General features: G+C 46.7%; 11 protein-coding genes, 2 long non-coding RNA genes and 2 other non-coding genes across 21 annotated transcripts; 9 read left to right on the top strand and 6 right to left on the bottom strand.

Moving 5' to 3' along the window:
• The first annotated feature begins 5,297 nt into the window (after window positions 1–5,297).
• On the top strand, window positions 5,298–8,601 carry LOC140221503 (uncharacterized). Its single transcript, XM_072291206.1, has 3 exons — window positions 5,298–5,465; window positions 6,290–7,656; window positions 8,225–8,601. The coding sequence occupies exon 2, from the start codon at window positions 6,347–6,349 to the stop codon at window positions 6,776–6,778; it is 432 nt and encodes a 143-aa protein (XP_072147307.1). The 5' UTR covers window positions 5,298–5,465; window positions 6,290–6,346; the 3' UTR covers window positions 6,779–7,656; window positions 8,225–8,601.
• A 519-nt stretch (window positions 8,602–9,120) lies between these two features.
• LOC117837694 (probable plastid-lipid-associated protein 10, chloroplastic) lies at window positions 9,121–13,631 on the top strand. The gene is made up of 8 exons (XM_072291208.1): window positions 9,121–9,290; window positions 9,366–9,470; window positions 9,583–9,723; window positions 10,159–10,254; window positions 10,973–11,053; window positions 11,664–11,750; window positions 12,152–12,207; window positions 12,286–13,631. Exons 1-8 carry the CDS (start codon window positions 9,123–9,125, stop codon window positions 12,398–12,400), a joined length of 849 nt encoding a protein of 282 aa, XP_072147309.1. The 5' UTR covers window positions 9,121–9,122; the 3' UTR covers window positions 12,401–13,631.
• Window positions 13,632–15,485: 1,854 nt separating this feature from the next.
• LOC117837695 (protein RESPONSE TO LOW SULFUR 2) lies at window positions 15,486–16,580 on the bottom strand. Its single transcript, XM_034717426.2, has one exon. The coding sequence runs from the start codon at window positions 16,012–16,014 to the stop codon at window positions 15,691–15,693; it is 324 nt and encodes a 107-aa protein (XP_034573317.1). The 5' UTR covers window positions 16,015–16,580; the 3' UTR covers window positions 15,486–15,690.
• Window positions 16,581–21,920: 5,340 nt separating this feature from the next.
• On the bottom strand, window positions 21,921–25,566 carry LOC117839362 (uncharacterized protein At2g34460, chloroplastic). Its single transcript, XM_034719674.2, has 4 exons — window positions 25,146–25,566; window positions 24,935–25,051; window positions 23,101–23,373; window positions 21,921–22,306 (listed from the first exon to the last, which is right to left on the bottom strand). Exons 1-4 carry the CDS (start codon window positions 25,512–25,514, stop codon window positions 22,142–22,144), a joined length of 924 nt encoding a protein of 307 aa, XP_034575565.1. The 5' UTR covers window positions 25,515–25,566; the 3' UTR covers window positions 21,921–22,141.
• A 3,960-nt stretch (window positions 25,567–29,526) lies between these two features.
• On the top strand, window positions 29,527–33,797 carry LOC117840759 (uncharacterized). 2 transcript variants are annotated; one of them, XR_004637072.2, is made up of 4 exons: window positions 29,535–29,791; window positions 30,216–31,647; window positions 32,499–32,847; window positions 32,952–33,797. It is a non-coding gene; the product is annotated as an uncharacterized lncRNA (long non-coding RNA). The 2 variants fall into 2 exon arrangements; XR_011897185.1 differs by having other exon boundaries at window positions 29,527–29,791; window positions 30,216–32,847.
• Window positions 30,443–30,579, top strand: LOC117841181 (small nucleolar RNA snoR77). The gene has a single exon (XR_004637208.1). It is a non-coding gene; the product is annotated as a small nucleolar RNA snoR77 (small nucleolar RNA).
• Window positions 30,849–30,986, top strand: LOC117841182 (small nucleolar RNA snoR77). The gene has a single exon (XR_004637209.1). It is a non-coding gene; the product is annotated as a small nucleolar RNA snoR77 (small nucleolar RNA).
• A 23,438-nt stretch (window positions 33,798–57,235) lies between the features above and the next one.
• Window positions 57,236–60,489, top strand: LOC117839433 (actin-2). Of its 2 annotated transcripts, none has more exons than XM_034719766.2 (5): window positions 57,236–57,462; window positions 58,642–58,715; window positions 58,818–59,211; window positions 59,496–60,109; window positions 60,207–60,489. In XM_034719766.2, the coding sequence occupies exons 2-5, from the start codon at window positions 58,656–58,658 to the stop codon at window positions 60,270–60,272; spliced, it is 1,134 nt and encodes a 377-aa protein (XP_034575657.1). In that variant the 5' UTR covers window positions 57,236–57,462; window positions 58,642–58,655; the 3' UTR covers window positions 60,273–60,489. The 2 variants fall into 2 exon arrangements, with proteins under 2 accessions (XP_034575657.1, XP_034575656.1); XM_034719765.2 differs by having other exon boundaries at window positions 57,237–57,448.
• A 3,119-nt stretch (window positions 60,490–63,608) lies between these two features.
• LOC117840161 (G-type lectin S-receptor-like serine/threonine-protein kinase B120) lies at window positions 63,609–69,172 on the top strand. 3 transcript variants are annotated; one of them, XM_034720622.2, is made up of 9 exons: window positions 63,609–64,280; window positions 64,396–65,842; window positions 66,867–66,965; window positions 67,086–67,261; window positions 67,341–67,551; window positions 67,644–67,881; window positions 67,978–68,128; window positions 68,203–68,460; window positions 69,039–69,172. In XM_034720622.2, the coding sequence occupies exons 2-9, from the start codon at window positions 64,531–64,533 to the stop codon at window positions 69,048–69,050; spliced, it is 2,457 nt and encodes an 818-aa protein (XP_034576513.1). In that variant the 5' UTR covers window positions 63,609–64,280; window positions 64,396–64,530; the 3' UTR covers window positions 69,051–69,172. The 3 variants fall into 3 exon arrangements, with proteins under 3 accessions (XP_034576513.1, XP_034576511.1, XP_034576510.1); XM_034720620.2 differs by lacking the exon at window positions 69,039–69,172 and having other exon boundaries at window positions 63,610–64,259; window positions 68,203–68,717; XM_034720619.2 differs by lacking the exon at window positions 69,039–69,172 and having other exon boundaries at window positions 63,610–64,280; window positions 68,203–68,717.
• Window positions 69,173–69,941: 769 nt separating this feature from the next.
• LOC117840163 (uncharacterized) lies at window positions 69,942–71,014 on the top strand. Its single transcript, XM_034720624.2, has one exon. It carries the CDS (start codon window positions 69,943–69,945, stop codon window positions 70,789–70,791), a length of 849 nt encoding a protein of 282 aa, XP_034576515.1. The 5' UTR covers window position 69,942; the 3' UTR covers window positions 70,792–71,014.
• A 208-nt stretch (window positions 71,015–71,222) lies between these two features.
• Window positions 71,223–73,342, bottom strand: LOC117840162 (protein ROOT PRIMORDIUM DEFECTIVE 1). Its single transcript, XM_034720623.2, has one exon. It carries the CDS (start codon window positions 73,322–73,324, stop codon window positions 72,164–72,166), a length of 1,161 nt encoding a protein of 386 aa, XP_034576514.1. The 5' UTR covers window positions 73,325–73,342; the 3' UTR covers window positions 71,223–72,163.
• A 2,438-nt stretch (window positions 73,343–75,780) lies between these two features.
• LOC117838293 (probable methyltransferase PMT18) lies at window positions 75,781–80,091 on the top strand. 2 transcript variants are annotated; one of them, XM_034718259.2, is made up of 6 exons: window positions 75,781–76,160; window positions 76,974–77,692; window positions 77,769–77,979; window positions 78,086–78,383; window positions 78,462–78,926; window positions 79,510–80,091. In XM_034718259.2, exons 2-6 carry the CDS (start codon window positions 76,979–76,981, stop codon window positions 79,736–79,738), a joined length of 1,917 nt encoding a protein of 638 aa, XP_034574150.1. In that variant the 5' UTR covers window positions 75,781–76,160; window positions 76,974–76,978; the 3' UTR covers window positions 79,739–80,091. The 2 variants fall into 2 exon arrangements, with proteins under 2 accessions (XP_034574150.1, XP_034574149.1); XM_034718258.2 differs by having other exon boundaries at window positions 75,784–76,062.
• Window positions 80,092–82,260: 2,169 nt separating this feature from the next.
• On the bottom strand, window positions 82,261–83,293 carry LOC117836372 (auxin-responsive protein SAUR32). Its single transcript, XM_034715781.2, has one exon. The coding sequence runs from the start codon at window positions 82,977–82,979 to the stop codon at window positions 82,602–82,604; it is 378 nt and encodes a 125-aa protein (XP_034571672.1). The 5' UTR covers window positions 82,980–83,293; the 3' UTR covers window positions 82,261–82,601.
• A 4,775-nt stretch (window positions 83,294–88,068) lies between these two features.
• Window positions 88,069–92,430, bottom strand: LOC117840657 (uncharacterized). Of its 2 annotated transcripts, XR_004637051.2 has the most exons (4): window positions 92,083–92,427; window positions 88,985–89,164; window positions 88,533–88,896; window positions 88,069–88,450 (listed from the first exon to the last, which is right to left on the bottom strand). It is a non-coding gene; the product is annotated as an uncharacterized lncRNA (long non-coding RNA). The 2 variants fall into 2 exon arrangements; XR_004637050.2 differs by having other exon boundaries at window positions 88,533–89,164; window positions 92,083–92,430.
• A 5,030-nt stretch (window positions 92,431–97,460) lies between these two features.
• Window positions 97,461–102,463, bottom strand: LOC117835302 (CDPK-related kinase 3). The gene is made up of 11 exons (XM_072291304.1): window positions 101,619–102,463; window positions 100,206–100,336; window positions 99,935–99,976; window positions 99,746–99,854; window positions 99,572–99,650; window positions 99,138–99,434; window positions 98,918–99,027; window positions 98,508–98,618; window positions 98,266–98,328; window positions 97,995–98,162; window positions 97,461–97,901 (listed from the first exon to the last, which is right to left on the bottom strand). Exons 1-11 carry the CDS (start codon window positions 102,264–102,266, stop codon window positions 97,761–97,763), a joined length of 1,899 nt encoding a protein of 632 aa, XP_072147405.1. The 5' UTR covers window positions 102,267–102,463; the 3' UTR covers window positions 97,461–97,760.
• Window positions 102,464–105,986: the final 3,523 nt, after the last annotated feature.

The raw sequence follows: 105,986 nt of genomic DNA, 5'->3' as shown, positions 1-105,986 counted from the left end.
CAAGAACCAAGCTACTGTAGTCAAAATAGATTCGTCTAAGAATGAAGTGCAAGTTCAAGCCGGTATGATGAAGCTCAAACTAAAGCTGCAAGATGTCAAGGTTCAGAAGCGGAAAGTATCCAGATAGAACAATTGCACTTACCTGCGCCAGCAGAGATTCAGATAAGTCACAAGTGTGCATATTCAATTCGTAACATTTAATTCGCCACACTTTTTCAGCAATCATATAACCATTCAAGTGGAAATGTAGATTCACTATCTGCATGTAGTTTTTTAAGTCTTAGCAGACTAGTGGTTGTCAAAAAAACATCAACACAGCACAGTTGCAGAACAGTCTTAGTTATGATTATAACCTGTGTATGTAATATAATTTATCACTAAGTTATAACTGTACGATCATTAGAATCTGCCATACGGCACTCAAGTCACAAATGGTTTGACTCTAGTTAGGGCGTGGAAATTGCCAAACTGGCCACATCGTAGAGGTGGCCTTTCTGAGCAGCACGTGAACTTGTGCCGTACGTTCAATGATTTATAGAAATTGCTATTAGTTCAGTCCACTCATTTGTTGAAAGAACTTCCAGTACAATGCATCTGTGTTAATTGTCCAAAGAAAGGACGGTTGCTTCGACGATCGTTTGAAGCAACGTTTGTATCCGATCACGGACTTCAGCGCTGTGTGTCTGTTTCTTTAGTTTTTTGAGGGAAACTGTTTCTTTAGTTTCCTTGTGAGCTCGTGGATAATCTCAAAGAATCCAAGGTAATCTGGATAACATGTCCTCGCTGCGGTCGTGTGGCTAGCCATGTGCACTCTCAACGAGTAACGTGGTCCGCAGCGGGTGGCCGCTGTTGTCGGCGTTATCTCAACACTCGAGTTTGGACCTGACCCACCACAACACAGGTGTCGTGCTTGAGGGCTACTAGATTTTAAAAGGTAAGGAATTGGTACTTGTAAAACATATTATAAACGCAGGCATTCACATGTATACGTGTAAACTCACCGTTAAAAAATCGGCTTATACCATCTTGCCTTTTGATATGGCTTTTGATTTGAACTGTTGATCTCGTAATCATGTTGCCCAAATTATGAACTCTATAGCAACCATGGTTGGGCCCTCGTATGCAGAATGGCTTTAATCACACTTCTTTCAGGCAGGAATAGATGATGCCGTGGGACGTGTGTGGTCAACTTCTTAAACATATAGTATATCTATGAAAATAGGCATGTAGGTTAAGGTATCAGAATATCTCCAAAATATGCTCAAAATATAGATTATAAATTCTCCAAGCTACGATTAGCCATACGAAATCAATTCTTTTTCCAAGAGCGGCGTTCTTCCCTCTCCCATTCCGTGGTCTGAGTCTGACTGGAGCGGTGGTCTGTGTCTTTTTCCCAAGATGATTCCTGTCGGATGGCTGCCTGTGCGCCTTTGCCGCGTGATCAGGGGTAGCGGCAAGGCATATGAACGACGGAGATGCAGCGTGGACTCGGGAGTGATGCTGTTTCGCATCCAGTGTGCAGCACGTGCTCTCTGCAGCTGGGCCCCACCAGCTCACGTCGTTCCTCCCCTTGTTCCTTTCGCTATGCCCGCCGGGAAGAATTTCGAGGTTGAGCTGCCACTCCACCTCTACCTAACCTAACCCATCCGCGTGCCTTGGTACCTCCTAACCCTACCCTCTCTCTATGGAAGGTGGGGCCGCCCTCTCACCCAACGGCAACGGGCCCACATCTCTTTCACGGGCCGTGGGACGGGATGGATGGCGATGACGTTTATTATCCACGGAATGCTTTTTTGAAAAGGATATTAACCCCGTCGAATCCGTCACGTGGTCGGTCGCACGGCCCGTGCACACGCGTACGGCCCCCATTCGTGGCTTGGTCCTCGTTTCATGGCTTAGTCCGGCTCCGTATCGGGCTCGGCTCGGCTCAGCTCGGGCTACTGCGCAACTAACAACTGCGCATCCACTTGTTTGAGACCTGCGAGACTTGTGTGAGAGACTGAGTGCGAAATCTCCTGTGACAATCAAGGGAAAATGATCACGAGTAATTTTCATGAAATTCCTGAGAGCCGCAGTTAGCAAAAGGAATGATATTTGACTTAATCAAAGCATGGAAGTGTTATCAGAGGCCACTTGGTTTATGACTTAATCTGGGTGTCACTGAGAAGTCAAAAAATTCAAAGGAGTATTGGATCGAACGGTGACTCGGGATTATGACGCGTTCTTCAGCAACCTTCTTTTTTGTATTCCCCCCTTCTTTTTTGGGTCAAGGTGGGATTTTTTTTTAGGTATTCTAGAACCTGGCCGTTGGTGTTGCTCAAGTGGAGCCGTTAGGTGAGCTAACGCTATATTGGAAGACAGATACGACCGCGTCCTTTTGGTCCGTCAAAACAGTAACCATCGAGGACGTAGTATATCTGATATCCGTATATGCAGCACTAGGGAAAAGTGAAAGCAGCTGCCTTTTAGATTTAGTGATTATCCCTTTTGTCCTCTCGCAATCATTGAGATGTGATAGAGTGAGCTTCTGTGTGGTCGTAGCTACTCCCTTCGTTCCATAATATCTATGAATCTAAAAAAAGTCAAAACGACCCACAATTTGGAACGGAGGGAGTAGTTCATCTCAGCTACGCCAGTTCACGCAAAAGGAAAAAAAAAGACAAATATTATGAGAAGAGCATTATCTGATAGACTGATACAATCCACCTTAGTCCTTCACTTGCCCTCCTATATTATTTCTAAAGTTTGAGCACTTGTATCTTTCAAATTTTAACTCGAAACTACATAGACTTTTTAGTGAAAATTGTATCATTTGTCATAGAAATTATTCCATAAACACTATATATCAGGGAAAAATCCATTTTACTACTCTCACCAATATTTAAATACAAGATTGATCCTAGCTATATAGAACTGCATGAAAAGTAATGACAAAAATTTCCTAATGTGATTTTCTAACATAGGGTGTCATCTTGCATAATTCTGATATTAAAATTCAACTCGCACGCGGAGAAACAAAAAGTAAGTCTCATTAGGAGGTAGGTTTGACCACCTAAAATAGCTTGAGGGAGTAAATTGACTCTAAATTTTTGTTGTTGGAGTTAACGGATAAAGTGGATCGATGAAGTAAGTAAATTGACTTCTTTCCAATAATCAAGGGCCATAAAAAGTAAAGAAACAACAGTGGCTGCAATAAAGCATGGCTAATGCCTAGGTTGTCATATTATTTCCAGTGTTGCCTGTATTCAAATGCCCAATGCATCTCAATAAAATAGTGCATTGCAAAAAGAAATCCACTACTATGATAATTTATTATTAACTGTTTTACATAATAAATTGCGTACTCCCTCCATCTACAAATGTAAGCATTTTAACATTCAAAATTTGCCTATGTGTCGGTGTTTCGTACTGCCGACTAGTAATTGTACACCGCACTCTCCTCACTTCAGATGGCTAGCGCACAAGAGACAAGGATTTATACTGGTTCGGGAAGATCCCTACATCCAGTTTCGGCAGGAATCGTGTTCCTTGGATCAAGTGCACTGGGCTTACAACGGGGTACTTGCAAGCAAGCGGTCGTACGATGTGTAGGTGTATGTGTGGAATGCGAGAGAGCGAGAAGGAAGGCCCACTTCCCCTATATAAGCTAGGGACCAAGTGACAATGTTGAGAAATGGAGGGATTCCCCAACCTCGGAGGTCGGGGGTTGTGGCATGGCCGGTCAGCCTTGCACTGAGGGGCCTTCTTGTCCTGTCTTCTTGGCTTATCGTGGGCTTCGTATGCCCCGTACAATGGCTCCTATGCGGCGTGGGCCGCTTATGCAAGGCCTGGCCTGCTTCGCGGCGTGCTCCGTCCCGTCTGCCAACCCCGTGGCAGTGAACAGGACGGAAGCTCCCACTGACGTCCATATCGGAGATGAGTGGATGAGCCTTGGTCAGCGGCCTGGACGGGGCGTGCCGCTTCTCCTAGCTTTCCCCGACCTTCTTGGCATGCTCACGGCCTCCTCGCGCCGTTACGCCTGGTGCTGGGTCCCCACCTTGCCCGCGAGGCCATACGGGTCCCGCGTGGGGGCAGAGTCTTGATCTTGATGGCTCACTCTGGCGGCGAGGGTGATGATGACGTCGGGGCGTGTGGGCACGTACGACCGCGCGTGGCCTCGCTCTACAGGTCATCCTAGGTGGTTTCGAGGGGTGTAGTCTCACCCTTGGACCCCTTGGCTAAAGGTCGGCTCCCCTCGCTCAATCATGTCTCCAACGTGGGGCAGTCAAGAGGGCCATGCCCTGCATTCAATACTTCCGGTACGGCACCGGTCACCCTTTGGTTAAGGAGTGGGTGGGGTGCTGTGGGCCCATCGAGAGCTCCACCCCCGATCTAGCCGAACTGGCAAGTTACGGCTCTTGGCTCGCGACCAAGGGAGGTCGGGCGATGGCCGCAGCGTCGTCTGGACCGTCTTCAGCACGCCTCCTGTTGGGCCCTTGACCTTTTTGTGTCTTGACTGCCTTGAATTTCTTCGCCGGGGGTACTAACCGTCACTATGAATGTTAATATTTATTTTCATCAAAAAGCTCATTAATTTATCTTGATGATTAGTTAGTTAAAAAGACATGTTAATTGCATCTCTATAAAATATTGACAACTAATTAAGGGGCACCACAATCTCATTTCTCCTTTTGCTCCAAAAATCCTAAAAGGAACCTACATATGTGGATGGAGGGTGCATGTCTTTAGCTTCTAAGTTCTAATCCTTTGGGCATTATTTGTCTATGTGTAAACCAAAAAACCAAAGTTATAAAGCGAAATATGGCTCTGTGTTGCTTCGAATTATTTAAGCAACGCTAATCCTTATTGAAAAATCGAGATACCACACCATTGAGCCACTACATAGCAGATGCCATGACTTATACGTACGGCAGGCAACTTGTTCGGACGATAGCCAGTTATCACTTGTCACGAAAGAATATCTGGGAAAGATGATCCATGATACAATCATCTCTTGTTAAACTATTCCACTGATTCTGACAAGTGGGTCCCATGGACAAAACCCAACGTGCGGTTGCCACGAAATGACGAGCAAACTGCCCGTAGCCTGACTTCATAATTCCGGAGACCGGGCCCACCGGTTGAGCCGTGAGCCCGAGACGAGCCGATCTGAGCCGCCGGTGCAGGGAGTCAGCCAGCAGGACGCCGGACGCGAGCACGCGCGAGTGAGCTTCGTGTCGACGGCTAGGCCCATGTGTGTGGGCATTTTGGTCATTTCAGGAGGGCCGCGGATCCTATAAATCGGGCCCCTCCCTCCTCCCTCCCGGCCGTTGTTGCTGACTACGAGGTTCGTGTTACGCGGGGCGGAGAGAGAGAGAGAGAGAGGAGACGCGAGGGAGAGAGAAGAGGGAGGGCGAAGCCCGCGTCGTTCCCTGCTGTTTCTCCCCACCCCTTCCCTGCCCCGGCTTGCGCCTTCGACCTTGCTGGTAAGTCGCCGTCGCTTCCACTCTCTAGGCTTTTGCTCGAAAATTCTCTTTTGGGGTTTCGAGGAACGAAGAGGGGCCGTTTAGATTTTGGATTAGCTGTTGTTAATCTGTACCGGTTGCGTTTGTTGCGGATTTTGGCGTGAGACGCTGCCATATGAGGATTTATTGCGGACGATGAGATGTTTTTTTTTGTTTGGGGGGGGGGGGTTGTTTAGTTTTTACCGTTCAGATCTGGTAAAGTTCCAGTGATAAAGGCAGAGGTGGAGTGGGGCAGCTAGGATATTTTGGTTCACCTTTGTTTAATTTTTTTGTAGAAAAGATTTCTGGTTTACCTACACGGTTGAAAGGGATGGGTGCTGACTTGTCAAGGTCTTGTTTTTTTGTTTGTATCTGCGCTAATTGGCGAATTTTATATTCGCTCAACGGTTCAATGCCAGCTGTACTGCCCGTAACTCAGATTCGGTTTGGTGACATGAAACTCTTACAGATTTGGCCAAAATTCGATTAAATTCAGTGGATCATGTCATATTATTAGTGTCAGGCTCAGGCACCTGAGTGAAAACTTTTACAGATTTATGACACAGAATTGGGTGAAAATGTCGTGAATCTGCATTTTGCTCTAATTTATTGTTAAGTACGAGATTATGTCACTGTTGGTTATTCTGTTCTCCTGACAATACAATTCCCAATGCATAATGCCATAGCTTTTTCCTCATATTACCCAGATGAATTGGCTCAGCAGTAGCATCAAGAAATAGCACAATTTGGTCATTTGCAATAGCTCCAAAACAAAACTCTGAACCAATTTTTGTTTTGGGTTGCAGAAACTTCCGACCTCAGAAACTGAAAGGGTCTGTGAAGAGATTTTTAGCGGCAGTTCAATGGAGGTATTTGGCAAATCTGTGATTGCTGAGCCCAGCAATGTGATTTTCTTGTCCGCCATTCTTAACACAGAAGGGTCAAACCCTAGTCACAAGTGTGACAAAAGGTGCCAGAATGAGCACATATTTGGGAACATGTACCATTGCAAACTGACTGGAACCACTCACATCTGCGACAAAAACTGTAACCAGAGGATCCTCTATGATAACCATAACTCGCTCTGCCGAGTGAGTGGGCAGTTGTTTCCGCTCTCTCCACTGGAGCAGCAGGCAGTGAGGGGTATCCGCAGGAAGCATGAAGTCGACAGCAGTGAAGGTTGCTCCTTTAAGCGCAGGCGTGGTGCACAGCTGCATCCCTCCCCTTTCGAGAGGTCCTACACTGCTGTGTCTCCAATCCCGAGCCAGGTTGGAGATGGCATGGACCTGAGCTAGAGCTAATGAGACTTACTTTTCTTTGGCCAGCCACCTAATTCCGTTCTTTCTACCCCCTTCCCCTTCAATTACAGGATGGGACTATAAGAGCTTCCTTCTTTGTAGACTTATGAAGGGATATGAGACTCCTTAGATGCACTGAATAAATGTCTATGTAGTATGAATTCAGTTTCATGGAACCTTGTTGTAACTCGTAAACTTTGGTTGAACTGCCTATTCTAAATTAGTAGTACTTTCAGACAATCGTTCGCTGCTTCTATTTTTTACCCCCTTCCTATTTAGTTATTTTGTTTGCTTTTTTACTTTACATGCAGCTATTTTTCTATGCTATTCTAATATTTGATTGTCTGAGCGCTTTAATATAATTGAGCTGTGTAAATTTGTTCGGCAATGTAAATCCTTGAAGGATTTCTGTAATCTGGACTGCAGGAACCTGACTGACTTTGCTGACTGAAATTTTTGTACTGTTGTTACTAGTGTTTTGCTTGACAGGTTCCTGATCAAGCTTGAATTATTTACGGTTTGTTCTCATATAGATTGATTCTATCTGTTATTTAACTCTTTTTTACAGGTTATGTTTCTAACACCTGTTGTTTCCCTCCTGTTCTGTTTTGTTTTGTCTTTACCGTTAACTTCTGTTGTATGCAGGACCATCCAGGTGCTAGTCATTTTGGGAAATGTTTTTATCTCTTTTATATAATTCTATAATTTATATTGCTAACTTAATTTTGTTTGTGAATTGACTTTTTTCTTTTGTTTTTGCAGGTGAACTGCTGATCTCTGATTCCTTTCCTATCATCAGTGGCAAGTTACAAGGGGCTCTTCTCATTCCTTGCAGTGGAGACTGTTAAGCTTCAGCTGAGCATGCTGCTTTGCAGGTAAATTATTAGCCATGTATTGTTTAGCAGTGTCAGAATATGATTAGTCATAATATCACCTCTTTGTGCTAGGCTCAACTTTATTGATATACAAACATCTTCCTTTTGTATACATTTAATTATCCAGCAACACGTCTGAATATAAAGTGAAGTCAACATAGCATGTTGTCTCAATGAAATTGTTGCGTATTAACAAGTTTGTTTCTTTTGGTATCACGCCATAACCTTTGTTACTGGAAATAATAAGCCATAAATCAAGGCAGACCCTTTGCTCTATGTAAAACAAATGATGTTTTTGCTCTTCAGACTAGCCGAGTGAGGAATGGTACTCTTCTTTGCTTATTGTGTTGTAGTATGCCAACATTAACATTTGGATTATTTGCACCTTAAAATTTTTGCACAGCAGTCTAGTTTAGGGTTTTAACATCCTGGATAGTTGAAATGGTCTGAAGTGCATCACCCCTTTACTGCTTGTTTCATCCCTTAAAGATGATATCATTTCTTTTTCCACTTAATTGGTGATGTTCAGGATCCTGATTGAAAATTATTTGTTCTATATTTTGTACAGAACATAAATCGGTGTAAGAGAAGTTTGGTGCTATTACTTTGCTAAATAGCTTGAGAGGCACCATAACTACAACATCCAAATAGGCGAAGATGCTGCAGTTTACAAACTTAATTCTGTAACGCAGTTTGAAGAGCAGCTACCATCTGCAGTTTGAAGAAATCTCACTAGCCTCTCAAAGGCTTCTGGGGAGAATCCATTCCAATTCCATACACTTGCTTTCACCCCAAGCATGGCTTGTTATGATTGTACTTAATATAACTGTTATAATAGTGGGTGCTTTCCTTTCGCATGAAGTTTTGTTGGTACCCACCACCGCATCTGTCTGTCTATATGAACACATTTTTGTTGGCTAATGGAATTGCCGATTTGCCATTTCATGTTACGCTCCTTGAGAAAATGATCATCAGGGTAAAGAGCTTCCGACTTTCTAAAGGTTTTTTGTTCTGTCTTGTTTTCTGCCCGTTGTGATATATAGAGTGCTCCTGTATACGGATGTTCGAATTGTGAGCAAGAAATATTGGTGGGCTCGGCACGGGATTATTCCATCTGCGTGCTTGTGGGGCCTCCAAAAGGCCCTAACAGTTACCCATTATCGCCCCTTTCATGGGCTTTGCGGCTTTCGGGCGGAATGGAGTGCGTGACAGCCCACGGCCGGCCGGCCGCCTGCTCGCTCGTCGCCCTGCGCGACGTGCCGGACGCTGAGCAGTTGCTGTCAACGACGATCGACGGGCGGCCGAAACAACATCCAGGCCGTCGAAAGGAAGCGGACTGAACTTGCAGGTGAGGGGGATGGATGCCAAGTTGCCAACGGCAAGGGGAGGCAAAGCCCCAAACCGATCCGAGGCTGTGCCGGTGCCGCGCCACGCTTCGTGCTTCATCCAGTCGAACCGAGGAAACAATGGCGCTCGCCGCCCCTTCTTCCCTCCGCCGCCTCCCGGCGCGGTCTCCGCCCGCGGCCTCCCTCCTGCGCTCGCGCCCTCTGCGCGAGCCCCGTCTCCGTCTCCGCCAGCCCCTCGTCGCCGCCGCGGCGGCGGCCACGGCCCCGCTCGCTGCTTCATCCTCCCCCGTACGTTCTCCACGAGCGCCTCCACCTCTTGCAAGGCAAAACCCCGACACTCTGTAACGCTCTCTAGTCTCGCAGGCGGACACGGAGCGGAGGAAGCACGAGCTGCTGCGCTTGGTTCAGGAAACGCGGCGCGGGTTCGCGGCGGGGCCCGACCAGCGTGCCGCCATCGAGGAGGCCATCGTACGTACGATTCCCTACTCAACCCGTCTAGAGACACATCCTGCGCTCGCGCAACGCGGCGCCGTTAGTGAAACAGCGGCGGGGTTCGATTGATTTGATATGTCATTTGTAGGTGGGCGTGGAGGAGCTCGGCGCCGGGGAAGGGGCGCCGCTTGATCTCGCGGCGCTCGACGGCACCTGGAGGCTATGCTACACGTCGGCGTCGGACGTGCTCGTGCTGTTTGAGGCGGCCGAGAGGCTCCCGCTCCTGCAGGTATCCGATCCGAGTGCATTAATCAATCTCGCTTAGTCCTCGTCGCAATTGGGATGCCTACTTAGAGACATCACGATTCACGAATCAATTGGATATGCCTAACATTTGAGATCAACTGCAGACCTTGGGAATTTGAATTTTCACATTGTAAATGTTTGGTGCTGAGGAATGCTTTTCTGAAAAGTGCCATATTTAAGTTCTGTTCTGTTCACTTTAAACTGCCTCTCGACAGGTTGAGCACTTGAGCTATTGGAGATGATGAGTTTCCACTGCTCGTATATCATTATCAACAGGATGCTTTCTGTGGATAGTGCATTTGGCCCGTTACTGTTTATTACTAGTGTGTTTATGCAATCGTTTTGAGTAATTTGTGGGGAAGCGTTGAAGCCTTGTGAGCTGTGACCAGGGTGGTGTTTTTTTCATCTATGCATGCAGGTGGGACAAATTTACCAGAAATTCGAGTGCAAAGATCAGTCAGAGGGTGGAATTGTGAGGAATGTTGTACGCTGGAGCATTGAGAACTTGCTAGAGGTAAGCCTTACTCCCTCCATCGCAAAATGACTGTTCGTTTAGCCTCCAAAACTTATCCCACAAAAAGTGTTTATATAACTTTTAGACCATCCAACAAATGCCCTCATAATACCTTTTGACCCAGTTAACGAATCGATCATTTAATTACTCCCACCATCGACGCCCTAGCCAGACTTGCTAAATAAGGAAGGTTGGTTCGACAATTACTGCAAGCGTGCATGCATAATTAATTCTACTCGGTAATCCATTCGATTAGGAAAAGTTATCAGGGGTACTTTGGATTTTTAGCATTGCTGCTATCTTGTCTACAATTTTCTAAACGAACAATCCTTGTGGGACAGAGGGAGTATATGGGTATTGTGCCTCTTCACATAGATCAAGAACTTGGAATTGTAAGTCATTATTACACCTGCATTTGGTTAATTGGGAATGAGTCCAGAGCTGTAGCTGGAATTGCAACGGTTGCAATTTTGTGTCATATGAATGTTATTCACTGTGCACAGACAATTGCAAAAGGGTGGTTCCCTTGTTAACTGAGATTTCTTATTGAGCTGACCAACTGGACATGCTGCTTGTTTATTCGAGTACACCTTGAATATTTAATGTTTATTATAACATAGGAGAGTGGCCTTCCTATACATTTAAGTTTTACTTTTATTCTTTTACCCTCATCTTTTCAATTTTCTTACATGTTTGATTCTTTTATAAATCTCTATAGGACCAAGAAGGTGCAACACTGATGGTCTCTGCAAAATTTGTTATCCTGTCTAAGCGCAACATCTTTCTTCAATTTGAGGAGGTAATATTCCTTTTCGAAAACATCTAATTATGATTATCTGATTTAAAAAGTTGCAATGGAAAGAGTTGGCATTTACATAGCGAGGCATTTAGTCTGCAATGTTAAAAAATAGGCCTGAGTCATGGGGTACTGGCTTGCTAGGTAGCGTTGTATCAATAGTTGGGTTACATTACCAGTTAGCACTCTCCATGATTTAATTCACATGCAAGATGATGCTGTATTACCAGACAACGAATCACTGGTAGACTGAGACTGATTAGATGATGCACACAAGTCATTTGCAATATTGGGACATTCTTGCATTATTTTTTTTGCTTTGTTTGCTTTAGTCTCTTGTTTTCTTTGACAATTAACTAATTAAGACTTTCAGGGTTTTTGAGCAAATGCTGACCTTTGATATGGCTATTGTTTTCCCTGTACTGCGATGCCTAAACTTTTGGCACTTGTCTCCTGACCCAAACTCATTGTTTCAACTCTTCAGCCTTCTTGAATAGAAGAGAGATCCTGCCCTCTTTTGTTCCAGAAAAGAAAAATCTATCTTCTTTTTCCTTTGTAACCTTGGTATTTTAGTGTTAGTTGCTAATTTGAACTATGATCCCTTGTTTCACAGGTTTCTGTTGAAAATATCAAGATTAGCGAGCAGCTGCAAGCACTAATAGCTCCTGCTATACTTCCTCGGTCATTTTTGAGCCTTCAGGTAGGCCAGCCTGTCAGGTTATATCGAATAAGTGACTGTTAACTTGTGTATTACCCTTGATTTGACTGGTATATTGGTTTCTCATTCTTGGTCATTGAAAATTACAGGTATATCTAGGTGTCATTGGTTTCCATTATACAGTTCTGAATTCTGTAGTATTGAGAGCTGCTGGTTCCTGCAGCATGCTGCACGTCATCATTTTTGTTGTCTGCTGCCAAAAAAAAAATGAAAATTGAAAGTTAGTAATATTTAGGATAAACTTTTGCTGTGTCTGTTACTTTGCTGTAGTTCTCTATCATCCACTATTGGACAAGTGTTTCAGGTTTTAATGTAGCAATCCAAATTTTTTTCAAAATACGGGCCTTTCTTTTATTTATTTTATATCGGACTTGTTCATGCAGATATTGCAGTTCCTTAAAACCTTTCGAGCTCAAGTTCCTGTTAGTGGTCCTGAAAGGTAATTTTCCATGCTAATTATTTTTCTTCATTTCATGTTCCCTGCCTTTTGTATTTACCAAACTGAATTGAATGTCAGACGATCACCTGGAGGATTATATTATCTTTCTTACCTTGACCGTGATATGCTGTTGGGTCGTTCGGTTGGTGGTGGGGGAGTATTTATTTTCACAAGAGCGCAACCTCTTTTATGAAGGTTTTCTGATAACCAAGAGTATACCATCTGACGGGATGCCAGCTGTGAGCTTGCCCACTTACAAGAGGTATATGTACCTTTCATGAAAAATTGGCAATCACCTCATTCTAGTATTTTAAGAGATTGCAATGGTCTACTTTGATTTTAAACATGTTTTTTACACACCAGTCATGGTGAATACGTAGCAGGATAGTGGATATAAAAAGCTTCCTGAATAGTTCCATTCTTCATTTAACTGTTGTATGATTACTGGAATTGTACCTACGAATTTAACATCTCGATCAGTAAAACAAATGTTCCTTGTCTCGAAGACCATGTGCTGAAGCCACAAAGACCCAACAGCACAAAGACTTATCCCATCATGCTTCACTGCTGTAGCACACCAGGCTTTGGGATTTACATGCTATTAAACCACGTTGCTCCTACTTCAGAGTTCAGAGTCTGCTGTGTGTCGTAGGATAAAGTAAGTATAGTTGGTATAGTTGGTCAATTTTTATTTTAGGATTTACAATAGGTCACATCTTCTCAGGAAAAGCCTTAGGTCACAATTTTGTTTCGTTGTGCCAATAATACTAGGGGAATATTCTTTTCCCAATGTTAGGATATTATTTCCTTATGCTTGATTGCGACAATTTTGTTATGGCAGTCTCATGCTTCCCTTGTGAGGTTCATGTGGCCATCCCTACACCACATGGTTTTGGTTGTGGTGGGATCTCAGACTTGCTTTTCGATTCTACACCAAAGTTGCTGGGGCCCCCTTTGGGACTTAGCTACACTAAAAAATCCCAGACCCCAGAAAGAATTTGCAGCCTTTGAATTGGCTTTTTACTCTGCCAAAACTTTTAGAGTGATGGACAAATTTTTCTTTATGACATGCATAAGTCCTATTCAAGATTTTTACTAACCAGTTTCATGACTTTCTTTGATAGCTGGGGGACAGGAAGATTTTCTCTTTTCTCGCAATCCAATTAGACCATATGTATAATAACTGAAACAAAGTATATATTTGAATCTATTAGAGACCTTGGCGGCAGTTTGGGGTTTTATGCCACTATCTTACACGCACCATTGTTATTATTTAATTTATTTTCAGAAATACATGTTCAAATGTAAACTCTGTTAGCTGAACATCAAGTGCTAAGTGTTTGGTGAACTTTGAAGTAGTTTTCTGGGACTAGATGACAATTAAGTTAATAGATAATCCTTACATATTGCCAGCTTTCTATTGAGATATTGTTTCCTGATTCAGTTGATATTCTTTCTTCTAGTATCTGCGTTCTTGCCATTATCAAATGCAGTTGGCATGTCACTCCTTTGCTTGATTTAATTCACTTTTCTTATTATGTATATGTATTATATTTGACTCTGGTATCTCGAAATCTCTAATTGTTAGGTTAGTACCCTGCACATGAATAAAAAGAAGGTAAAACCACACAGCTTGTTGAAAATAGTATATTTTTTTCTCACTACATGTCGAATGAACTTGCATGCAGGGGTGGGGTTTTGATTAACAAGATATATGTTGCTATAGTCCAGTAATATAACCTTGCTGTTTAAAATTAAATATTGACGTTTTTTGGTAAAATATGAAGCTTTGTCTTTGTGAGTTCTACAATCGAAAAAAAATTCATGTTCAAATTTCAGTAATTCAAGTTTTTTAGATGAAGATAAGATTTCACCCTAATTTATTATGTTATATTTGTTCTGGTTATCAATTATCATCATCACATTCTGTGACGAGCAGACCTGGGTCATGACTGATTGAATCTTTGAAGAGCTGAGTTGATTGAACCCCCAGGCCTGAAAACATGAAATGCTTACCCCATTCCTTCGCTTTTACGTACTTGTGTAGTTTAATTTTGTTCAGCTTGAACCAGTACACTAAGAAAACCTTTTTTTATGAAAAAGGTGTAGGGTTGAAGAGTTATATACACTTATGAAGCAATAATTTATTTATATACCGAGGAAATACTATATTTTAAGTTTTTAATATCTGTTATAATAGACCATATGCATAAGTACATGAAGACATACTCTCTGTCCTTGATCGGGCTGGGCTGAGCTGGGTGTGGACTCTGCGGCTCAAAAGTGAGCGTCAAGCTCGGCTTGCTCTGGGTCCAGATCTGTCTGCCCAGGCTGTCCTTATGCTGTGCTGATATTGGTCCATGGTTCCGTTATTCTCTTGCTTAATGCTTGATGTGGCAGCTGGTGTAGTCGTTTTCCATCAAAATGTATGAAAACACACGGATGAGAAGTCTTCAAGAAATGTCACATGTGTGCTGTGTGGAGCGTGTAGGATTTTCGCCTCCAGTGACCTGGTCTTTGTTATCCTTTAACCCAGCCAAGTACATCAACCTCGTATCGTTTGGTCCAATCGTTCTGCTATCGTTTACATCAATATTGCCAGATCGTTTCGGGAGAATTGATTGATGCAAACGTGCTTTTACAATCTCGTGATCCATGATGTTACAGTGGTCTACTTAACAAAAAAGATGATGGTACAGTGGGGATTGGGGTATGCACTAAATATATATGTTTTGCATTTTACGTCGTGTTTAAAGTGAAAAAAGTTTGGTACATTCAGTTGGTTTGTTGTCATGGTCATCCCAATTTCAGCGGCTTTATTTACCTGCTTTAGTAGAAAGCAATAAAGTTTGTTCGAGTTCTCTCTAGAAAGAGCTCGCTTGCTTTGTCAGCCGTGTGCTCCAACTTTCTCGGAAAAATCCGGCGGCCCTGCTCGTACTTCTGCGAAGAACTCTGATCCAGTCGTGGCAATAAAGCCAACTGAATTGTTGCTTGTTCTAGAGACTAGTTTCACCGCAATAAAGCCAACTGATGAAATCAAGAAAGTGGGAGATCTGCCAGTCTTTCTACCTTACATAGAAGTTTTTGCCTAACATCCTAGGCATCTTGCTGATGTTGGGAATTCTTGGCTGTCCAACTAGTTATATGATATCACTTCTCCATTGGCACATGAGTTGGCGGCTATTAAAGCCTGATCCTATTTTAATTAGAAACAGAGGGCAAAGCCCTGATCCCATTTTTTTTTTTTTTGAAAGATCTGATCCCATTTTATAATGATGAAACCAGCCAACCAGAACAACCAGTAACGGCTGATCTCTTTAATATCATCTCAAGCTAATTTTACAACCCCACACAGTCTACATACATCGTCGCACACGAATCAACGTGATTCGGGAAAAGAAAAACATTTACAACTTACACGAGATCCGTCACGAGCAACCAGAGTTCGCCGAGCGATGCTGCTGTACCGGTCATGTCGCTGGATCAACCACTGCTCCCGACGCCGGCGGCGATCCCGGAGTTCCTGAGCACACCGTCGGCGAAGGCGAGCCGCTCGGAGAGCGCCCTGACGTGCTCCCGGTACTCGACGGCCTGCGTCACGGCCTCGGCCTCCAGCTCGCCCAGCTGCACGCACAGCCTCTCCTCGCCCTCCTCGGCCACGGCCAGCCGCGCCAGCGCCGCCTCCAGCTCCCGCCGCAGCCGCTCCTCCCTCGCCGCCGCCTCCGCCACCGCCCTCTCGAGCTCGGCGTTCCTCCGCCTGATCTCCTCCGCCTCCCTGGCGTCCACGGTCGCCTTCCTCGTCATCATGGCTGTGTATGTGTTGGGCACGACAATGCACAACGTTACTAGTATATGCTTAAAGATTATTCTTCAAGGCTTCCAGAGTTTCAGGCTTGGTTTGGCCTGAACCTTGGATCTCTCTTTATATAGGCGGGAAGCCGCAAAGGCAAAGCAGAGAGACGACCAGTGAATGACGACACGAAGGTGTCCAGGTTCAATGAACCAATCCAGGGGCGGAGGTGTCGGTGTACGGGCACAGCGATCAGCGATGCTACATACATGGTGACGTCATCGTTCGTCACCGATACTTTGCCCCCACGTCTCTCCCCGATCCGCGTCTTGACCTTTTGGTGTCTAGATTCATTTCGAGATGTGAATCGGTGAGCGCGACCGGCCGAACAGCGAGGCAAAACGCTGGGTGATGGAACGGTCTCTGAATTCACCACGCACGTCTTTGTTTCGTTGAAACGATGGTTCCGAGAGACGAATGGAATAGTCCACGAGCAGAGCACCATGAAGGAGTTGCTCAGTTGCATAAATTGACGTTTACTTTTATTCATGTACTGTGAGAACACATGTGTGCAGTCAAGTTGGAAATTAAGGAACTGGACTTTCTTCTAGACTTGGACTAGTCCAGTTGAAAAGTAATTGGCTGAATTTCCTTTTCGGATGTAATTTGTAGACGATGGCGAAATTGTTCGCGTTATTCACGAGCTTACTTTGTTAATTGGGGAAAGGACGACAATAATGACCATACCAAATATTTATTCAGGAGTATAGGTTATGTATGGTGTAGAGAAGGATATCAATACTTTTCGTACACAATATTTTGGGGCCGTCGGTCTTATTCTCCGATTTAGTTGCTATTTTTATCTTAAAAGAGCGGTTGTGAGCGATCAGCCGGCTGGGTTCTACGCAATACAGCGATGGTTTTGACACTGGAGCGCGAAAGCTGACGGATGCAAGCGAGCGAGCAAGAAGTATGGCTGCTACCTGCTAGTACTATTCTTAGAAGCATGACAGGAAGGGGAAACCCACACATTCCATCTTCCTCGATCGACGTAGTTGCTCACCCAGCAACGAAAGCGTGCCATGGTGTCTTTCCTCTAATCTCATGAGTCATGAACGACTAAAACAGAGGTCCCGGCCATGGGTTAGTGCATCAGCAAGTCTTAGCTTATCTCTACAGCTAAAAAACCTGGGACGGCAACCAACCATCGCAGTACCGAGGCCTTCCGTAGGCTGTCCACCCCTCCGCACCCAACGCGTTCCGCCGTCGATCCTCAGGGTTGCCTCCGAGCCGTCCCTCCGCCATATGTGGTCCTACGATCGATGCAAAGACGCGCACCCTCATCTCAGCACAACAGCCTGCGAGGGATCCCTAGCGCATACGCGTATGCCATCGCCGCCGCCATCCCCTCCCTCGCCTCCACCATTAACGGCCAGAGCAAGAAGATGATCTTGAAGCCATAGATATCCAAATCAATGGCTCATAGACCCGGTGTACTGATACCGTAGATTGATGTCCTCTTGGTCCACAAACCAGTAGACCATAGACCATCTCGACTCCCATTGTGAATGTGCTGCGCCGCCGCCTTTCCTCCCCAGATCTAGAGCAGCAACATCACAGGGGCAGGACGCTTTGGAGTGGCAGGGGGAGCGTGGGTGCTGTAGTGTCGGTGTTTTATACCAGCCGTCTACCAAGAGGTACCCGAGGTAGCAGAATGTGTAGCGGGAGATCGCCGGATCTGGAACTTGCATGTAAAAGCGAGGACACGAGACACGGATTTAGATAGGTTCGGGCCGTTAGAGTAGCGTAATACCCTACGTCCTGTTTAGGAGTGTTTGTATATTGTGCCCTGCGCTTGGGTGTTGAGGTGTGATCTGCCGAGCTAGGTACCACCGCCCTCCTTTATATACTCCAGGGGATAGAGTACTAGTCGGATTACAAGGAGGAGTCCTAGTGGGATTACACGGGATGAGTCCTAGTAGGATTACAGGGGAATCCTAGTAGGATTACAGGGGAATCCTAGTAGGAGTCTGACTTCTTCCTTCCTTGCGGGTATTGGGAATGTATCCCCGACATGTGGGAGCAGCCGACTGCGGGCAAGGGCAGTGACGCAGCTCCCCTGCTGATCTGCACGGGCGTCGCCATCCGTTGCTGGTGGTGTGGCCGCGGCGGCGCTCTGCGGGAGGGCTGCTGCCGATGGAGATAGAGATGGAGATGGATACCGACACGTCGTCGTATACGCGGGAAAGCAGTGGAAGCTGGTGTTGGTGTTGGTGAAGTCTCAAACAAAGAAAAGTGAGAATATATATTTTTTGTTAAATCGTGAACACGATCATGAATTACTATAATTGTGGACAATGCAATTAAAATACTACCTTCTTTGTGAATATAATCCATGATAGTTTCGTGTTTATCTGATGGGATATGAGCCCGTAGCAACGCACGGGTACGGGCACGATCCTAATCTGTCCATAAAAAAAAGTCATGATGTCGGGGTATGGACACCACCGTAGACCACCGTAGTCCAACCTTACATCTCGCTCATATAAACTTACCTCTCTCTACTCTACGTCTATTAAATTGAAGGGCATTAATCAACCACTTCATCCAAAAGCTGAATATGACGATAAAATAAATTTGGATAGTTCATTGTTACATACTGTAGTACTTATATATCAACATTAACCGCAGATCCCCTTGTGAAGTAGAACATGATCAGTCACGGCCTCACGGGTACTCCCATCATTGGCATCTACTCCAATTTGCGGTTAAAAGATGTCTTCAAGAGTACATGGTATATAAAATGATAGATGTACATCTCTTAAACAATTGCCAAGATATAAACCGAGTAGGTCAGATCTCTTACGATAAAACCCTGTCCACTCCTAGTTGTAAGTAAAGGAAATACGAGCTTGGTAACATACTGCTCCCTTGGTAGCCAGGCCCCGGTGGTAATTCGGTCCAGTAGCGGTAGCCAGGCGTCTGCAGTGTGTTTATGTTAGTCAAAAAGACGAACAGTGACGTCACCCCCTTTCCGCCGCGTCTCACGGCCACTCTTCCCGCCCGCCTCTTCCGACGCTGGCAGGGTCGGTTCCGCGCCGCTCGCAGCCCTTCGGATCCCCGCGCGATGGCGATCTGCAGCTCCCGCCACTCGCATCTGCTGCTGTGCTCTGTGCCTATGGCTGTGGGACAGCGGCTGTGCCTGTGCGCCTCCATCTCAGCCTTTCTGGTTGTCTCGGGACCCGACGTCAGTCGTCACGGTTGGCCGGCGCCGGGCCAGCCATCGCCGTCCGGTTCCGGCTGCAAATGACGATGCCCGAGATCCATTTCTGGGTGCAGAGATGATTTGCCATCACGGAGAATCGCAGACACGGGGGTCGCAAAATAATGGTCGGCCTTGATGCTAATTAGCGCGCGGTGGGCGTGATATTAAATCAGGAACTGCAATGGCATCATGGGCCTCGTGGCAGAGCTTGGCAAAAAGGCCGGATAGGGCAGATTGCATTTCGCTGTCCGGAACGATTCGATCCGATGCGACGCGGGCCTCGTTGCCGGCAAAATATCACGCAAGCTTTAGCACGAGTACAGTGTTCGTTCTGACAAATTGCTCAGCTCAGGGCCCGCGACAGCACCCTTCTATGCGATCTTGTAGGATGATGACGATGATGAATCACGGATCGTCTGTTCGGAGGCTCGGGGCCCAGCATTCTTGTATGAACTAGAAAACTACAAATATTTGCTTTGTTAAAAATTCCCATGCCAAGGGCATGAGATCTTAAGTATGCTTTAGGTTAGAAATGATGAATAGTTGCTCCGTTGATATTCTGCAAGTGCCTTGCATACAATACAACCCGATACTCTTCTAGTGCTTGAGTTTATTGGTATGAAATTGTTGAACCTAAAACTTTATGGGAGCACATGCTTTGATCTAAGTCTAAGTTGTTACGAGGTATGATATGATAAGATTTGGTAGAGCTCCCCTATGCTCTAATATGGTGAAACCCCACAATCTCCAGAAGGCCATCATCCACAAGTGGAGGAGAGGACCCGTCTGAACTGGCTCTGAGCCAGAATTCGTCCAAATTTGGTCTAGTTGTTACCTACATCGAACAGACACCAAAACTCGTGGAGATACATTATTTATTAATACTATGCATGGGCTTTTTGATATGCTTATCATTTTCTAGGAATTTGGAGGCCGAAATTCGGTCAATAACGACCACCAACTGTCAACATTCCGTCTTGCTTACTTTCTTCTTTGTGCCATCGCATCAATTTAATATGTGCTTTGTTTTTGAACAAATACCTTAAATATGGTATTAAAAGGAAATACCACCTCAGTGGGAACTCTTTTCTTAAGAGGCTGCCTCTCAACATCCCAAGGTCATCTCGCTTGATCTTATAGCGAGATACACTGTAAACCAGACAAGCATCCAATTTCTCGTACTCCTTACCGCAGTAGAGGAAAGAGGATGCACGTTAGGACATGTGTATCTTCTGTACATCCAATTCTAGAGGACAAACAACCCGTTTTGCTTCAAATGTTGTTGAGGGCAATTCGTTATACCGTTTACGGCCTTCCATTACAACAATTCGAGTGTGTTACCTAACTTTTTATACCCTTATTTGCGGTATGGTTACAACATTGTTTTGTGGTCCTCTAACATAAGCTGCAACTTCATAATCTCCTTGTCATTATCATAGTCTTTCTTGGCATCACGCAACACTCGACCGAGAGACCATCAATAGGTTCTTCTTTTGCAGCATCTTCAGGTTCACCCATTGTAGCATCATTTGCAAAGGCACCACCTTGAACCTAGTGTGGATTGCTTCATTGTCTTCCATTATGACTCCTCTTTCCCCGTGCTTAGTCCAATAAATATAGTTAGGCATGAAACCGAACAAAATAAGTGAGCATGAATAATCTTTTTGGAAGAGTAATCCTTCACATTCTTGCAAAAAAATATGGACAACATATGAATCCGAATCGCGGCTTGTTGACCTCAGCCACGTCAAGAAAATAATACACAACATCAACGAACTGTTGGGTGCGTCGGTCTTCGTATATCCATTGTTGGTTCATCTCCATTATATCCAGTATAAAAAAGCATTATATCGTGAAAACTATTATTAACAGTATATGTAGATATACCTTCACCTAATAATTAAAAGCACTACACCTATACATGTAAACTAGAAAAAAACCTTTCCACCAATTACAAAAACCATAGATAAATTAATTAGAGTATGCAAGCAAAATGATGTATGAATTAAAAATCTGTTCTTTCTCTTCTTGTACAAAAATCATAATTTATCTATCTCTAAAGAAAAAAAACTAGAGATGCTAAAACCTAAACCCTAATTAGAGCTCTATCCATACCATTGCTTCAACTAATCCACTCTACACATGCAAACTACCAACAAAATTAGCATGCAAAATGACGTATAAATAAAAAAAATCTATCCTTTCTCTTTATGTAAAAAATCACAATTTCTCTATCTCTAAAGAAAAAAACAAGAGATGCTAACTATAAAGAGTGAGAGGATGAATGAGAGGATGAAGTTGCTAACCTTTTAAACCGCTTCGATGAGTAAAAACTTTAAATTTGGAGAAAATTAGGCAGCACCTCCCCTAGACCCGAAGCTCTATGAACAGAGCTCCTCGGGCTTGGGAGGAAGAAGGGCTATATAGGCTGATGTGCATTAGCACAAGTTTGTAACACAAATCCGTACCAATGTTGGTGTTACAAATGCTAATGTGCTGATGACCTTCTAGGGGAAATAGCCTTTAGGCTCATGGGCCGGTCGGTACTAATGCTCAAGATGGAAAGTCTAGTGAATGTACTTAGGACCTTCCACTCCAAAGATTGGTAGAAATGCAATCCTGTCGGAGTATTTCCGATATTCAGGATCTTAAAAATCCTGAACGATAACTAACATCAGCATATATTTTATAAACACCTCATTTTACCGCATGTCAAATACATATGGATTATAATCTGGTCTACAATGCTCATTTGTTGTAAAGCAAACTAAAACACTTGGCAGTATCCTTCATTCTAAGGACACATTCGCTTTCTGCATAGCTGATACAATCCTCATAATTCGGGCGCGTCTGCCTATGTAACCAATGTGATGGAACTGTCAATTTTGCTTAATTGCAGCAAACATGTCCTCCAGAGGGCGATTTGGAGCATCAGCCCGGGCAACAATCTCGACAACTTTGTAGGAAGACTCTGTACACAATAATGCTCCCACAGCTACTTCAGCAACCTGATCCCTTGATATGGATCCGGAATAAAGAGTGTCCTGCAAATTGGCAAAAACAATAATAGCATGGAGCAATACCAGTGAAAAAGGAGTATTTCCTGATAATCTAAAGTAAGATGAGAAAACAATAAAGATACCGGAGGCCACTAAGACGCATTTGTATTAACTTCAAATAGTTCATCAGACAACCCATTATTTCTAATATGCATAGAAGATGAGCATTTTTCTTATGTGTACGAACTCCCTCCAGAAAAGGGAAAGAAATAAATGGAAAAAATGTGACCAAAGTAGTGTTTCGATCGTGCAATTTAGACATAAAAACCGTAAGGAAAATATCAAATATATAGTTCTTCCATCCTAGAATATTTAGGTTTGACTATGAATAGCAAAAATGATGTTAGAAGATTCATCGTGAAACCAACTACCATAGCATGTAACTTTTTCTGTATGAACTAAATTATTTTTAGAAATATTTGACTTAGGACAAGCGTAAAAGTAACTATATTATTTCGGGATGGAGGGAGTATTTCCATAAGATTGAATGATTGATCAAAGCTGGTAATGACGTCTATTGACTTTCATCATTATTTTTTCCCCCTATGGAATGCACATCCTAGTAACATGATTTGGCAGGCCGCACTTTAGGCCAAATATGGGTTATAGGTCGTGCATATGGTGCCAGTGTTTGCAGCGACAATCCTTCTGTATCTTTTCTTTTTGCTAAAAATCCCACTGACTATATCACAGAAACTAATTAAGTAACTGCCAATTGCCCACTTAACTTGAAAGCTAGGATTAGTAATAGCATCAGACAAATAGGTTAAGGCTTTTACCTCAGGCTCCATAACTATATTCCCAGTTGATGGTTGGTCTGTCAGCCCGCCAGGCCTTACAATGGTGTAATTTATTCCTGATTTCCTGATGTGTTTCTCTGCTTGTAGCTTTGCAACCAGTGTTAAGCCAAGTAGATTGAGCACAATGTAGGCCGGATTCAGAAGTTGACCCATGGCGGCCCCATTAACTAAAATGGAACTGACAAGTACAAATCTTGTGATGCCTGCCTTTCGGCATGCTTCGACCAGGTTCACTGTGCCAAAGTTGTCAACCTGCAACCTCGGAATTTAACGTTGTTGTCATTTGTGAAACAAAAGGAATATATCCATCTGCATTCAGTAATTCACTCTTAATATCATTGGAGCTTTAAAGTTCTATTTGCTAGTCCATAGACTGATTTTTCTTTAAATATACCAAATCAAGAAACATCAAAAGGAATTTACCAAAAATTATGAGCATTTACCAATGTTATTAAATTTAATAAAACCACTCCATGACGTCCTTTCATGAAGGAAAAAGTTTATTTTACTACCTTGAATGACCTACTTTTTTTGCTTAGCCCCTTGAAAAAAAATTGGACTCTATTTGCTTCCTTGAACTATTTCAGTTGGTCCAATTGCCTTTCATAATGGGATGTCTTCTTTTTTCATGTACAAGTTGAGCTTTAAGTTCAAATTTTACATGTTCAAATTTTACAAGTTTATGTACATCATTAGTTCATGACTTATGTTAAAAAACATTAATAATTTTCATATTTTCATAGGACAGGAGCATCTGAATATTAACTTAGCCTTAGAGATGTAAAACTGCATGAAAAATAATGATGAAAAATTCTCAAAGTATTTTGCTAACTTGGGATATCATATGTCCTTTATCACCCACAAAATTCGAACGTAAACTAAACTTGCACGCAGAGAAAAAAAAAGAAAAATCTCATTAGGTGGTAGGTTGAACCAATTGAAATATTTTGAGGGAGTAAATTAAGCCTAAGTTTTACTCAGAAGGTCAAACCGATAAAATAGATTGTTCAGGGTAACGGATGTACCTTTTCCTTTTATGAGCATGCTCAAACAAATAGATAACTGAACCACTGGACAAAATCAGCTCAATTACACAAAACCATTGTTGGCTTACCCATGTTAATTTAATCCACAGTCACCATATAGTCAATTGCTGATAATAAAGATAGGTTTTGGATGTTTACACCATGAATAGAAATCAGCGCAAGAACCAGAAACCTGGTGCTGAGGCAAAATTAGAGGGGTACATGCGAACTTAGATCATCCTCTGCACCAAACTTAGATCATCCTCTGCACCAAAACGCTTAAATTGCCCTTACAAAATGAATCGAACCTTCGGTTGAATTCTTATTACAGAACCAGGGTCAGACGTGAACTGTCCAGATACTAAACCTAAACCCACCAGGAATAGAAAGACAGGTATCATGCCAACAGTCCAATATAGTACTCTTTTCAAACTTAGGTTGGAGAATTTGATGCACACCATTTGCAAAACTATAATTTCGTTTTCACTACTCTCTGCTTGTTTAAATTAAGTGACGAAAGCATAGCTCCCAAAATGTGAATAGCTAATACAAACTAATTTTGTTCAGGTTCACTTGCAGTCAGTATGCACCGGCCAACCAACATTGAAAGTTTTTAATTTTTTTCAACAGTTGACAGGCACAAACATTTCAACCGGGACATTCAGGCAAGAACTCTCCCTTATCATTTCAAAATTTGAATCACATATCACCTAAAAAGATCTAATCAGAGCAATGGACAAAAAAGATTCAGCTGCCACCTTCTATAAATTAGCCAGATATATACAAACCTTCCACGGAGCAAAAGGGTCAAAGGACCGCCGGAATCCCGTTGCACAGACGACGGCGTCCACGCCTCGCACCACTTCCACCAGCTTGTCAGCAGACTCCGTAACGTCAGCCCTGACCTTCCAATTCCAACACGCCCTCAAAATTCACACCACCACCACTGACCAATTTAACAAGGGCAATAACATAAGAAGCGCATCAGCTCAAACTCACGAGCTGAAGGTTGGGGTCCTGGGGCAGGCTGCCGCCGGCCCTGCCCACGTCCGTTGTGCCGGCGACAACGCCGAAGCCCCTCGCCAGCAGCTTCTCCACGATGCGCTTGCCGGTGCGCCCCGTCGAGCCGGCGACAAAGACGGTTGTAGTCTTCTTCTCGGCGTCCGGCAAGCTCGCCGAAGCCGCGTCCATGGTGGATGAGGCCCTGCAGCGGAAGAGAGGCTTTTTTGCGGCGGCAGGGAGGGCGAGAGCCGGAGGCAGGGGGAGGTGGGGGCGAGCGGTGACGACGCAGACAGCCCTGGCCATGAGTTTCCTGTGTGGCGTGGCCGCGTGGCTGCTGCTTGGTTTGAGATGTTTCCAGTAGGCCATGCCGTGCCACTGTGCCAGTTTGCTCGTGAACGTATAGAGCGTGGCAAACAAATTTTGCGAAAGGGATAACTAAATATGCGTGCAGTACACCCCTGCCTTTTTCAGGAAACACCCCGGTACAAAAGATATTGACGAATACACCCGACGAGCGCCCTTGTTTACTTCCCTCCAAACTCCCAACTTTGACACTATGCAAAAAGAAGATTCTCCATCACATCAAACTTGCGGTACATGCATGGAGTATTAAATGTAGATGAAATTAAAAACTAATTGCACAGTTTTGTTGTACTTTGCGAGACGAATCTTTTGAGCCTAATCAGTCAATATTTGGACAATAATTCACAAATACAAACGAAACGCTACAGTGTCGCATTTATGGCAAAATACCAATTTTGCAACTGAAGTAAACAAGGGCGATGTCTCTGCCATCGTCTGTCACGCCGCCAACCCCATCAGACTGAAGTCCGGCCAAATCCTCCTTCCGCCATGCCGAAGGACCCCAAGAACTTGGAAACCGCTGCAAGAGCCCGCACCTTGGACCATCCCCGGTGCTTCGATTCCGCTGAACATGTATCAGCCATCCCCACAGCACGAAATGGAAGAGGAAGCAATCCGCTCCAGCTGCCATCAGACCACAGGTCGGAAAATACATCCACGGTCACCGCCCACGCCAGCAACCTGAAAAAAGCTTGCATCGCAGCGAAAGAGGGGATTCGTTTACCTTTCGCAACAAAAGAGAGGCTTACAGACCTCACGAAGAAGACCTCACCGGAGAAGACGCGCAGCAACCACCGCCGTCACCAGAGAGGATCTTTATTCGCCGGCGAAGTAGCTCCCACACGGCCGCCACTCCCGGAAACCGTCGACAATGACGACGAGCAAACCCCAGATGTAGATTGAAAGCTACCTACCCTATGTACATCCGCGCGTCGATTCCCCCGGTTCTTCTCCGCCACCGGAGAGGAAGGGACCCAGCAGAATCAGAGCGTGGCAAAATTGCCCGGCTGAGTTTTTAGGGAAAAAAAACTGACCAAACCAAAATAAGTGGGATCGAGCAGCATTGAGATATGCGAGAACACTGCTTATTCGTCGGGTAAGAGGTGGTAATGGACTAACTCTATCTATTTACAATCTAACTTAGTATCTATTTTTAGCTTAAAATTATATTATATTTTGACACAGCTCTTATTCAACCGGATACTTAAATTTGCTAGGATCACCCACCCCCTGCTGCTGCTGCTGCGATGGCTAGAGCTGCACGCTTGGCGACCGAATCGAAGCTGGATCGGCTGGAAGGCAAGGCACACGAGCGTCGGCGGTTGCGACCCCGTTTGCTTAGGTCGTCAGCCGCGTTGTGACCCTTGCTGCGCGCGCCAGACCTGGATCCAGTGCAGTTGTTACTGCTAGTGTAAGATAAGCAGTCCCTGCATCTGAACCATTCAAGGGACCATGAATGGCTAAGATTCCATCCATTCTTTTTGCATCTTTCATCCTAAACTTTGGCTGTAAGCCACCACTTGTTAGGAGAAACATCAAAGAACAGAGAAGAGAAGGCACAAATTTACTGGAAATTGAGAGTTTAACGCCCTCCAAATTTACATTGACTAAAGAGCATATGCAAAATTGAGACCCTTCTGTATATACCAAGGTTCTCTATTGCAATTCATATACAAAAGCTTCCATCTCCCAGTAGGAGACTTTCATTTACAAAAGAGCATATGCTTAACACAAAAGAGCATATGGTAAACTGAGATACAAAAGCTTGCATCATCAACTAGCAGTCCCTATTTCAGTACACAGCCTGCAAACAAAACATAATTAGAGGTGATGATTTCTCAACACAATTTGACTTGTATAATTAACCTATACTTACACTAAAGTAGTTTTGCTAATGCCAGCCATCTATCCCTTCCAAGGAGTAAGGATTGCTGACACCTTGAACAACATTTGAACTCTGAAAAGAGAGGGATACAGAGAGATAGAAACACAGAGAAGTTGTATGGTCAAATTAAATATTGGAATACTATTTTTATGTAAAAAAGAGAAGTGACAGCATACCATTAGAATTTGGGTAAAACTATGAATTGATTCACATGCTTGCGATTCTGGTGGTGGACTTGCACATTCCATGTTGCACAGGTTTGCCCTTTTTCTTCTTGTTTGATTTTTTCTTCTTTTTCTTGGTAAGTTTGTCACTATGGGGAAAAAACTAATCTAACTTCTAAATAGTAAATAAACTCATACTAGAGCTTGGTATATACACCGGAACCTCAGTTCCCCGGTTCCCCACACCACCGGAGCCGAGAAGGCCACTGGAGGCACCGGGAACCGGCAAGGAGGAGGCGGATCTAGGGTACTCGCCCTTCCAATATTTTAGCGCTGACTACTTTGCCTTTCGCTCGCCCTTCCAATATTTTGGCGCTGACTACTTTGCCTTTCTCTGTTTGGATCGGTGCTCCAAATTGGCCAGTCCACGCTACTGACACCTTTGTACATTATTTTTCTCACCAATCGCGGGCGAAACAAGGGCGGCGGTTTCCCCCACCAAAGATGGGCGAGCCGATTAATTGGCACGGTGTGTTGGGGCGAAATCCAAACGCGTCCTAGTTGGCGAAATCCAAAGAGCTCTCCTTTTTCGCTGCTACAGTACAGAGTGAAGAAGGAGGAAGAACCGAGAGCCTTAAACTAGTTGGTGAAGTTCAATGAACGGCTCCTTTTCAAAAAAAAAAGAAGGAAGAAGAAGAAGTTCAATGAACGGCTGAGGTTGGGGCACCCAGGTTTCGTATCTAACAGCCCTAAAAAAAAGTTTCGTAACTAACAGATCATGGATCGTCTATTTAGGCCTTAGGGAGAACTTTAGGTCTATTATGTGGAGACGCATCGGCCTTTAGGGAGAAGGCGTTTAGCACGGCCCAAGTAGTAATAAATCTCGATCTGGCCTCTGGCGATGGGCGTCCAAACGAACATGGCGAGAGGTCAGTACGCCATCGAGAAAATGCAAAGTGGGTTTAATGTTTGCAAATAACTGGAGAGTTGTTTTTCAGTTTCCTAATAATCTCATCCCAATCCACCTACTATATTGGGCAACAACTCGTCCTTTATTTAGGGAGAGTTGGAGATAATTATTGGGTTGTTCCAATAATTATTGGAAAAATGGACAAGTAAAGGAAGACTGCTGGAGCACTATTTTCTTAACAACTCTCCCAATATGGTAATTAAATTGGGGAAAGGGAAACTGCTGGAGATGCTCTAACGCTGGACTCGAATGCTTCGAGAATTGGTCCTTCCTCCTCTCTAGGATTTCTTTCCTTTATGTTTTATGTAACCTTTACAGGCTAAGAAATGCTATACCACCCGTATTTTCTCTCACTTTCACGATTACAACTTTGCAAGGATGGAAGTGGGAGGCTAGCTGCTTCATCCGTGGAGTAAGCAACCAGAAGGTTCAAATCCCGTCGGACACATCTTCACTAGAGTAGAAGGTGGTCCGGCTGAAGTAACCCTAGTGCCTAGCGTTTTTAACACAGGGAGCCCCTGCAACTTTGTAAGGATCACGATGCCTATGCAAGACACCAACACACATGCTCAATCAGCTACACCACATTTTCCCCGTGCATTGGGGATCTTGACTATTAAGAGGAGCTTACTAAGCCTTTTCTTATCAGGCGTAACAAATGTAAATGCATATGTGTGCATTTCCATTGTACCGGAAAAACCGCACAAGTGGTAGTACCAGTGTAGCACGTGGAGGAACGCGGGCGAGAAAGGAAGACTTTAAAATCAAGCTTCACAAATGCCAGCCTCTCCTTAAAATCAGGTAATCTTGAGGCATTAAAGCATCACACCCGGGATTAAGCAAGGCCACGTCACCAATTCCTGGCAAGAAAATGACTCACCACGACGAAATACATAAACAAAAACAATGGGCCTAATCGCGCCGACCACAAAACGGTAAACCAACCGGCAGGCGGTGAGGGCCCATCCCGGAGCCTGATGGGCCCTACGGTGAAAAAATATCAGAGGCTCAGAGCCCAACGGCTTGCTATATTGCTACCACCACGGCCCAACCCAGCTCATCTCAACGGCCGTCTGGAACTTTCCACCGTTCACATTGCCTTTCCCCTTCTTCTCTCCTCCCTTCCCAGCCTCGCGCTCTCACCCAACGAACGGCAAAGGAGTTAAGCGCGCACACCACACAGCGAGCCTTCGCAGCTTTTGCGAACGCAACCCCCGGTTCGTCGAGCTCGCATCGAGTCCGCGCACGCGCCCGGAGCCAGGTATGGGGATCCCTTTGCTCGACCTGCATCTTTGGCTCTCGATCTGGTTGTTATCGGGGTCGAGGGGAGCGGTAGATTTCGCCCAAATTTGGGGAAAGTCGAGGTGAATCTGTGGGCAGTAGATTCGCTGTGGCTTGTGATTTGTCCGATTCCTGCGGATATGCTATTGTATTCAGAGGCTCGCATGGCCGCGTTCTAATAGCCCCGCAATTTTTGCTAGTGTAGTACTCTAGTGCGTTCAGGGTATGAGGCGGGTCTCTATCGGGCCTCTACTGGGCTCAAAATGGGCTATTCTGTTGGGTTAGAGAGCGTGTGTGCGAGCCTGCGAGGTATAATCAAGGGTACTCACGTAATTTCTCTCTGTACAGAGTAAACACCTAACTAGGGTTCCTCCCTTCCGTTCCTCTCCTTATAAAATCTGCAGGACACCGCGCCGCCGTCAGGCAGCCCAGAACCGGAGTGTCACCGCAGCTCGGCGCGTCAACCGTAGTATGTCCGATCGTGAAGTTCTTCATCGACGGCGATGAATTCGTCTATTCGCGGTTTCCGCCCGCCCTCGCCCCCGCCCGTCCCCCCCCCCCCCCCCTCTCGTAGTTGTGTCAAATCGATCTCATCTCGGAAGGAGAAGAGAACGTCAACGAGCAATGATTCAGGCAGCCCCTTTGTCCGATTACAATGGCAATGGAGGTGTTGCGTTGCTCGGAGAACAAATCTTCTGCTCTTCAGATCGGCTGAGGGGGGAGTTCGCCTCCCCTCATTGAGGCTGGTCTAGTAGTCTTAAGAACATCTGTTTCTCTGCCTCTTAATCCTTTTTTCCCTCTTCAATTATTTTCTTTCTTTTTGCGGTTTAAATCTAATTCATTTGCTCTTCAGGAAAGTTTCACAGGTTCACCTCAGTAAAGAATTCAAACGAGAACCTTTTGATTAACATGTCAGTTTCGTTCTTGCCCAAATATAAATTGTGAACGCTCCGTAACTGGATAAAAAGATTGAACATTGTTTCTGGATCAAGATGTAAATGGCGTCGTCAAATTACAACATCAACGAGAAATGATTCAGGCAGCCCCTTTGTCCAATCTCAATGGCAATGGAGGTGTTGCGTTTCTCGGAGAATAAATCTTTTGATCTTCAGATCAGCTGAGAGGGGAGGTCACCTTCTCTCGTTGAGGCTGGTCTAGTAAGTCATAAGAACATCTCTTCGTTTGTTTGCCTTTGAAATGATTTGGAAAAATTAAGTGCAAATAACTTCGAATCTGATTTTCAGTAGAAGTAAAAGAAGTGCAAAGAACGTATGAAAAGAAGTGCAAAAACTTCTTTGAACATCAGAGCGAGAGATGCACTGCACGGTACACCGAAACAAATCAAAAGCTGAAATTGTGAACGCAGTACAGAAATAATATCCGATATTACAATCGGATATAACTGAGAATTCTTGGTAACAGCAAGATCTAATGATGGCACGGCGGAGGGCTCAATGGCTGTGCCTCGCTCCGACGATGGGGTGGTGGCCGCGGCCGGACGACATGCCGATGTGACAGTGGGGGTGGTGGCGGCGGCGGTGTCCGCCGTGGTGGATGATGGTGCCTTATCGGGCCAGCTTTCGGCGCTGGCGGTGCCCTTGCCGTCCTCCCCAGCACAGCAACCGGCCATGTCCCGGTGAACAGAGCAGCCAGTATGGTGAGGCCGGCGAGGAGCTCCAGCAGTCTCATCGTGGCTTTAGGTTTTGCTGAGCTAAATTTATACTGGAACTTGAGCGTCTGACTCAGGTGATGGCATGGAGGGGCCTCTTGAGATCCGTCCGAGCGACCACATGATGGCATGCTAGAATAATGGAATGGCGGAGAGATGGTAAGCAGGTAAGGTGTATTGGCAGAAGTTGCTGCTGATGCCATGGAATCGCAAGTTTGGTTATTTTTGCTTATTTTTAGCACGTGTCACATCGTAATGTTTAGATACTAATTAGGAGTATTAAATGTAGACTATTTACAAAACCCATTACATAAGTGGAGGCTAAACGGTGAGACGAATCTATTAAGTCTAATTAAGCCTAATTAATCCATCATTAGCAAATATTTACGGTAGCAACACATTATTAAATCATGGACTAACTAGGCTTAATAGATTCGTCTTGTCGTTTAGCCTCCACTTATGTAATGAGTTTCGTAAATAGTCTACGTTTAATATTTCTAATTAGTATCTAAACATTCGATGTGACGGGTGCTAAAAATAAGCAGGGAAACCAAACCAGGCCCGTCTAGTTCATTTTGCTGATACACAATCATATGAAATTGTTAGTTTTGTCCATTTGGATCAAGGAGTAAAGATCGACGATTCAGCTAGCAAAAATTGATTCACAAATATTGGCCTATATTGAATCCGTAGAGCCGTAGAACTACAAGTTCCCTGAGGCTGATGTAGTAGTCTTAAGAACATCTGTACTATTTAAAGGACGGTAAAATCTTTTCTGCGAGTTTTATTAGAAGAAAACAAAAACAAACAGTTGGTCCATGTTCTTAGGAGAAACCAGATAAAAAAACCTTAAGACGAGAAGAACATGAACGTCTGTGTTTATTTTTTTTCCTCTCGAGTCAAATCTTCACAGTTAACAGCAAATGAAAAAAAGATTTATTTGAACAACGATCAGTGCAGTGCATTGTTTACATTCTGGGCTAACAAAAGAAATTGGAACTAATGAACGTGGCAACAGCATTGTGCGTGAAGACAAGTGCACACTAGCGACTTGGAGCGGGATGAACTGCCGTAACGTTAGAGACGTGGTTGTGGTCTGGCGCTGACGGTGCCGGAGGACACAATGGCTGCCCGCTGCGCCGACGATACCACGATGGCGGCGTCCGACGAGGTGTCCGCTCGCTGCACCGGTGACGACGACGCCGCCGTGCCGGCAGCGGCTGCGTCGGACGGAGGCTCAAATTAAGCACGACGGACGTCGCGCAGAGGACACGGTGGCCGGCGCCCGCGGCGACAGTACGGCGAGAAGACGTCGGTGTATCGGCGGCAGCCATGACGCGCGGAGTCAGTTCAGGCAAGCAAATCAAGTAAGACGCGTTCTGGATGTTCTTCAGGTTCATACTAGGAAACTTCAATTAATGTTGATTCTGGTATGAAAGAAACATCAGCGTACGCTGGTTGATACTGGCAGGCCCGGATACTAGAATGAATCCATGAACAATGGGGGTTACACTGATGAAAGACAGCTCCAAACTGAAGAACACTACCGAATCAAGCCCGAACCAACGTTAACTGCAAATACAGGGAATGGAACGCTAACAGCCCACTCATCTGCTAGACTGCTGAAGCTACAGCTACTGGTACGGCGGCGGCGGTGGTGGTAGCGGCGGAGGGGGCGACGGGTGGTATGGCCTTATACTGGCCCGTGGAGTTCCCGGCCGCGGAGGGGGGCGGAGCCGCCACCGGTTCCCTCAAGCCAAGAGGTCTCAACGGCGGCACCGGAGACACTTGGCGGCGATCCTGGTGGAGACCAAAACGTGGAGGCCGTGGCAGCTGCGGCGCGTTTGCATCTCGGTCCTGCCCGGGGCCGCCGGTGCTCCACAGCTCCGCGCTGGAACAGACCAGAGCTACCGCCAGGATCAGGAGAACGCCGGCAAGCAGGCGAGACGGGAGTGCCATGTCGTCGGCGATGTACTGATGCTTTGCATCTCTTGCGATCTCTCTGGCTGTGTCTTGCTGAACTCGAGAAGTACATCAGCCTAGCCTGGTGTCCGGCCAGTGCGACGAACTTGGTCACGGGTGTGCTCTGAGAGCGACTGATCTGTTCAGTCAGCTGTACGGCTGTGGTGCCCGCACCCATGGGTTGTGCCTGAAAGCGTCACATGGCTGTGGCTCATTCTGGAGTCTGGACAGCAGATCAGTGTGGGGGCAATCCTTGTCTCTTTGAACGACGAATCAGTGTGCTGCAGTACTGTTACATTGCGGACTAATGGCCATCGAAGAAATTTATGAATCAGGATACAAAAATTACGCCCAACGATAAAGTTAACTGGTTATTAGTTATTACAGCGTGTAACGAGTTGGTGAGAACCGGATGAACAGCAAAGGTCTAATAATGGTGGCACTGCGGCGGTGCCGGGGGCGACGGTGTTGGACGGGGCAATCAATGGAGGCACGTCGCGCCGAGGTTAGGGCCGTGGTGGTGGACAGAGCGATCATGATGGCGACGACCGACAAGCTTGGATGGTTGACTTGGATTTGTCGTGTGTCTGCCTTGAGAATGGAGATTGGCCTGCAGCCATGCCCAGATGGACGCAGTCAATGAGTCCTTGTGTTGACTTGAGCAAGTCAATGCATCCCAATAAATCCGAGGTTTTCGTGCGACATTTTAAAAAGTCTCATTCGAGTCAGTGCGCACAATGGATTTCAGTACAAAGAATTCCGAAGATTTTGGGTCCAAGCAAGTTCCTTCAAATGCCACAATAAAATAGTGGAACGGTGTGGAAAGATCACACAATGGCTTCATTCTGGAAGTGCACAGCTAGATGAATCCATGGAAAGATTAAGATTAAGCTGCGGCAAAGTACAGTACAAACGGGACGGGACGGGAGGGCAAGGACCCTGCCATGTCATCTGCTTGAACGACAGCTACGAGCATGGCGGCGGAGGTGGCGGTGTCGACGGAGGCGGCGGCGGCGGCGGCGGCGGCGGAGGTGACGGATGAAATGGCCTCATACGAGCCCGTGAAGTTGCCGACCGTGGCGGTGGTGGAGCCGCCACTGGTTTCCTCAAGCCAAGAGGTCTCGACGACGGCACCGGGGCTTCTTGACGGCGATCACGGCGGCCATCCGGCGGCGGCGCAGGTGATGCGCGGCAAGCCGGAGCGTGCTCCTGGCTCGTACACCTCTGCTCGGCGCTCGAAGAGACTAGAGCGAGTGCTAGGATCAGGAGAGCTGGGGCAACATGGCGGCGATAGGAGGACAGCAGTGTCATGGTTGCTCGCGATGTGCAGCATTGAGCGTGCGAATTGCGAAGGCTTCAGTGCTTCACTAGCTATATACTCCTTGGTCAAAGGTCACTCACGCCTGACGCCACGGCTCACGAGGGGTGGTGCTCTGAATGCGCGGCGGCTTCAGTTCACTGTTGCGGCATGGTACGATGTCGATGGATGCGAGTGACACGTGATCCTGTCTCCTTTCCTCGCGTTCGCTGTCGGTAGCCCTGGCCGTGGCCGGGCCGGATTTGCTTGTCCGCTGGCAGCTCTGATCTGTGAAGGGAGGGAATGCCTCCGCCATCTTACGTTGCTGATTTTGTGGACATGCGCATGCATGCTGGCCGGAATCTGAGCTGAAGAACGATGATTTTGTGCGTTCGAGGCATATGGTGTCCTAGGGCGCGTTTGGTTCGTTGCTGAGGCTAGTGTGGCTCGTACCTGGGAGCCAGGCTCAACGAATGCAACATGAATTTGTTTGGTTGCACGCATTAATCTGGTCAGGTCGTGAACAGAAGTTGTTTGGTTGCTCGCACGAGAATATGTTGCATGAGATAAAATACTACAACCAAGTATCATTATGATATTTATATTGTGTAAAATATTTTAATAGTTCTTACTTTACCTCATTAAATCTTAATCACTTTTTAAAAACACTAATCTCACTTAATATATGCTAATCACCTATTAAATATCATGATTAGCTAGCAGCTGCATGCATCCAGCGAGCCTGGCCGACGAGAAACGGATTTCATTTTCGTTTCTCGGGAGCCAGGCTCACCGGTGCCTTTTGCATGCGCCAAGCCAGGCTCTGGCCAACATGCAGGCAACCAATCAACGGCAACATGCATCGCTGGAGCCTGGACGAGCCTCGTGCGACCAACCAAACGCGCTCCTAGTGCTTCTATGATCTCCAGAAAAAAAATACTGAATCGTATACTGTTTGTTGAGGTGGACTCTGCACCATGTGAGAACAGCATTTGGTCGGTACGCATGCGTTGCAAGGCCATGGGTTCTTCACTTGGCTTGCCAGGGCAATGAATCCGCATTGAAGTGATCCAGGGACCGAGTCCGGGGAAAACTAGCCACAGCGTGTTAAGGTCTTGTTTAGTTCCTAATTTGGGATAGGCAAAATTGACATTTTGCCATAAATGCGCAACTGTAGCGTTTCGTTTGTATTTGTGAATTATTGTCCAAATATTGACTAATTAGGCTCAAAAGATTCGTCTCGCAAAGTACAACAAAACTGTGCAATTAGTTTTTAATTTCGTCTACATTTAGTACTCCATGCATGTACCGCAAGTTTGATGTGATGAGGAATTTTCTTTTTGCATAGTGCTAAAGTTGGTAGTTGAGGGTAACAAGTCCGAGTTGAAAACGAGAGTTTCAGTATTTTACCATGCTGTGGCTAGTCGTACAGATCAAGATGCCATGCTTTACAGCTGTAAAAAGAAATTGTTAAGAAATAAGAAGGGGGCAGGGGAATATACAGTGATAGCTGATCACTGCTTCTACGCTTAAAACATACGTACTGATATTTTATTCTTGTAAAAAAATACACGTCTTGTTTGGTTCATGGGACTAAAGTTTGATCTGTATCATATCGAATGATACTAATTAGAAGTATTAATATAGATTAATTACAAAACCAATTGCATAAATGAAAGCTAATTCGTCAGACGAGTCTATTAAGCCTAATTAGTCCATGATTTGACCATGTTGATGCTACCGTAAATATGTGATAATCATGAATTAAGTAGGTTTAATAGATTCGTCTCCCGAATTAGTCACAGCTTATGCAATTAGTTTTATAATTAGTTCACATTTAGTCCTTTTAATTGGTATCAAATATTTGGTGTGACCCGAACTAAAAATTAGTCCATGGATCTTTTAAGTTTTACTAGTTCTGAACTGGACATCTCCGCGGCCCCCACTGTGACGCAGTAGAAAAGTGTGCACGCCTGCAGGCACAGCCGTCGGCAGAACAAAGTACAGTGAAGATGAACAAGCAGTGAGCCCGTCTGCAGCGACAGCCATCGACCGGGTACATCTGCCGCGAGCGCACCACCGAGGCTCGCACGACCCATAAAAATCACTGGTCCTTTGCTTCTTCGCGCACGGCCACACCGCCCCCTGCACGGCCGACAACGTCGCCGCCCAACGGCGGGGGTACCGGAAGCCCCTCTTATGAACGTTCGGGTTCCCTGCGGGACTCCGGATCCCGCCGCCGCCACCCAGCCATCGCTGCTGCCGGCCGCCGTGTGCCTCCTCGATGACGCCGGTGCCAGCGTCCGCGCCCGAGTGGGCCAGGCGGTAGCCGACGATGATGAGCACGACGGCTGCCGCGAGCATGAAGAGCGCGCGCGCACGGGGCCGGAGCCTGGCCGGCTTCTTCATCTCTGCTGATTGCTTGCTGGGTGGCTGTGCCGGTGGCATGGAGGCTTCACTAGCTAGCCCGCTGCGGCTTTTGTACACGGGAGGTTGGTTGGGTTGGTCCTAAAATATGGACGCGAGCACGTGGCTTATGGACTATGGACATGTTCCGGTCTAGCTGATTGGATCGGGACCGGAAATCCTGCTGGAATAAAATGCCTCGATCGGGCCAGTTTGAAGGCGCGCAGGCAAACGCGCGACCTTACGTTCCGCCGGCAACCAAATCCTTGTTTAGTCCACCCCCAACTTCCAACTTTGACACTATGCAAAAAGAAGATTCTTCATCACATCAAACTTGCGGTACATGCATGGAGTATTAAATGTAGATGAAATTAAAAACTAATTGCACAGTTTTGTTGTACTTTGCGAGACGAATCTTTTGAACCTAATTAGTCAATGTTTGGACAATAATTCATAAATACAAACGAAACGCTACAGTGTGCTACAGTGCTGTAATAGTAATTTGGTACCTCCAAACTTTGGCAACTAAACAAGGTTACACATGCTCCCCCGTTCATATGGTAAAAGAAATAGCACACGTCGCTTTCCAGCTACATCACGAATGACATCATCAACGGGATTTTGATTTATTTTCTTTGGTCGTCCATAACTCTCACGTGAAATGTGTGTTTTCAAATCCATTTGCACCATTGTGTTAGGGGGTGTTTAGGAGGGGGGCTAAACTTTAGCCCTCCATTTTAGCCAGATTTTAGGCCTTCTCATCTAAACACCTAGGCTAAAATGGAGGGGCTAAATTTTAGCTCCCAATAATCTATTAGCCCCTCAAGGCGTACTAAAATGGACTAGAGGGGCTAAAAGTGGTCCCTCTCGTCCATTTTTTCACCTAGTACCCTCCCGCACCCCTTCTCTCTCCTCCCACTCCCGCACGCGCACCGCCATCTTCTTCCCCCACTCCCGTTCCTCATCCACTCCCATCTGGATCTCGCACCTCCGCCGCTCCCTTCCCTCACTGCGCCCCCTCCGCCGACGCGCCTCCGCCGCTCCCTTCCCTCACCGCGCCTTCTCCGCCGATGGGCCTCCACCTTCCTCTCCCTTCCACTAACTGTCGTCCTCCTTTTCTTCCCCACCCCGCCGCCTTCCTTGCGTCGCCACCCCGCCTCTGTCCATCCCTCCCCACCACGCGCGGCGGCGGCGGCCCCACCCCATGCCGCTCCAGATCCAGATCCAGAGACCCCACTCGCGCGTGGTCATGGACGGCCACGGCGACAACCCGTTCTCGCAGCTGGATCCTCCCTTCCCCTCCGGCGCCTTCAACCTTTTCTCGCAGGCGGATTTGTACCAAGGGCCACGATCTGGGATGCAGGCCTTGGATCTGAACTCGCAGGTCGACGAGTTCCCCACCTTCACCTCGTACGCCAACATCCTCCAGGGTGATGACGGTGGAGTTACTCGAGGGGGCGGTGCTCGCACCCTCGGGCTTCGCGTGCCCCGCAATGGCGGCGGAGGCAGCATAGGAGGAGGTGGCACGAGAGGTGGGGGCGCAGGGGGGAGCAAGGTTCGCGGCGCCGGGGGAGCAGAGGATGCAACGCCAGGAGAAGCAGAGGTGGCGGCGCAATCTGTGGCGGCGGCAGTGGCTGTAGCAGAGGTGGTGGGCGCGCGACTAGGAACCTGTTCATTGGATCCGCGTCTGATGGTGGTGCCGGCGGCGGTGGACGCGGCGGTGGACGTGCCGGTGGGCGTCGTCGACGTGGAGCCAGTGTTGATGAGGAAGGTTTCTTGTACGCTGATGAAGGAAACTCTCCAGATGTTGCTGATAGCGTCGAATTGATCTTTCCTGGCTCTTCTAAGGTACTGATCTAAACTTGAACTGCAGCTTATATGTGTATGCAATTATGCTGTGTTGATGCTTGAATTGATGGTAGTCAATGTCCTGATTGCTGTGTTGATGCTTCAAATGATGGTAGGCAATGTTCTGATTGGTGATTGTTGTAGTAATCTAGACATGTTGATTGCTGTGTTGATGCTTCAAATGATGATACTCATGCTTCATTTGATTGCTGATTCTTCTAGTAATCTAGCAGTACCATCATTTGTATGAGTAGATAAGCTATGTAAGAGTAGCTAGATTAATATGTATGAGTACCATCATTGGCAACAGTGCTTCATTGGCACAAGGATATGTATGAGTAATCCAGCAGTGCTTCATTGGCAGCAGTACCATCATTTGTATGAGTACCATATGAATATGTTCATGTGCTGATGCTAGTAAGAGTAGCTAAGCTGTTTTGTATGACTTTTTTATATACTTGTGTGTATGCACTAGATTAAAGGTGACAAGGCATCTTGGTCAGAACCAAATACACTTTTATTCTGTAATTTGTGCGTTGAGCAAATTAGAGAAGGAAATTTTCACAAAGCTACCATATCCACAAGAGGTTACAAAACAGTTGCAGAAAAATATTTCTTAGCAACTGGATTGAAACATGAAAGGAGGCAGTTCAGGAATAGGCTACATGGATTGAAAACATTGTACACTTTCTGGAGGGGCTTGCAGACAGAAAGTGGCTTGGGCAGGGCTTTGAATGGTACTGTCACAAGGGTACGAAGTACCATCTACCGGAGTTTCGTAATGGTCCAATGCCCAAAGGTATGCAAGAGACCTTTAATTATGCACATTCATCCCTTAGAAATGTTATCGAGAGGTCCTTTGGAGTTTTGAAGATGAAGTGGAGGGTACTGTTGGGTATACCAAGTTTTCCAATGCACAAGCAAAGCAAAATTATTGTGGCATGCATGGCAATTCACAATTTTATTCGAGAGAATGGTATTGCTGATAGGGAATTTGATTTGTGCGATTGTGATGAAAATTTTATTCCAATGCCCGGAACTTCAAACCGTGGAGGAGATAGGACAAGTACCCAAGGAGGAGATGAAGATAGCAACATGAATGCATTTCGAGATGAAATAGCTCATGCCTTGTACAATAGGTCATAAAAAATTGATTTTCAATGTTGTAATGATAATGTATTTTTAGTTTCATTTTGGGGTTATTGGATATTGTAATAGACATAATATTTTCTTCTCATGTACTGTCGTAAGAGCAAAAGAGAAAGAGAAGAAGAGAGAGGAGAAGGATCAAGAGGCAAAATGAACCGAGAGGCAACAAGTAGTGCGTAGAAGAAAGGGAGGAATTGCTTGCGTGCATGCATGCAAGGAGGCGCGGCTGCATGCAAGGCGGGCCACGGGTGCATGCAACGTTGCATGCAAGACGGGCCACGGGTGCATGCAGCGTTGAGCAAAAAAGGTAGCAACAGTGCATGCATGCATGCATGCGAGCCCAGGCAGCACGGGACAGCACAGCTCGCGCGGGCGGGAGGGGCAGCGCGGGAGGAGGAAAGGAGGGGTATGGGAGTCATTTTGCTTATTAGGTGCTAAATTTTAGCCTCCCATCCAAACACCCTAGATGCTAAACTTTAGCCCCTTCATTTAAGTTGGCTAAACTTTAGTTCATGGCTAAACTTTAGCCCCTCCTCCCAAACAGGCCTAGTAAAACCTTATGTTGTAATCCTTATGGAAAAGCTTACTTTGTGTTATAATTTAGGCATTTAAAATGTTGTAATCCTTATGGGCCGCTGAGATGAAGCTTCTGAAGATTAGGTGTTTATTTTTCTAATGGATATAATAGAAGTAAAACCTGTATGAGCTTTTTCAAAAACAGAAGGGGAAGATAATATAACATTAACTACTACTAGTCCCATCAAAAGTAGCCAGGGTGGAAACAAATTGCAGAACAAATGGCCATATTTGATCAGAAGTTAGCAGAATGCACAAAAATGTTTCTGAAGTTCCATTAAGTAACTGGCTGGTGGTAGCATACCGGCAGGCAATGTAAAGACAAGCAGCTGCAACATGGGTTGTTCTACGCCCCCTTGTAAAATTACGGTCAATAGCTAGCTGCACTTCAAAAAGAAGCAGCATCAAAATCGTGATGGTGCATTCCATTTAAACAACATGACTATTGACTGGTAATAGAAATATAGACCTTATAGAAGCAATGAGCCTTGCTAATGATAGTTTCTCCACCGCTGACATGTAAGTTGTTGACGATCTGACTAATCTCATCCTTCCCCGTAAAATAAAGTATAAAAATTAGTTCACAGAGTAGCACGAAAAGTAAAATAAATAAAAGCCCAAAGATTAATACCTTTCTCTAAGGTTCTTTCACGGGACATTGAATAGTGAGAACCAATGCTTGCCAGAATACTTCCAGCCAAGCGGCTCTGTATAGCCCCCAAAACATTTTAATCTGAGCAATGGGTAAACAGAAAAGAAAAGCCCAAATATTACAAAGTATGGAGGCAAAACCCACCATCCCTGAGGGATCTTTAACAAAAGTAGGCTCATCAGTGTATATTTCCTCATCAAGAACCTTTCCACATGTACCGCAGCATCCGATCATCAAACATGTCAGTTAATGTATCAACAAACAAGCACAACAGCACCAATTGTTTTGTGAAAATCTAATGGTTAACCATTAACAGGCACAAGATTGACGCAACCATCAGGCAAGGAGTACTCAAGATTGCATACTTTGCATTCAAAAAGTTCCACAGTTACATCTGACTACTCAATGAAGTCAGGATATACAAAATACAACACAATGATACAACAACGACTACAAGCAACTGCCTACTGGTAGTCTCGACAGAAGTCTTAGGCTTTTACTATATCACAAGGATACACAGGCCTGGCGACTACTAGATCACCAAGGTGCAAGCAGTGTCAAAAGGCAGGACCTGCACACAAGGAAGCTGCGCAATACGCGACCATATCCTGGTCCTCTTCCCTGACAACACTAGGAACTCCTTCACCGCCGCTCCCTCGATGACGACAAAGATGAATCCCCAATGCAGCATAAGGGAGAAAAATACCAAGACGATGGAGCGCACTACCCGAGCTGCTCCCTCGACAGCTTCAGTGCATAAATCCACACTGCATGCCACACCTCCACCTCTGATTAGAGAGCCTGATAAAGACCGTGGCACTCATCACCCATCACTCGCGAGTTCCAGCACGAACTCAGCTGGATCACGAGCCGCAAGATGAGGCACGCGGCAAATCCTCCTACGAGGATTCTTCTAGTATCGTGGCTATCTCTACGAGCACAAGATATGTGGAGGGAAGGTGACTCTAATCTACGAGGAATCTTCTAGCACCAGGGCGCTCATTGGAAGCTTTCTACTATCAAACAATATCAACCTAAAGCAAGCCATCACTACACCGAAGAAGCATGACCTTGGTCGAGCACCCAGGGGCCTATTTATAGCCAAAGGCCACAACCACCAACTACTCAGAAGTTACTGCTCGCTCATGAAGATCAGCCTAAAACGCTGACAAGGGTCAGATAGGCGCTTTTGACTCCACGCACGTGAAGGCACTCAACCACAACGGACAAAAGTGAACAGTTCGCCTGTGCATCCTCTCAAAGTACAAAGCAATAAATGGTCATAGTACCCTCAACAAGAACACCAATAATTGGAGACCACACCGGATACTATGACTACTCAAGCATTTGAATCTATTCTGACTACAAAGTCAGCCAAAACCATCGATCGCAATAAGAATCCAGACTTCGCAATAGAAATATTTACAAAGAGAATTGTTTGAGTACACCCACAAGTACTCGACAAAAGTACAACTCGAACTATGGCTCCTCCAAAGATACAAACTAGGACATCTTTGAAGCAATCGGCTCAGCCTCCTCAAAATACTGCACATAGGCATCCTTTATGCAGTTCCGGGCAACTCCATCACCAGCCGCCGACAAGTCCGCCCTCGGGTAATACGACTTGACCACCACAAGGACTTGTTTGCAGACAGCCTTATAGAGTCCAGCAACTTTACCTGGAGCAGCTCTTAGTCTCTCAACTAGCGAGCGAGGCCCAGCGTCATTTTCAAGTGGAGCGATGGCATTGACTACGTCATGTGCAGCACTAGTGAACTATTGGAGATCGCCTTTCAGTCTCTCTATGGTCCTACCATGGCTTCTGCAGTCCACCATAGCCATCGCTAGCATCAACCCATCTGAAGTAGCCTCATCACCACCGAAGGCCAAGTCGTCGGCCTTCTCAACAAACTAATATCATCAGTATTTTTCAAAGTAATAACTTTTCAAAAAATACTCGAATACAACACACGACTACATACCTTGGTACTCTGTGACCCCTCGGGGGTCAAACTCGACGAAGACAAAATAGGCTGAGCAGCAGCCCCTTTTCGCACTACTCGTCGTTTCTTGGCAAAAGGAGAAGGAGCATCGTCAGTGTCAACCACAGCAATCTCTCTGCCCTCAGACGACGGCAAGAAACCAAAAAGCACCCGGGACTACAAAACACAAGCCAACAATTGTTACTCGAAAAAGTGTTACTATGCCCTCGACTACCCAAACTAAGCAAAGAGAAGAAGAAAATACCTCTGTTGGTCCATACCAATCATCAAACTAATGAAGAACTCCCAGAAGTACTGGTACCCCTTGATATTTCTTGAATAACTTACCCAACAACACTTCCACATCGTCATCAGATATATCTTCAGGGGACATACGCGATGGGTCATCAAAGCCCGAGTACTCGGAGCCTGAGTGAGTTCATTGCTGCAAGGGCTGAACTCTCTGCTTGAGAAAACTGGCGGCCACATTGATGCCAGTTAAACCCAAAGACCTTAACTCGGCAATCTGAGTCAGCAGGTCAGTGATCTCAGGGGTATCCTCGGGCTCACTCACCAATATAAAACCATCTCTTCTTCCAGTCGCCATGGGAGTCGGGCAGGTCATACTCAAGATAAGCACTCAAGTTCCTCAGCTAAAACCTAGCCCCTCCAAACACTTCTATTCTAGTCGCACTGGGTTGCGGTTTACAGTGAAATAACTTCCTAAACAAATCAAGACTAGGCAGAACACCTAGGTACACTTCACACAAGTGTACAAAGATAGCCATGTGGAGCACACCATTCGGATTCAAGTGGACTAACTGAAGGTGGTAGTACCCGAGAATACCTCTGAAAAAGTCGGAAGTGGGCACCGCTAGTTCTCTCTCGACGAAATGAGCAAGCGTGACTGTCTCCTTAGGGTGCTCTTCAAACTGCCACGCATTCCCGAATGCGGACTTCCATTCAAGTTCAACCTTTGGTTGAAGAAGCCTCGCGTCGAACAAAGCCTGGACCACCGGCTCCTTCATCACGGAATGCTACCAGGTGATCCCAGGGGGTGGTGACGCAGTCTGGTTTGTTGGGCCACACTTTGGTGCCAGCAACGCGGGCTCCTTGCCCTTCTTGGAGCTAGATCTCAACTTACTGGTGGCCGCGGTATCCTCCTAGGTCTTCTCGGGTTCTTCCCCATCTTCTTGACACGCATCAGTCGATCTTGAGAAAGATGGAAGAAGGAAGGAGCTGCAGCAGATCTCTCTCTCAAAGGTCAGGCAAAAGCAACAATGACGGCGGCGGCGCAGGGAAGAGCGACGATGCAGGGGGCATAGGAAAGGGGCGCAAATTACAGATCTACTAAAAACCATGTACACTAATTACCGTTAGGCCCCCTATTATATCAGCAGCATCTTCGGATTCCAAGCGTCAATCAAGCAACGGTCAGATATAAAACAAATTTACCACCATAATTTTCAACGGATACTCTAGCCAAATGTTTGACCCCTTCATGGACTACAAGTAATCGTCCAAGTGCTCGGGGGCTGCGTATACCGTACCCGTTGGATAAAGTCTTGTTTTTTCTAAAGATTACCTAAGTTGGAGCGAAATTATAAATTTGACCCTTAGCCTGATTCTTCGATTAAACCTAAGGCTCGGGGGCTACTCCATATGGAGTGCGATTGTCATCGCACTACCATATATAAAAGTTCAAGGTAAAGGTTACTCAAAGCAAATATTGAGGGCTGCTAAGAGTACCTTCCAGTCATGCGACAACACCAGTACTCGAGGGATTGGCCACGTCTACAACTCAAAAAGCACCAAGGGGAGCTCGGGCGGCGTCCTCAAGTACTCGGAGCTGTTCCTCTCGACTACAAAGTACTTGGGGGCTTGTCGGCTAGGCACCCCTGGGCCCGCCTCGAAGGCCCTTACGGATCCACTCAAAGGGGACGTGCCCGAAACCTACTCGGACATGAAGACTACTCTACAGGGCGCGTAGGCTTCATGGTTTCCCCGAAGACTAGTCAGATAGGAAGGAGTTTACCGAGTTAGAGTAGGATTCTGTAACCATGTTCGACTAGGACTCCACCCTGTAACCCTGCTCCCCCGACTATATAAGGGCGGGCAGGGACCCCCTCCAGACAACAACGAAGAAGTTCAAGACAACCAACACACAGGACGTAGGGTATTACGCAATCTAGCGGCCCGAACCAGTCTAAATCGTGTTCCTTGCGTCACCATCGGCTCCTTGATTCTCGACGACACCCGCCGCACAAAATACCACCTAGGGTACCCCCTAGGCGGGTTGCCGGTCTAAAACACCGACAAGCATAACTACCCACCTATAAACCTCTAAAGCTACTTGTAAACCCTTGTGGCAATTTGTATCCAGATTGCAGCTGACCTATGGCCAGATAACAGCTAACTTCTTTGTTTCCTATTTTTTATTATCATATCAAAATACCGGAAAATATTTTCAACTTCAAAAAGTCATAACTAAGTCATTCTAATTCTAAAAATTATGAAACCAGTTTCATAATTTTCCTAAAATCATGCAGCACACGTTAGACTAGGCTTTGTTCTTATTTGGTTCTTCTTTGTATCTCTTTTGGAGTTACTTTGCAACTAGACTCCCGGTAATTATGGGAATTGCGTAATTAGGAGCTGCTGGAGACTCGGAGCTGAACCCGGAGCCGAAGCTATTCGAGGACTGCTACGAGGAGGAAGAATACTTTGGTTCATGCCCATTCGATTTGAATACCCATTAGGCATTGCTAAATTAGTATGCTAGCACTTTATTTCCTCACATGATGATGATGAACCTTGCATAGCCTTCTTTATGCCTTGAATCCTTGTTCGACCTACTACCATACTACTTATATATGCTATGTGGGATGCTTGGATGTATATAGGATATTGTGTTTAGGATTCTTAGCGTGTGTGGGATTAAAACCGGCAGGAGAAGGTGATTTTGGGATACTTGACGGGGGTGAGCTTTACACAACCCAATCTTCAAATTGGGGGCATGGGGTCTATTCTCGGACATTCCCTATTTGGTACTTGTTGCGATTACACAGTTGAGGAGTATAGGAGTTCGGGATGATAGTTGTTATGGGTGCCGTTGCAGACCACATTGTGGAGATGCTTTTGGGAGTTAGGAGCTCATCCCAGTCTAAAACCGAGTAGGTCTAGGCCCGGGTCAATACTAGCAAGTGCGGTACCGTACCTCCCGTAGGATAGAGTATCAGTGTAGGGGGAGTGGTGCTGACCTTTAGCCCCCTGATTTTCTTTTGCCCCTGATTGGTCCTGGTGGGAGTGCTTCACAGTTCCAAGGTGGTCTTCTACGGGGCATCGCATCCGAGCCTAGATGCAGGATGGTATCATAACTCGCAGGTTCTTCGCTTGGTAGGGTGACATTCTCTCGTTCGACGGACCGTTTGGGCTCACTCCGAGATGGGTTCAGGTGTACACACTGTGCAGAGTTAAAACTATACGTAAAGCCACGTCCTCGGTTAAGGACAACCCTGTGTTGCAACGACTCTCCATTGTTTTTGGGAAATCTCTACCTCCCCCTTATAGCTACTTGTGTGTTGTGAGCCGCAATTGCAGTCGGGAAGAGGGGAAGTTGCTCCCTTTCCCTTTAGGATCCGGCTGTAATTGTTGAGAGGTGAAGAGAGGGAGTCTTCACCTCGACCCTAGTATGGAGATAGGATGTTGGTGATAGGGATCCTGTCAAGGTAGGTGTACCTGATGTGCTGAGAGATTGGGATGATGGTTATGGAGTTTATCTTTATGCTTACTGCTGCATAGGATATCCGAGCCTATTCCTTGACTACATTTGTGACCACTAGCATTAGGACACTTAAATCTTGTATACGGATGGTGATGTGAACCTATCCCAATCCTTGAGGATATCTCGTGAGTTTGCAGGTTACGAGTCCAACTTCAACAATAACCACGACGGTTGGTATGACTGAGGGTTGTTGTGCTACGCTCAAGAATATCTGTGGAGGTGATCGTGAAGATCGAGATGCTTCCAGAAGTTAGCTACCGCTGCGTTGGTTTTATTCATGTCGTTTAGCCCATGGGGCATGTACCAATTGTACTCTTACATTTTGGGATGTAATAAATAAAGTTGTATTGTTATCGTGGTATGGAAGTGATATTTATGTTGAAATGAGTTCTGTATGTGATAGCTACTGATCCAGGGACTATCACAAGGATACACGGAGTCGGATTTCTCCTTGTGGAAATCCGGTTCGTTTCAGGCATGGTCGGCGACACTCTTGGAGGAACATCTCAGCGTCGTTGCAGCAGCTGCCCATGCTTACGCAGCTGAGCAATTGATCGAGGATGTCGCGCAAGCACCGGCTGCCCCGTCCAACCATGAGCCACTGCATCTTTGAGCTCCATAAGTGAGAATCTTATTTCTTTTCTCTGTAGTCCCCTCCAATTTTCTGGATCTATATCTGCTTCACCGGAGAGCACTATTTCTGTCTAGAGCAGAGCCTAGTTACGCTTAGATGTGGCCATAGCCCCCATGCTGCTCGAGTATTTCTTTAGTGAAAAGTAAATTTCTCGGCGTATTGTGTTAAATTTGAGATCCTTCTCTTACCTTGGCCGCTCTAGATCTATCTGCAAGGCTGGCATCTGCATTTCTATGGTCATGGTACATTCTGTTCCTTATATCTAAGACAACTGACCAAATACTTATTGTGCAGGGCCTACTATCATGTTCCTACATTGCTGAAATTCAATCACATGTCGTGGTATGTAACTAAACAAGTGATTATCCTACTTGTATATTCTTTACTTAATTCAGTTGCTTTGTTTAAAATTGAAGTTTGACTTCGGCTCCTTTCATTTGTAGGCTGAAATATTGAAAACGATCCTTGGGGTTGCAGTACCAAATTCTGGTCCTCATGATTTGCAGTCAAGTCTCTTCCTTGATTATGTGACCGTGCAGCCAGCCTTGGCTACAAGCTCAAGATCTGAAGTTTCTTTGGGAGGGCTACAAGAAGCTGCAAAAATAAGACAACAAGTTGTTGAACAGGAGCAAATGTTGAGCGACTCGAAGATGAAGGCGCAAGCTTCAAATGCAGCAATGAAAATGCAGTATGAGGAGATTGAGAGTTTGAAGAAAGCAGTAAGAGAAACTGAGTACCTTCTTCGTCAACTGCTAAACCTCTGAGGGTAAGGTCAATATGTTTCTTAAGCATCTGCTCATGTCTTCCCAGCTGCTTGTGCTGGTTTGTGAGGGTGTGTTTGGTTGGGCTGTGGCTTTTGAAAAAGCTGTTGTGAGCTGTGGGCTGTAGAAAAGCAGCTGTGAGAAAGCAGCTGTGGGAAAAATAGAAGGCCATTTGGTTAGAGTAGCTGTGACTTTTGAATAAACTGTTGAGTGGACCCTACAAGTCATCCACAGTCCACCCCACTCAACTCTCTCCCTCTCTCACTGACAAGAGGGTCTCGCTCGTCAGCCCCTTCTTCTTCCTCCCGCTGGCCAATCCTCCCCACAGCGGAGCTCTCGCCCCAAATAGCTGTCAGCTGAACCTTTCCCCCACTCTCCTCTACCCTCTCCACCTCCTCTCATCACCGGTCATGGCTCCTTTGGCTGGGGATTCAAAAATCCTCGCCCGCCATTGCCACCGGCCCCGAGCTCGACCGCGGTCGGTGAAACCCCTTGTCCTAGCCATCTCTTCCCCAACTGACCGCCAAAATGAAACTCCAATGAGCCATGGATTCCCCATCCCCTGTTCCCTCCCTTCCTCCACCGCTGTAGTCGCGGGCGGCGAGCGGCTAGGGCGGGCGGCCGAGGGTAGCGGGCGGGCGGCCGACTGGGGTGGCGGCCGGCAGGGTGTGGCGAGCGGCGGGCGTCCGGGGGCGGCGGGCGGCGGACATCTGGGGACGGTGGGCGGCGGGCCGACTGGGGCGGCGGCCGGGGGCAGCGGGAGGCGGGCTGCCGAGGGTGGCGAAAGGAGGCGAACGCGTGCGCCTGTGCGGGAGGAGTCGGACGGGTGCGCTGGTGCCGGAGTCGGAGAAATAGAATGGGGAAACGAACTGGTATCTTCATAATCAGTGGCAGGTGGGTAATTTTTGCCCCAAAAGCAGCTGAAAGCAGGGGGAAGGTGCTTTTGGTTTTGTACTAGAGCAAAAGCAGCTTTTGGCCTAAAGCATTTGTGGCTTTTAGGCCCTTTGGTTGGCTTTTGGATTTTGCAAAAGTAAAAGCAGGTTGGAAAGCCCAACCAAAGGCACCATGAGTATTGTGGTTTGTACTCAATGTGTTTCTAGGCCAGCTTTGTTCTTGTCAGAGAGAGATCATGTGTAGTGGTTTGTGATCTCATAGGGTTGTGCTTATTTTTTGTCATGAATAATAATGTGTGAAGTGTGATGAGAAACATTTATTTGTCTGTGTGGTATGGAAAGATTATTTGTGCTGTCAATTACCAAGTTGATTTGTATGTAATATTAAATTAGATTACTGGGCTACACCTGAAAATAATTGGGTCCAAAATTTCGTGGGCTCGCCCCCTCGGCCTATTATTTTGTGGGTCTAAACAAAGTTATGACACCAGTTAATGTTCGGCTAAATCCATTAAGAATTAGGCCTAAACAAAGTTATGACGTCAACATATGTTGCGCTTGATCCAACAAAAATTGGGTCTAAGCCAAGTTATGATGTCAGCAATTATTGGGCTCGGTCCAAAAAGAATTGGGCCTAAATCAATCTATGACGACAACAATTATTGGGCTCGGCACACCAAGTTGGGCCTAAATCAATCTATGACGACAACAATTATTGGGCTCGGTCCAATAAGAACTGGGTCTAATTTAATCTATGACAAAACAGTTCATCATAACCGCCATGCCGCATCACACTGTGGTCCGACGTAACATGCTACGTAGGAGCCAGTTTATGACGATATGTGGGATGAATTTTCATTTGTCATTATCTTAGTGACGCACCGAAATAAGGAACGTCACTAGTTGCGGTTTATGACGCTCGACTAGTGACGAAGGGTTTTAGTCACTCCCGCGTTCATAAATCACGGTTTATGACGAAAAAATACGTTTATGATACTTTTTAGTTCGTCACTAGTTGGAAGATTTCTTGTAGCACGAAGAATCAAAAAATGGATGAGTGGAGATGGAGAGCAAGCACACAATGACACAAGTCGAGAGAAGAAAAGACAGCGTGACGCCAATTACCAAGCAACAATGAAACGAGGGTGCCAATAGGGGCCACACGCCCCCTCCCCCTTAATGCTTGAAAGTTTTGCAAAAATCATCTCGAAACTCTCGAGGCAATCTTCGAAGCCAGGCAAGCAGCCACAAAAAGGAAGTAGAACCTAGGCAAATCCAAGTGAGAACGGTGGATGAGCTGTTTTGGCATCGCATCAAGGAGTGTGGAAGGCTTACCAGTGACGGTGCGCATGGTTGCTAGTTTGCGAAGGCTGATGCCTGACCAGAGCAACAAATGCATGCATGAACCAACAAAGCGAACGTTGCATTATATCTGTCTGGCACTAATGAAGCTTTAGCATACACAGTTACATTAACATTACGCAATCAAACACATCCTAAATTGATATCACAGTAGGGGGGTGTTGTCTTCAAAGTTGAGTTTCCAATTGTTTCTGATTTCTTAATTAATGCAATCAGTATGTAATATGAAATCTTGTACTAAGCTTTTATGGAATTTTTGCTCAAACCTAAACTAACAATTGTTTTTTTGGAAGAAAGATTCAATTAGTTATGCACAACGGTAAAAGGATGCGGTTGTGATTTGTGAGTACACCTCAATTGGTTTAATTCTATGCATGTAGAGCTTGCTTTCGTTATCTCGACACCGTGGATCTTGACGGTGTTAGCATCTAATGAAAGCAGAAATGGTAAAAAAATGATGAAAAAGTACTCAATCTACGTACCTATCTTGAAAAATGTTGACCTTCGTCCTAACTTCTCTAGTTCTTTTTCTTATTCTGCCACTGTCGCTAAAGAACAACAAATAAAACTACCGTACGGATTGGAAGAACGAGACTGTTTATTTGGTTGGGCTTGCGTGATGGGTCTAATTTGCATGATGGGCTTGTAGCACATCATTACAAAAAAGAGTGGCCCAGGTGGTGGACGGGGAGAGAGGAGGCAGGCGTGTTGGTGGTGGCGGACGGGGAGGGAAAGCAACAATGTGGCTGAGGAAGAAAGGGGATGAAGTATTTAACTTAGGATTGTGAGTTGATTAATGAAAAGATGAAGGTGTTTTTGTAAGATTTCTTTGACGGATGGAAGAAATTCATGACTCTTTAATATGAGGTAAAGATCGGCTTAACTGGTGGTCAGCATGCAAATTAAGGATCCCTTGAAAATATTATCATCCTCTAGTAGGAAGCGTAGCGAAGGCAATTCCAATTTCCGAAGGATTAGCAATGAGTGTTCAACAGGGTTTGCGTCTGCATCACATGGAAGCTTTAGAAGAAAATGGAGCAGGAGGATCTTTCAAAATGAGGCTCCATCACCGCTCCAAATTGCATAGCATGCAGCCAAGGAGCACATAGAGTAGAGGAGATTTTTGAGACCATATCTCTTAATTCGTTGTGCCTTTTCATCCTTGTAAGCGTATCCTCATCTTTGGCATAAAATCCTAGGTGAAATCTTTTTCTTTTTTCAATACATAAACCTTTTCTTCTTGTACACTGTTCAATCCCCCTCCTCCACCACCCTCACACCTCCAACCCCTGGGCCTGATCCGGACAAGTTGGTCTCGAGCTTCGACCTGCACTGAAGAAGAGGTGGTAGAGACGCGGCCTCTCGTGCAGAGCGTTCATCTCGTGAAGGCTCGATAAACAAAATACAAAGCTGTACATCTATACACATGCACGAAGCATATGCATAGCCATTGAGTCCAGAGCCAGCAAATTACATACGTATCTGCGACTACAATATGTATTGTACCTCTCAGCATCCCTTGGTTTCTCAGCTTATGGGCTACAGCAACGTGGTCACGCCTCTACCTTATGTCACCCAGTCGTTGTTGGCAGCCAACGAGGAGATGGTGGTGATGGTCGGAAGTGACGTCTGTTATTTTTTTTAAGAAAATTGAATAGTTTTCGGTTTATAGAACCATACCTGGTCAAGTTTATGTACCTGTTCAAAAGATAGGAGATGAGTACGCAAATAACAGTAAAAAATTAAAACAAGTCAAGACTCATCCACAACTCGCTACCACCGCTGGTCCACCACCACCCTCTAGACCTTCTTCTAATCATGGGAGGACAACTCTACCTCGACAACCCCGGACCTCCGGTGGCAGTGACAGAAGGAGGAAGAAGAAGAACACTGCATGGCGCACCTATAGTGCGATGGCGCATAACATTCCCGTAGATGAGCATGCCCTCGTGAAAAATGAACCCTGACCGCGGGAACTCCCATTTCCAATTTGCACGCTCCAAACAAACTCGTTTGACGAACTAATCCGCTCTCTGCACAATTTGCCTGGTCATTTCTGGTTCTGGCTCTAAAACAAGTGAATTTACCTGTATAATAAAAAAATGTGATTGTTGCTGCCAGGAGCTGGCGAGGTGGACCAAAGCAAGAAACGCAAGTGCCGTAGAACGACGGTGAGAAATGTTGGCACAGTGGAGGCGTTGCCGTAAAGCCACCAAAACAGAGCCAGAAAAGCGGCGTAGGAAAAGGACACCGTTCACCCCCACTTTTGCCTGTGTCCGTGCTGGCCTCGCCGCGGCACCATCCTCTCGCCGCCCGCCTCCGCTTTTTTCATGTCGTGCGCTTGTTTTTTATTCTCTTGCAATCCTACTGCCCAAGTACTAACCCAGAGCACTAATTTTTAGATATAGGAAACCGGCCTCAACACTCACGAATGAGTGTCTACAGCCACAAATTACAAAGTTCAAACGTAGGTCAAAAAACTCTCAGTTTCAGCCAGAATAGAAACTTAGCAACAAACTTAGATCCTGTTTGGTTCACATGAACTAAATCATTTTGAACTAAAATCTGCACTTTAGTTGGACTAAACAGCCAAACACTTGGACTAAAAGTGGACTAAAGTCCTTTAGTCCACAAAACTGGACTAAAATGGACTAAAAGGTGTTGGGGACACCCATACCCCTCATTTATTTCCCTCTCTAACCCACCCGGCTCCCTCCCGCTCGGCCCCGTATCGCCCTTCCGCCCGCCACCGGCCTCCCTCCCTCCTGGCCCCCGCCGCCGCCCTTCCGCCTGGCCCCGCCGTCATCCCGCCCATCGCGAGCAGGCTCCTCCACCACCCCCGCCGCGAGCAGGCTCCCCCGCCGCCGCTCCCACCCCACCGCGAGCAAGCTCCCCCGCCGCCTCCTGGAGCCCCACCCCACCCCGCAGCTCAAGCCCCGAGTGGAACTGGGCAGTTGAAGCTGATAGGCGGCGCCGGCGAGCTCGGGGCCGCCGGGCTTGGGGAAGGCGCGTGCTCTGGTGCTTCGGGGAGAGAAGAAGGTAGGGAGGATGGAGAGCGCGAGGAGTAGGTGTGGTTGTTTGTTCACGTGAGAATAGGGGTACCTCCTCAGGGGTAAAAGTGTCTTTGTTCAACAGTATTTATGGACTAAAGGAACCAAATAGGACCTTAAAACAACATAGGATAGACCCTGGACAAGCTTCTATGCTTCAATTTTGATCCTGCATCTCCACCCAAACTTGGTGAAGAGTTCTAAAGCAGTCACTTCTAGCTGTTGACATCCCACCTTCAAAATCTTTCCCTCTTCCTCTTTAGACATCTATGACCATACTCCGATCCAATATGTCGATCTAAAGAGTACCTGCAAGGAATTGTTAGGATTGGTTCTCTTAAAAACCAAGTCATTTCGACTCAACCAAATGGCCCAATAGCAAGCTACTGCACCAATGAGAATTCGACTTCTATGCTTTCGAGGAAAGCTTCTAAGCCAAGACCCAAACATATTTGTGACACTTGCAGGTGGTTGTAAACCGAAAGAAATAAAAATGATAGTCCATAAGAGTCTTGCCATATGGCAATCAAAAAACAAATGCTGGATAGTCTCGTCAAAGCTACATAAGCAGCATTTGGTGCTACCCTTCCAGTTCCTCTTAGCAAGATTATCCTTAGTTAAAATTACTTCACATTTCAGATACCACAAAAAGACCTTGATCTTTAATGGTACCTTTATCTTCCAAGTTGTGCTGTCCTCAAGGACCCCGCATCTTTCATCATATCATTATACATGGAGTTTGCTGTGAATCTTTTACTTTTATTCAAGTTCCAGGAGAAAACATCCCTCTCACCATAGAGAAATATAAATTAACCTGTCTACTAATTGTAACCAGAGCTTTAGTTTATCACCTACCAGAACTCTCATGAAAGAGATGTTTAAAGGGACTGATCCTAGTACATAAGCCACCGTTGCATTTTTATTTCTAGCAATGTTGTATAGAGAGGGATATCTACATCTCAGCGTCTCATTTCCTATCAAAGATCTTCCCAAAATCTAGTTTGGTTTCCACTTTGAATGAGGAAACTTCCTCTGGATAGGAATTGATCTTTGACCTCCATAAGGCCTGACCAAAAGTGTGAGTCTCCAGGCTTCTTCACTACCTGGGACAGAGGCTTGCTCTTAAGATATTTTCTTTTTATAATCTCTTGCCACATGTCATCCTCATTCCGCAATTTGAACAACCATTTACTTAACAAGCATTGGTTTTGGACATCTAGGTTTAAAATTCCTAAACCTCCCATACTCTTTGGTTTACACAGCATACACCATTTTGCCAACCTGTACTTTTTTTTTGTGTTCATCACTTTGCCAAAAGAATTTGGACCTATAATAGTCCAGCCTCTTCAGGACACCTTTAGCTATTCTGAAGAAGGAAAGCATAAACATTAGCAAACTAGACAGCACTAAGTTAATCAGCACGAGTCTTCCTCCTACTGATAGTAATTTTCCCTTCCAGCTGCTAAGCTTTTTCTGGATTCTTTCCTCCACTACCTCCCTAAGTATTTGAAAGGTAGTTTTCCTTCTTTACAGCCAAACAGTTGCATGAAATCTTTCACCTTTTCTTTTGCTTCACCAAAGCAAAAATGCTTGCTTTTATGGAAATTAATTTTGAGGCTAGCAAGTTTCTCAAAAGCACATAGTACTAATTTTTAAGTTTCTTTACCTCCTCTAGATTATTCTCCAAAGAGAATTGTATCATCAGCGTATTGGAGAATTGATAAACCTTCATCTACTAGATGTGGCACGAGGCCTCTGAATTGGCCGCTATCTCTGGAGATCAAAGTTGCAAGCATATCTGCTACAAGATAAGATTAAAAAGCAAAGGAGACAACGGGTCACCCTGCCTCAGACCCTTCTTTGTTTGGAAGAAATGCCCAACATTATCGTTAACTTGGACTCCCACACTTCCCCTGAGACAATACTTTCAATCCACCTACACCATTTAGGTGAGAAACCTTTCATTTTTAAAGTTTGCTGTAGAAAAGACCAATTGACCTTATCATAAGCTTTTTTAAAGTCAAGTTTTAGGACTACCCCATTCAACTTCTTTCTTTGAATTTCGTGCAAGGTCTCATGCAAAGTTACCACTCCCTCCGTTACATACCTTCCTGGCATAAAAGCAGATTGTGAAGGTTTAATCACCTTTCCTGCCACCAAAGAGAGTCTATTTGCAATTACTTTTGTGAAAATTTACCTGAGCTGTGGTCACCACCGGGCGAGGGCCAGGTCCGCCCGCCAGTTCACGGGCGGGGGAGCTCATCGCAGCTAGCTGATCTACCCAGAGCACTGATGACAGCGCAAGGCGTTGGATGAAAAGGAAACAAAGGCATGGTACAGTAGGATGATGGAAAAAGGGTTGGAAGTTTGGGATGGGTGATGTGGACTCCTTGACGATGGCAGCTGGCCGTGCCAACAAAGCAACGTTATCATGGACTTATGAGTCTACATCGGTCTAATGAAGTCTCCATTTTTTTTTCAAACAGCTTTTGTTTGAGCTGTTTGTTCAACATCGGTCTACATCGCTCATATCCACAAAGGGTTTAAGGACCTGTTTGTTTGAGCTGCAGCTTTGAGCTTTTTCTAATAAGTTGCTGCTGGTTTTTTACTCTGAAAAACCAACACTAGATTTTAAAAGATGTATTTAGATTTCTGAGCTCAGAAAGCTAAAAAAGCTCATAAAACTGAGCTTTCCAGCTTTTTATATAAACTTAACTTTTCTCAGCTTCCAGCTTTTCGGAATCTGTACTAGAAATTCGCTGTTTGTTTGAACTTCTAGCTTTTCACGCTGAGAAGTTGCCAGAAAGCTCGAACAAACAGACTCTAAACAGACTCTAAATGCTTCGAGTTATTTAACTAGAGTATCAAGAAGATAGGTTTTACGATCTCCAGTTCTCTAGCTAGTCGTCGACCACAAGCTTTTCAACATGGGAAGCATAAAACAGGCTGTTGTTCCTTGATCTCGTCCCTCTCCCGCTGTTTCTTTTTTTTGTGAGGCCATTATATTTCTCAAAAATCTAGAAGTTCTACACTTAAATTGAAATCTTAACTAGTTTTTGGTTTAAAATCAAAAGTTTCCACTTCAAAATTGAAATTTTTTGTTGTCCAAAGTCGAAAGTTTCCTATTGCCTAAGTTGGAGGTATCTTTGTTAAATTGATAGTTTTTGCTACAAATTAAAAAAGGTTCATCAAAAAAGAAAGAAAACTAAACAGCACCTAAGTATGAGCATGATTGCGTCGTATGATATAAAGAAGAAGAATGACACCTAAATTGTGAGTTGGATAGAACTTGCAAAAACAAAAACATGATAGATCAAGGATCAACCGAAAGAAAAAAAGAAATGAGATTCTTTTGTGGTGTCCCAGCCCAGGCGGGCAAATTATTCCGCGTTGGCTCGGCCGCCCTCCCCGACTTTCCAGTGCGGCACCGTCCTCTTTACACCTCATTCCCACCGCCGCCACCTCCACCGTTGCCACCCCAGCACGCTCTCGCCGTCGGCCACGCCCTATATCTCGCGCCCCTCGCCTCTCCCACTCTTTCTCCATCCGCCCCGCTCGCCTCCCTCCTACGCTTCGTGCTGCCGCCGCAACCTCCTCACTCCCCCGTTTCTGGTGAGCGCATCGAGGTCCCCTTCTGTTTATACTCCTTTAATGCTGCTGTTTCTTGTTGCTGCCGAGGATGTTTAGATGTCTAGGGGCTGGGTTGGGTGGTAGGGTGCAGTGGGGTTCGCCGATCGTCTTGGGTTCTGGTTGGCTATCAGGGGCTGGATCCGTAGTAGGAGTAAGGGCCGCAATGTTGCTGAGACTTTCTTGGTGACTTGTGTGGATGCTTCGATCTTGTGTGTTGAGGTGGACTAGTAGTATTGACAGTAGATCCCTTGGTAATTTTGTGAGATGGTATTAGTTTGTGCTAATGGATGCCTGGTTCTTCTGAATTGCAAGTGAACTCCGCAGGGTTCCTTGTGCTTAGAAATGGAATTTGTGATCTTAGTGTTCAGACAGAGTCACTTTGCTTCAAGTCACCACCGACGTATTAGTTTTCAATTTTTGAGCAAATTTTGTGCTTCTATAGAATACGGTTACAAACAATTATAGCCAGATATTACTTCTTTTACTTCTTAAATTGTTAAGAAAATTGTTCCAAGATCGAAAATCTCCTTTCCACGAATCATTATGTAGATGGGACTCCTTTCCCCCCAAAAGAGAACAGGTCATGATTTTTAATATATTGGAAATTGATGCGCATTGTCTGGATAGCTTCAGCTGCTGATGCCTAGCGGTCCTTCTGATCCGAAAATGCTAAATTCTTCAGATCGTCAGCTGTGAGGAATCATGAATTTGGTTCCTGCAATTGACCATGTGTTTGACTAAATCCTTCATGGATTGGCGAATGCCTTGCACTATTACACCAAGAGTTTGCATGCACTGGACAGCCTGATTTGTTTGTATACATGCAACTGAAACCTAACTACTTATTAATACCAGCTGGAAAGCGAACGGTTTTGGTGTTGTAAGACTAGCTGTTGCTGTTTACAACTATTTTTTTCTTTTGTTTGAATATAGTCCCTGTTACAGTTAGAATTGCTTGTATAGTTGTATTTGGCTTCCTGTTTGATAAGTACTCTAAAGGAATGTTTAGAGGTATTAGGATCTTTTTCTCAGTTAATAGATTTAGCCTGTCAAGATGTAACTCTAGTCTTCTGTTGATAGTAGGAAGACCAACTTTTTCTCTTCTTGCTGAAGTAACTTTAGCGCATATTGGTCTAAGTCTTGGTAAATGCTGTTTTCATTCTTGAACATTGCAGATCATTTAACATAAATGGCTGACGCAGAGGACATTCAGCCCCTTGTCTGCGACAATGGAACCGGAATGGTCAAGGTAATTGTGGCCACTTGGCATCGGACTCTATAATGAACATTTTTCTAGGCATCTGTTATAATTAGAATTTCAGTAGGTGTTAAGTAATTGCTTTCATGATAGGCTGGCTTTGCTGGAGATGATGCTCCACGTGCTGTTTTCCCAAGTATAGTTGGTCGCCCACGCCACACTGGTGTCATGGTTGGGATGGGACAGAAGGACGCTTATGTTGGCGATGAGGCCCAATCCAAGAGGGGTATCCTGACTTTGAAGTACCCCATTGAACATGGAATTGTAAGCAACTGGGATGACATGGAAAAGATCTGGCACCACACCTTCTACAATGAGCTCCGTGTAGCACCAGAAGAGCACCCAGTTCTTCTTACAGAGGCTCCTCTTAACCCTAAGGCCAACAGGGAAAAGATGACACAGATCATGTTTGAGACCTTCAGTGTTCCAGCCATGTATGTTGCTATTCAAGCCGTCCTTTCACTATATGCTAGTGGCCGTACCACTGGTAAGTGATTAAAGAATCATCATGTTACTTAAGTGCATTCACTTTGCTGTTCTGAATCTTAATGTAGTAGGAACCAATGGACCAATGTTGAAATGTGATTTTGCATTTAACGAGAAAATAATAATTCATTTTCTAAAATGCAACTAAATCAAATTCACTTGAATCTTCTGCAAAAGAACACCTGGACATAATCTTTTTATAATTTCTGCATAAATGACATGGGGTAGAATATTTTTCGTTTAGTTTCATTTAGTTGCTCACTTTGATTCTGTTTCATTTAAAAGGTATCGTCCTGGATTCTGGAGATGGTGTCAGTCACACCGTCCCAATCTACGAAGGTTATGCTCTCCCGCATGCCATTCTACGTCTCGATCTTGCTGGTAGGGACCTCACTGATTCCCTCATGAAGATCCTGACCGAGAGGGGCTACTCTTTCACAACCACTGCCGAGCGGGAAATTGTCCGTGACATCAAGGAAAAGCTTGCATACGTCGCGCTCGACTACGAGCAAGAACTCGAGACTGCCAAGAGCAGCTCATCAGTGGAGAAGAGCTACGAGCTGCCTGATGGGCAGGTGATCACCATTGGTGCAGAGCGCTTCAGGTGCCCGGAGGTCCTCTTCCAACCATCTTTCATCGGCATGGAAGCCCCTGGGATCCACGAGACAACCTACAACTCCATCATGAAGTGCGATGTGGATATCAGGAAGGACCTGTACGGCAACATTGTCCTCAGTGGTGGATCCACCATGTTCCCTGGCATCGCCGACCGCATGAGCAAGGAGATCACCGCGCTCGCTCCGAGCAGCATGAAGATCAAGGTTGTTGCTCCGCCAGAGAGGAAGTACAGTGTTTGGATTGGAGGATCAATCCTTGCATCTCTGAGCACATTCCAGCAGGTAATATCGAGTTTTCCAACGGTTATTCTGAATCCAACATCTAGGTTTATTTGAGGCGTTCTGACATAAGTTCCTTTTTTTTTTTAACTCTGTGCAGATGTGGATCTCAAGGGCAGAGTATGAAGAATCTGGTCCAGCTATTGTCCACAGGAAGTGCTTCTAGTCGTCACTCGTCACTTAGCCTTATTCCGGGTCCTGGAAATGCGTTGGTTTTGATGACTTGTCTATGGGTGTATCTACTCTACTATAGCTCGCGGTTTTTTGTGCATGCATATATACATATGCTGTAACAATGTGGAGCCAATCGGGCACTGTATGAAGTATGTAGTTTGTTTTGAGGTACTGATTGAATTATTCGATTCAATGGGTACTTGGATGCCTGGAATGTGCATGATTCCTGATTTAGGGTGCCTTTGGTTGGGCTTTCCAACCTGCTTTTGCTTTTGCAAAAGCCAAAAGCCAACCAAAGGGCCTAAAAGCACGTAAGCCTAAAAGCTCTACGTGCTTTTGCCCAAAAGCTACTTTTGCTCTAGTACAAAATCAAAAGCACCTTCCCCCTGCTTTCAAGTGTTTTTGGGGTAAAAAATTACCCACCTGCCATTGATTATGAAGGTAACGATTCGTTTTTTGCCCCCATCTATTTCTCCCGACGCGTCCGTCCGCTCCTCCCCGTCACCGGCCCGTCGCCGCACCCCGCCGCCGGATGCTGTCCGCCGGCCCGCCATCCGCCGCCCCCGGGCGCCGAGTCGGCCGGACCTGCCACACCCCCGCCCTCGGACGGCCGCCGCCCGACGACCCCAACCGCCGCCGCCCGCCGCCTGCCGTCCGCCATCCGCCGGCCGCCATCCGCCGGCCCGCTGTCCGCCGCCCTCGGTCGCCGGCCCGCCTCCCGGCGCCCTCGCCCGCCCCACCCTGCCCCCCGGACGGCCGCCGGCCCGATGCCCCTGGCCGCCCGCCACACCCCCGCCCCCGGACGGCCGCGGCCCGACGACCCCGACCGCCGCCGCCCGTCGCCTGCCGTCCGCCATCCGCCGGCCCGCCATCTGCCGCCCTCGATCGCCGGCCCGCCTCCCGGCGCCCCCGCCCGCCACACCCCGCCCCCCGGACGGCCGCCGGCCCGATGCCCCTGGCTGCCCGCCACACCCCCGCCCCCGGACGGCCGCGGCCCGACGACCCCGACCGCCGCCGCCCGTCGCCTGCCGTCCGCCATCCGCCGCCCGTCGCCTGCCGTCCGCCATCCGCCGGCCCGCCGTCTGCCGCCCTCGATCGCCGGCCCGCCTCCCGGCGCCCCCGCCCGCCACACCCCGCCCCCCGGACGGCCGCCGGCCCGATGCCCCTAGCCGCCCGCCACACCCCCGCCCCCGGACGGCCGCGGCCCAACGACCCCAACCGCCGCCGCCCGCCGCCCGTCGCCCCAGGTCGCCGACTGCTGGCCAGCCGTCCGCCATCCGCCGGCCCGTCGTCCGCCGCCCTCGATCGCCGGCTCGCCTCCCGGCGCCCCCAGCCGCCCGCCACACCCCGCCCCCCGGACAGCTGCCGCCCGACGACCCCGGCCGCCGCACCCCGCCGCCCGTCGCCCCCAGTTGCCGGCCGTCGGCCAGCTGGCCGCCACTCCCTGCTCATCCCTGTTGAAGGATGGCATCCTTGTATAGAACTTTTGATGGATATAATTTTATTTATGTGGACCAATCACTTTAATGGATGAAAAATATATAAATTTTATTTTGTTACGAGCAATTTGCATATAAACACACTCACAGACCTTTAGGGGCATTACAGGTATTTCTTACACAGCCTACAGTTTCACAGCTCCTCTAACCAAACGGTCTTCTGCTTTTCCCACAACTGCTTTCTCACAGCTGCTTTTCCACAGCCCACAGCTCACAGCAGCTTTTTCCAAAAGCCACAGCCCAACCAAACACATTCTTAACCTTGGGTATGATGCAGCGGATTTCACACTTGCGGCGTCATTTATGCTGCTGTGTTATATGTTTGTCCTCTGCCAGTCTCTGCCTGGCTTGGCATTTGTCATGTCGCTTCTCCAATTCTTGTCCTGCTTGCATTCGCAGCCTGCAGTCATGGAAGAAGGAAGGAAGAGATCACGCGGTGACACCGGCATTTAACTCTGGGTCTGAATTTCATCCCGACACTCTTTCCTTATGCAAATAGTCCATATAGCAATCCATCCTTACAGGTATAAGCATATAGCCCACCTATAAGGATAAAATAATATAATCTCTCTCTTCTTCCCAAACCTCTACGTGGCTGGATTAATTTTTTTATGTGCCGAATGGATCCCAGCCTACAGTCCATCCATGGTTCAGCATCGTGAGCAAAAAATAGCCATAAAGATTACTGACACGGGACCCACTTACAAAGACCACTTAGGCCTTGTTTACTTGCCCAAAGTTTGGAGATGCAAAATTACTGTTATAGCACTGTAATACACTGTAGTGTTTCGTTTGTATTTGTGAATTATTATCTAAATATTGACTAATTAGGCTCAAAAGATTCGTCTCGCAAAGTACAACAAAACTGTGCAATTAGTTTTTGATTTCGTCTACATTTAGTACTCCATGCATGTACCGCAAGTTTGATGTAATGGAAAATCTTCTTTTTGCATAGTGTCAAAATTGGAAGTTTGGGGGAACTGAACAAGACCTTAGTCTTTATACTTTGCTCATGCCCTTAGCCATTACCGTTAAATGTCTCTGAATTTGCCACTGTTGTGTGGTGTCAGAGCATGGCCCTACACTCGCGACGCCGCCTGGCGCCCAACCTCTCTTCCGTTCCAGCCTCCCCGCGCCGCCTCGGCCTGCCGCCGTATCTCCAGCAGCGCCCCATGTCATTCTCATCGCCGTCCCTGCACGGATCCCCGCCCACTCTGCTCCAGCGGCCCCGGCACCTACACCTGCTTGTGCATCTGATCACGCGCCGCCGCCGCCGGCAGCGGCTCCAGTAAGGCCCGCCGCAGTCTCCACTGCACTCTGCAGCTCCATGAATGTGCTTGCTCGATCCGTTCAATGCAGGGCCGTAACTGTGCGGTGCGTGCGTGCATGCTTCTTCTGATGGCCTTAGGTGATTAAGGATCAGTCTTCAGTTATAGTACTGTGAAATGCGAAATGCGAAATGCTTATTAGCTCCTGCGAGTTGATTGCACTAGTGTGCGAGTAGCAGTTCAGATTTTTCTTTTTTTCTTTTTTTTTATTAAAGGAACACAGAGCAGTTTTATCCAACAAGCTTGCTACTGGAATCCTACAACACTGTCATTCTTGTCAACTTATTGAAATTCATCTAACCTTTTGTGTCCATGTATTTTTTTATATCATGGAATATTAATACGTTGATTATTGCTACATAAGATAACAGGGGCAAATTCGACTTTTCACAGGTCATTTAACAGGCATTGGATGGAAAACTAACGGAATGTCATATAGGGCATGGAATTCAGTGTCAGATAGGGGAAGCTGAAATTTCAAGGGCCAAACAAGGAATCAGTCATTATACCAATGCCAAATAGAGAATTTTCTCTTTGCCCAATGGATATACCACTTGCAAGTTGTGTACTTCTGTAGCACCGGCAAGATCTTGCAATATTGAGTCATGATTCACAAGGTCAGACAACGAGACGATGCCTGATGCAACTCTGAGGAACAGCTCGGAGCCTGGGATTAGCTGCACCAAAATCATTGCGGAGAACGCTGGAACGCCTCCTCCTAGGACTTGTTTCGGTCCCTGGGAATCTTCCCTGTCCTTTCATCAGCTCTAGCGTGGAGTGGATATTTCCTGGGAGATATCGATCCTTTCGAAAAAAGAAAGAAACGAGATGGAAGCAGAGAGGTTTTATAGACTTGAAATAGTCAGTTCTGAATTCCTCCATCTCTTGTGTGGGAAGCCACGCGCTTGTGTGGTGAAGGGTTAAGAAATGAAATAGACAGCTTCTGACTTCCCCCATCTCTTGACTCACAAGTCACCGCAGAATCCCCCTCTTCCAGCAGACCGGCAGCTGCCTGGGTGCGACGTTGAAACAACCCGACAAGCGGCAGGGCATCCTTTTTTTTTTCCATCTGATCATCATCGCTGCCCTACTGCTCTGAGATGTACTGATTCAGTTCTATGGCGATTCAGTCGAGTACTTGAGTTCAAAATGGTACGGTGGTCATTTGAACAGGTGCAGGAACTTTCAATTACTTGATCTTCCTTTAATCTCACTGCTATGATTGAAATGGACATATTCATCATTTTGTTTTCGATTTTCATTGACACAATTTGGATCTTAAACGCAGGAGAGGTTTATTCATAGTTGCGTTGCCCATGGGAGTTCACATGACATCAAAATCCCCACCTCACTCCTTTTTGCCTCTGTATCCCAGTAACAACATTGAAATTCTCTGGCAAAGTAGGACGCCACACAACCACTGATGGCAATGGGTTTCCTTCCCATCCACAGAATCATCTCACTGGTTTTCTGTTCAGCCAGCTTGTTCACGTCCGGTGCAACAGAAAATCGCCTTCTTCCCAGCAAGCCTCTTACTGTCGGAAGCACACTCGTCTCTGATGATGGCACTTTTGCCCTGGGCTTCTTCTCCCCGTCCAACTCAACCAGAAACCGCTACTATGTTGGCATATGGTACAACAGCATCCCCAAGGACAACATCGTGTGGGTTGCCAATCGTGCTACGCCGATCACCGATCCTTCGTCTGCGACACTTGCCCTGACAGGCGGATCCAACCTTGTTCTGTCCAATACTGACGGCCAGCTGCTTTGGATGGCAAACGTCAGTGCTCCAGGAAACTTGTCATCGTCAGAGAACATAAGTGGAGAAGCCACGCTTGACAACACTGGAAATTTTATCCTTCGGACATCAGAGGGTGCCGTCCTATGGCAAAGCTTTGATTACCCAACCGACACTCTTCTCCCTGGCATGAACCTTAGAGTAACCCACAATAGACATGCACTACAATGGCTGATTTCTTGGAAGGACCCCCAGGATCCATCCTCCAGTAGCTTCTCCTACGGCGCAGATCCTGATCAGTTTCTGCAGCGCATCATCTGGAACGGCTCAAGGCCATACCGGCGAAGTCCGGTATGGAGGAACTACTTGGTAGTTGGGTCATATATGGAGAGTGTCAAGTCCACTATCTACATGACAATAAGCCGAATTGAGGATGAGATCTATATCTCCTTTGGCATTCCAGGTGTCTCCTCAACTGTAAAGATCAAAATGGACTACTCAGGGAAGATAAAGATCCAAGTCTGGAACAGCAGCATGTTGGAGTGGAATGTCCTGCAGGCAGAGCCTGTCCATGAATGCAATACATATGGATACTGTGGCGCATTTGGTTACTGTGATAACACAGAGTTTATTCCTACATGCAAGTGTTTCGATGGTTTCGAGCCACTAAGCAAGAAAGACGGGGGTGATGGTAGGTTTTGGGAAGGATGCCGCCGCAAGGAGACAATAATATGTGGTCGAGAAAATAGGTTCTTAACCTTGACGGACATGAAAATTCCGGACAAATTCGTGTATGTCAAGAATAGAAGTTTTGACGAATGCTCAGCAGAATGCACTAGCAACTGCTCCTGCACAGCATATGCTTATGCCAATATGGGCACCACGGCTATCAATGGGGATGACACAAGATGCCTATTATGGATGGGAGATTTGATCGACACAGAGAAAAGCGTTGAAATTGGAGAAAATCTATACATTCGAGTTAACAGATTAAGTGGTATTTTTTTTCATGCTTTCTTTCTCTGCTTTGCTTATGTTGTTTTCTGTAGGTCCGGAAAGGATCCAATTGTATCCTCTTATTGCTCCACACAGATTACATTATTGGACCTTGAATACGGTCTTAAGAATAGTTAGCTGCGATTAAAAATTAGAGTAGGGTTAAGACTTGTAATACCTTTATCTTGTATTGAGTTTAAAGAGGAGGTTTGGCCTGAAAAGATGCCTTCACCCTGACCATATTGTCTGGTTAAGACATTCAAATTTACTCTACTTAACATAGCATGTTTAAGAATAGGTCAGTTTTTTTTTTTGAAGCGGCAAGAAAAGGTCAGTGAAAATTAAGTTTATTGATTGCCATCATTAAATTGTCCTAGCACCTGCATGTTCTAAGGAGGTACTGAAATCACATGACACCTAACTAGACTAGGCCACACAGCCATCTCGAGCAATCGTGATTCAACCACAGAGTGACTGAAAGCCTTCCAGTGTAACCATCCAAATAAAGACTAAGCATGCACGCTTAGCAAAAATCACTGCAGAATGATATTTACAGCCTTTCATAGGATATTCTCAATTTTATAGGAGAATATAGTTTTACAATAGCAGAATAGTAATTTTTTGGGGATGGTCACGATAGTATATCAGTATATTACTATATCAATGAGCTATAAGAACCGTACTGATATGATTATGATAGTAGGATCTGCCTTCTGAAGCTATTTCCAATGATTTTTTGGGACTTAAATTCCTCTCTCATTGTCCATGTGAGAAATAGCGCTTCAACATTTGTGATATAAGAAAGTTATGGTACTTTATTTTAAGCATCAAGCAAGACCATGTGTGCCAAATGCTACTATAATGCCAGATTTACCTATAATTCATTGTCCATGCGACCATGCGAGAAATAGGTCTTCAGATAGTTTTGCATGTACATTCATACATGTGAGAAATGTTTGGTTTGCAGTCTAATTATAGCACAAATTATCAAATCATGATCATCTTTCTGGTTTAAATTTGGACAGATAAAAGGAGGAGTAATATACTGAAAATTACTCTGCCAGTTGTATCAAGTTTGCTCATACTCATATGCATGTGGCTTGTTTGGATCTACAACTGCCAAGGTAGAACAAAAGTTCCCTTATTTAGCTGTGTATTTCTCCCAGGAATGTTTTAGGCCATTTCGATATTTCATAAGCAGTGTTCTTTAATTATCTTTAAGAGAGTATCAATATTCCTCTCAGCCAAACAAAGGAACAAGAAAATCTGGAAGAAGATGATATCTGAAGCTTTGAGCACTTCTGATGAACTTGTGGATGGAAAGTTTCCCTTTATTAGCTTCCGAGAAATTGTACTAGCAACAAACAATTTTTCTAGCTCCAACATGCTTGGGCATGGAGGTTTCGGCAATGTTTATAAGGTAGTGAGAAATCTTTTCTTATTGTAGAAAATCATTGTATTTCTAAATGGCTTGATCTAAGAAATATGTGATTGCGCAGGGAACATTAGAGTGTGGTAAACCAATTGCTGTGAAAAGGCTTAGTAAGGGTTCTGGCCAGGGGATATTGGAGTTCAGAAATGAAGCAATTCTCATTGCAAAGTTGCAACACAGAAACCTAGTTAAACTTCTTGGTTTCTGCATACATGGAGATGAGAAAATATTAATATATGAATACTTGCCAAACAAAAGTTTGGATGCCTTCCTTTTTAGTATGTTCTTATTTTGTCTTGCTAATTTTCAGAATTAATTAAATCAACAAGTATTTCTGATGTTATCACTCAATTTATGCTACTGCTGGCAGATTCCACAAGGAAACCATTACTTCATTGGTCAATAAGATTTAATATAATCATAGGGATAGCTAGAGGACTTCTCTATCTTCATCAAGATTCAAGACTGAAGATAATCCACAGGGATCTCAAAGCAAACAACATATTGTTGGATGATGAAATGAGCCCCAAGATATCTGATTTTGGTATGGCAAGAATATTTGATGGTACCCAGCAACAAGGAAACACCAACCGTGTTGTCGGCACATAGTGAGTAATATAATACATGAACCAACTTTACAATTTGTTCTTGCGCTTGAACCAAAATAAATCATGTTTTTACTAATTGGACAATATTTCAAACAGTGGTTACATGTCGCCTGAATATGCTTTGGAAGGTGTGTTTTCTGTCAAGTCTGATGTGTATGGATTTGGAGTTTTAGTTCTAGAGATTGTGAGTGGATCAAAGATCACCTCTATGCACATAACAGAAGATTTCCCCAACCTTATAGCCTACGTAAGTACTACGAACTACTCAAATCACTACAACTTACTGTTAATATGCATCTTGATGGGATATGATCGATGCAGGCATGGAGCTTATGGAAGGATGGGAACACAAAAGATTTTGTTGACTCATCAATTGTGGAGACCTGTTCGCTTGATGAGACTTCGCGGTGTATCCATATAGGGCTCTTGTGTGTTCAGGACAACCCAAATGCTCGGCCACTCACGTCATCAATTGTGTCAAATCTGGAGAATGGAGATACATCACTTCCACATCCAAAGCAGCCAATATACTTTGCAGAAAGGAACTATGGAACTCATGAGGCAGCAGAAGAAGCTATTGTGAGTTCTGCAAATACTATGAGTATTACAGCGTTGGAGGGACGCTAGAAGTTTAATACCTGTAGATACCGATTAGTGTGCTTATTTGTTTAAATTTAGGCAAGGCATTTGTTCTTGAATAGCTTTCATATCAAATGGGACAAGACTAAATATTCTCTTCTAAAGAAACCTCACCACAAAGAATTCCGAACGTTGTAAGTGAAATAAGAGAAGGTAAAATATATGCCATGCTTAAAGTAGGTAACCCCACATGGTAATATTATTTGCAATGCTGGAATTCTTCTTCGTCGTTCCTATGAGAATTGAAGTATTGAACTGCTAATATTGAAATTGCTGCAAAGTTCTCATGAATTTCATGTGCTCCAACTGGGCCATTAAAGTTTACTATTTGTTGCATGAACTATAGAAACAAAAAGGTCATTTCCAAACCAATAAATTTAGTGTTTTTCCCCATCTAGGCTTTTTTTAGGTTTGATTGAGTAGGCATTTCTTTTACCAACAAAAAGTAAATCTGCACATTTGTAGTAAAACGTTTATGCCATGTGCTTACCAATTTCTTAAAAAAATATTCTGAACAGTCTGAGTTATGAGGCGAGGGCGAGCGCGGCGGCGGCGCGTGATGCCTCTAGACTCTAGGCGGACTGGTGGAAGAAACATGGCTGGCCAGCTGATGAGCGGCGCGGCGCGGTGGAAAAACGGCAGCGGCTGGTGACCCCGCTCACCCGCTGCGCGGCGGAACGCGTCCGGCCGGGCGGGGCCGGAGCCATGGCTCCATCTCTGTCTCGCCCGCGTGCACTCAAGCTCGCCCGAGAGCACCACGGTCCACGCCTCCTCGATCTTCTCCGTTGTTTATTCGGCAAGATGGCAGAGGGCTACCCAGCTAGCTGCCTAGCTGGGTGCTCGGCACTCGGGCACTCGGCAGATCCTGCCTTCGGCCAGCAGAGCGGTGGTTGAGCAGGTTTCTGGTTTGAGAAAGCCGGGTTTGGCCGCCTGATCTCCTCCAAAACCGAGGCCCTCCCAAGTGCCCCCGGCAAACCGGAATGGGACCGAGGTTGGCTGCCAGTTGTCCCAAACATTGTCTGACCAATCCCGTCAGCGCTGCGCCAACCTCTCGTTGACAAGAAGAATATGTCTGCCGTGCCCTGCCCATTGGCGGGCCGCGGGCGCAGCTGCTCCCTGCTGAACTCCCCTTCCTTGTCCTACGCCAAGGGTCAACTCCATGGTGCTGAACTGCTGATACTGCCACTACTGGACACTGGGACTCCACTTGTTTTGCTCGTCGCATGCCGGGATGCCCAAAACAGCAGCGCGGCCGGCGCCAGCCTGCCCGTGAACCCGATCCGGCCATTTCTCTACGGCAACTTGCAACCACCGCGGCACCGCCTGCGCCCCGGCCACCCAATATAAGCTCCCGCCCTTGTCCCGGATTTCCACTCACGATCCGACGATCACATCAGGAAACCAACTGACTGGGAAGTCAGAATGCACTTGACGCTCAGCCCCGCGAGGATGACGAGGAAGGCGCCGGTAGCGGCGGCCGCTGCGGCGCACGCGCGGTCCGCGAGCGAGCCGTGCCACCCAGCGCTCGCGCGCCTCGACGGCACCGTGCGCGCGCTCAGGGCGTGGTCCTGCTGCTGCGGCGGAGCCGTGGGCAGCTCCTCCTCCTCACCCGCCTACGGTCTCGCGCTCCTGGAGGCCGTCCTCGCCGCGCTGGGCGACCTGCTCGCGACGCCGCGCACCGCGGCGGCGCTCCACGACGCCGACGACCGGGTCCTCGACGGCTTCCTCGCGCTCGCGGACGCGTACGGCACGTTCGGCGCCGCGCTGCTCGCGGCGAGGCAGGGCGTGGCGGACGCGCGGGCCGGCGCCCGGCGCGGGGACGGCGCGGCGGTGGCCGCGTCGGCGCGCGCGCACAGGAGGACCGAGAAGGAGCTGCGCCGCCTCGCCGCCGCGATGAGGCACGCCTCGAGGTCGGGGCGCGCGGCGGTGGCGCCCACGCCCAGCTCGGCGGACGCAGCGGGCGCTGAGGTGGTCGGCGTGGTGACGGAGGCGACCGTGGCCGCGGCGGAGGCGTCGGCGGCCATCTTCTCGCGGTGCGCGGCCATGTCGCCGGACGTGCCCGCCATGGCACACTCGCACAGGTGGCTAGCGAGGCTCGGTGTCGCGCCGGCGGCCAGCAGCAAAGTAGCGCCGGAAACGGCGCCAGCGGCATTGGAGAGGCTAGAGGAGCTAGAGGAGTGCATTGCCGGGCTGGAGAGCGGGAGCGAGAAGGTGTTCAGGAGGCTGCTGCAGGCTAGAGTTCTACTCCTCAACATCCATAATCCCTTGTAATTCCTCGGCTGTGCTGCCGACTTGCAATCAGGATTTCAGAGGATCAAAATAGGAAATGTGCAGAGTAGTTTTCAGTTGGGCACATTGTTTCAAGGCGGACCCAGCTCGCGTTGGGGAACCGGTCCGTGCACTGGTTGGGCAGACCTGTCACTCTTTGCATCTTGAACAGAATCGTTTCCTTCCCTTCACGTGGTATTTTGATCAACGAACAAAACTTCGTTCATGGAAATCAGTTATAGTTCTCCCTCCATTTCAAAAATGCAGGGTGCAGTTTGGCCCGTGCATTCTTTTACAAAACGAAATAGAGGGAGTACCATACTGAATAGATTTTGAGTTGTAAATCTAGAGCCAATCTCTCCAAAGGAGGACACGCTGACAATTGGAAGAAAATATGCAGTTTCAAGTATCAACAATGGTGACAACAGACAAAATGGCAAAAGTACATGCTTCTTATTATAAGAGCGTTTTGTTCTCAAACGAACACTCGTAACCAATTACAGGGAAGGAAAGATACAACTATAGTGAGGTATATGAAGAAAATATCCTTGCTATGTACCAAGCATGGGGGAGACTCTGGCGGCCACAAAATTGTTAACTATGGAGAAACAGCTATCAACACTACAGCACCTTTTATATGAGCATTCGAAGGTGCAAAACTGCCTCTCCACCAGGGATAATATAGGGTTATTCGACCATCATCTCTTTGCAATATTTGAACATCAGGCACTTGTTCTGTGATGCCAACCAGCAGAAAAACTTGCAATTCATAGGCATCCAATGTTCCCACATCGGAGAGTAGGCTTGACGGTCGGAAGAATGAACCTATCGCACAAATAAGGCACTGAAAGATGAATGGGCAGTGTATGTGCCTGAAGCCATCCATTGCCAAATTTGCATATCTTGCAGGCCCTGTTGAAGCTGAGAATGTTGCAGTAATTACTAGAGTTGACAAATTGCTGAAGAGAACCTGGCTCATCAACTCAAGCAATGCCACCAACCAGGCACCATCATGTAGTACTTCAGCCAATAGCCAAAGCCAGAGTGAGGAACTAGAGGAAACTCCTGAATTCTATCAAATTACCTGGAATTAAGCAAGCTTTGCAGATTGTTTTGCCAGAACAAAATTTTCTGGACAGAGAACTAAAGGGAACCCAACTTCAAAGGTTTAACATTGCCTCATGAATATTTACCTACCACGAGGAAAACACAGACAGTTGAACCATGACTTTTGAGTTCCAAGCATCAAAAGTCACAGCTATATGCAGTTGAAACATGCCTTTGGAGTTCCAAGAATCAAAAGCCACAGCTATGCCCATCGTATTAGCCCTATTAACCACGCTCATCCATGAAGTCGACAACATCTTTACTGCTCTTATGTCTCCGGTACATCCAACAAGCAATCCTCATGCTCAACAAAATCATCACCACTCTCTTTGGCATCAGAAGCGGCACCTGAAGCCATGTTGGCACTTGAATTGGCGTTCCCAAGTCCTCGTCGGCGCAGGAGCATGAGCTCAACGAGCTTGGCCCTTGCCTCAGATACTTCATTCGGCTCAACAAGCTTCCCACGATCATACGCCTCCCTCAAGAACACTGTGTGCCGCTTTCCCTTCGCCGAGAGGTAGAATATTCCGGGGTGATCCAAGAACACGTCCCGGACATTGACCTCGATCCCAAACCACTTCCTGAACTGGCTGAACTTCTCCACCTCCACCATCTTCTCTACTGTCAGGCTCAGGAACTCGTGAGCGATCCCAACTGCCCTCTTCTCCATCTTCCTCCTCGCAAGCTTCGACACTCTCTTGCTCCCTCCAGCCCTCAGACTGACGGCCTCATACGGGCCGGCGTATGGAAGCTGCTGCCACTCCTTCACCTTCTTGCGGTACTCCTTGGTGAGCCTGAACCCCGGCGGGAACTGCAGCTTGAACGCGTACCTGTCTGACCGTGTCTTATCCACCACCGGGGTGAAGTCCTCGGCCGCCGAATCGGCAACGAGGTGGAGAATGTGGGTGTTGGGCTCGGCGGGGTTGGGGGCGAGGCGAAAGAGGTGCGGGTGCCCCGCGATGACGGATTCCTCGAAATCGTCGGGGAGGGAGAGCTCGCGCCAGACGCGGAAGACGGCGCGGAGGGGAAGTGCGCGGGAGCCCGACATCGCGAGGAGGCGGTGGAGCGTCCGCGCCGCGTCGGCGGGTGAGCTGGCGACGGCGAGGAGGTCCGCGGCGGCCGGGGTCAGCGAGAGGGAGAGCGGGAGCGGGGCGCGGAGGTGGAACACGCGCGGGAAGAGGCGGAGGAAGTGGAGCGGGCCGCGGCGGTGGAGGCGGAGCGGGAGGCGGCGCGCGAGGTCTGGCAACGCGAGCGGCTCGGGGGAGGCCCGCAGCGCGTCGACCAGCGGCGACGCCGCGACGAGCGGGAGGTGCGCCGCCGCGAGGCGCTCGAAGGTGTGGTCCAGGTGCCGCGCCGCCACGTGCTGCGCCGCGGTGGCCTTGCACCGCGCGTGCAGCAGCCGCGCCGGCACCCGCAGCGGCGAAGGCATGGCGTCCGGCTCCGGCCGGGCCGGCGCGGCTTGGGGTGGTTTGGCGATCTGCTGCTGGGAACTGGGCCGTTGGGCCGAATGGGCTCGGCGTGCGGAGATGCGATAGCAGCCTTCTGGGCCTAAGGGTTTCGTTGCGGAGTCCATATTTTCCACCGAGGTAGGACTCGCCGCGGACGAAATTTCAAACGATCCCGGAATCTGGTTTTCTACCGGCGCCGGAATTCTCTGCTGCTGTTGCGTGGATCATCTTCATCTCGTCTTCATCGCCTCCTCCTCGTCCGTCCTCTTTGGAGTTACCCAGTCGAGGACCTGGTCAGGTGAGAGTGCACACGCGGTTGATTTCAGTTCCTTTCATTCTCGCTACTGGCCTACGTGGAAATTCGAATTGCGCTTCGCTTTTGCGTGGGTTGATGATGATCATATCGATGAGCAAGAGACTCCGATCCCGTTCCTTGTTTCGTTTTGAAACGAGAGAGTCCTGTTCTTGGATCCTGTGAAAGAGGGGGATTTGTGCCCGAGAAACCCTCGCCACGGAGGAACATCGATGCGGGTTCGGGGTAAAGGAAGGATGCGCCATTGCGTGCGTCCACTCTTCTTTTTCCCTTTATAGAGATTCCATCCATGGCATTCTCTTTTCCTTTGTTTTTTTTGGATTTTTTATTTCGTTGGATAAACAAAATGTGCTTCCACGGTTCCACCATGCAAAAAATCATCTCTCATGGCCTCACAGGAGAACCAGGTTACGTCTTTGCAGTTCCCTCTCTGCGTCATCGAATGTGAAACAGCACACCTCTGATCTACTCCCTCCATCCCGTTTTAATTGTCGCTCAGGAACCGGGATTGCGAGGGGAACCTGGTTCCCGAGCGACACTAAAAAGGGGACAGAGGGAGTATGTGGCTTTTATAACATCATTTCTCCCTGAAACAAAATTGAATTGGGGAATTAGGTGTGCACAAAGGATCCTAGGAATCGCAGCATTCATTATTCCCTGGTGAAATCCTGTGCAAAATATCAGGCCAAATAGGTAGGACACGCATGAACATGAATCATCAAAGGGGATGCACCAGTCTACGCTGTGGTCCCTGCATTTTATTGCACCGACACTGTCTAAGCATGCCATCAGCCCATCACAAAAACTGCAATTTTTTTCTCCCCACATGAGGTTTTCTATTTTTCAAGTCCAAAGGGGAAAAAAACAGAAAATGCTGGGAGCAAATGGAGGCCCGACAATCTCTCCCCATAACCCTCTGTGGTGCTCTTTGGCCATTGACCCAATCCTGTCCACTCTCCATGCAGGCAAAGAACAAGGTGGGAGAAAATCGCCAGAAGCAGTGTGTGAGGAGATAAAAAAGGGTAACAGCTCAAAAGGAGAGCCTTTTGGTTTTACCCTGCTTCTACTGCAAACAACCATCATGGCCGGGCAAAGCTGCCCAGATCAATGATAGAGTGGGCGACAGTCAGAAGAGGGCAGGGCAAATTTGCTACGGTGACAAGGGAATCCTAAGATTTACAGGTGAGTAATTCCAAGATTTAGAGGGTGTTTGGGAGGCATGTGCTAAATTTTAGCACCTTTCACATCGGATGTTTGGACACTAATTAGGAGTATTAAACATAGTCTAATTACAAAACTAATTGCACAACCCCTAGGCTAAATCGCGAGATGAATCTATTAAGCCTAATTAGTCCATGATTTGACAATGTGGTGCTACAGTAACCATTCGCTAATGATGGATTAATTAGGCTTAATAGATTCGTCTCGCGATTTAGCCTAGGGGTTGTGCAATTAGTTTTGTAATTAGACTATGTTTAATACTCCTAATTAGTATCCAAACATCCGATGTGACAGGTGCTAAAATTTAGCACCTGCTATCCAAACACCCCCTTAACCCAGTTCTGCTTTCAATCTTGACAGTTTGTGAGATTTTTATGCGGGTCATTGACAGTTTATTCAAAAAAATTCCTCCAAAGTACTCAAAAAAAGTTTTCTTTTCCTGCAATGTCATCATCTGCATGCAAATACCAGTTGATTGGTTCTTGAAAGTAGACCCTTGAAATGTCAAAGATTGTTCAGAAACCAATAGTCCAGAAATTTTGTTCAGAAACCAATATGCCAGAAATTCAGGGCAAATTTCTCGTCACGGTGCATGCATCATCATCTGTTTCACAGTCCAAGGAAAGAAACGTCACATCGTGCAAGGGGCCTAATTCCAAGGACCGAAGACTTGCTTCTTATGAAATCATCTTCCTCCCACGATCCTCTGGGGTCTCCATAGCCAGCCATTGGTCCATGCCTCCATGGCCATGACCACGTGAGGAAGGACAGGCAGGAGTCTGGCCTCGCCCTCGGTGCGCTCCCCGCTTTTTTCTTCCCAATTCCACTCTATTTTATTCCCGTGTCGGCCTGATCTTTCCGGGTGTGGCCTCCATTCACACCCTCGCTTTCTTTATTTATGAAAAAGGACGGGTTAGCTGGGCTGCTGCTGACATGTGAGCGTGTTCGGCATCACGCCACCACTTCACTCCCCCTCACCAGAGCTCAGTGCCTGCCTCACTCACCTCACCATGGCTGAGGCCTGAGGCAGAGCTCGAATAAATAGACCGGACCCCTGGTGCTACTCTACTGCCCCCTTCCCCTTCCCCCCTCTGGAACTTGGGGGTTCCCTGCCTCTTCTTCGTCGTCTACTCGTCTTGGCTTCCTCCACTGCCCTGCCTTCCTGAGCTGGCTTCTTGTTCGCAGGTCTGGTACCTCTGCTGATTCGTTTCGTGCCCTTTGTTTCTTGGAGCGGATGGATCCATTTGGAAATGCAACGGCTCCCACTGAGGGGCATTGATGGGGTCTGCTTCCGATTTCGTTAATTTTTTGGATTCATGAGCATGGGCTGGTTCTTAGCTGCCATTATGGTGTTAGCTTCCTGTTGCCTTTTGCTTGGAATCTTTAATGTTTAGCCCCCTTTGCCCTTTATCCTAAAAAATGAAATACCTGCCTTCAGCAAGAAGCATGGGTTTTGCTGATTTTCTTCTGAGGCGTGCCTATGATTCTTTGTAGTTTCCTCTCGAGCAAAGCAAAACTTTTAGAGAATTTGTTCACGATCTGAGGTTCTTACCACTGATATTTTCACCTGGCTGTCTCTTTAGATGCTACCTGCCTGTTGCTTTTCAATTTCTTGGGTTGGGCTATTAGGCGATGCGTATTACTTTTGAGGCAATCATAAATTTAGGTATTGTTCAGGAAACAGATCAAGCAAATTTGCTATTTTGATACCCTTGCACTGTCTGAATTCCTATGTTCTGAAGTTGCAGCTAACTATAGAAATTTACTGCCCAAATTCAAAATGGTTCTAGTTTTGATCTCACCAAGCAGTGCAGAAATTGTGCACACAACCCTCACTAAAGCACTGTAAATTTCAAATCTTGATAGTATCTTAGATTTCTTTCACTGCTTATTGCAAAAGTACTGCATTTTATACAGCAGTGCAAGCCCTATGTTTTCACCTTCCATTTTCATCTCACATCAAAGATTTGCAGGCTAAATTTGTCGGTTTAATCCCTCTACTCCTGAACTGTGTGACCGATTCCTAAATTTGGTGCCTCTCTTCGTGAGATTAAGCTAAATTTTGTTGACACCTCCCTGATTCTTGGAACATGCAGGAGCCATGCCGAAGGAGTACCCAGCCTCCCCCAAAGCCCAGCAGCTGCAGGAATCCAAGAAGCAGCGCCTGACATACATCCTCGTGGTGAGCGCACTCTGCATCGCCTTCTATGTCCTCGGTGCATGGCAGAACACCACGCTTCCTAAGCCAGTAGGCAACTCTGCGGCGATCACCCGGGTTGGCTGTGACCCTGCCACCAGCACGGCATCCAGCTCTGCCTCCGTGCCATCCTTCGGACCAGGTTCCGGCGAGGTGCTCGACTTCGACGCACACCATCGGCTCGCCATCAATGACACAGATGCCGGCGCAGGACTGCAGCAATTTCCGGCATGTCCGCTCAACTTTAGCGAGTACACACCATGTGAAGACCGTACACGTGGGCGCCGGTTCGACCGCACCATGCTGGTGTACCGGGAGCGGCACTGCCCCGGCAAGGACGAGCAGGTCCGATGCCTCATCCCGGCGCCGCCCGGGTACAGGACCCCTTTCAAGTGGCCTAAAAGCAGGGATTATGCTTATTTCAACAATATCCCCCACAAGGAGCTCAGCATCGAGAAGGCCGTGCAGAACTGGATCCAGGTGGAGGGCGACAAGTTCCGGTTCCCCGGTGGTGGCACCATGTTTCCCCGTGGCGCTGATGCCTACATCGATGATATCAATAAGCTCATCTCGTTGTCAGATGGGCAGATCAGGACTGCTGTCGACACAGGATGCGGGGTAAGTGGAGGAACGCCTTGGTTGAGGTTTATAGATGTTGTGAATTGTGATGGTGCTGATGCTTTTGTTGTTGAAGGTTGCTAGTTGGGGGGCTTACTTGCTGAAGAGGAACATCATTGCCATGTCGTTCGCGCCAAGGGACACTCACGAAGCTCAGGTGCAATTTGCACTGGAAAGAGGTGTCCCTGCCATCATTGGTGTGATGGGGAAGCACAGGTTGCCTTACCCATCTAGGGCATTTGATATGGCGCATTGCTCACGCTGTCTAATTCCTTGGTATGCACATGGTGAGCACTTCACACCTCTAGCATTCGCTCTAATGAGTATCATATCTTGTCCTTGGGTAGAAAAATGAACTGACTAATTGAGTGGACGGTTTCAAATTTCCTTTAGATGGACTATACCTTGCTGAAGTCGATAGAATTCTAAGGCCAGGAGGATATTGGATTCTCTCGGGCCCTCCAATCAATTGGAAGACGCACCACAAGGGGTGGGAGAGGACAAAGGATGACCTCAAGCAAGAGCAAGACAAGATTGAGGATGTTGCAAGGAGCCTTTGCTGGAACAAGGTTGTTGAGAAGGGGGATCTCTCCATCTGGCAGAAGCCTAAGAACCACCTTGAGTGTGCCAACATTAAGAAGACATACAAGACACCCCATATATGCAAGAGTGACAATCCTGATGCTGCTTGGTATGGAATTTTTTTAACCAATAAAAAATGTCTGATAAGCCATTTAGTTGTTTAATTCTTTTCCCGTTCCATATACAGGTACAGGCAGATGGAAGCCTGTGTTACTCCATTGCCAGAAGTAAGCAACCAGGGAGAAGTGGCAGGTGGAGCCGTAGAGAGATGGCCAGAGAGGGCATTCATAGTTCCCCCCAGGATTAGAAGGGGCATGATACCCGGATTAGATGCAAAGAAGTTTGATGAGGACAAGAAGTTGTGGGAGAAGAGAATAGCATACTACAAGCGCACCATACCCATAGCAGAGAATAGATACAGAAATGTGATGGACATGAACGCAAACATGGGTGGGTTTGCTGCTTCTTTGGTGAAGTACCCTGTGTGGGTGATGAATGTTGTCCCTGTTAATTCTGACCGGGACACCCTTGGGGCAATATATGAGCGAGGGTTCATTGGCACATACCAGGACTGGTGTGAAGCTTTCTCAACGTATCCAAGAACCTATGACCTCCTGCATGCTGACAATTTGTTTAGCATCTACCAAGACAGGTACGGAAATTCCTTACTTCACCCTTTCTTTTAGCCATGCTCAAGACATTATTTCTTCCTATGTTCTTCTTGTTACCCTTGTTTTGCCATCATTTGTCTGCCTTAAAAATCATCAATTGTAACTCAGCTTAGCCTTTTTAAGGAACATACCAGCTTACTTTTATCAAAAGAAATGTTTTGTGGTTTATGATTATGAGAAGATATTTGTGTGTTAGTGAAGGTTATGCTAGACATCTCATGCAACATCTTCAGCGCAAATTAAATGAGATAGTCCTTCAGTCCTTGCTAGATCGTTACCTTGCCTAGCTGATTACTGCATGTACTGTGCAGTACAATTTACTGTTGATATTGCCTGTAACACAGGACTCTAGTTTAACTGCTATCCTTGTATGCATTTCTGAAAGCGCATTTGTGATATTTTGGCCACTTCCTGTACCACATGCGTGCTAAAATGGATCTGGTTGTTTGCATGAGTTCCTTTGTCAGCAAGCGTGGGAGCAATGGTCCAGCTCCAAAATATCCATAATATAAGACAATTGACAATGCACAGGCCCTCATGATGTTTTTTTCCTAAACTTTTCAGGTGTGATATAACTGACATCCTCTTGGAGATGGATAGGATACTAAGGCCCGAGGGCACAGCTATCATCCGTGACACGGTTGATGTGCTCACGAAAGTCCAGGCAATAACCAAGCGAATGCGGTGGGAGAGCCGCATCATGGACCATGAGGACGGCCCCTTCAACCCAGAGAAGGTCCTCATGGCGGTCAAGACGTACTGGACTGCCAAAGCACCAGAAGATCAGAATTAGCACATAGGCAGTTACTGAAGGCTGAATCAGGCTTGTTCCGCCATCTGTGACGATGGCGTCAGGGTTTCAACATCTCAGTGTAGTATGAGACCGCTTGGTCACATGATTCCTTTCACTTTCTCTAATTCTTTGTAGTTCCAGTCAGATGAGAAGTTGAGGAGGGTTTTTGGGGTGTGGTTGGGCCTCTAGCTATACAAGAACTGGTTCTGTAGCAGGAGGAAAATGCTGATCTTGCATAGGTTCCTGGCCCAGTTCACATGAGGGGAAGAGCATAGATTTTAGTTTGTAATATGATGGCACCGAACGGGCAGTGTTATGCTATATTGCGTTAACTGAAATAGGTATTTATTCAATTTGCCTCTAAACACCCAAGTGCTTGAAACTTGAGATGGTCAGTTCGGTTCTCATGTAAACCATAAGTTTCTTTGTGTTCTTTAACAGTCACTTGCAGATATTTCATATTAGGCTGTTCCAGCATATAGATAATTCATAGTAGTCGGCGGCTGCTACTTCGATTTTCACTTGCAGATTGAAGCTTGTTTATTTTGAGATTTTTTAGCCTGAAGTCTGAAGTCTGAACCCACTGCAGAAGACAACAATATCCTACAACAGTACTCAAGTTTGCTACCGTAAGCCCATGAACAAGTAAGTGTTCAGTTCGGTCCTTTAATAGAATTTGGCCCATACTACTGAACTCTTCAACAGCCCAAAACGTACATTTTAGCATCTGCTCGACTACTACTCTTTTCGAAGGGTACGCATTTTCATAGACGTGAAGATACCAAAAGAAATAAAACCCTAGCCCCTCAGCCTCCAAGGCTTTCGGCGCACTAACGCGAATAATTGAACAACTAATCTAGAGTCTAATGACTTGAATTATATTTTAATAAAAAGGCTAATGAGTCCTCGCCCTTTTGTTTTCTTTCTTTTGGCGTGTGGTGCGGTTTCAATCTTTATCCTTTTTTATCCACTTTACTAAAGCTCTGGTGTCCCTAATCCTGGAATTCCTTATGCCAAAATTAAAAGGTAATGTTTGTCATTATGCCTTGACACCGTCAGCCCTTGAAAGATACGGCTAACCGACCCAATTTGTTTGTCTCCGTAGGCCAATTTCATGCCGACAAGTCACAGAAGAAGAAAAAAATCCCAGTGTTCTATCTTCGATGTCAATGCTGGGACGATTTTAGCAGTCTACTGCCGGGTAAAGTATTGCGAAATTTCCCCAGAAAAAGAGGTGGAGAGAAAGAGTAAAGAGCCTATTTGGACAGGTGGAAACTAGAACCAATTCATTCGTGCCAGAGATATGAAATTTCTACAGTAGCGTCAGTGGGAATTCCGGAGCTCTCTCTTAACACCTAGCTGGCCCTTGGACTTTTGACCCGAGCACGCCAGCTCCAGTTGGTTCAACACGAAGCCGGTAGGCGTGTGGAACTAATAAACTTGAATTAACCACGGCAATTTGCTCAATCCCAAGCTGCTTCCAACAACCCCACGCGTACGTCAAACATCAACTACTCCAACCATCAAACGATATATTTGCACCATCAAATTAACGTGGGGAGGACTTCCAAAACTAGTGGATGGCATGGCAGATTTAGGCCGGACCGATTCAAAAAGGGGTGGTTTATTTTGTACTAGTACACATCTAGTACAAGTTCACTAGCTCGTGCTTGGCTGAAAGATGAGCAGGGGCATGGAAAATTTGTAGACCTGCCGTCTTTCAGCAGCCAGGCCCTTAATCTAAGGGGTCGTTTTGGCATGCTTATCCAACCCTAGCTAGATGCCTAGATCGAGCGCTACCAAAGTCATCTTTGCTGGCTTCTTTTATCAATCAGCATACTGTATTCTAACTCTACGTTCAAAAAAAAAACATGTAGTCTAAGCCTAGCTGCTGGATCAGTATTGTAATAGGAAGAATCAAATTCTTGCGATATCATGATCTTAGCTAGGATTCCTTTGATCATGATCTGTTTCATTTAATTTGTTTCCTCTTTTATTGTTGAATTTGACAATCTCGACATCAGCGGCCGCTAGAGCAATTGGAGAAATATCTTCCACTATTTTTCAAGTAATATTGCGAAAGAAAAAAGATTAGCTAAGGTGATTAGAGAACTGCTTCCACCCTCGCCTATTTTAAGCAACTTTGCCTGTTTGACATGGACATAAGAATATGTACTTGCCCCGGATATTACTGTGGAATATGCTCAAAAGTGAAGAAGGTGGAGAACGGAATATATAAGTTGAAAAGGATGCATAGCAATCATATCGAGTTATTCCGCCCCTTGTGAATTTTCCATGAATGTAAACCCTTCTTTACGGTTTATATGTCGAGAATTTTCCATGAATGTAAGCTACTTGCAGATCTTTTGCTAATTATGCCAATATCTTGACAAGTTATTTGCTCCCAAAATTTCCTATAATGTTTTCCCCCTCAAAGGCTTGATGGGAAAGCCACTCAGCTCATCGAATCTAATGCATTAGCGTTAACGCGTTTGTGATGTCAATAGCTTAGCAAGGCCATATATTCAGAAAATTAATCTTTATAATTTACACGAACAAAACCACTTTCGCAGAGCATATTATAGCGAAGTATATATTGACGTATAAGCAAAGGAAAGAAAAAAAAAGCTAAGGCTAAAGATCAACAGGATCTCTCTAGATCTTTACAATTGATTGTGTTCATCATCACAATTTTTCGTCATCGTCAACATCTAGATGCATCGCCCTCCATGGGCTCTCTTCTCGCCACAAAGCTTCAAACCAATCGCATCATCAACCCCCACAAACCAAGGCGAGAGAGAACGGAGGACGAGCCAAACCGAAAGCTAATCAACCAGCACAAGGAGACACCTCGACCGATTGATCAGGCGCGGAAGCAGCCGACGAAGCGCGGCAGGTGCAGGTGGTGGTGGTGGTGGTGGTGGTGGTGCGGCGGGGCGGCGGCGCTGTCGAGGTCGACGAGGTGCTGCGCGCAGCTGCCGTGGAGGTCCTGGTCGATGAGGTGCTCGACCTGGACGAAGCGGTCGACGCGGCAGGGGATGGCGATGGCGCCCTGGTGGCGGAAGCCGTACTCGCGCTCGGCCTCCTCCAGCAGCGCGCCGAAGAGCGGGTGCTTGAGGTGGCCAAGCGGGACGGCGAAGCGGCGCTGCTCCTCCCCCTCCGCGCCCACCCGCACCGTCACGCACCCCTTGGGCGCCACCGGCACCATCTGCTGCTGCTGATGCTGCTGCTTGCCGTGCATGATGATGGCCGCCAGGCAGGCCAGATCGAGAAGGAGCTGCTCGGTTGGTTGCTGATCAAGATTCAAGAAGAGGAAGCTAAGCTGAGGGGGAGGCTCGTGGCTAGAGGCAGGAGGAAGAGAAGGGCCAGGGGTCGGAGCTGGAGATGGCGAGGCGGAAGACGGTGAGGGAGGAGTCGCGGAGGGAGGTGGGCACGTTGGACATGGCCTACTCCACTTTGTCTTCTTCTTCTCGACTACGATACGGGGTGGGTTCGCCTTGCGGTGGAGCTTGCGATCGAGAGAGCTGCGATGCCAAGAGCGAGGGAGGTTGGGGGACGCCAGGGGCCGGGGGTTTTATAGCCCCCCGCGCACGCCGCCAGGTGGGGTTGGTGTGCGCCCCGCTCCCCCGCGCTCGGTTCCCACCCGGCCGCGGCCGGTCCCGTGTTTCCCCTCCAAGTCCCACCCGAGCCCGGGGCCCGTGGAGACGTGCGCGCGCGTGTCATGTGCCCGCGGCTGGGCTTAGCTGTCAGCTGCGACCCCGGGGCCGGAGGCGGTGCCATATGCGTGTGCGCTCCGCGCGCTGGGTTCCTTTGCTTTGGGGATAAGGAAGGGAGGAGAGGGTGCGCGAGGCGAATCAGATCGGGCCGCCGGCCAGGGAGGGGGAGTCAGGCAGGAGGGGACCGACCGCCCGGCCGCGTCCGGAGGTTGCGGACTTGCGGTTGCGGGTTGCGGCTGGGGGATGGGCGCGTTGGGTTCAGATCAGGTGGTGATGGCGGTTGGAGCTTTGCTTGGGACGGCCTTGACTCTGGACGAAATCTTCTTCGGTCTGGTATTGGACGATGTCACGATGGGGGTGTTCGTTTTGGGTTCCGAGTTTGTTTTTTAATCCTCGGATTGGGGTTGACCGGGATACGATGAGTTTCTGGGTAGTATTTTAATACTACCACTATTCATTCATGGGTGCTTGGCGTTTGGGACGAGATGTGGGGTTTCTCTTGTTTGAAAAAGGGGTAAGGTGACAACGGAATGCTAGGTTGACGATCGTTCGTTGCTGCTCAACGTACTACATGCTGTTGCTGTTGATCCGTTCGTTGGGGGCGTTTCAAAGCTGACCGGAAACTTTCTTTGCTGATGCCACCGGTAATAACAAACTAACGAAATTATTCCTATCTCGCGCTTCAATCATGCCGCGCGCGGTCTCTAGAATCTAGCTACGACACGACGACGATCAGTTCCTCGCGACGACGTCACGCTTTTGGCCGGGTCGATGGAACTTTGAATGTCCGGCGAGATGCATTGTTGTATGCACGTTTCGCGTTGCTTATGGACTACGAGTAATCACTGCTCCATCGCTTGATGTTTACTGTATGTTTTTCCTAACAGTTTGCTTAAGGACTTGGTCAAGGCACATCTTCAGACGCATGCCGCAGCGTAGCGGTCAAGCCATCATCATCTCCTCCTGCGGCCCGCGCCACGCCGCTGACGTTTCGTCCGGTTCGGCATCGGGCAAAATTGGCAAATCACCTGGATTCTGGTTTTCCCGGATGATCGGAGAGGTCTCCGGCGTGCGCCACATGCTTCTGTGGCTCAAACCTCACGTTACGGCACGTGCGGCCAGCGTCGTCGCCCGCGGCCGCGCGCGTTCCACAATAAATTCTCGCGCACCCATCCATCTGCCGATGTCGCGGCCAGCGTCACGCCAGTTAATTTTGGATTCCCGTCTTGTCCCGTCACGGCGCGGTGCGTGTGGCTGCGATTGGGGGCGTACGACGAACAGCGAGCTAGATTGTTCCAAGCTTATCGAACAAGTCCCATCCAGCCATCCACGTTTACGAACCCTGGAGGGTGTTACTATTACTGGATCTGGACCTTGTGGCAGCTGCAGAGAGGCTGATGGCGCCACCACCAGCCGCTGCCATTCGGCTAGGATTTCATTTCGTTTTTGGCCTCGGTCGCACGGCACGGCGCGCGCACGACGGCATGACACGACTGCACATGACCAAGCAGCTTGGCATCTTGCGCCTGAGGTAGTGAGGTTGATGGCAATGGCACGCAACACGCCCGGGCCCTGGGGCCTGGGTTCACCAACAAAAGCTACGCGGCTGCACCTACACGGCTACACGAGCTTAAACATAGCTAGTCTGACCTTGACGTGAACCTGCAACTAGCCAGTTAAATGCTGGCTGGCTGACTCCAGAGTTTGGTTGGTCTTGGTGGGAGCGGCGGACCTGGCAGATGCGCACAATAAAGAAACCAATGCCAAGAAGATTTGCGTATCGCTCCGTCTGACAGCGCGAACACACCGCTAGCCGTTAAGCGTGCTTAATTGGACTGAATTACAGAGTCTGATGCCAATTTTGATACACGTCTCCATGGAAAAAGTCATGTACAGGACCGTGGCGCAGGCGCACCTCACGCTAATCACGCATGGACCCGTTAATGTCACAGAATTAAGGCAGGGCCGGAACTCGGACCCGTTGACCGAATCGATCCCCCCACTGGACCGCACCGCACCACAACCGCGCGCCTCTTCCAAGCCGTGTCCAACGACCCCAGATGAAACACGGTATGGGCGAAGCGAATCGGCCCCGCGCGCGCACCAGAGTACACACGGCCCCGCCGTGCGTTGACATGTGCGGCCTTCCCGCCAGGTGAGCGGGGTGCGCCGTGATGGGTGAGGCTGGCTGGCGCACAGCTATTTGCCGGACGCGTGAAATTCTTTGCTTGGGGTGGAAGCGCACTCGCGCCAGGCGGCGGCGGCCGGGGTCGGGTGAGCGGGGGCTTGGCCGGCAGCCGGCTAGTTGGATTGGTGTCTCGCCACACCGCGCGCGCGCGGTGCGCGGAAGAATCCGCCGATCACCCAGCGTTTCGGCGCTGGGAGGGAGGCGGTGCCCGCGCAACGCGCCGACCGACGACGCCTTTTGGGCCGCTCGATGCGTCAGGAACAACCCCTGGAGTCCTGGAGGCTGGGCTGGACCCCGCTCACGCCTCTCTGGACTCTAGAGGAAGGAATCCCTCGCGCGGTTCTTGGACCTGGCCGGCGTGGGGTGCCGCCTGCGTGCGCACCGATCGATCGACCGGGGGTCACCACAGACGGAGAGGACCTCTCGGACGGAGGAACATCATCATCGTCAGAATGATGGCAGTTTCAGCGCTCACGCCTCGTGATGGATTCGCACGGCCCAGTTGCTATCATCCGATTCACCACCAGGGATGATGGTTTACGACTCACGGTATCATCATCCATCACGTTCAAACGGGACTGGCGAGGTCTCGATCGCGGCGAAGCGTGGACACGTCGCATGCGAGGCGGAGTTCGTTCGGTGGCGTCGTACCTGGTACGCATGGCAGGAGCCCGCAAGGACGCAGGCAGGACAGCCTGACTACGCGACGTGCGTGACGTGAGGGGCCTCTGGCCTCTGCCGCTTGCCGCCCTCGCGCGTCTCGCCTTGAAACTGGGATCGTGTGCATGCGGCGTCGGCGGGGGCCATTGATTTTGGGTGGGTCTGGGATGGGGGAGGCGGGATCGGGTGGAGGCAGGCACGGCCGCAGGCCGCAGGCCGCAGCGCCGGCGCTTGCCTTGCCGGCCGGGTGCCGCTTATACACACCACCAAGGCACGCATGATTCGCCGCCGGCCTCCGGCCACCAGGATTATCATTATCCTGCAGTTGTTGGAGCCTTTGCAGGTGCAGGGATAGTATCATAGGACTGGCCCCTGCTGACCTGCTGACACCTCCAGGACACGCAGGCTTTCAGAATACTACTAGAGACAACCCATACCTTGCACAGCACAGGCAGGCAGGCAGGAAGGCATCGACGCATCGTCGCTGTGGGACAAGTCAAAGCACGCGGCGATTCTCTACGGCGCGCGGTATGGCCTCCTGCCTTGATTGCAGTTGGGGGACGCGCGCGCGCAGGTCCGCGGGATAGTTGGAGGCAAGCTTCGCGCTGGCACGCGCGCATGCCACTCTTGCACAGTTCGTTGCACTGCATGGGCAGAGGATCGGTTTAGAGGGCGGCAATCATGCCGTTCAGAAATCAGAACTGCCATGCCAGGAGAACTGTCTAGCAAATCTGATTTTTTAAAGGGCAACTGGCACTGTCATGTGGTTTTATAATTTGCCTTTGCTTGCATAGTTCCATCAATACTAAATGGAGCATAAGGACAGAAAAAATATGCAATTATACATCGATTGAAGGGACTTCTATAAGATAAGATAAAAACCGGATGTCAACTAAGACGGGCGTTAACTTTTCTTAGCCCACATCAACGCCGTGGTACCTGTCGAAATCTTTCTGGAGTGCATACCACCACTTGTCGCCGGCAATTGCCCAGAAGCGTTGACACTCGAAGGAGCCAGGTGTGTGTTTACATTAACGGTAATGCTACGGACGTTCGGAATTAAAAAAAAATCGGAGCGTCCAACGTACGTTGCAATAGTTAAGTATTGATATTGTAACTATTATTTCTGCATGTTTCACGGTAGATGTTGCATAAAATATAGTGTTCATGTTGCGGTGGGAATTTTTTATCTTAGAGTCAAACAGCGTAGTCATTTTTACACATCATTTTTTATGTTGCAAATAGTGACCGTTGATGTTGCACTAGTTAATTTTCAATGTTTCATCGGAGCGTCCGATAGAAAATTTTCCAACGGACGTCCAGACACTAGCAGCGCTGTCACATTAATCTACAAATAAATGCACCAAGGCAATGTCGCAGTTTAGGCTGTGGTGATGCATTATTTGCGACGGCAGGGTGGTCTCCACACTACTGGACGGACGACCTTTAGTACTGGTCAGGAATCCTCTTTAGTATCGAGCGCAGCTACATTTAGTACTGGTCGGTGAAACTAACCGGTAGTAAACTGCGACCCACGTCGCGTTGTTGCGCGTGGCACTTTAGTACCGGTTGGTTTTACTAACCTTTACTAAATGTTATTCCTTCTCTTTCCTTTTTCCCTTTCGTTTTCCTTTTGTTTTATAATTCGTATCCGTATCCGATGGAGCATTTACTACTAATATTACATTAATATATTAATCCATTCAAATCCAAATCTTACAAGTATCAACTTATTCAAATCCAAGTCACTCAGAGAAGATTGTACATGCAATGAAATTATACATCAATACTTAAGTTCTCAGAGAGAACAAGTTCTCCATAAGAAAAGGGTAAGGGGTTACATATTTCATAGTACTACTCGCTTCGCTTTCTTAGATATGGAACATAGTTAAGATCTCCAATCGTCCAGCCTAGAACTTCATAAAAAAGGTTAGAGCACGGACGAGTGCACTCTCCTTCGTTTCACATGGACGGTCACATACACTACTATAAATCTTGAACAATGGAGAGGTTAACTGATTTGGCCTGGAACTTTCAATCTCTGGTGAATATGGGGTTTCCACCCATGTAAGTCAAATTCAACGCATCCAAGACTTGAGCCAGAATGGCACGAAAACTCGTTGCCGCATTGGTTGTACCAAAAAGATCCTAAAAGATGATGATAATGTTATGAAAATTAAAAGATATAACATAACTAAAGTTAAAAGAATGATAAAAGAATGTTCCATACTATGTCATGTTGATTAAGCCGATAAAGCCTCTCAGCAGTCACAAGCACATTGCTTTCTCTCTCCTCGAACTGCTTTATTCGAAAATATGACAAGTGTGGCACAAAGTACCCAAGATCCTTAAGCTGCTGTAGGCAGGCCTCCACGACGGTCCTCTCAGAAGTTACCCGACTTGGTGCTATTTGACCCCATACGGCAATTGAAACTATCGGGATGGTCTCTCCTGATGACATCGAGCTAAAATCTGTTTCTCTAACATGTACTTGAAAAGGGATGTGTACTCTTTTAAAATAAGGTTCACCAACAACCTCGGTTTGCACTACAGGAGAAGTACCACCTAAATCTTCAACAACATCTTTGAGCCATCTAATTGTGTTGATAATATGTAAGTAAATTTAGAAATTATTCATTTGTAGTAAAAAAATCAATTACAAGAAGAAGGAAAGAATATTACTATGTTGGGAATTGATCATTCGCTTCGATCACTGTATGGCAAGTCAATGACACCACGAGGGAAGTGAATTCCTGAACGACGAGACAACGGCTCCTCGAACATGTAGTTTCCACGGGCACCAGCACCACAGCCGCCACCACCACAGCGAAAAGAACTTCCACTAGCCATAGTTAGCCCAAACTATACAAATAAAATTGAAATAAGATACATTATTCCACAAAGATCAACTTCAATAGTAATTACATCATAAAACATCATAATTCACGAAATGCTAAGAATAAAAGATTGTCCAAAATAACTAATAATAATCAAACATCAACTTCAATAGTAATTACGCCGTAAAACATTAATAGAAATTTACAATTATTGGTTTAGATCTCATGTATACTGTGATAACTAATAAAACACATTTATTATCATATTGCAATTGCATGGAATAAAAGTGGAAAAAAGAAGAAAAAAACAATCGGGGCGCTCAGGAGGAGGCGGCGTGACGGTGAGGAGGCGACCTCGGCAGCGGGGAGGAGGCGACGCGTCGGGAGGAGGCGGCATCAGGGACGGGTGCAGGGATGGAGACGGGGAGGAGGCGACAAGGATGGCAACGGGACAGGTTGGGACCGGGTGGAGTTTCCACATATCCATCCCGAAACCCGAGCTACAAACCCACCCCAGCCCAAAAACAGCAAGCAAACGGGTGAAAAACTTCACCCATACCCAAACCTCGATGGACCCCGACACCCGAGCCGTCAACGGAGGCAGCAACGAGGTGCAGGAGGTCGAATGCCGCACGCGGGGGCCGCGCTGCCGTCGCCGGCGTTGCCCGTCGGGTCCCAGGGGCTGCCGCCCGTGGGTCCACCCGTGGGAGAGCTCACCCCGACGCGTGCCCCGCTGCTCCCGCACCCCACCCTGGCACCTTGGTCTAGCAAGGGGCTGCTCATCGGATGCATATGCCTTGTGCTTGTGGTGGTGCTCCCCACAGACCAAAGCAGCAGCATCGACTGAGATGTGAGACCTGCTCGTACGTCCTTCTGCATTGACATGAATCTGCTGCTTAAGCATGGCACTTCCTGAGTTGCAGCTGAACAAGAGGCTGACTTTGAAGTTTGAACTGTACCATGGTCTTTCCGGAGGCAAAAAACACGAGGTATGATGCCAATGCAATATTCAAGTTTATATGCATGTTAATTGTTAAGCCATAGGCTTGGTTCTAACTAGACTAAAATTATTTCCAGGTTCAGGACTGTAAAGAGACAATGATCAATCTGATTCTAAATACGATATTTGCGTCTGGCAGGTCATGGTAATTAACAATTATGGCCTCATTATGGTGTGTTCCCCTGCTGGACTATCCTTTCTCTATACGATTACTGCATCATCACCCAAGAAAAGAATTATTATTCTTATGGTTTGATATTTTCACAGCAAGATCAATAGCTGGTTCTCTATACTTTTTCTCTATAAAAGTTGTGCATACAGGAGTAATTCTTTTTGTGAGCTTGGTTTGTGGTTCATGGTTGGAGAATTTCTTTTATGTAAGAACAGTAAAACATTATGAACTTTATTCTGCTATTTTTTAATTCGGTACAAATACTACATTTCACAAAAGAGGAGTATAATGTTGCTGAGTGAGGGCTCCATCCTGAGCGCTTTTTTTAATAAAAAGGTTAGTGTGTGTTTTGCAAAATGATACTGGGGAGTGCAATGTAATAGCAGGATTTTAGAAAAATAACTGCATGGCACTAGTGGATGTACAAGTTGCAAACTACAAAATAGATTAGTTGCAAAATACTCAAATAATCAATCACACATAGGGACAAAAATCCAGTAACTACCTAGGGGTTATAATCCAGTAACTAGATTACTGGAGTAACACATTCAAAAAAAATTGCCCAACGCATAACAAAAACAAATTGCAACATGCAGAGCAGTAAGTTTGCAAGTAAATCAGCGGTACCGTACCTGGGAAAACTAAAGATTCATTTAGAAACATCCGCGTAAATAAAAAAAGGCTAGCACATCACACAAATTTCAATGCTACAAAAAGCATTAGAATTCCCAAAAAAACAGTAATTAAGGATCCAGTAAATACCTAGCTACTGGTTGTAATCCAGTGACTAGAAACTACAAATTAACACAAATTGCAACACACAGGACATTAAGTTTGCAAGTAATAGGGGGTCCAATATCTAAGAATAAAAACTAGAGATTAATTCAGGAACATCCGTATAAAAAAGGGACATCACATCGGCAATCAGACAAATTGCAATGCCACAAGCATTAGAATTGCAAAGTTCTTAGGGTTTCGGTAACTACCTAACAAGGCAATATGGGGTAACATATTTGAGGTGAAAAAACTGCATGACACTAATGGGGAGTACAGTTGCAACTATACAAATAGATTAGTTGCAAAACGCTCAAATAATCAATCACACACAGGAGCCAAATCCAGCAACTACCTAGAGGTTATGATCCAGTACATGGGAAAACTAGAGATTCAATTAGGAACATCCGCACAAATAAAAAAAAGCCAGCGCATCCCAAGAAATTTCAATGCCACAAGAGCATTAGGGATTGCCAAAGCATTAATTAAGGATCCAGTGACTGCCTACAGGTTGTGATCCAGTGACTAGAAACTACAACTTAACACAAATTGCAACATATAGGACATTAAGTTTGCAAGTAATCAAGGGGTCCAGTACCTAAGAATAAACTAGAGATTAATTCAGGAACATTCGCATAAAAAGGGACATCCACATTGCAAATCAGACAAATTGCAATGCCACGAGCACTAGAATTGCAAAAGCTTAAGGATCCCGTAACTACCTAACAAGGCATTATGGGGTAAATATATTTTGAGGGGGAAAATACGCTAGAAAAACCAAAACCATAATCACCGGAGAAAAAAACGTGTGGGTGGGTGTTGCTAATCTGTGTGTGTGGATGGTGATCGCTGCGAAACCCTAGTGCACGAGCGCAGTAACGAGAAGACAGGGTAAAGGGGAAACCCCAACACTGCGAAACCCTAGGTTCAAAATTGGAGAGCGTGCGGGGGGGGGGGGGGGGGGGGGGGGGGGGAGGGAGCAGGATGAGAGGGATACCTCCAGGAAGATGGTTGGAGGAGTCGACGATGGCGAACCTCGTGGCGGCGGCCCCCGACGACGACGACGCTCGCTCCAGCCGCACGAACCTTGCGACAATGGCTCCGTTGCTCCGGGGAATGGGGTCGCAGGGAGAGGAACCACGACCGCAAGCCCCCACGCCTCCTTCGGGTGGGGCATCCTACAGCCCCGGCGACGAGCTTCCCGGTGAGGAAGAGGGATGTGCAGCGTGGAATCCGACGAGTGGGGAGGGAGGCGGGCAGAGAGTAACGGGAAGAAGAGAATGAAACTACAACGGAGTGGGTGGGGCTCCCTGGGGGAGTTAATGCCAGATGGGTTTGGTCTGGGCGCGCGCAGGAAGGGGAGATGGTTCGCTTCTGGGTGCGGTTGCGCGCCGGTTGGCCTGGGTGTATTCTGTACAAAAGAACGCAGGTGCAATACACACACATACACATATACATATACATATGTGTGTATGTATATATATATATATATAATAGTAAAGATAAAAATTTATCACAAATATTAACTAGAGGGTGCGTTTGGCAACAAATGGAAAGGGGCATGGGAATTAGTGGTGGGAGTTGGCGGAGAGAATTCACTTGGGAATATGATTTTTAGTCCCATTCCCTTGCTTGTCTTTCGAAGGGAATTAAGAGTGGGAGTTTATGTGAGACTTCATATCCTTTGTTTGGTGTGAGAATTTAGAGGTGGGAAATTATATTTAAGTCATGATTAACTGTATAGATGCATCCATCTTCCACTCAAAATAAATTTCCACCCAATTCCCACCCCTCCCGCTAGAAGTGATCGGTGCGAGTTGCTCTTCTAAACTCCCGTTCCTCGTCCCATTAGAACTCTCGTACCCACTAAACAAACAATAAAATTTTAGTCTCTCACATCAAAATTCTCTTTCCCTCCGACCAATTACCTCCAACCAAACAAGCCGAGAGTACATTACATATGAAATTCATCATACATACTAAATCTTACATAAATGAGATACTTAGAATCTAAGATTGTCCACATCATGCCCGTTAATCATCGCAACATACAAACTATGATTAATATCGATAATGTCGATTCCTAAGAACCTATCGCCATAATCTAGCACATATATGTATGCACTATCCCTAGTCTTTCAAGGCATGTGGAATGTCTCTCCTATTCTCACCGAAGTTGTGGATAATGATAAGGTAATGTCAGCTTGCTAACCGCCACGTACTCGACTCGGGTCAGCTCTTGTGAATGTCCAGCCAATGTTCCCCAGTACCTGATGTAGGACTTCTTTTAGACCTTGGTCGGCGTGCTTGAAGCTATTTTACAGTGCATCCTTGAGTTAAATGGCAACCGACAAAAGTGTTAACGCTAACAATGGGTGATCGAAAAATTAAAACAAAATTAATCTAAAAATATGTTACATACAAAATTCAAAATAATGACTAATTGTAAGTTACATACAATGGGTGATTGATGTGCTGGTAATATCTGTTTAGGCATTTGTATGACGTCCGGCTCATCGTATTCGAAAACTTTAATCTTCCGGTAACTGTAGTCTGGAAATACGTGATTTATCTGACGTTCTATTTGGATCAATGCCTGCCTCACAGCACTACATGCGGCAACATGTGGCTGTTGTGCGGCAATATAATTGACATGGATAATAATTGTCTGACCAAGTCTTTACTCTCGCATGCCTGCAGTATTAATGGACAGAGAAACCACATATCTTCCTTTTATCGGACTTGTTTGTTCATGTACCACCTTAGGAACTTGTCAATCACGTTAGGTATTACTTGTCATAACCACTTGATTGGTGAAACAAGCTTCAAAATACAAATTATAGAAAAATATTAGTATGATGTAATGAGTAATAAAATCAGTATTAGAGTACAAAGGGTGTAAGAACCACGCTTTGGCGTAAGTGCGGTTGTGTAATGGGCACGAGTCCATGATCGATGGGGAAGGAAGCGCTAGCAGGCTATGCTGTGGGATTCGGGGGAAACAACGGGACATATCATTCAACGTTGCGACGTATCGGCATTTTATCCTATAAAATTTTATCAAATACATATCATCCACTAGTTCGACAAAAAAGAAAAATGCTTCATATAGTGGACTTTACGGAGTCAAGAATCCTAAAATAATGGTAGAATATTATTTTCTCAATCACTAATCTCAATGTGTCAGATGCCACCAGCTCTTTAGGATGTTCCTGTTCACCTTGGATTTCTCAACTGAAATCACATTGTTCATGCAAATTCCAAGTCTATCGAGAGCCACTTCCACTCCTCCAGTTCCAGAGAATAGTGTAAGCACATTCATGCTACGTGCATACACTGTTCCCTGGTATTAGAGGATCGGACGTGGTACATCCATTACCGGTCCATCTGTATCGTATTACGTGAAAAATAAACATAGGGCTTCGTATTAGATAAAGAACTTATTAGGTAGGAAAAAATAGAGTAAAATACTCTCCTCATTCTAATAACTCTATTCTCCTCATTCTAAAATACTCTCCTCATTCTAATAAACTAACAGATACTCCATTTGTAACATAAAACTCATTCTACAAAACGCTCCATTCTTCTCATTCTAAAATACTCTCATTCTAAAAAGTTAACAAATACTCCATTTGTAACATAAAACTCAATCTAAAAGACTCTCCATTCTCCTCATCCTAACTAACATACTCTCCATTCTAACTACAAAACTTAAAACATATATAGAATACTCAACATGAGAGGAAGAATCGAGTTGCTAACCTTTTCCTCCCCTAGGTCGAGTGAAGAAGAAGCCCGAGCTCTCGGTTAAATGGTTGAGCTCGTGCTCGGGGAGGAAGAAGCATCTCATTTTATAGAGTTACCTTTAATACCGGCTGGTGGGTCTAGCCGGTACTAAATGGTTGCATATTAGTACCGGTTGAAGATACCAGCCGGTACTAACATGCATGAACATCATTTAGTACCAGCTCCACCCACCAGCCGGTACTAAATGGCTTTCTAGGAAATCTAGCCGTTGGCCACGCGGTCCACGTGCCACCATTTAGTACTGGTTAAGACTCCAAACCGGTACTGCAGGAGCTTCGGTGGTACTGTGGGTGATGAAATGAAAAGTCGTTCAGTACTAACGCGTTGGACAAATACTCAGTTTTCAGTAGTAGCGCCAGCATGTTCCGAGCAATTAGGAACGGATCGTCGTTGGCTCGTTGCTGCAGCGTCAACGGCAACTGGCCTGCCTGGCGCCGGACGGACTCAAACAAAGATTTTCGCTTCAGCTTATTCAGCCGGCTTATCAGCCACCAAACAGTGCTTTCCTCTCACAACAAATCAGTCATTTCAGCTTTTCAGCTGGCTTATAAGCTGAAACGAACAGGCCTTTGGAAGACCCATGCGTATGCTGGCTTCGATTCGTTCAACTGTTCAAGCGTGGAGAAGGTTTTGTGGCTCTCTAAAGCCATGGAGAACACACGGGCGCTTTCAGTACGTTAGGCTTTCATAAACACGCAGGCCACGCTGCTTCTGCTGCACACAAACCGTCGTAGGCTTTGATGGTTTTGTTTACTGTTCTATACGGAGTGCATACTAGTAGTAGTAGTTTTTCTCTTAATTTCTATTTGGACTGTAACAAAGACAGGCCATTAGTGCGACAGAGATGCCATTGCGACTTCTCGATGTACGCTTATGCGCTAGAAAAAAAATACGGAGAGTAAATAAAACAAATGGAATTATAGAAAGCTGTCGCCGCCCTTTCAAAAAAACATTATGGAGAGATCAAGGGCGGACTCTAGAACAGGAGAACAGGTGTAGTTTTACGCGGACTAACACCCGCCTCAGTTCATGCCTGGTGTTCATCGTATCAAACTTGTTTCTTCAGTGTCTGGTCATTTTGGAAACGAAAATAAGCGAGCACGACTCGTATCATGTGTTCAGTTTCCCTGTAGACACTAGCATATATTCTCTGTTTGGCAGTTCTGAACTGATCTTCGTTCTCTCCACAGCGATACTATACCCTATAGAAAATTCCGACGTCGTCTGGAAAACTGATCTTTGCAAGCGGTGCCAATGTCTTGTCGATTGGTCAAAGATCCGCGCGCCATGTTGCTGTGTGTGTGAAATGGAAGCGAAGGGTTAACCTATAATTACACTTGACCCAACAACAGTTGACCGAGCAAAGTGCGTGGCAGTGGAACAGGAATCCTTCGCCGGGTTAGGGAAAAAAAAAAGGGAGCAGGTCGTGTGTGGAGAGGCGATGGAGGATGGAGTCGGTCGATGGGCGATGGGAATGGCGACAGTGGGCTGGCTCGTGGCACCCGGCGCGCGCGTGGTGGACAGGTTCCTCTCGCATCGGGATCGGGTCCCCTAATCTTTCTTCGTTAACGCAGCAATATCATCCATCGGCTTTGAAACGACTTCGCCGAGGTGCGGTATTTGGGGGTGTCGATGCGAGAGGCCGCGAGCTGGGGCAGGGATGATGCACGGGCCCCTGGATAGAGGCCGCAAACGCTAATCGGTTGTGCAAGCCCAAGTGTTGTTACGATTACAGAGAATGAGAGAAAGCGCCCTCATTTGGACTGGGCTCAAAAGCAAAGAAAAAAAAAACTTTTCCCCTGGGCTTTACCCATATATTGTTGATAAGTTTTGGGCTTCCTTTCCCATTCATAATCTTTGTGAAACGGCCAGCCTACTAGCAGGACTGTTTTTGTAAGGAAGAATCTGAAGAAGTGCGACTGCATCCTCAAACTCTCCTCTGAACAAAATCCGCTCATACAATCTTCTAACACCTCTTTATCAAAAAAAAAAACTTCTAACAGCTCCTATTACTACTGCAGACCCCAAAAGTATTACAAGCAATCTAGCCATCTAGGTTGTTTGTGAGATCACGAGGAGCCCGATTGCTGTTTTTAAATATAATCAAGACATTTACTTCATTTCCAGACCGGTTATTAGCATTCCAAACGCATAAATTTCAAATGAATTTCACAAAAAATTCCAGCCGAACTGTCTCTATGGCTATGGGTACGCGACTTGTGTGTTGTGTTGACTTGTCAGAGGAAAAATGAATCGATTCCCATGGCAACTCAAAGCAAGTTCTGAGTGGGCTCCCACGGATAGGACGCTTTACTCACCTGCGACTTCAGTGCGCGTTTGCGAAGCACCTTTTGTACTTGCGTTCATTTGTTAACTGTCCTGAACGCCATAAAAAGTGCGCCGTACAAGTGTCCGGAAAAAGCAGGGCATAATAGTTTCTGCTGCCCCTTTTGCGTTAAGATAGCTTTGCTCTACCATATGATAGGAACATGCTGGCAAACCACAACATCATCTCAGGCATTAAGATGATCACATGGCCTCAACGATTTCACCAAAATCGCAGCCCCATAGCACCAGCAACCCAAGTTGATCCATTGCAGCATGCAGCATGGGCGCCAGCTGTACAATGCCCATTCATAGCCAACAACGAACAATGTACCAGAACCAAGAGGCAAAACATGACCTTTCTTCTACAACTCCATTTTGAGCTATCACTTTCAGTTTCTTTTTTCTTTTCCCCCCTCTCTCTACAAGCATTCTACAATAAGCTAAGCCACCAAAAGGAGACAAAAACACCAGCATCCCTCCAACTCCTCATGAACAAAACCAATGGAACCAATTCAGGCAACTACCAGGGCAGCAAAAGAATCAATTGTGCCGCCTCGCATTGCCGCTTCGCATAGTCAATCCATGCAAAAACTTGGTGTACCCTAGAAAGCTAAGCTTGCCATCCGACGGTCTAATCCAGTCACGAACGATGGAATACGCCGCTGAGGAAAGATTCATCTCCTGTAAGCGAGAGGTGGGAGGTAACTTGATTAGGATCTACGTGAGACCGAAGGTTCAATTCATCAATCCATTCAGTATAATTCGATCACATACCTGAGCTAGCTCCTCAATTGTGATAGCACGGTTGCCTTCCTGCTCAAAGTACTCAAATGCAGTACTGGCAATTTCTTCCCACCGTGACACAGCCTCTAGCTGGTAAGGGCTGATTGTAGCTGCTCGGAACTCCTCAAAGTCCATTCTCCTATATGCGAGTGGCTCCAGCTGAAGGTGATTACACGCATAAAATGAAACACTGAACCATATATGGCACATACATCCAAAATGAGGAGGAAATAAGGTTGGCTATAAATTCCGTATTTCATACCGCATTTAAGATCTCAAGCGTTCTGGATTCCTTCATAGCATCTGTAGAGTTCTGTAAAAGAGCCTGCATAATTAAAGGGGTGAAAAGGAAAAGTTGAGTACAGTGTCCTAAAAATGGAAAAACTTCAACATACCATAATACATGTCTAAAAATAGAATATTAATAGGCCATCTCAACTTTTCCTATTCGTATTCTATTTTTAGACATACCATAATACTTAATTGTTATTTGTGAGCACTTACCATCCTGAAGTTGTCGATACAAATTCGACCATCTCTGCTGTTTGGCTCTAACAAGTTGTATTGTGCTCTGATGTAGATAAGCTCATCTTCTGTTACTGCTCTTGACAAAGCCTGTCAAACGAACGAGGCAAATAAAATTAACACGACCGCAAATTGGATAATGTGATTTCAGCAAGACCAATGCAACAAAGAGAGGTATCAATAACGCATATAAACGTATCTCTTCAGCTCCACAGCTCCCTTCGTTGTGTCTATTATTCCTAACCAGCTAGTTTTGCAAGGTAGAACGTTTAAATGCATGCCATGTAAAAACACTACTGTAAGCAACTAAGTGATATTCAAGAAAATTGTGTTTTCACTAAATCAACAAGAAATTATAGTTAAATGCACAGAGGAATTAAAATATTAACCTTCAGTGCCGCCCGTTTGAGTGGCGTCGAACGAAGATATGCCTTGACCAACTTGAATACTAGCATATCCAGAGGTATTTGTCGGTGCTCATCTCGCAACCAGGGGTGAGCTGCAACATGCAAACAACAGCACGACACATAAGAAAACTACTGACACCCAAAATTTCAAAAAATAAAGTTGATGTAAGAAGTGGGGAAAAATGTCAGTGAGAGTACTTACAGAGTGCCTGGGCAGCAGTCATTCTTTTTCTGTAGTCCTTGTTAAGAAGTCTTTTGACAAAATCTTTAGCTTCAGGAGATACTGATTGCCATGGTGTGTCATCAAAATTAGGGTCAGCTCGCAGCACTGAGCGGAAAATCCCTGATTCAGTTCGTGCCCAGAATGGTCTGCTACCACAAAGTAATATATAAGTGATAACACCAATACTCCACATGTCTGCTTCTGTACTATATGACCTATGCAAGACTTCTGGAGCAACATAGTATGCACTGCCAACAATATCATTAAGCCTTTCATCTGTAGAAGGGGGAAAAGCATCAGGCTTCCGAACACATTGTGGGTAAAGATCATAACGTATTTCATGTCAATGGTTTTAACATATTTGTAAAACAGAAGCCCATTACAACTGGATGATCCTTGTGTGGAGGTAATACCTGGTCTTATAAAATCTGAGAGGCCAAAATCAATTATCTTCATAGGAGAATGCTCATCCTTAGTGCTGAATAGAAAATTCTGTTTGAAGACATCCAAAGGTGGAATTATCAGAAGGAATGGATCAACATGATAAATCATATTCTGTTTACATACTCAACATAAAGTCTACAGACCTCTGGCTTCAGATCACGGTGAACAACACCCTGAAGATGGCAAAAAGCAACAACATTTAATATCTGTTCAACAATAATTTTTGCATCCCCTTCATTGTATCTTCCACCCCTTCAAAAAGAAGACAGACAGAACTGTAACAAAGCCACATTTGTGGTGTTCACGAAGTTTTTCCCAAGAAAATGTAATACCTTGACAAGATTCTGTCCAACAATTCTCCACCTTCACAAAGCCTGATCAATACAGGTGAAGAAAACATCAGTTATCATGTAAATTCCCACTAAACTTGCTAGAAAGAAAAGTATATCTAATGTTATGTGCTGCAAGACATCAACCCTAAGGCTGGCAATGTGACTTTGAGCATAGCCGTACATACTGTTTTAAGATAAACAGCACATTCAATATTCACAGTTTTTACATTTACTTGATCAATGATATGCAAAGGCAAGGGGAGAAACATACTCCATGATTATGTAGACATTAAGGGCATCCTCACAAGCATCATAAAACTTGACAAGATTGGAATGTCCAGATAATGCCTTCAAAATTTTCACCTCTCTACGCACATCCTCAATAGATATTGCTGTTGTCATCTGCGAGACAAGATCAAAAGGTTGAGATCATGTTTATAAACAAAAATGTGAGATATGAAATCACAACACAGAGGTATTCTTCCCCCCCCCCCCCCCCCACCCCCGCGCGCGCGGTGTAATGAGCTAGGAAAGTGATTCCTTAATGATGGGCCATCTAAGAGGTATTAAGCTTAATTGAAAGAATCATTTGAGCAGCACTTAGCTTTTAGCATCAAAAGATTTACACCATGTAACTGCATATGCGGGAACAAGGAATAAAATTGCATGCTATGCAAACAAAGAACCATACGAAGGGGAAAAAAACGGATTAGACTCAATAAATACATCTAGTGCTCACGTAATTTAGGTAGCAGTCGAGGAACTTATAACACAGCCAAAATAGTGAATAATTAATTGAAGTTGTAACGGTCACAAAAAACGACAATATACATGCATGAGAAAATCAATGCCGCCATGCACGTATACGCACATAGAGTTTTGTCGTGCCACCTATTGTATACTAGGTTTTCTCGACGACTTGCTGCAATAAAAACCAAAATATGTCTGATTCAACAATCTGAGTTTCTGCAAGGACAATCTCAGTAGAAAGATGTTCTCAGCATCAACATGTTTTCAGCTTTGGTACCAAAGATCTAAAAGATATTCCTTCATTCCTAACTCGTTTTGCTCTCCTCTACTTCTGGCCATATCATGAAAATGCTGCAAATTGGATTGAGGGATTCCTGAACTCATGACAGTCAACTGCAAAATCTTGGAGATGTCAATGCTATCCGAGGTCTTACAAAGAACTCAGTTACTTCCAAGCTAGTGATCTACCATTGCATAAACTGTTATACCATGATAGCTTAAAGAAAGAACATGAAAATAAGAAACAGGTGGCAGATGGATGAACAGTTAAGCACTCAGATCACAAGAACAGACAAAGCATTAAATGCAGCATTGCTGAAACAAGATCTCAACAATGTACTTCTAACCCAGCAGGAAATGCCAATGCCAATACGATCCCAAAAACCCTGATCACCGTGTAAGGCAGCCAAGAAACGAATGATGAACTTATGATTGCAACCACTGTGCTAGTGGCTTTGCAGAGTTACTGAATTCTTGTTGCGAACCTAACAACCAATCCATGATCTACTAGATGACAGCAAAAAGGATCACCACGGGATGACAATTCTTTTCCCTAAATAGTCGGTTCGTGATCCACGGCAGGAGCCAAGCCGATTGAAACTCGAAAGATTGTGCGTTGAGTAAAAGAGGAGTGCGAGATCACGGATGGCGAGACCTTTGCTTTGGAGATGACCTTGACAGCGAGGACCTGGCCTCTCATGTCTCCCTTGCGGGCGCGCGCGAGGCAGGTGTGACCGAAGTGGCCGCGCCCCACCTCCTTCCCCAGCTCGTACTTGGCGGCGAAGTGGCGGTCGTAGCCGAAGCTCTTGTCGAGCTCCCGCTCCACCTCCCCGGCGCCGCTGGCGCCGGCCCCGTGCTCCGGGATCGGGACCTCGACCGGTGGCTTGGGCGCCTGCGACGCGGAGGCCGGCGACCGCTGGCCGAGGCGGCGCACCAGGGACGCCTTGATGTGCTTGGCCGGGGACGGCGGCGGGAACGGGCGGCGGAAGAAGCGGCGCGGCGTGGACGCCGAGGTCGCCGGCGACGGCGCGATGCCGTCGGGGAGCCCGAGCGGGCTCCCCGCCCAGGGGCTGCCCGCCGCCGACGACCGCGCCGGCGTCGCCCCCGCCCTGCCCCCGCGCGGCGTCCCCGCCGGCGACGGCCGCCCGCTCCGCCTCCCGCCCCCTCTCCCTCCTCCTCCTCCTACCTCCGCCGCATCCTCCGCCGCGCCCGCCGCCGAGACCGTGATGGTGGTCGCCCCCACGCCGCCGCCGCCGCCGTCCGCGTCGACGCCGTGCACGTTCCTCGCGTAGCACTGCCCCATGGCCGCCCGGTCCCGGCGATCGCCGGAGCTCGCGCACGGGAATGCGGGGTCCGGGAGCGGGGGCGCCGAGATTTATAGCTCCGCGAGCGGGCGAGGAGAGGGGAACGGGGGCCGGGTGAGAGTGGCAAGTATTAATGCAGTGGGAGGAGGAGGGAGGGGGACGACGAAATGGAAGGGAGGGTGGCTGGTGTGACGAAACGAAACGAAACGGGAAGAAAAAAAAAATGCAGCGGCAGTAGACCAAGTAGTAGTAACGGAAGGCGCTGAGGGTGACGGAGTGCACCCTGGCCTGCGGCTGCGTCTGCGCGTGTTGGGCTACGGGGCCCGGGGGGGCCTGCGGGGAGATAGAAGGGAGGCGGGGGCAAATGGGTTTTGTAGGCGAGAGATGTAGGTGAATGACGCGTGGGGTCATTTTCGGTTGAGCGGAAACGGGTCCGGATGGCGGTGGCCGAGTGGCTGGACGTTTTGGTGCAAGTGGTATTTGCCAGGTTTTGCTACGGTGGAAATTTGAATTTGGCCGTAGAGATATGGACAAATGGTATAGCACAAGCATATGGTTTTTCGTTCGAGAAGGAGAATGGGAGAGGCAATGTACATTAAGCCTTTTTTTCCAAATTCTATAGACCAAATAGCAATATCAGTGTAGTGGATATGTGTGGTAGTAGTTTACTTTTGTTCGTAGTAGAGTTCCACTTTATCGTTTTGCTGAAACATTGGTACATTACTTCAATAGTTCAAACATGTGTGTTGGTTAACAACGGTCGTGATCTCTTATTTTGTCGGATCGATACCGACAAGTCGTTATTTTTTTTCTACATTGGTCATTGCATATTAATGTTACCTCTTCGATCATGCTAGCATTTCCAATTATTGGCACCATAATATAGTTCGCTCTAACTTCACATTTTATTTGATATCCGTACCTCTTCACCAGCCCTAACGGAGTGGCTAAGAACACCATGATGTTTATGAATATGTGTAATAATCCAATGGCGTCCCATAGTATGGCCTACACTAAGGTTACACACGTTCATTAACAAGTACGTGATTTTTTTCATCCAGGGAAGAATTTCGGTCCCCATGAAGATTGCCATGATTTCTGGTTAGGTTTGTGCGCTAACTTTTAACTTCTATACTACCATCAGTTTCGCAATTTTCACCACGAGAAAAAACACAACTGGATCATTGCGAGTGATCATGGGTCATTCATCTCGGCGCGATCAGCACAGCGTCGTCCGTCCGTAAACTTACATGGTAAAGTGGCCCACATCGGTGCCTGGCCCAGATGTCATTGCCCCGCTGTCCTGTAGTAGGACTAGGAGGGAGGGTAGTCATGGCCTCCAGCTTCTTGTCGTCCTCTCACTGGAGCACAGGGCATCCCCACACGGAATGCCATGTGACCATTTCTACTCCGCAATACCCCCTGTTTTTCTTGAGAAAAAATAATTCAGAAATACGCGAGATACATGAGTATACGTGTATCCCACTGAATTATATATTCAGAAACGTTTGTAAGCTCCCCATCCATGCATATCTCTAACTATATCAATTCAGGAAATCTGCAAGATCATGATAATTAATTATTCCACTTTATTGCCGAGATATCTCTCTAGATATCCAGTACGTTCATACATACATACATACATACATATAAATACCCGTGATATTCTTTTTCAGGATTTCTGTTCTCATTTAATATTTTCCAGGCCTGCGAGATTTCGATAGGAATTCGGTTCCGTTCCGCCGCATTGATGCTTGCTTGAAACCGTCCATGCTCGTCCGGAGACAGGGCGCATGGTGGTGGGCCCTCTCTCTCTCTCTCTCGCCGCAGTAGCGTCTCTTGCAAGTCTTTCTTCCGTGCTGCTACTTGCCCTGGAACCTTTCTAAAGGCTTGCATCACCGAGAAGGAAGCAGGAGATGACTGCTACTGGCTGACTGTTCCTTACCGGGTAACCCCTCCGGCCAAATCCTGATGACCGGTTGCCGACTGGATGAATGAATCTGGAACGGTGTGATGCCCCGGTCAATCTAGTGTTTGGTCGGTGTGTTATTTGCGTCCTAGTCTGGCAGTCTCTCTAGACTTGACTGTTACTACGATACTGTACGATTTGATCACACTAACAGGACACGTCTATTTTTCAAGGTGCTTTCCTAAGCACAGGTTTTTTCTTTTAACTCTCCTCCCTTTTCGTCCACAAAATTTACGGACCTCAAATTTTTTGAAAAACTTAAGTATGAGAGAAAAAGACGCTTATACCCTTAATCAAGCACATCGGTCGCAGTGTTCGGTAGAATCCTATATATTCAGAAATTTATATTTCATAAATAGCGTTGCTAAATCCTATTTATTCCAGTGCGGTAGGTCATAAGTCCTCGTTTATGGATAAATTTTGAAACCAGAAATCCTTACATTTGTGGACGGAGGGAATATTAAACAGGCATCCAAACAAGTTCACTGATTATAAAAATCCACTGACATAAAAAATGGGATAAATAAAACAAGTAAAGAAAAAACTCAGCAAGTTATAGATAGGTACTAGCAGTAGCAAACTGGATTACGAGAGGCTATAATTTATTTGCAAATCTAAAAAACAAGAAATGACGAGGAACGCATCTGCAGGTAACCAACCGCCACTTGCTCCTTTGACCTACTGCACGCATGCATGCGCGATGCATCTCGCCCGTCTAGAATAAAAACACCCCCCTCTAATCAGCCTGTTATATAAAAAATGCTCCCAGATGCTCGACATGATCGGCCAGTATAAAAAATTGCATAGAATACGCGCCCCGCGATCTCAGTGAGCTTCTGCCGAGGACAGAATAACCCTCAGATCGCGACTCCCAGACTCCCAGTGGCAGTGGCTAGCGCAGGTTTTACAAACAAATCCAACCACGAGACCCACCCGATCACGCAAACCTGAACCAGCCGACTCGGCTGCAGAACTAACGCACACCGTGTCCGTGTGGGTCGGTCACGGCATGCGACGATGGTGAGGAGGAACTGAGAGCCAGGCAGCAGCTCAGGATGTGGATGTGACTAGGAGGCGCTGCCGGCCAATGTGGGCAAGTGTTGTTGTCATGCGGGCATAGGAGTTCGTAGCTGGTACGGTCCTTTTTGTCCGGGCTCCAGGCGCCACCGGGAGTCAGCGACGGCACGAGGGGAGTCCGGACTCCGCTTCAAGTGACAGTTCGGGCAAAGTAAAAGGGGTCCGTGGATTTGGCCGTGCACGGTGCGCGCCCGCGAGAGCACTGGATTTGGAGACTATCTGCAGGTAGCCATCGAACGGAAAAGCTCCAGAGCTTTCCGGTTCCGGGCGTGCCAAAATGGCCACGTGCGGCTGTTGAGGGAGAACGAGCTGCGATGGCGCCGGATCGATGCGGCGTCCCGGCCGGAGAACCCCAGCTCCGGTCCTAGAAATGGCTCGAGGCCCCTTTTTCCCTCTCGCTGCTAGCTGGCCGTATCGATGAGCAGATACTGTTCGTGTTCCGACACGCATCAGTTGTAGCTCATTGAGAAATGGTAATTCAGCAGGCGGACTAGCTAGCTGATGCACGATACGTAACAAGTTGAGTAACTGTTGTTACTTGTTACTCCTAGTTCGGCGAGAGGATATGTAAGAATCTTTTGTGCGTCTTTAACTCCAAGACCAAGAGAACAGTGAGTTGGTCACTGTTGATCGCTAGCTATACGACGGCGTAGGCTAACAAGAAAACGCGAGT

The sequence above is a fragment of the Setaria viridis genome, chromosome 9, assembly GCF_005286985.2.
Source record: "Setaria viridis chromosome 9, Setaria_viridis_v4.0, whole genome shotgun sequence".
NCBI lineage: Eukaryota > Viridiplantae > Streptophyta > Magnoliopsida > Poales > Poaceae > Setaria > Setaria viridis.
This window is presented reverse-complemented; position numbering and strand designations above follow the sequence as displayed.

Coding starts and splice junctions, on each gene's coding strand:
- LOC140221503 (XM_072291206.1), top strand. CDS start 6,347: ATGGAGGTATTTGGCAAATCTGTGATTGCTGAGCCCAGCAATGTGATT.
- LOC117837694 (XM_072291208.1), top strand. CDS start 9,123: ATGGCGCTCGCCGCCCCTTCTTCCCTCCGCCGCCTCCCGGCGCGGTCT. Junction 9,291..9,365: donor TCGCTGCTTCATCCTCCCCC/GTACGTTCTCCA, acceptor CTAGTCTCGCAG/GCGGACACGGAGCGGAGGAA. Junction 9,471..9,582: donor CCGCCATCGAGGAGGCCATC/GTACGTACGATT, acceptor TGTCATTTGTAG/GTGGGCGTGGAGGAGCTCGG.
- LOC117837695 (XM_034717426.2), bottom strand. CDS start 16,014: ATGATGACGAGGAAGGCGACCGTGGACGCCAGGGAGGCGGAGGAGATC.
- LOC117839362 (XM_034719674.2), bottom strand. CDS start 25,514: ATGGCCTACTGGAAACATCTCAAACCAAGCAGCAGCCACGCGGCCACG. Junction 23,374..24,934: donor ACCCTTTTGCTCCGTGGAAG/GTTTGTATATAT, acceptor CCGAGGTTGCAG/GTTGACAACTTTGGCACAGT. Junction 22,307..23,100: donor ATATAGTTATGGAGCCTGAG/GTAAAAGCCTTA, acceptor GCCAATTTGCAG/GACACTCTTTATTCCGGATC.
- LOC117839433 (XM_034719766.2), top strand. CDS start 58,656: ATGGCTGACGCAGAGGACATTCAGCCCCTTGTCTGCGACAATGGAACC. Junction 58,716..58,817: donor ATGGAACCGGAATGGTCAAG/GTAATTGTGGCC, acceptor CTTTCATGATAG/GCTGGCTTTGCTGGAGATGA. Junction 59,212..59,495: donor TGCTAGTGGCCGTACCACTG/GTAAGTGATTAA, acceptor TTCATTTAAAAG/GTATCGTCCTGGATTCTGGA.
- LOC117840161 (XM_034720620.2), top strand. CDS start 64,531: ATGGCAATGGGTTTCCTTCCCATCCACAGAATCATCTCACTGGTTTTC. Junction 66,966..67,085: donor TTGGATCTACAACTGCCAAG/GTAGAACAAAAG, acceptor TATTCCTCTCAG/CCAAACAAAGGAACAAGAAA. Junction 67,262..67,340: donor GTTTCGGCAATGTTTATAAG/GTAGTGAGAAAT, acceptor GTGATTGCGCAG/GGAACATTAGAGTGTGGTAA.
- LOC117840163 (XM_034720624.2), top strand. CDS start 69,943: ATGCACTTGACGCTCAGCCCCGCGAGGATGACGAGGAAGGCGCCGGTA.
- LOC117840162 (XM_034720623.2), bottom strand. CDS start 73,324: ATGCCTTCGCCGCTGCGGGTGCCGGCGCGGCTGCTGCACGCGCGGTGC.
- LOC117838293 (XM_034718259.2), top strand. CDS start 76,979: ATGCCGAAGGAGTACCCAGCCTCCCCCAAAGCCCAGCAGCTGCAGGAA. Junction 77,693..77,768: donor CTGTCGACACAGGATGCGGG/GTAAGTGGAGGA, acceptor TTGTTGTTGAAG/GTTGCTAGTTGGGGGGCTTA. Junction 78,384..78,461: donor GACAATCCTGATGCTGCTTG/GTATGGAATTTT, acceptor TTCCATATACAG/GTACAGGCAGATGGAAGCCT.
- LOC117836372 (XM_034715781.2), bottom strand. CDS start 82,979: ATGCACGGCAAGCAGCAGCATCAGCAGCAGCAGATGGTGCCGGTGGCG.
- LOC117835302 (XM_072291304.1), bottom strand. CDS start 102,266: ATGGGGCAGTGCTACGCGAGGAACGTGCACGGCGTCGACGCGGACGGC. Junction 99,855..99,934: donor TTGGACAGAATCTTGTCAAG/GTATTACATTTT, acceptor TTCTTTTTGAAG/GGGTGGAAGATACAATGAAG. Junction 98,163..98,265: donor CGCTTGAGATCTTAAATGCG/GTATGAAATACG, acceptor AATCACCTTCAG/CTGGAGCCACTCGCATATAG.